General features: G+C 45.7%; 6 protein-coding genes across 16 annotated transcripts; 2 read left to right on the forward strand and 4 right to left on the reverse strand.

The window, feature by feature from the left end:
- The first annotated feature begins 34,398 nt into the window (after window positions 1-34,398).
- On the forward strand, window positions 34,399-42,820 carry brd7 (bromodomain containing 7). Of its 2 annotated transcripts, XM_066713459.1 has the most exons (17): window positions 34,399-34,556; window positions 35,047-35,261; window positions 35,449-35,578; window positions 35,895-35,952; window positions 36,166-36,310; window positions 36,551-36,661; window positions 37,107-37,297; window positions 38,078-38,210; window positions 38,446-38,521; window positions 38,764-38,871; window positions 39,149-39,284; window positions 39,583-39,694; window positions 40,821-40,877; window positions 41,539-41,632; window positions 41,911-42,054; window positions 42,213-42,356; window positions 42,621-42,820. In XM_066713459.1, exons 1-17 carry the CDS (start codon window positions 34,508-34,510, stop codon window positions 42,677-42,679), a joined length of 1,962 nt encoding a protein of 653 aa, XP_066569556.1. In that variant the 5' UTR covers window positions 34,399-34,507; the 3' UTR covers window positions 42,680-42,820. The 2 variants fall into 2 exon arrangements, with proteins under 2 accessions (XP_066569556.1, XP_066569557.1); XM_066713460.1 differs by lacking the exon at window positions 40,821-40,877.
- Window positions 42,821-43,125: 305 nt separating this feature from the next.
- Window positions 43,126-93,195, reverse strand: adcy7 (adenylate cyclase 7). 4 transcript variants are annotated; one of them, XM_066713454.1, is made up of 27 exons: window positions 92,922-93,195; window positions 66,519-67,256; window positions 63,778-63,978; window positions 62,251-62,412; window positions 59,242-59,391; window positions 57,902-58,056; window positions 56,792-56,903; window positions 56,259-56,386; window positions 54,842-55,000; window positions 54,509-54,641; window positions 53,765-53,965; window positions 53,379-53,422; window positions 52,255-52,314; window positions 51,477-51,557; window positions 51,014-51,083; window positions 50,765-50,862; window positions 50,172-50,256; window positions 49,713-49,850; window positions 49,308-49,400; window positions 48,864-49,042; window positions 48,442-48,544; window positions 48,106-48,264; window positions 46,758-46,904; window positions 46,460-46,567; window positions 46,231-46,354; window positions 45,503-45,627; window positions 43,126-44,845 (listed from the first exon to the last, which is right to left on the reverse strand). In XM_066713454.1, exons 2-27 carry the CDS (start codon window positions 66,675-66,677, stop codon window positions 44,699-44,701), a joined length of 3,321 nt encoding a protein of 1,106 aa, XP_066569551.1. In that variant the 5' UTR covers window positions 66,678-67,256; window positions 92,922-93,195; the 3' UTR covers window positions 43,126-44,698. The 4 variants fall into 4 exon arrangements, with proteins under 4 accessions (XP_066569551.1, XP_066569552.1, XP_066569554.1 ...); XM_066713455.1 differs by lacking the exon at window positions 92,922-93,195 and adding an exon at window positions 84,118-84,206; XM_066713457.1 differs by lacking the exon at window positions 92,922-93,195 and adding an exon at window positions 76,618-76,683.
- A 4,005-nt stretch (window positions 93,196-97,200) lies between these two features.
- On the reverse strand, window positions 97,201-116,497 carry tent4b (terminal nucleotidyltransferase 4B). The gene is made up of 12 exons (XM_066713461.1): window positions 115,708-116,497; window positions 104,024-104,147; window positions 101,803-101,849; window positions 101,413-101,533; window positions 101,071-101,178; window positions 100,224-100,352; window positions 99,814-100,027; window positions 99,501-99,627; window positions 99,234-99,337; window positions 98,880-99,067; window positions 98,384-98,527; window positions 97,201-97,985 (listed from the first exon to the last, which is right to left on the reverse strand). Exons 1-12 carry the CDS (start codon window positions 116,226-116,228, stop codon window positions 97,806-97,808), a joined length of 2,007 nt encoding a protein of 668 aa, XP_066569558.1. The 5' UTR covers window positions 116,229-116,497; the 3' UTR covers window positions 97,201-97,805.
- Window positions 116,498-118,875: 2,378 nt separating this feature from the next.
- Window positions 118,876-127,489, reverse strand: heatr3 (HEAT repeat containing 3). Its single transcript, XM_066713462.1, has 15 exons — window positions 127,238-127,489; window positions 125,809-125,981; window positions 125,546-125,633; window positions 125,134-125,246; window positions 124,615-124,724; window positions 124,152-124,292; window positions 123,608-123,879; window positions 122,622-122,712; window positions 122,200-122,354; window positions 121,815-121,897; window positions 121,022-121,158; window positions 120,588-120,676; window positions 120,165-120,308; window positions 119,639-119,815; window positions 118,876-119,375 (listed from the first exon to the last, which is right to left on the reverse strand). Exons 1-15 carry the CDS (start codon window positions 127,367-127,369, stop codon window positions 119,265-119,267), a joined length of 2,016 nt encoding a protein of 671 aa, XP_066569559.1. The 5' UTR covers window positions 127,370-127,489; the 3' UTR covers window positions 118,876-119,264.
- A 1,484-nt stretch (window positions 127,490-128,973) lies between these two features.
- cnep1r1 (CTD nuclear envelope phosphatase 1 regulatory subunit 1) lies at window positions 128,974-133,483 on the reverse strand. Of its 3 annotated transcripts, none has more exons than XM_066713471.1 (6): window positions 133,316-133,483; window positions 131,545-131,616; window positions 131,298-131,371; window positions 131,091-131,200; window positions 130,787-130,841; window positions 128,974-130,706 (listed from the first exon to the last, which is right to left on the reverse strand). In XM_066713471.1, exons 1-6 carry the CDS (start codon window positions 133,320-133,322, stop codon window positions 130,665-130,667), a joined length of 360 nt encoding a protein of 119 aa, XP_066569568.1. In that variant the 5' UTR covers window positions 133,323-133,483; the 3' UTR covers window positions 128,974-130,664. The 3 variants fall into 3 exon arrangements, with proteins under 3 accessions (XP_066569568.1, XP_066569565.1, XP_066569566.1); XM_066713468.1 differs by lacking the exon at window positions 133,316-133,483 and adding an exon at window positions 132,576-132,702; XM_066713469.1 differs by lacking the exon at window positions 133,316-133,483 and adding an exon at window positions 132,588-132,698.
- A 108-nt stretch (window positions 133,484-133,591) lies between these two features.
- LOC136758795 (nuclear receptor coactivator 5) lies at window positions 133,592-141,273 on the forward strand. Of its 5 annotated transcripts, none has more exons than XM_066713463.1 (11): window positions 133,592-133,732; window positions 134,362-134,429; window positions 134,608-134,646; window positions 134,996-135,091; window positions 135,216-135,298; window positions 135,625-135,757; window positions 137,204-137,403; window positions 138,545-138,817; window positions 139,165-139,380; window positions 139,454-139,603; window positions 139,722-141,273. In XM_066713463.1, the coding sequence occupies exons 2-11, from the start codon at window positions 134,371-134,373 to the stop codon at window positions 139,754-139,756; spliced, it is 1,284 nt and encodes a 427-aa protein (XP_066569560.1). In that variant the 5' UTR covers window positions 133,592-133,732; window positions 134,362-134,370; the 3' UTR covers window positions 139,757-141,273. The 5 variants fall into 5 exon arrangements, with proteins under 5 accessions (XP_066569560.1, XP_066569562.1, XP_066569561.1 ...); XM_066713465.1 differs by having other exon boundaries at window positions 139,475-139,603; XM_066713464.1 differs by having other exon boundaries at window positions 134,999-135,091.
- The last annotated feature ends 1,840 nt before the right edge of the window (window positions 141,274-143,113 follow it).

Here is a 143,113-nt window from a genome sequence, read left to right on the forward strand (position 1 = left end):
AAATGGCATGCAAATGACACGGCACCACACTCAGATTCCTTAGCAAGCAAAACGCTATGCTTATGTGTGCAGGTGTGCTCTCACCGCCTGGGACTGAGGCCAGGGACTCTGACAGAACAGAAGAGAAGGTTCTAGAACTGTGACTTCTGGCGGCTCTAGAATGTTCTGCACAGTTTCACCTCAGAGCCACCAAAACAAGTAAGAATACTCCTGTTTCGGACTAATGCTCTGCTGTGAAAACATACCCCAGCGAATGCGCAGTAAGGCGCAGTAACAGACCCCGCTCTTTGCTCTTGAGGGTTTATGTATGTGTAGTTATGAAAAACAGCTCGTTCCATGGCCCTTAGTAGATCTAATATTCAAGCCAGGCCAACAATAAATATTTCATTTTCATTGCATTAAATAAAAACAGCACAAACGAAGAGACATCTGCATTGCCTTCCGTGCTGTTCAGACTTCAGCTTGTTGTTAAGGTCCTGGGTTTTTCCCTTGTGCTCAGCTCACAGTAACCCCTGCCTTTCCATCTCACAGAGCTTGTGCTGATAATTGGGACCAGATGCCAAATCTTAATTTACCATAAAACCCCTCGACATGCTTACACACTGAGGTCAGCAGCCAACGTTTTAGCGACTCACGCCGGCCGCTACAGTGCAAAGACGGAGCCCCCTGCTCTTTGAGAGCATCGGGCAGAAGTTTCTGGCAGGGTGAATGTGCGCAGACATGAGGTGTGCAGACATGGAGTGGAAATTTGTCACTGGCCTGGGCTGAGCAAAGAAAAACAGCAGAGGGAGGGTGGAGAAGAAAATCGCATAGAATCACATAGGTGGTACAACTTTATCGTCCATTGCTAATCGGTGCAAATGGCTGCACATTTTCAACGCTTATAGCTTACAAATGTGATATATATATATATATATATATATATATATATATATATATATATATATATATACACACACACACACACACATATATATATATATATATATATATATACACATATATAGATAGATAGATAGATAGATAGATTTTTTTTTATCATATCCTTTGACATAGTGGAGAATGTAAGTTACACTGTTAGCGAAAGTAACAGGACAATAAGAAAATACATGAAGGCAGCTGTTTATTGTTTAACTAACATGCTCTGTCTGGTCACCTCAGGCATTAATGGGTCAGCTACCCACAGCACAGTCTCTACAGTGAAGTGGCACAATTTGGCAGTTCCAGTTTATCCCGGAGCTGCTGTATGAGACTGAGATTAGGACTTTGAGCAGGCTGTGGGATATTGTACACGCTGTGTTGCCGAGGGAGACTTGTCTGGTTACATTTGGCAATAGAGTGCATGAGCCAAACTAAAACACTACTAACGAGTGATGATATTTACCCTGATGCTGCATTTGGTGTCAGGTCGCATTATTTAAAATGCAAATTTCACTCATTAAGCACTTCACTGCAACCTGGCACAAAGCAGAGGGAGAGCATCGCGCCGTCCTGACCCATTTGCAGCGTGCAGGACATGTACATGAAAGAACTGAAACGCTGCGCCAAAGTAAACATCAATTATAGCTGTCATCCACTAGCACAAACAGCTGCAGCTTTAAACACCCAGAGCAGCATGCTTCAAACGCCTCACGTCTTTAAAGGGTTGCTGCACAGATACCCAGGAACGGCCTGAAATTAGGCCAGGCTGGGTTTAAAGAAGAAGAAGAAGAAGAAGAAATCAGCAAGGGTAGTACAGAGAAGTTGAAGAAAGTCTCCACTGTCAGCACAAGCACAGCATCTCAGTGAGGAGAACAACTCCAACAGACCAAGAGAGGACATTGATTGTGGACCTTTGGAGGGGACTAAGACTAAGACATTGTCTGTTTATTTATTTATATTTTCACTGATATAGAGTACTGTCAGTCAATCAGTCAAACAAACAAACAAGAAACTAAAAAAAAAAAACACCACAGAAGAACTGACTACAAGGGATGCCATGGTGTCTTTACGTAAACACTCATCCACTGTGGCATCCTTCCTCCTCTACTGTTTACCCTGAAAGGATGTCTGTGGATTATCCGTTGTCTTCTAGGAGCATGGGAATAGAAAAAATAAATAAGTTGTTGTGAGAGCTCTCCTCCTAAGCTCCGCTCGCCTCGCAGATCCCTCCAGGGGGCTGCAGTTATCTCCCAGAGAAGGGGACACCACACACCCACCACGGAGCAGCCAGGATCAAAGAGCTGTGGGGGCCATTGAAATGACAGCAGGATAATTAATCATGGACACGGGGTCAAAGGTTACACAGAAGTGCATGCTGGGAGCAGATGTGGGGATTGGGAGAAGGGCAAGCAGAGCCTCTCACGGAACAACACCGACAACAACCACCTCGTCCTGGACACGACTGAGCCCCCCCCCCCACAGACCTTCACTGACTTCGCTCACTGACACCGACACCCAGCAAGTGTAGAGACTGGAATCTGAAAGCTAATTATCGCCGAATTTTGGCCCGCTCCAGCAGGGATCGCATATCACTCTAAATGGGGCTCTGGTGATGCTCTCCTGAGTCATCAGAGGTATATAACGCTAAGGCCCTAACAGAGCGTCCCTCTGAGAGTTTCAGACGCTCCACAGCTCTACCCAGCCCAGTATTTCTGCTCTCTCTCTCTCTGTGTGTCACTCAATTCAATTCACTTCAACTGTGCATTATTGGCATGACCATCACAAGCAGTGTTGCCAAGCAGTTTACAGCATAATAAGTATTTGTAAACAGGGAAGGAAGGGTGTACATCTCTCTCTATATCTCGTGAGGGCTGACAAGGGCCCACCTGAGAGGTTTAAAAGGCTTCAGGCTGAGCTTGCTCTGCAAAACGCATATAAATACAATCGCATATCCAAACACAAAATCAATAGCAGCTACATCTCGTTCTGCAGCTTGGAGAATGCAGTAGGATCAGGAGATGCATTTAAAGTAATTTGACTGTTGTTTCACTCTCAGAAGACATTGCAGTGGCTCTGCTACCTCTCAGACACCTGATACCAGCTGACAGGGACCTGGGACCTACAGGGAGAAGGTTAGGCCAGGGATTCGTACCCTGCTACCAAGGACTACCGAGAGAACTGAAAGAGGACACTATCACCTAAAAGTCAGGAAGCATAAACATCAACATCAAAAACGCTTTAGGGTGTTCTCAGATGGTCAGTGTAATTTTGACCAACTTAGACTTCTTTGATCCAGGGAGCCTTTTGCTGATCCGCTCTGGGAGAGTTCAAACCGCCTCAGTCGCTGCAGACCAAAGCTCTGATTCTCTTTCCACTAAGAGTCAAAATCTGAGCTAAGCTGTTCCAAGCTGCCAAGGCTCATGACAGCCAGCGCAGTTGAAAGTGCTTTCTAATTCTGATGATCAGTGTGCCTGACGAGCTGCTAATGGGTTGTACTCCGTTCTCCTCTCGTCTGCTCCAGAACACACGAGTTCCTGCTTTCCCTTCAAAACAAAATGATGAAGTTTGGCAAATTATCTTGTTTGTTCCTGTATTTTCATTCTAGTTTTCCCCGAGACAGGCTGACAGCCTTTCTTAAAGTGATTTGCTTTTATAGTGATTATAGTGATTGTGATCCCCCACCCCGTGTGTTTGTTTATGTATTTATGTATTTATTCAGTTGTTTTTATTTTTAAGTTCGCCACGTTATTGTGAGAGGTAGTGATGTCACGTCAGCGAGGCTGTCACTGCGGAGGAGGCAACAGGGGCAGGCGTCTCACTAATGAGAGGAGCTGGGGGAAGCCGAGGAAACCAGCCAGCTCCTCTTAACCTGCTCAAGAAGTAATTAAGGTCCTCTTCTGTTTTGGTTTTTGTCAACTTTTTTTCTTTCTTTTAATGTTTTATTTTGTCATTTAAAAAAATAATTTAAAAAAATCCCAGGTTCAGCAAAACAAAAAAACAAAAAAACACTGGTTCAAGATGAAGAATAAAAGATGTCGACCCATTCAAATTCATAAACAAATCAAATCACATCTTCTTATCCTTAAAAGACTCAACTGTTACCTACAAGTAATGTTTTTCTGTTTGGTTGGTTGTGGCTTTTTGAGGTTATGTGATCGGCGTGTTAAGCTTTCATTGGCCAATCCAGGAACCACTTGTAGCCAATGAGAAGACTGGAAGAGACAGGCGCAACAGTAGGTCCTAGAATACAAAATGTGTTTACAACAAGAGTTGCACAGCAAACATGCATAAATATTTATAAGTATTTAAGGAAGCGTATTTAGAAATTGAGGTTTAGTGCTCTGGGAACTCTTGTATCTGACACCAACATGCAACCCAGGCTCCCCTAAGACACCCACAGTGGGGAAAACCACACACCTCACTTCCTGGAGTTATTACAATTTTTATTTATTTTTTTAATGTGTAATGATTTACGGGAAAAGGTTGTTAAATGTAGCAACGAGGATGTGCTTTGATCACGACAGTGCTCCTACACTTCACACCAGCTAATGAGAGGTAATCATCTCAAACAACCAGCAGAGACAAGTCAGCCTGGCACACTTAAACTCAAAAGAGATAATATATCACACAGATGCACTGTACGCCCGTCAGTCTGTCAGTCTCGCTGTCCTAGTTTCCTTCAGGTTACGGAAGTGTTACATCTCTCCTTTCTCTATTCTTACCTTTGATTTCTGTAATTACCTGGCGATTATTCAATTCATATTTCTTTCACATCTCTGAGTGGGGAGTATTTAAAAAAAAAGTTTACATAAATCGCCAGGATTTTTGTTCTGTTTTTCTTTAAAGACTTCTGAAGATCCCTGTCCTCTCTAATGAGCCCATTTGTCATCATTTAAGTGTGCTTTAGAGTGTAATTGTAATTAATTGATTCCTCAGACAACTGTCTAACACTACTTGGGAGAATGATTTGGCACCCAGACGGTGTGTGATTTGACAAACAAGCCTCTCGCGGAGAGCAGCGTCGCTTTCCCACACTGCCTGTCCTCTGTGCTGGAGTCTTTGCTGCTGCGTGTGAGGAATGCTCAGAGCTGGACTCCACAAGGAGACGTCCCTTTCAACTCGCACAGAAATATGCAAGAAATCTGCAAAGAATTTTCTTGTCTCCTAAGGGTCATATTCCAGGCTAATGACACCATTTGTCTTTTTTTTCTGTGCTTTGGAGTACAGGCCGAAACATAATTAATTAATTCCTAAGACAACTGTCTACCAATTACAGTGTTTTCTAAGGAGAAACAGAACAGAGCTGCCAACGCATGTTAATAATGCTACCTCCATTTTCTCAGAAAGCCTCATTCATGATGTCCCACAGCAGAGACCACTTGTTATCACAGAGGCTGTCGAGTGCTTGTTCGGGGAATTGTGTTGGCCCAAATTTCTCTGTTCTCCTCAACAGCTACAAAAACAAAAAAAAAGAAACTGGAAGAAAAAAAAGAAAAAAAAGAAAGCCAAAAAAGTAATGTTATTGTGCTGAAGGTGTCAATGGGAAAACTCGAAAGACATTTGTTTTGAAGCATAAATAAGCAGCCATTCCACATTGTTCTCTATTAGAAAATAGAAAGAAAAAGGAAAAAAGAAAAAAAAACTTTTAAAGCTGTTTTTATGCTAATGTATAGCTTAATTGGCATTAGAAAAATTGCTTTGGCATGCTGTGGGGCTCTAAGATTAGCTTAAAGAGAAAGAATAAGATAAAGCCTTCAAAAGGGCTATTTCAGAGGAATTATGGTTTCCTTTGAACATCTTCCAAGTTTTAAATACATTGAAGCCTGTTGGCATACATGTAAATGAAGCAGTACCAGAGCATTCCAGCGAATTCGTCATGAATCAGACCATGGCTGCTGGGACAGGGGAGACAACAGGGCAGCCAACAGATGGGGACCGGACCCACCCTAGAACCCATTCCTTTTTCTACCCTTTTTCCTTTCTCCCTCTCTCTTTCCTTCTTTATATTTCTCACTTGTTATCCTTCCACTGAGATTCAAAGTTGGATTCTTCTTTTCTCTCTTCTCCAGGAGCCCAGTGAACAGAGCAACGGGTCAGGTACCAGGAGCAGCACTGGTAAGCTGATGACACACTTTGCCGATTACATCCTGATCAGCAAAGGGCCACAGCACTCCCACCCATTGCTCCAGGGGCCAACCCTGGATGAGACTCCAGGCAGTTTACAGAGCTGCAGCACATAATGACACAAACACAGCTGTGTCTGACTGGCTTTAGCCCGTCCACCTCAACCAGGAAGCCACTCTTAGTACTCTTAGTTCAGCTGCCTGCTGTGATAAAGGTAAAATCTGCAACCTGAAGGGTCAACCAATTACCCTTTAGTGCTGCCTTACCTCCAGTAATGGCACGACAAATGCAGCCAAGGTCAACTTCCAAGTTAAAGCTCCCTGGAGCAAGTACCATCAGTCTGTATCTAATCATGTGTTACTGCAGCAACAGATACCAATCTTCACCAGCTTTCTGAAAGAGGAGCAAGATTATGGAGCCAACTTCACACACGCACACACGCACACATTCACCCCTCATCTCCTATCTGTCCGAGAGGGTGTGGCACTGAGAAAGTGTGGGGACGGCCGATCCGTCAGTATCCGAACTAATTCCAGAGCACAGAACACAGCAGGTCAAGCAGAAGGTCAGGGGGGCTGATGAGGTCACTGGGAACCTTGACCCCCACCACTCAAATCCCAAACCCCCTTCTCAGTGTGCATGAGAGTGCAGGACAGAGAGTATTCTCAGCACATCCATGCACTCAGGCCTCTAGATTAAAGGAACACCTTGCCAATGGGGAGGAGGTGGTCATCCTGAGTGGTCAGCTGCTTTTCTCCTCAGATGTGTGGCCCAGCAGTCGCAGTGTGCTGCAGTGCCTCCTCAGCCCAGCTGCTTTCATGCAGAACACGGACAGACGATGTCCTGCTGAGAGTCGTGTGCAGGATGCAGCTCATTAAGCTCTGCATTGCCAGGAGCAGCTCTGCCATCTTCACATTTAATGCAAAATGCCAAAAACACCCTCTAGACTCTCCAAGGCCTGAATAACGGAAAACCAGACACAACACACAACATAACAGGAGTGGAAACAAGTTGCAAAAGAATAATCAGTCTGAAAGCTTAGTCAGACTGATTATTCATGTTTGATTATTATTAAATGTCAGATGTGGCCATTGAGCACTTTCCCCTCTTCATGAAGTTATCCCAGGATGATATTTGTCAACTCTGTGCAAATTGACCATCCAGAGCACACCCTCCCCCCACCCCTGGCCATTCCAACCTGTTTACGGCATGTTGTGCTATTTGTTCAATATTCTGAGGCCTAACAGACTGGGTTTTAACACTGATGTTTCTAACCGTACGTCGCAGGATCAAAATATTTATTTTCCAGGAGGCTTTACAACTCAAGATGAAAAGTGACTTGAAAGCCTGAATCTTCAAACGGCTGAAGCTCTTCATTTAAAGTTAAGAAGATTTAGATCAAAAGGTTAGAAAAGAAACATTCAAAGGACACCCTTTCTAGAGGAAGGAAGGGGAAAAAAACACGGACCTCACTGATTTAAGCAGCGCAAGTTCACGGCCGTTTGTGGGCCACAGTCCATTCCTTCGGTCCTGTTTGCAGAGATGAAAGGGAGAGAGCGCCTACTTTGCGAAGACGCCGGTGCTTCTTTTGATTCCACTAAGAATCTGCGATGTCAAAAGAATGCTCGCCACAGTTTGTTTTCTGAAATCCCAGAGATGCTTTTTAAAGAGTCCCCATTAAAAGCAGAGAGGACCTAGAGAATGTGTACAATGTTAATTACTTCAGCTTGCTGTAAAGCAAAGCTCTGAGCCAAGTGTGGCATTCTTTGGGTGACCCATTTAAGACCAGGGGAAAGTAATGAATCCCTGCTTTGTTTGAACTTCGAACAACACACCCTTACAAACAGTAAACACCAGCCTCTTTGACAGACATCTACTTTAAATAAATAAATACAAAAAAACTCAAAATGTACTGTTAAAACCAAACTGTGGAATGCACTGTATTTAACATCCCTTCTTCTCTCATGAAACAACAGCAGTTAGCAGTGGGACCCTGAACTCTTTTTAACACTTGGATCTCAATTCTCTACCAGGTCACATAATTACAGCTGGGGATACAGCACAATGCGCTGCTCCAGACTAAGCGGGCAGTAATGTGTGTGAAAATTTTGCAGTTTTTAATTAACTTTCTCCAGGTCAGCCCACAACAGTCTTTAAGGTGGTGGAAGACCTGACCATTTTCACCCACAACTGGGTGCTGCAAGATCATTTGTTAGTCTGTAAATGTGAAAACCATTAACATAATTATCTGTTACAAGCGGATACATTATAAATTCGTTCAGATGCAAATTGTAAGATGCAGAGGTTGTTTTCAATCCCAGGCTGAATTAACTGGAATCTTTGGTGAAATACACAATGTAGTTCTTCATATGTGTAGCTTTTAATCCCCACAGTATTAAAATTATTTTACAAAACCGAGCATAATGATTACAAAAACACAAATAAACTACTATACTATGAAACAGAGAATGTTTTTAAAACAGGCAATTATCTTAAACCAAGTAGGCTGTTCTCTGATCTGAGCTCATATAGTATGCTGCAGTCTGAACTGAGAAAAGCAGGGGGTAAGAGATTAAAACAATGTCTCCTTTGAGCAGCATTGCATTGAATAGCGTTCTAATTTATTTTCTTAAGTTAATTAACAAGGCAATCTCTCCAAGAAATCTTTAATCGGGTTCCCTTTGTAGATCTGCCGAATGGTGACTGAGGTTCCAATGAACTGCATTAAAAAAATCACTCCGTGTTCCCTTCCTGACATTATCATCGCTTGAGATCATTCCGGGACGCCTTTTCCCCCCCAGATACGCGAAAAGAAAGCGGGGAAATTTTGTACAAGCCACATCTCTCCAGTGTCACGCAAGCAGAGCCGTTCCCGGCCCGCCCGCGCCCCAGTGATTGCAGTGCCCGAACGTTTTCACACCCCTCAAAGCCTCGGAAATGTCTGATGTGTCCTGCGATGCTTTAACTCCAGGAAACACCCCCCAGCTACCACACTCCTGTCCCAGTGCAGGGGTTTCAGTCAGGCCAGCCTGCGTATGTGTGCTTTCATCTCTTCCTGCTTCAAGCCAAGAGCAGCTATCAGAAACCTTTAAGGGAAGGAAAAGGGACCAAGCTCATAACCAAACAAACTAAATAAAACGGGTTTCATGTCCTTCCTTCATCAGGGTCCTGAACAGTTTGAACCACAGCAGTTTTCTCTGTAAGTGACAGGTTTCTGACCTTCGTTTTCTTGCAATTTTGGTTTTCAGGAGAGGATCCCGGGGTGCAAGATTAGAGGGGTGTCCCAAAACCCCACGGTTGTGAAGCTTCAACAGAGGGACCGTAGAAAAGATCCTCAGTGGAAAAGATTAGAACATTTAACACCCTTCAGTAATTAAGCGGGTGTCATGTTTAATTTTAGCACACGTCTTTTAGCAAAGCTAGAGGAGAAATCTGAAAAATCTCGGGTGGGCCGTGCACTCGCATAAACCCCTGAATAATGGTGCTAAGGTGTGGACCTGTGAACATGACCCCTGGGGAGAAACAGGGCCACAGTGCCGTACAGCGGCGAGGATATGGCCCAGTGCAGACGGCAGTGTAGCATGTCCTATCCATCATGCACTAACTTACTGGAGAGTTCAAACTAATTACTGCAGATCGAAAAATATTTCAGGCTTAATGAAGGTGAAAGCTGAGAAAAGGAACCCCAGGACATCTGGAAATATTTTGACAGGTTGGCTGGAGGACAGAACGCATGGGAGCCACTGTTAAGCAGAAATACGTAATTGTCTGAGGAGCAGTGAAGAAACGCCAGCGGCTTCCCACAATCCTATATCACACGAGACTTGGGGGCTGGGGGAGGGACCTGGTTGGACCCATTCGCGCTTTCTCTCACACTGTGTCCTAGACTGCAGACACAGGACGTTGTTTAAGAAGGGCGAGCCAAGGTTTCCAAAAAACTAATTAAACGGTTCTGTGCGCCACAGTTAAACATGTCCTACAATGTGCATGGGAAAAGCAACTACAGCAAATTAAAAAAAGTAAACTTGCTGCATGACTATCAACAATGCAGCACATTCCCTGAACTCCAGCTGTAACCAAATGTGTCTTAGCTGTCTGGAGAGTCCTCATTATCTTGTGGCGTGATGGAGGATATTCAGAAGCAGTGCTTGAGGTCACCCTAGCTGGGTGAGCTTTAGGGTGAGGGGAAGCAGGAGGAAGGGCAGTCCACTTGCCATGTGCTTCCAGTGACTCCCTCTTCTGTCTTTTTTAGCCACACACTGCTGCCTTGAGTGTCTTTCATAGTAGAGTGCAGTATTGCACCATCATCCACACAGCACAGGGCCAGGCTCCTACCTATGAATCCTCCTTGGCAGCAGGTTCTTGTTTTTACATGCAGTGGGTCTGGCATGTGATCTGGGGGCTTGTTTTTGTGAATTCTTTCCCACACACCCGGGCCATTATCCAATCTCCCTGCATCACTGCTGTCCACATGAAACGGCTGATTAGGTTCTCTCAATGACAGGGACTGGGCTGGTGGGGAGATGGGAGAGACACTGGGCGCCTCTCATCTCCCACCCCGATCACCCACACACACCCACACGCGTTGCTGTCACCCAACACAGGATTGAACAATGGCCCCCCGCCTGCTGATCCAAGTGCACAGAGCTGCCAGGGAGCGGTGCATCACACACACAGCGTGTCAACATGCATTATGCATCCCAGCTTCACGCCTGTATCTCCAAGTCCAATCAGTCGAATGTGTCCCTTGCAAGTTATCCCCCCTGCATTTGATTTCAGGTAATTTCCACATTCAAAGACAGAGGTTTTTGCGAAGCCTGTGAAAATAGCCCACCCCACTGCCTCAGTGAATGAGAAAATGGGGGTGGTGGGGGGAGTCACATCTTTACTAGCCAGACTATTTTGTCACTTGACCTTTTGGGAAAGGGAAGCTGTTTAAGCCTCTACAAATCACACAAGCCCTAATCCATAAGACCCACAAGGACCTGATAGGCCACTCTCCAGTTTAATCAATTTCCCCCCCAGCGAGAGGCTATTCATTTTAGTCTCTTGCTAACAACTGACCGTCAGGAAATGAAGTTCATGTTGTCCTTGGAATTAATTGTGATGGCATTTGAGAGGTTGCACCATGCCAGACCCACACTGTGAGTAATAATCTAGTTAGCAGAGACCAGGATCTTCAAAACATAACTCTATTTGGTAATTTATTCATTCATATTTTGGTCATCAAAATCCTTGCTTGATATGCATCAGCACGTCACAAACTGTGTCCAGATCTTGGCGCAATTGGAAAATGCTCCAGGGTTGGGATTTTAAGGAGTTCTTTTATTTATGTGTCATTATGTGGGGACTGGACTGGTGAGAATCAGTCCACTAATGGTAGAACAGCCTTTACAGTAGAAAACAAACTATGGGGAGGTAAAATAAATGGACAGATAGGAATTGCAGTAGCAACTTTACGTCAATGTACGTCAGCTTCACAAAGATCAAATATTGACATCATCCAGATGCCCACACACAAAGGAACGAACATGAATTAAAGTCTTTATGAGTTTTAAGAGGTTATTAAGCATTATATATATATATATATATCAAAGCACACATAGGAAATAAAATGAAAGGAATTAAACCAATGAGGTGAAACAAGATCCAACAAGGATAATATAAACACATTTAGTGTTTAAGTTTTATGCTACAATAAAGCTGTGAAGCTGTTGTACACTTTGCAAATAGTATCAGAGTAAATCTGGTTGTATTCTATTGGCCTTAACAGAGCTCTGGGCTTATCCAGCAGTCAATATAAAGTGTCTAGAATCCTGTTACTAAAGCAAATCAGTGTAAAAGTGAAAATGATATAAACTGGCAGTGACCTGGAGTATCTGCATCTGGAAGAAAGGATTGCAAGGAGACAGAGTGGAAACAGGAACAACCGTAAACATCTATACGGTGTGGCTTTCTTCTTGGTTATATAACAAACCACCTTCTACATATTGTATAATGAATCAAACCTCCACAAGCACTCCCCTGTGGGAGCTATTAACGCAGCATGGCCCCTCGTTCCTCTTATCCATACAGCGGTGGAGGCAACGCACATATTGAACGCATTTAGAGAGTGGAGTGCAGCCAGCGTCGAATGGTATGTGAAATAATTACTCCCTTGATTCTGCGTTGATGTCATTGTTTAAAGCCAGTGATCAAAAAAACAAGAGGGAGAGAAAGAGAGGCGAAAACGGGATTTCAAAAGTCTTACTAAATATTTATGCAGTGCTTTATTAAAGGAGATTATATCTAGGAATGTGGTTAAATAGCCAGTGATCCCTTAGTGTTTATTTGCCTGAAACGCAATCTACCCTCTTCATCTAACATTTTCTCCAGATCCTTTTCCAATCCACGTTGAAAGCGGCGCATTTAAAAAGTCTTCGGTGATTCCGATGAAATATTCGCCAGCTTATCATTCAGCTTTTCCCTCAACTGTTTACACCTAAATCAGGAGCGCTGACATCCACGGCCTTGTATTTACCCTACCAGAGGCACGGCCAGAAGATATCAACACCATCAAATATTCACCACAGGAAATACAGTAGAGTGCCCAACATGTCTCAAAATGTGCTCTATCTTCTAGGCTGGGGCGTTGTTTACCAAGGTGGGGCGATGTGTTCTCCCTGGTACCTTTCACCTTTCACCTTTGGCCTTCTCATCTGAGCCCAGATTGAGGAGCGGCCTCCCTGGGCTGCACCGCGGCACCGCTCTCCATGAGGCGGTTGCTCTTGATCCAGGCTGTCTGGGCAGGATGTCAGGAGGGATCAGCCATGCTGTTTGACACTCCATACCAGGCCATGTCCCGGGGCGGTGGAAGACAGCTCCTTTGGCTGCGCATACAGGAAACCTACAGACGTGGAGCCAGACCCATTAGCATGGACAGCTGCGACAAGAGAACATGTGTTGCTACTGTATCCAGCGTGGCTGAGCTGCCCAGGACTCACACACCATCATCCGGGGGCCTGATCTCGATCACTCTGTGGCAACCAATGGGCCTTCTGTGTATTTAATGTCCTGCACAGCTTTGTTTTCGTGCTGCAGATTTAGAATGACACTTTCTTGCAGTTTTTCCAATGGTAATTCGTTCTTTTTTGACTGGTTCTCTATGCGTCCGACATCACCATATGGCCCCCTTTGCTTGTGAATCTCAAGATGCTGAAAGAGACACACAGGCACCTCCAGCAGAAACGCAAACTTCCTCCCCCAGAAACATGATTCATATCCAGCAACAAACCACCCCACCCCCAGAACAGACATCCATTTCAATATGTGAAGACCGGCACCGGGGTGACATTTAACAAGGCCCAAGTCTCTGACTCTCCACGCAACCTACACCATGCCTGCAGGGCAGCACGGACAAGGGAAGCCTTCTCCTTTTACCCGCATCAAACAAGCCGATAAGAAGGCTAGATAATTGAAGGGCTGTTACCACTGCCTCAGAAGTGCAAAACACAAATATAATATATTCATCTTCTACTGCAGAGGCCAGTCCTAGAACAATTCCTTCACAGATGCTGGGAAAGACGTAGCGTTATACACAGGGCCTTGAGTTTATTATTTTAATTATTATTATAATAGGGGATGAAATGTAAGCATTCCAGTCAGAGTGCAAATTTGCAAATAACATATCGCATTCTTTATAAACGGGATCTGTATTGTTCTTGCACATATCAAGAACCAATTTATTCAACCCAGAAATCTATGCAAAGAGAACATCAGAGGAAGGCAGCTATAAACATTGCGGGGTCAGATCCACAGAGACACAAGACAGGAACCCAATTAAACACACATCCCCAGTGAAGAGAGAGGGATCAGAGCTTGTGGAGATGGGGCAATCAGGCTTTCTATACAACAGGAAGACTTTCCAAAAGAAAAAAGTAATTTTTTTCTTCCAAAGGAAATTTTCATTGAAGAAAGGAGAATCCATTAAACAAGGAATTTCAGTCCAATTTGTCTTCAAAAGAAGGTAAAATAGCTCATTATGTGAGCACTGCTCTTTCTTGACTATGAGATTGACCAAAAAAGAGAAGTTACTCATGCCTGCTTATCTCACAACCTTATAAGCACAGGATTAAAAGATCAAAGGAGGATTTGGTTTAATATTATAGAAAATGTAAGCCCTTTATAGACGCTTTTTAGACCATGCTCCCCCCCACACTTTCAGTGCTTAGATCAAAATACACAAAATTCATATTAATTTCATACATTATCCTATGTGAAATTAATAGCCATGTTCTTCACATTCAAAGAGGGGACGACAGTAGTTGGTAATGTGCTTCTGAGCGGAACTTTTAAGAGTCGATTCGCTCTTGGTTACACATGCTTTGGGAAAGAGAGAGAGAAAACAGAAATTAAAATGTAACTTTAAAGGCATCTGCTCTTCCGACAGCACTTGTAATATTAGTCCTCTATCCCTGCTAGATAGCACTTCAGCTTATTATGCTCCTCGTTGTTTTCCTCCTTGCTCCCTTTCCCGTAGCCCTCGTCTGTAACCCTACATCTTGACAGCACTTAGCTTTCACTGTCCAGGATGTAGGAAGTCTCTTACTGTACTTGTGTAAATTGTTGAATTTGTAATGATTGATGCCTTGTACTTGTCTGTATTTTTGCACTTTGTTTGCACTTATGATGTAAGTCGCCCTGGATAAGGGCGTCTGCCAAGAAATAAAATAAAAAAAAATAATAATAATAATAATAATAATAATAATAATAATAAATCTACAAGAAAGCCTGGAACATCTGTATCAGCACAATCAGACAGAGACACTCAGGGCTGGGTGTTTTTCTGACCTGAGCACTTCAAATACACTGCCGTGACACAACCACAGTGGAGTGTGTGGGGAGGAAGTGTACTAGTGCATGGGGAAAGCTCCCAGAATTCCCAGATTAAATATTAATTTTATTCACATTCTAGCAGAAGGCCCAGGGTCTGTGTATTTGCAATTAAACCAACAGAACAGACAATGCTAATTACACAAGTTATTATAGGTCAGCACAATCCAGTTCTCCCCCTTTCAGTTAACTCTGCACTTTCCAGTCACAGTCACAGGAGTGCTGGTGAAATCACCGTGTGATGAGTAACCAGCAAACACCAGCTCATCTCAGCACTACGGAGAGACAGACCAACACCAATCTTGACTGAACAAAACTCCACTGGAAGTCGTGGTTTGGGGTTCAGGCAGCCACAGGTGTGTAGATTTATTTTGAAGGTGAAAGGATATCCTGCAAGCCATCACAACCTGCAGACCTCATAAAGGGAGAGAACATGTTTACACAATAGCTAGATCTGCCTCTATTAAATATTGGCAGGATAACCAAAACCCCCCCCACCCCCCTTCCCCTTGCATTCTCTGTGATCAAAGTTCTCGTAATAAGTAACTTTAGCATCAAGCTGTTACTGGGGCAGTTCTAATGGGATAATCTCATTCTCATTGTTGAAATAATTGCTGTGATGAGGCATTAAAAGGTAGAGGGGACTTTGAAGGCGATCCAGGGAAGGCCTGGTTCATTGCATATTAAAGAGCGCTTTATAGTTAAGATCTGCCTGGCGATGTGAAAGGGGAGTGCAAGAGAGGACCACTTCAGCTGGATAGGAGCTGACAGTGGCAGCCCAGATGCATGCCAGCACAGAGGGATTCAAGGGCTATCTGGGCACAATGATAGTAATGATAATAATAACAACAACAACAACAACAACAACAACAAATTCATGTTAAAGCTGGTATCACAGAGCACTTTACAGAATAATTGAAACATTTAGTTGAATAATAACACTTATAAAAGAAGGTTCAAACACCCCAAGTCAAACACCCCTACCCCGACCGAGCCACCAGAGATAATTAATTCTCTGTTCTGTCTCATCCTCCTCCCCCTCTGTCTCTGGGTCCCCACTGTTAGGGGGCACAGGCCCCCAATATGTCCTTCCTGTCTGAATAAAGGGATTTGGTGATAAAGCCCATGCTATCTGTGCAGACGGACGGTGGACAGGAATAATCCGTTTAAGCCTCCTCTTCCTGAGCCCGCAGCGGCCAATTGGCCATCCCAACGAGCTCACCAACCCCCTGGACATTCGGGGCCCAGACTGCAGTTCTGCAGAGTGGACTGGAAACTCCCATTTCCTGCTCAACAGGCGCCTCTTAATGAACTCGAGGCCCCTTCAGAGAGGCTTCAATAGGGAGGGGGAGGGCCAGGAGTGCTGGACTAGAAACACTGGCCAGCCAAGCAGTGAAATCAATTAGGAACAATAACACAAGTTACCCCGTACCTGCTTCCACCGCCCAGCAGCCACTTCCGCAGCTCCTCAGCAGGGCTGGTGTTGGGTTGAGTGCAGAGGCTCCACACTGAGCCGTAGGTATAGGATGGAGTTAGTTGCTCTCCCGGTGCCAAATTGTTGCATTGGGTGGGATGTCAAGTTACAATAATAGTAAAATAATTAATTAAAAGTTTCTAAACAAATATGTGGAAAACAGCTCAGTAGAACAACAGAGAGGGGAAATGGCAGTTGGGGTCAGGCACAAGCCCATCCTCCTTTTGTTTGAATCCAGTATTTAATAAATCGGCAACTATATCCAAATAAACGGTCACTTATAAAACAACCAAAACAATTCAGTCCGCTTCACATTTTGACCTTCAACCTTCAGTTCAGTGTGTGTCACTGTGACTGTGATACTCAAACCCAACGACTGGAGTGACTGCTGTTATGTTCACTCCGTGCCTCATTGAACTAGGGTGTATGCTTATTGTATTTTGTATTGATTATTCTACTGTACTTTTGTAATGCTTAAATTGTATTTTGTATTGAGTGGATTACAAATTAAAGATTGCGAAACAGAGATTGTTTCTCATTGGAATAACATGTCCGTTTCTTTTAAGGAGCCCAACACCCTACAAACAAACCCTTTCCTTAGTGAAAACCTCATTCCTTTCCCCCTAATGAATTTAATCTGCTTGGAGCTGACAGAACTTGAAAAACTAAAGTGAGTTTGGCAGAGATGATGTCTTTTCTCCCTCCCTCACAGTAGTGGTTTCTCAAACGAGATTCCTGAGGCCTCCATGGAGAACTGCCATCGCCGTACCATCACCGCTCCTCTGAAAGCTCAATTAGACTGGTTTCATAAAAAGACGCTGACAGGATATTGTGTTCTGAGAAAAGAGTCTAAATGAATGTATCTCTGTTGTTCACGTCTCTGTAGGACGCCATCATCAGAAAATAACAAAGTACATAAAAACGTCATTCCGAGGCCGAGTTTCCCCGAGTGACAGTACTGCGCAACGTGCTCTCTCTCTCTCTCTCTGTCCGAGTGGCATTCATGGGGAGAAGGAGAGAGAGAGAGAGAAAGAAAGAGAGGGAAAGGGGGAGAGGGAGAGAGAGGGATAACGCACCACAGGACACCCAGCTCCCAGCTCTCCCTTCCTGTGCTGTGCGATCAGCATCGGATCAGCAGGCAGTCAGAGTGGCTCCCGGTAATGTCGGTGTCAGAGACGCACTGCCCCAGAAACACACTGCTCAGGCTGTCCCGCGGGGCTTCGAGACACTTAAAGCGGAGACTTTTCCCTAAAAGACTGAAGAAGCTGTGCCTGAAGGACGTGGAGCCGTGTGTTTCAGGCCATCAGGCTTTCGCGCTCCTGCTCAGAGACACAGCACAAACAGGCTAAATTTGAGAAGAGGAGCATATTCATGAGAGAATGGCAGGGGCCCTTCCAAACCGCAAGACCACATTTTCCTTTGACTTAAAGTATTAAAGTATTAGCTGACATGATCGGGGTGCCACCATGTATATTTAGATGCGCCTCAAGCCAAAACCAGGCTGGGCAGGACTGGGGCCATACCTGTGTCTTGAGCTGCCGTTAAGTGACCAGGATTAATATTACTGAGATGGAGCAGGGCTTTAAGTGCTGGTCTCTTTATTAAGACTGATATAACAGAAAGGGCCAAGAGGCTAAAGGCTTTAAAAATAAGTTAGAGAGCGGGGGGTTGTGATCTGGAGTTAAGTGAGACATGTAACTCACTATACATGGAAGAACATTTTCCACCTCGACAGAAAGCCTGGCCAATGTGAGGGATGTGTGCATTTCCCCCACCCCAGTCCCCAGCACCTCTCAAAGGGGGAGGGATGTAATTCTGCCTGACTGCAGCACGGTGCATTGCGAGTCATTAACGTTTTCAAAGCTGGGGCGATTTGCACTTCACAGAGGACTGTGCACGGGCTCTGCAGGCTGCACAGCTCCCAGGCCTGCTGTCTGGGGCTCCGCGAGAGGTCACGGCTCCCGCTGCCCCGGGGCCGAGCACTGTTAACATCAGCCCATCAAGATAAGAGAGCAGCAGCACATGCTATTAATTATTTGGGCTTTCAAGTTATCTCTGCCTCACATCTGGCTTTCCCTCTGTACAGCTGACACAGGCCAATAAAAGCACAGAGAGGGAGAAAGAGAGAGAGAGATAGAGAGGGGGTGAGAGGGAGAAAGAGGGAGGGACAGGGTGGCAGATGAGAGCGAGTGGGATATTTTCCCACTCCAGGGAAAGGACAGAGAAGCATAGTTATTCATTTGATTTATTTTTTCCCCCCTCTCACCTTCTGTTTCAAAGTTAACTTAATACAAGTAATTCCCAGTGTTTTGCCTTTGTATGAGGTTTCCCCTGCAGGCACGGAGACACCACTAAAACACAGCCACAACAACCTGTACATCTGGAACAAGCCAGAACCAGCCGGAACTAACCAGAACCAGCCAACCAGGGTGCTCCCCAGTGGGATGCACAGTAACACTTGGCACACGGGAATCCGAGACTGGAGCGCTGGCATCCTTCCCTTTTCTGTCTGATTTTGAGGTGTCAAGTGTCACTCACCCCCACCCCCTCCCCCTCACACACACACACACACTTCTGCACTGATCTTTCCTTGCACTGATAGGGCCTGGGGAAGTTACATCCTTGCTTGAACTCCCAAAACACCAATCTAAATCACAACAATAAATGAAAAGAGCAAACAAACAAATAAACTTACAAAGAAAATAACTAAACATTTAAATCGGACCATGACAGCCTCTGATCGACCCAAGCATTGACGGAACGAACACCAACCACAATCAGTTAAAAAAAAAAAATGTGCAAGGGGGTGTTAACGTTCCTTTCACCTCCAGGTCTCTGAAGGCTTGAAATGGGAAAGTTGTAGGAAAGGTATGAATTTGACAGCAGTGACAGCATATAAATATTTCAAATAAATAAATAAAAACGAAACGAAATGCTTCCAGCTCTGATGACTGCAGTGATATTTGTCTTTATAATAAGAGAACATGGGGCAGGAGACAGACAGGGCTGTATAATTGGATTTGGTTGGTGCTGCAGCTCTTCAGAAGCGCAGTAACTCTCTGGAGGGAGCTGTACACACTTGCTCTGAGTGACAGGTGCAGTGTCTCCTAGCTCAGCACTTACTGCACTTCTAGCAGGTCTTGTCTGACAAGATGGGGAAATAAATGGTGGCTTCCATTTGATCCATGTCTTCCACGTCATCATTATGCAGTTTAGCAAAGGAAATGGCTGTTAAAATATACATACTCGTGTCAGGTGTGCAATATATATATTTATATTCCCCCAAAATCAAGAGCACTAAGAGAGCATTTCATTTAATATTTAAAATGACACGGGCAATACGTTTTGAAGAATGTTTCTAATAAGCGCCGCTTTTCACTTTGATGTGCCGAACACATCAGACAGACTGATATGAGCTGAGGTGGGGGGTGAGGCAGGGTAGAAAAAATATCAACCTGGAATTACAAGTATCAGTAAGAACAACTAATGGAAGGATAAGAACAGACTTGCTCAATCAAGGTTGTGATTTCACAGCCTTTCTCTCGGCAGCGATACCCATCACGCACGCTACTCCGCAGGAAAAAGACCGTCTGTGGAACTTTCATGTTAATCCACAAGCTTCCTGCGCTGCAGGCATCTCTGTACAGCCCTGCGGTCACCATTGTTTATGAAGGGCACCGATCTGCTGTCTGCGTCAATGCTATGAAATACCCAAAACACATTGACAACAATGGTGCCTGGGGAATGAAAGAAATACATGTGCCAGGATATATCCTCTCTACATGGAAAGCCTCAGTTCTTTTCATATTTTGACAAATCACAGGATTAATGCTGAACCTGCCCGGGCAGATTTCAAAACTGTATAATTATGGTGCAAATGATACCAGTGAATAAGTCTGGAAATTAGTCTTCTGTTCAGTTCACACCTTCCTGACCTCAGGCACTTTCACTGCGATCGCAGCGGTGTGGGGTCAACTGGGCAGAGATTCTCAGACCTGCTGGGATGGTGAACCTAACAACATGCCGCCTCAATGCCTGTCCAGACAGCTTACGTTAAGACTGATCACATTGGAATCCATATCAGAAGGGAATGCAACCATCCACACTGTTGAGTGCCTAAATTACTGCTTTTCAAAATGGGTCCATGCATAAATATTTGAATATAAACCGCTTCCTACAAAAACACACAACAGGCCCCCTACGGCAACCAGGATTCAGGTCTGGTGGGAACGCAGGCTCCTCCCGCAGCGATTCCACAGGAGTCACTCAGGAAATTTGCCAGAATCATTTAGGATATTTGTTCCCTGGTTCCAGCAGAATTGTATTTACAGCAATCCTGTCTGGGTGAGTCACGTGTTCGAATGTGCTGCGATACACTTTTTCACACTTATTATGGCTGTCGTATAAAACTGCATCAGGGACACCAAGTAACAGTTATACTGCATTTTCCTCAAGGGGGTATTTTCAGGATTTTCTGCCACGCTAAGTTAACAGTACCTTGTTTTATATAAAAGAAATAAAAACAATCCCAATGTGATAATTGGCCGACGGCAACAGTCCAATCAGCACTCCAGTTGACTATGGTGAACAGCAACCTTCATGTGCCATTTCCTGCCTTTTAAGAAACAGGTGGAAAGTGATCTTTATGGTTGTTGATTTATGGATTTTTTTTTCCTCAAAGTTTTCAGATTGCCTTACCTGTATTTAACAGAATACAAAAGACTTTGTCACGACCAATTAGGGTGCATGCAAGTTTAATGATCGTATGTAGATCGACAGATAAGGACTGAAAGTCTCATACTGAGTATACAGTATATATTCAGACCTATGTGTGTGTTGCAGCTTATTAGTCCCCCAGTTCTACATACAGTGTATTCAGAGAGATCCTAAGTACAGCGTGACAGAACAGGGCAATGTGTGTGTGTGTTGTGTTCTCCCCCCCATCCCGCCCAACTCACATTGAACATGCTGTCCCCCGCTGCTGAACCGCCCTGCATTGCTTGACCACTGAAGCATTTCAAATCATCCAATAATGATCAGCCTCAACCCCCCACTTTCCTTTCAGGGCCCCAGGTCCCTTGCATCACCTGTCAAAACAGTTAGATCAGCTCAACCGTAAAACAAACACAGTGGCACACAGAATTAGCCACGATGTTCTAATTTCTGTGCAGAGAGCTGGCTTGGTGAACTCTGACCTTAAGCTCAGCACCGAGCTTAAAAGAAAACACACACACAAAACTCAAGGATGAATAATCACGCCCATTAAGTGCCCTGCACAGAGAGATTTCCCATCTCATTATACAAGCTCAATTAATGACCGTTAGTCATGACATCACAATAAGAGCTTGCATTTTATCCCTGCTTGATGGGAAACTCAAACTGGACCCCACACTCGAGCAATCCTGCTGTACCTCACGAAGTGCACTACTGAGAAGCCCGTGCACGAAACACGTGTAAAGTTTAGGCCCTGTTAGGCTGCTTTGCATTGCACGTGCAAGATCGTATAAAATGAGCAATTGAGCGTTTGCTTTTTTATGTGGCAAACACTGTAATTAAAACGGAGCTCGTCTTTAATTTGCATTAGGGACTGTGTGGGTGGGAAGGGGTTCTCACTATTCTGACCCTCTAAGCCCCCCCACTCATCCGCACCCCCACAAACCACACTAACAAGTCTTTCAAAACAGCTCACATAGAGAGCAGATGACAACAAGCTCCTGAGCTCAGGCTCTCTTCCCAGCGGGCTCTCTCCCTCCTGGTTGGCATCCCCCCGGCCCGCCCCCCCCAGGCAGGGGAAGATTAAAACAAATGGGAATTTAATCAAGAGATCCCAGGTTCCTGGGGAGGCCACGGCAGCACGCAGCCTGGCACAGAAGGACCCCTCCGCAGGACGACTGCTGCAAATCAAAGCTTCCTGTTCGCCACTCGCTGCTCTGTCGATCCATATCACAACAACAAAACCAGCAGAAACCATTATTTATTCCTTTTGATGTCGGGTTTGAAGTTACCCCCTCCACCCCTCCTCCCCTCCTCCTCCCACTTTCCCCCTCTCCTCTCCTATCTTTTTCCTTCTTCTCTCTCCCACTCCCTTTCTCTGTCGAGGAATCAAGGTCAAACTAGTTACTGCGGAAGAGCTTCTTTACAAGCATTGAAACAGAGAAGTTGTTTCCTTCTACTACCATTTTTTCGACTTTTATTTGTTTACTTTATTTGTTAGTTGTACTAATTTGTTCCATGACAAATTGCTTCATTTCCACATCCATTTTGACAATGCAGCTCCATCTCCTGCTTTAAAAACAGGCCTCCACAACACAGATACAGGCACCGCAGCCAGCAGGGAGTGGCGACCGGTTCTATGTCTATAGCTTCATGCCCAAGCATAGGATCCAAGGGTGCCAGGTGAAGCCAGACCCAGTTAAGATGAAAGAAGAGGGCAACTCTCAAACCCAAGACCTACACTGGCAAGGGCACCCATGTGAATCCCATCCCGACACCATCAATCATCATATGATTATTCAGCGGCTTGAGGCAGCACACAGGTTTTTGGGAAGCACATTGACATCGGATCAGATGTGCATCCACCCTTCTTAAATATTAGCAGGTATAGTACGTATTCACGGTCAGGTAATCCCATGGGGCAGGATATAATAGGCTTCAGTAGGTGCGACTGAAGACAGGGCGTTCCCAGGAGGAAGCCACGGGGCACTGGGCAGCCTTGCGTGACAGATGATACAGTAACATGGGGAAATGGAGACATGGGGCAAGGAGTGGCAGCCTGATTAGGAAGCTGGTTGTGTGAGTTAAAGAGAACTTGAGGTTGAGCTTGTTTCTCAGTTTACTTAATTCTGCATTTCAAAAGCAAGTTTTTCCCCAAGAAAGAGAAGAGAAATTCGTGAACAAAAGCAAGCATGATCCAATTTTTTTTTTTTTTAATGTTTTGTTGTGGATATTTTTCTGCGGTGTGTTTTTTGTTGTTTAGTTTGTCTGGCGGTTGCTGAACCCCCTCTCCAGATCCAGCAGTGGAGACACAGTGCCGACGACACAAGAGGCCGGGAAAAATACTTAAAAAACAAAACCAAAAACAAGCCACAATAATATCAATGAGATTTTCATAGAAAAGGAAAAACAAAATGAGGCCCAAAGCCCAGGATCTGCGCTCACAATCTAAATTAAACAGCGGGTGGTTTTTCCATTTTATTGGCTTTTTCCTCCCTTTTGATTTTGTTTTGCTCTTTTTGTTTTTGGTTCGAGAAATAAAGAATTAAAACATTTCAAAAGACAAAAACAAATCTTCCTGGCATAGTCCAACTGCTTGGCCACACTGAGAGGGCGTATTTCACTAACAGCACAGCCAGTACGCAGCAGCACCTGACGTGTACAAACACCGTGCTCCTGGCTTCATCAGCCCTCTCTATATTCTCCACAGCTTCTGTTTTAACAATTAAAACACACTGCAAGCCCTTTCACCCCTGCAACAGCTTGGCTACAGCCCCTTAGGGAGCACGGATTTAAGGCGTGTTTTTATTATCTACTGTAAGTTAGACACAATAAATTCCCTCGATGTAGTGCTACACAATTAAACTTTTTTTTGTAAGGGTTGGAACAGTGCAGTACACTCTGGGCTGGGTAAAAGCGGCCAAAGAAAACACAGGAACCAAACGTGGACCTGATTCAACATTTTTACCCTGGCAAAGCATCAATATGGCAGCACTGTTTGATGGCGGAGTTATAAGGAACTTTTTGAAAATGCCGTGGGCTGCTTTGCTTTCAGTGCTTGAGAGTTTGTGCTAGGGGCTGGTTGTTGTGCAGTTTGAGGGAAGGCCAGTCTGTGTTCACTGGGTCGGTGGGGCAGAGCCCAGTGGAGTGACAGAAGAGCCGTGCATTTGCATGTTGGTGTATTCGAGTGTCCATCTCTTTTACAACCTTGCTATTGCTCTGCTTTGATGCGATTTCCCCTGTAAACAGGAGCTGAGGAGAAATCTGCTACACAAATCTGCATCAGTGGGAGAGATAGTTTATAGCATTGGTACCAATTTAATTATCATGGTGGAACTCTAGAGCCTAAATTCTAAAGCCTAAATTAAAAGTTTTTACTTATAATCTTACATTTCTTGCCTGCTTATATCTATATTACATTTCAAACTTTAAATCAAAAATACACACTATCCGTCATAATTGTATGAGATGCCATTGAATACGATTCATCCTATGTGAATGTCAACCTCTGTTCTACCGCAGTAAATGTGAAATAATAACATGTCCCACATAAAACATAAAACATTTCTTCAGTCTGAACCATATCCTTACAGTCCAGCGTTCAGCTTGTTAAGCATTTCATTTCTGTTTTATGAGCTCCTTTAATTACTCTTTCAGTCAGATGATTTTTAAATTCGTCTTTAATTAAATTGCAAACCGATTACACAAGTCTCATTAGGGCCCTTTAAATCTTCGTTGTGTTTCAGGGAGAGTCTGTGTGTATAGGGAGAGGATAGTGGGCTGGTTGTGTGATGTGAGATGAGCGACTCCATCAGCTCTCCTATATGATGGGGCAGGGCTGGTGACCGAGGGGGATGGACAGCTTTTGTGAAGCCTGATCACAACGCCAAACATCTCGAGACGGGACTGATGGGAAACGAGGAGAAACAGTTACCTGGTCAGACAGACACAGTGTTGTCCAAACGAAGCCCATCTGACAGAGCAATTCAGTGGCAGGGAGCTCAGCCACACCTCCACACCATCCAAGAAATATGCCGGCGGACAATTAATTGAAGTGGAGAGGTTTAGAATGGCCGCAAACGTATCCAGACTCCTGGCGTCGGTAATCTACCCGACATTGGGTCATCACTATGTGAGGAGTGACAGTGACAAATAGAGATTAGTGTTAAGGACCTAGCAGTTTTTACATTTCTAATTAAAACTATATTCTGACTGTGTCGATTTTGGCCTCAGGTCGGTTGCAACACCATACAATGGAGTGTGTGGGCCTGGGCTCCCTTGTGGGAGTGTCCTGCCTGTGGGGCTGGGGCAGGATTAACACCACAGTGGACAGTTCCAAGATGAAGCCATTATGCCTTTTGATAAGCGTGTTCGGTTCAGAGTGTTGTCAAGCACTTTGGGGAAATCTGCAACACTTCAACGAGCTTTGAGTAGCTGGAGGAGCGAAGAGGCCCTGCTTGTGAAGTGTCAGTCCCCAGCCCATAGTTAACGGCTCCCCCGGTGGGGCACTTCATCACTGTGCCGCCTGGGGCTCGGGGCTGCAGCCACACAGCTACAGTGGCTCTCAAAAGTATTCAGCCCCCTTGGACTTTTCCACATTTCATTGTTACAACATGAAATCAGAATGGATTTAAATCAGAAGTTTTTGCCACTGATCAACACAGAACATGTCCTTAATGTCAAAGTGAAAAATATAATCTGCAAATTGTTCTAAATTAATTACAAATACAAAACAGAAAATACTTAAATGCATAAGTAATCACCCTCTTTGCTATGACACACCTGATTGAGCTGTGGTGTCACATGATTTCAGGTTAAATACACCGGTCTCTGGGAGGTCCCACAGTTGGTTAGTTCAATTCCTAATAAAAACTACATCATGAAGATGAAGGATTCTGAGACAAAGTGGAGGAAGATTCTATGGTCTGATGAGACCAAAATAGAGCTTTTTGGCCACAACACTAAGTGCTGCGTTTGACGCAAGCCTAACACTGCACATCATCCTGAGAACACTATCTCTACCGTGAAGCATGGTGGTGCAGCATCATTCTATGGAGATGCTTCTCTGTGTCAGAGCCTGGAAACCTTGTAAAGATAGAGGGCAAAATGGATGCAGCAAAGTACAGAGAAAACCTGGAATGAAACCTGCTGAAGTCTGCAAGAGACCTGGGACTTGGGAGAAGATTCATCTTCCAGCAGGACAATGACCCCAAACATACAGCCAAAGCCACATTGGAGTGGCTTAAAAACAAAAAAGGTCAAATGTCCCGGAGAGGCCCAGTCAAAGCCTGGACCTCAATCCAATTGAGAATATGTGGAAAGAGTTGAATATTGCTGTTCACCAAAGGTCCCCATCCAACTTGATGGAGCTTGAGTGATTTTGTAAAGAAGAATGGGCAAAGATTGCGGTGTCCAGATGTGCAACGCTGGTAGAGAATTATCCACATAGACGCATGGCTGTAATTGCTGCCATAGGTGCCTCTACAAAATATTGACTGAAGTGGGTGATTACTCAAGTATTTTATGTTTTGTATTTGTAATTAATTTAGAACAATTTGAATATTTTTCACATTATGGACATTTTCTGTGTTGATCAGCGTCAAAAACTACTGATTAAATCCATTCTGATTCCATACTGTAACACAATGAAATGTAGAAAAGTCCAAGGGGGGGTGAATACTTTTGAGAGCCACTGAATGTACATAAAGTGGAGGTCTCAGTCCATGTCGTGACTCATCAGTCCCACAAACATGCACTGAGACCTCCATTTTATTTCTGAACATCTGCAGCAGGAAGCTGACCTGAGAGTCAAACTGCTTTAAAATTAAGAGGGAAAAAACAAACATTACAGCTTCCAAAGCAATAATTGAACACAGCAGGGAGGTGAGATTTTGCACCGGCTTGCTGTCCTCTGCACAATGAACACCTGCATCTCGACCTCCAGTCACAAACGCACAACCGGGGCAATGATCATAATCGCAAACATTAAAGAAACTCGGGAGTCCTACCGTTAATATAACATCACTGAGCCAGAACAATGCTTCTGGCCTTCACATATAAATAGAGCTATTATTATATAGCACCTCTTTCAGTGTCCGAAGTACTGCACAACCTACAAGACCCTGTGAAACCCTGGGGGAGTGTATGCTGATGGGCCATGAAGCAGACTCCATCTAAAGGCCAACAGGGTCTGTGAATGGGAAGCAAAAACTGTGACTGACTGCACATTTCCCAGGTCTCATCCGACACATTAAACAATAGCTCACAGTTGCTTTTTCAAGGCCTTCCTCTCCTACCTTCCCGGCTAGTTTTGAAAGGTTCTCTACTCATAAAGCGGTATGTCACTCATGGTCGATAATCATTCCGATTTTTGTTTTGTTTTGTTGTTGGTGTTGTTATACAAACACAAAATAACCAGAGTTATCATTTCACAAGAAAGGATTATATATGAATTTAAAAACAACAACAAAAACATCAACCAGTACTCCGTTTCCCTGCGTTTCCTACTCCTGCAGTTCCTTTATCTGTCTTTCATTACAGACTTGCTCGGCCTCGTAGAGCGAAAGACTTCTGGGAGCCAGTCACTTTCTCAGCCCTTGTGATGTTCCTGCAGATTACAAAGCCTCTTTGAAGCTGTTACAGTTCTCTGTAAGCCCCCATTGGTACAGGACCTCAGAAAGACCCACACCATCTGGCAAACTGACATGAAGACAGAATAAAGTGATTGAAATAGTTTCTTCAAAGCAGCCATGGTTGCCTGGCAGATTTGTTGATTTGGGCTTTTGTCTTTCATGTGTCACATTCGGAAGCCACACAAGCTCTCCTCGGCCGACGCTGGCAGGGCGGGTTCACAGAGACAGCCCTGAGATAGGTAACGCTAATTACTCTAACCTATGGGCATCTGTCTAGCAATTAGACAATCAATACAATCCTCCAGATTTTTTGTTGATCATAGTTTGTTTTCCACCTCTACCCTAATAGGGAGTCCTGCCTGTTTAACATGTCTTCAGTTTTAGTTCACCCAAGATTAATTTTGATTGTAACTAAATGCTCAAAGGACAGCCAGCCAGCAGTGCAGAACCGGCATGCACCCAGTTCTACCTCACTCTGAGGGTGGGGGGACACTGGCTATGTGACAAGGCGAGGTGGTGCAACATCCTCCAGTCACAGTCTAATACCCTGAGAGGCTGACAAACAAGCACAGTTTAGATGCTTAAAAAGAAAACAAATCAAGCTAAATCTCTCTGCGAAGACTTCTGAACAAGTTTGGGGAGGCAGACGGTTCTCTACATTTTTATTTCCTCCATAACAGTTCTTTGTACATCCAAGTACATCCAGCTTGGCAACTCTAGTAGATTTGATCATATTACATAGGGATTTAAGGCTTCCACAAGCAGATGAACCCAGTGAACCATTAACCCACTGGTACCAGCAGATCACGCAGTTACGACCCAATACAAGAGCTGCGATCGTGCGCTGTGCCTACATACTTCTGCCCAGTGCCACCCAGGCCTGCGGAGAAGGGAGATGAAGGCATTAACCCCCCACCTCTCCCACGGCGGACTGCAGCGGGGGAGGCAAAACAGCGGTGCACAGCGGTGAGCGATTACCGCATTAACAGACTAAAACAGCCAGACCAACTGTCCCCTGGCCTCCAGATTACAGCTGCATTACCATGTTATATCACTTAGCTGCCAAGATTGGAACCCCAGACCTCTAGAAGTGAAAGATTAACCCCCCCTGATCTGACTAAGTACCCCTCTCGAACAGTGTCTGCAAACCACACATTCCCATTCTCCTCCCCAGGCCGAGAGTGGCTCTCCCCGGCACCAGATGTGTACAGATGGCGGGACAGAATAACACAGAACAGATAAACAGCCAGCCCCCCTGAAATGTGTGGATGCGTTTTTTTTGCTTTTCTTCTGCTTTCTCCTATTAATGAGTTTGAATACTGCAGAGAGCAAGCGAGCGCATGAGAGACGAGTTGTGGAGTAATCAGTTTAACCTGCAGTGCCAGCGCCAGATGTGTGTTTCATCTCTGTATATCGCATTTCAAAAGGATAAATAGTTGTGTCTGTTCATTATCAAGTGACGCAGCACATGGCAGCCCCTCCGTTATATCTTCACACACATTCCACGATCAGGGACATCTGTGTTGAACACTCCCTGTCACACAGCACAGGGAGAGCTGCGAGAGAGAGTCACACGCGCACACTTACAGTCACGCACTCACTCCCTCACATTGCCACGCTGAGAGAGCTAGGAGCTATAGGTTAAATGTAAGGCAAATTACCCCTTTTCCCAAAACCAACAGAGGGGAAAAATAATTTGAAACTTGGCTATTTTTCACACCCACCTAACAGATTACTTTAGTCACATCTTGTGAAACAGAAAAAATAAATAAAGTCAGTGCCCTGATTTGATTGATAGTGATGACACATTAACACCATGATACACAAGTATAAATACTCATATTTAATGAGTTATTAAATAATAACATAATATTGAAAGTTCTCAGGACTCCTGGGGGAAAAATTGGGGCAAAGTTTCAGGGTGTGATTGAGAAGCTGTTGTCTGTATGTCCCCCCACCCCTCCCCGGTGGGCCATTGGGCTCTACCTCTTAGATCTCTATTGTCATTGAATTCCTGGGCCGTTTCAAGGTCCCTCCTCTCTCTGAAAAGTTCAAACTGTCGGCTTTGTATTGTAGCCCTGAAGCATGTATTTAAAGTGTGTTACATTTTGTTTATGAATCCCTGAACACAGATAACAGAGAAACCTTTAATACCATCTCCAGTATGTCCTCTTTTACATCCTCTCTCTCTCTCTCTCTCTCTCTCTCTCTCTCTCTGATACAATTTAGACTCAGGGACTACAGCTTGATATTGCGCAGACCTCAGAGAGAGCGATTGGCGAAAAAGTTGACGTGAATTTTCCAGCCACTTTGAAAGTGAAATGGACAATTACTGGACTGGTCTTTGATTCCTGGCCATGAAGGCCCGTGCTTCTGTATGGCTGGTGCAGACACTGGGTCTTGAGTGACCGGGGAGATCCCCCACCCCCATGAGGCACATCACAGCCAGGTACACTTCCATTGTGATCTGGTAATGGAGCTTTTAAAACAGAATATTACATGAAAGCGCCCGCGAACACAAGAAACAGAATATTACATGAAAATACAGAACAATAAGTAGCTTGATAAAAAATGCATTACAGTGACTGGATCGGCACAGAACAGGCATGACATTAAGAATCGCCGATGCAAACGATGGAAGGCAAATTGATTTGTACAGCATTTAAAATGTTACTATTGGAGCAATTTTAGGAGCTTTCACTCTGGAATCTATATATCAGTTTATAGCCGATGGCGCTATTGTGCATGAATTAAGAAAGGGATTGAGAAGAAAGATCTCATTTCCACAGGTGTCCTCACATAGAGCCAACCACTATCCTCTTCCAAGCAGTGTCGCTGACCAGAACTTGGCTTGCCTGCCTAGCAAAGTCCGACACTTTTGCTGCTTGGAGACCATTCAGAATTTACACTCTTTGAAACTCAGCATGAGAGCACAGTCATGGGAATGGACGGAGGAGAGGGAAGGAAGATGTGAGAGGCCAGCACTTTCACCACCGGCATTATGGCTTTTCTACTGACAGAAAGACTCTAGTGATCATCTTGCAGATGTCTGAACCTGGTCTTCTGTTTTTGTTTCCACCCCGTCTTGTTTGGAGTTTTACACTCTTTTAACTCCAGTTCCTGCCACATGTGCTTGTCTGGGTGAATTCCTTACAGTTGTTCCCAGTGCAGCGTGCATCAGCTGGAGTTATGGCTTGTCTACCTCCACCTGCAATTGATTATGGATAATGCAGCTCCACAGGCAGCGGTCTGGTAACATTTTAAAGGAGTCCATAACTTTCGCCCGCACCTCCATTCACAGTCACTGCTACAACCCTTGAGTATACAGCTTGTTTTTTGTTTGTTTTGTTTTTCATCTCGAGGTTGGGGAAATTGGTGCAGGCAATGCTCAGCACAATATGTCAATAGCAAAACCAGATATTTTAGTATGAGGAGAAATTGAGAACAATCCGCTCAGTATGAAACTCATTTTGCATAGATTTTGCCAAAATGGAAGAAGTGCACTATGTTTAGTTAACAAACACAAAGCACTACAGTGAAAATAGGTTACAGTTCTATCCATTATCGGAGGCACTAAGGACATGATTTTTCGAGATTCATTATATTTCACGCACACACACAGCTCTATAACCCACCAGTGAACTTGTAATATAAAGTAGTTTCATAAAAATCAGAAAAGGAGATTGGGCATGTTTCCACTACCTTGTGGGTAATTAAATATATTTCACCCTATTTTTTTACTTTAAAATGAATCTGATTCTTAAAACATATAAACATTATATATATACACACACACACAAACATCAAAATAAATAAATGTTACAGCAGCATCGAATTCCTCACACACTCACAAAGAAAAAAGTGGTTTCCCATGGTTCCGCTGGGAAGTCACTTTCATGTGAAAAGCAAATTCTCCCATTCCCCTCAGCCCCTCTGTTGTGGCAGAAGATAATGAATTTCACAACATCTGCCATTTGTTAGCCCTGTTTGGTGTAACTGATCCCGCTTTAATCCTGCAATGTACATCTACTTCCAGAGCGTGTACCGCACCACAGCTGACAGAAACCAGATGGGTTGCATGGCATCCCCAGGCTAGGCATGGAGAGCGGGCCAGCAGCAGGGACCCTGGGGCCAGGCCGAGTGAGACTCTCTGCGAATCACATGGTGCAGCCTCCCTGGGGCCTAGATCACGTCCAGCCCTACCCCTGGTGCTAACCTGTCGCCCAACTGTAAATCTCACCCACACCTAACTCTTCGACCTAAAACACAGTATGTTTATACAGATGATAATAAGAATAAATTTCTGTCCCACAGCTGTACAATTTTATTGCACAAATATTCTCATTGGTATAGAAGAAACACTTGCAGGACAGAATTGACTGAAATTGTGCCAGTGCATCAAAAACACGTTGCAACCCAAGAGCAGGGCCCAGAAGGAATTCCTGGAATGGCCGCTTTCCCTTCTTTATGATGACTTCGGAATACGAGCCCCAGACCCCCACCGCCTGTCCCCACCCCTCAAACCCCCACCCCCCTTCTGCATCTTCATAAAACCTGGAATGTGCTTCAAAGTATGCACAATATCTTTCTTCCATGAATAAAACATCTGTCATTCATTGGGCTGTACAGTATGTGATGATTTAACAAAGCAGAACGGTTCTGAGGGGATAGACGCAGAAATGCCAAGTATGTCCTAATAGCCTGGAGTCTGGTGTTATCTATCCCAGCTGACATCTCCCTGGGAGCCATCTCTCACAGGAGGCTCTGTACCCCTGTTCTGAAGACCCCACCACTGGCCCCACTGCTTCACCTGTGCTGTGCAGCAACCCCTGTGCCCTGTGCCCTGTGCCCTGTGCCCTGTGCCCTGTGCCCTGCCTCCTCGTGTTCCCATGTCATCGTAGTGGGGGGTTCCATTACAAGTCGCAAACTGAGAAGATGCTTTGCACTGTGGCTGACCACCGCTAGGAGAAGGGAGAAGGAGTCAGCAACAGCAACAAATAGTGAACCGAATAGCACTCTCTTTTCCCTGGGCAGGGGCTGAAGCTGAATGTCGACAAATCTCATTGAGGAGACATGTCTCCATTGTGCCATTTCCTACTGGTTTTCTGGGCTACAGTAAAAACCACATGAGAAACAAACATGGGAACTCAGAGTGCAATGGCTGCAATGTGAGTCTCCTCTGGTCAGTATGGTGTTTATTATACAGACCATAGGAGGGTCCAATCCAAAGTCCTGGTTGACTTGTTGTCAGGCATAACCACTGGCTTTCAGGATCCTTCTGCAGGCATGGTCAGCCTTCGCGAGGCCACCGTAGAGCTGGGCGAGGACCGGGGCAGGCATTGCACACTGCACACAGAGCCAGTGAGACAGCTGTTACATCACAGCAGCATGAAAGAGCCGTTGTTGGGAGGGAAGATCAGAGAGGAGGAAAATGTTAATAACCTGTCATATTGAATCAAGGAGCTCCTATCCCTCATTGGCTATGACACAAGGGCCTGCACAGGCTGTGGGCCGAGTGTGGGCTACTGTGCTGACACAATATGACCCCTCCCTCCCCCGCAGCTGCCCCGGGAATCCAGCACTTCCTACTGGAGCAGCAGAGGAAGGGCACTGGGGATCACAGGGGCAGAGATGATCGTACAGTGGACACCAATTTGTAGCCTCTCCACGGTGTTCACAGTGTTCTTAATCTCCTATATGAAACTAATAGGGTGAAAGATCATCTTTGTTGTAGTGGTTTGTATTGTTGCTATAGTGTGCTCTTAACACAGCCCCCAGTTCCCCAGCCAGTACAGGTGTGGTGTGGCCATCTTGTAACCACACCACAGAGCAAAACACGCTACGGGAGAAAACATCCTGCAATACTGATAGGCAAAAGAAAATTACAACACATCCCACTCCGCACAGCACTGGACTGAGATCGAGATATAAATGCATGTTTCTCTGCCGCCTACTGACGTCCTGCGTAATTTCTCCGAAGACGGACTGAGCTGCATTGTGAGGTAATAGCGCCATCATGTGATCCAATAAAACACTTCCGCCAACACTGTCCCAAGTGAAGACATTATTACAGGAATTACTCAAAGTGAATGACTTATCCAAAGGATTAACTCCAGCAGGATACATCTCACGTTTCCTACTGTAATATGACGTGTACATTTAGAACGTACCTTGTTTAGAACGTGTCATGTTATTATGCTACTAAGCTACATGCTATTACATAGTATTAATGGTACGCATTACTCCTACTCTAAATACTATTGATTGGTTTACGATTATTGTATTATTATATATACATTTATAACTCAACAAATATACAAATACGAGCCCAATTTGCAGACAAATGAGACAAAGTCTGGTAAAGGACAGACAAAGTGTCAATCTGGAACAAAAAAAAAATCATACTGAACCAAAAAGTAACATGTTATTATTCCGGCATATTGACATTACATGAATACAATGTTTACTAAGATTAAACGTATTTAAGTCATGTCTAAAAAGTATTTTAAAGGCGTATGTCTGTTCATTAAAAGTGAAATGTCGATGTATGATTTTAATCTACCATATTTTTTATTCAACTCTGTCTGTGGTCGGCCCTGACCCCCGGCCGGCAGGGGCGCTGCAGTTACCCGCACCTCTCTGGACCTCCTCTCCGCCACTCGCCTCATGTGCTTCCGGGTGTCAAACGGGGCAAAACAAAAGAGCCGTGCCGCGGAGACGGGGCTGCTGAATACGCGTTTTCACCACCAAAACACTGCCGATTAAAACAAACATGGGCAAGAAACACAAGAAACACAAGTCGGAGAAACATACCTACGGAGGTAAATCCCCGAAACGATGGTCCCCAGGTCGCTTTCCTACCGATGGGCATGTTGTTGTATAAATGAACCGAGCGCTGTAATAACATATGAAAGTGTGGCGTTTTTAATATCTTGAAATACAATCTGTGAGGGAATTTAAATGAAAGTTGTGGATGCAGACTTGTTTTGCTGTAATCTAATTGAACCCGATTTTAGTTACAGATCTCTATGCAGTTGTTACTATATTCCGAACCGGTACCTTATTTTATTCACCACATGACATTATAAAGTATAACTTACTGTGCATAGGCGTAGAATTAGACAGCACTACCACATCCAGGGTGCCTGTGTTAGCGAGCTGGGACTAGTATATTTTGGACTATCCAGGTCCATTAGTGGTAATTGGTCATTAATTGGTTGTTAATTGTCAAGCAGCTGCAGCCTATCGGAGCAGGTTGTTGTGCATTAGCCTTGCATGGGACTGGACGCTCTCTGTTCGTGTCACACCCAGGGGAGTATGTGGAGAAGCCGCTGAAGCTGGTCCTCAAGGTAGCCGGGACCGAGGTGACCGAGCTGTCCACCGGGAGCTCCAGCCACGACCCCGCCGCCTTCGACGACAAGGCCGATCACGACAAACACAAGGACAAGAAGAAGAAGAAAAAAAAGAAGGGAGAGAAAGAGAAACACAGCCCCGACCCCGCTGTGGAGGAGAAGAAAAAGAAAAAGGTATAAAGAGCCCAGCCTCCAGTTATCTAAGCGGTGGCATCCCCAAGTATTGGCTTTCTCAACATTTATAGATAAATTAATAACTTGACCGCCCATTAGACTGTGGTTGGAGGGGTAGAGATTATGTACTCTCTCTCTCTCTCTCTCTCTCTCTCTCTCTCTCTCTCTCTCTCTCTCTCTCTCTCAGACAACCAAGAAGAAGAAAGGTCAGCAGTCGATGGAGACGGACGCAGACGAGCAGGAGAGAAGCCAGACCCCTGTCAGAGCAGAGCTGTCCCCAGACAAGCACATCAGCTCCCCCATGGCCAAGATGGAGGGTGAGTCCCCCGCAGTCTGTGTGCGCCCGTGTCGCAGCCTTCCTGCAGGCTCTCCCTCTCCCACCCTGACCCGTCTCACCCTCCCGCTGCTCAGGGAGTCGGCGAGAGGCACGGATTTCATACGGCACGGAGATTCGCTTTCCGTTTAGTCTTGCTTTTACGGGTATTGTGATGGAGGCAAATTGAGGGAAATGACCATTTCACATCCCAAAGTGAAGGCGCTCTGTTTGAAGGTGGTGCGTGCTGGTGATTCCGGTTACCAATCTCCCTAACTATGAAGCGTCTAACCCGTGACCCCCTCCTGGCTGTTTTTCAGAGAAAGAGCTGTCCCCCCTGCAGGAAGCTCTCACCCAGCTCATCAGGCAGCTCCAGAGGTGAGTGAGGCTGACTCTGTACCATCGCTGTCCTGTCTGCAGACAACTGAATAAAATGCCATGAGGTTATATTTTTTGTTAACTTGTCTTTTACTAAATAAAACTAATATGGGGACAGAACCCTTGAAGGCATGAAGAGACAGATTAGACACTAGACACGTTTACACTGCCGTTCCTGATCCTGGTAATTCACACTGACTGTCTGTTCTGTAGGAAGGACCCCAGTGCCTTCTTCTCGTTCCCGGTCACAGACTTCATCGCGCCTGGGTACTCCCTGATCATTAAGCGGCCCATGGACTTCAGCACCATGAAGGAGAAGGTGAAGAGAGAGGAGTACCAGTCCCTGGAGGAGCTCAAGGTAATGCTGAGCTGTGGAGCCACCAAACAAAATAGTGTCTAAATGTGCCCGGCTGCAGGAGTGATCATTACTGTCGCACAGCAGTGAAACCCTGTAGTGCTGCGTTCTGCGGTCCGCACACGTGTACCGTTAGAAGTGCCTGCTGCTGAAAGACCGATCGGGCAGTGTGCAGATCTGCACGGACAGTCTAGCTGTTTAATCTCCCGCGCCTCATCAAACTCTTAAACTTTGTCCATACAGGCGGATTTCAAAATCATGTGCGAGAACGCGATGATCTACAACAAGCCGGAGACCATCTACTTTAAGGCTGCCAAGAAGTTGCTTCACTCCGGGATGAAGATCCTGAGCCAGGTGAGGAGTGCTCTGCCCAGTAGTCCAGACGCCGGTCACAGCACTGATACCCATTCACAGAAACAGGCGGGTGACTTCCGGAATAACGGCTGAGTTGAATTGTAATGAAGGTCAAAACTTTTGTTTAAATAAATAATAATAATAATAATAATAATAATAATAAAGAGAATGCAGGGAATCATTGATGCTGCTCTGTGATTTCCAAGGTCTTTGTATTAGAAAGCCATACAATTTTGGGCTTCTAGAAACTCTGTCCCTCTCTGTCATACCTTATCCAGGGCAGCAGGGGGCGCAGGTGCTCTCTGCATTGAGTGTGAGGCAGCAGACAAGGGCCGGTCGTGTTACTTTCAACCAGAATCCCGATTTACAGAAATATAATCTCTCCAAGGCACATTTCCCCCTACGCCGGTCTCTGTTTTAGGTAACACTCGGTCCTACTTTGCAGGAGCGTCTGCTGAGTCTGAAACAGAGCATCGAGTTCATGGCCGACCTGGAGTGTACCAACAAGCAGGGTGAGCTGGGGGATGCGGCAAAGGAAGGAGGCCCCAGCACGGAAGAGCCCAAAGATGGAGAGGAGCCCATGGACACCTCTGAGCCCTTGAAAACACCCAGCAAGGCAAATAAGGACAGCAAGAGGTACTGCCCCCCTCCCCAGCCAAGACACACTGCTGGCTGTTCTCTTATAAAAAAAAAAAAAAAAAAAATTCACCATCCATCTTCAGGACTGTCTTGGCATTGATGATGTCATGGTTATTTTAATTGGTTTTCATGTAAATTCTGCCTGGGCTTGCTAAACCCCCTTGTCACATGCCTGTCTTGCTGAAGTCGATACTCCTCTTGTATGGAGGGGTGGGGGGGTGGCGATTGCTACATCACATTAGTCAATTCTGTATTTATGCGCTAGGGCCGCCCAAGTGAGCGGGCGCTTTGTGTGCTGCTTGCACTGCTGGAATGCTGCAACACAAAGAACGAGTGGAACGCCTTTCGCAGGTCCAGTCACGTCTGCCTCACGTCTGCCTCTCGCCTGGGTGTGGAAAGCCGTGTCCCACAAAGCTGCAGTGCCTGAGTGTCTGCTGCCCTCTGTGCTCTGCTCGGGGTTCAGGCACAAGCTCCTGGTTTTCACTGTTTATACAGGGATGTGGGTTGTCTGTTACAAGATACAAGAGTGACCCCCAGCCGCCATGCATGTGCTCTTTTGCTCCCAAGCTTTTGACTTGTAGTGTGTATATAAAACCAGGCAATAGGTAGGTGGTTGTATCACGGTGCGGTTTATTTACTCTTGTCGATCCGTCACCTGCTGTGCTGACCTTATTCCTGCTGTGTTGAAGGGAAGGTCTTCTGAGTTGTACATCTCAGCCACCTGATCGCTCCTCTCTGTCTCGCTCTCTCACCCCTGCCTGTCTGTGTTGCCTGCAGGCCCGACAGGGACTCCAAGGAGGATGTGGAGAGGAGCAGCAGCCTGGCGGAGAAGGAGCTGGAGCAGATCCAGAAGCTGATCGAGGAGTCGGGGGGCAAACTGACCAGCAGAGGGTTCCAGAGTGAGCTGGAGGTGAGGCTGGTAGCCACACCAGGTGGAGGGGAACATGGGTGGGGCAGGAAGGGCGATTCTCTAGAGGATAGTGTAGATGAATTGGAATGGTTTTGGCATCGCAATCAAAATATTTATCATCCCCGGCATTCAATCAAGATTATGGTCTGTTATCTTTCACTGCAGATAACACACAGGGCCTCAGGTCTGTAGTAGGGAGTGTTTGGTAACGGTGGGGACCTGTTTCTCCTTTCAGATGCAGTTTGAGAGACGGAAGTCTGATGGGACCACCACGCTGGGCATCCTAAACCCAGCTGACTTGGCAGTGGGAGGTAAGTCTGGGCAAGCTTGGTGAAGCCTTCTTTAGGTAATAGAGATGGAAGATGGCACAATGGCAGTTCATCCAAAGGACTGACTGCCTCCCAGCCCGTGCCCATGCCTGGCAACATCACCTGGGTTAGTGTGGACCACCAAGTTCACTCCAAACCATTCCCTTCGCTGGGACATTGTGCAGTGCTGAAGGTATATTCTGTTTGCCAGTACAGGGATGAAACTGTCCTTCTCTCTGCCACAGAACCAGGATACTGTCCTGTGAAGCTAGGCATGATGATGGGCCGGCTGCAGACTGGCATAAACACCCTGCAGGGGTTTAAAGAAGACAAAAGGAACAAGGTGACACCAGGTGAGTTTTGACCAATGCATTTGTTTTGTTTGTGTTTGTTACAATTATGAACGTATTTATGCTGTCTACACTTGAAGTAGGACTGAAGTAATAAGTGCAGGTTTAAAAAAAAAAAAAGAAAAAGAAATGCATTGATATTTAAAACTTTAAAATGCAGATCGCATATATTAGCAAGATATCATATGAGCCCTAAATGGACAGCACTGCAGCAACAATAGTATAGTGGTGGTAGTGCCGGCACTGCCGTGTCTGAGACCGGTCCGCTCTCTCTCCATAGTGTCCTACATGAATTACGGGCCGTTCAGCTCTTACGCTCCGATTTACGACTCCAGTTTTGCCAACATCAGTAAAGACGATTCGGACTTGATCTACTCCTTCTATGGGGACGAGCCCAGTGTCCAGGGCTCTCAGAGGTAAGTGCTCAGCGGGAAGCTGTCACTTCGCACAGGAAACCAACACTGAACAAGCTACCACTCAAAATAGTAACTACAGGTTGAGTGGGGCTGCTAAAGCAAACATCTTATTACCTAATTTCTTCTCACTGATGTTGAAATGGAACAGTTATAAACTGTCCGCTTGGTTAGAATTTCTTTTTTTCTTTCAGCATATTCAAATGCAGTGTTTAAAAAGCATTTTGTTCTGAAAATGTTGGTGTGGCCAACTTCAAAGCTAAAGCTTACCCACTTCCCTTCCCCCCCCCCCCCCCCACAGCATCCAGGAGTTCCTGTCGAAGGCAGACCAGTACATGAGCAAGATGGCAGACAACGTGTTGGATGCCCTGACCAACGGGGAGCACTCCAGGACCCTGAAGGAGCTCGAGACGGTAGGACTGACTCTGCAGGCTGAATAAAACCCCTTTCAGTATTGAGTCAGTTAAACACCAGCATTAAACACGGGGGGGGTTTCCCTTAACTGGTGGTGTGGCCTCACTATGTTGAGGAACTTCGTATAACATCCTTACATTCAAGGAACCCTTGAGGGGAAAAACCGAAGGGGAATTTGTGTTTTATTTGATTCCAACCACAGAATAAAAGTCTTCAGCTCTGTATACAACCTCCCGTGCAGTCAGATATAACCCCCTCTGGCTGCTCCGTGAGCCAGCATCCTTACCAGTCTTTAGGGGGCAGGATGAGGTTTTCAAATCTGCTGCCTGAGTGATGTTAGGACGGCTAGAGAGTGTGAGGCTGAGGCACGCTGCACTGTATCTGCCGAAGCGCTTCACGATCACAGGCTACATGCCATACTGGGGCAGAACCTGGCATGGAGGGGCATTCACAAGAAACATCTTTATCCCAAACGCATTCCTATACAGACATCTGGCACAAACCACTTAGTCTGGATACAGCAGAACCTTCTGATCCATTCTTAAATTAGTTTGTTTTCTGATAGTCTTAGATGAAACTAAGTAAATATTTCTGTGACCGGGGGGGTTATAATTTTTGGAAATTGCTTAATGTTTATTTTCTTATTGCCTACGATTCCCTGGGATTAACAACCGAGTACAGAGCATCTGTGGATTATCTCCACATATAACCCCCCACAGCTGTCATTAGACCAGTGGTTTTTTTCCCTCTCTGAGGGTTATTCTGAAGTTCAGAAAGGTGAGCACATGCTAATCCTGCCAGGCATAAGGTTGATGAAGGCTTTTGTTTTTGTATTGTTTTTTTTATCTGGTTTACTGAGCTTTGGGAATTAGGTTTGGTTTTGTGATTTGATGTATCGGTCATTATTATTGAATGTGCCATCTCTCACTTCAATAGGAAACGCAATATTCAGTACATCGACGTGATGAAATATCAGTTTATATATGAACACGGCTGCAGTGGCGACTGGCACAGACAGAGGGAGGCCTTCTCTCACTTGTGTCCATGTCTCTTCATGATGTTTTTCTGTTTATTAAACTGGGTAAATAATGGCTTCAAAAGACTCTATCCTTTCCCATGTCTCAGACAATCCCTGACAGTGAAGAGCAAGTGGGGGGAACAGAAACGGCGAGCGACGTGGAGGTAAATCCTGTCTCTGCGTCTGATCCTGCAGCACTACACCCCCCCCCCCACTGAGCACCACACAGCGCGGCCTAGGGCCTGAGACTCTGCTGCAGCTGTGTAAACAACTGCCTCGTGCGTCTGGGAGTCAGAGAAATTGAGAGGTAGCCCAGAGGAGGTTAATGGATGGGGTGATTGCAATTCTCCCCTATAAAGAGAACTCCCATGCTGTACTGCAGAGCTAATTAGCAGACAAACTGCAAAACCAGGTGGGCAGAAGAACTTGGAAATTAATCTGATGTTAAAGCTACTCTTAGATTTGTTTGCTGCCGTAGACCGCTGCCCGACAATCTTGAGCATCCCCCGTCCTGTGCCTGGTACCCAATGAGGCTCCTCGATCTGTATCCAGTCCCAGCTGGGGTGTTTACTGCTGCACTATGTCGTACTTTAATATCAGGGTTAGGGTTCATGGCAGGGAGGGAAGGGATCATACACTGAACTCATTAACATTAACAAGTCATCACAGGAAATTGGATCATCTTTATAAAACAAACCACATTTTTTTTTATCTTTAATGTAATCAGAACTGCTGCAGCTACAAATCAGCACGGTATTTCCTGTGCACCCCGCCTCAAACCATGACTCCCCTCTCTCAGCTCCACCCTTCCTCTCTCCTCTGCAGATAATCGAACCCGAGGCTGGCTGCAAGGACAGCCTGACTGCGCTAAGCTCTGTGGCTGGCTTGGACCTCGAACCCCAGCCCTTGGACTCTGAAGGTAAGGAGGGCAAAGACACAGGCCTCTGTCCCGCCAGCCCCAGCTTCAACGGTGGTCTCGAGCTGCATCAGGCAGTCGAATACGTCTGCTTCTCCACATAGTAGTGCGCAGTGAAGGAGTATTAATGTGTGCTTACCAAAATCACGATTACACAACATAAAAATTAGATTGAAAACCGTACCTTTGTTATTTACCCCCAAATATGAGAGCCGTGAGACTCCCTTCAGACAGGCAGGCAGGTCCCAGTGTGACGGCTCTCTCCCCTCTCTCCGCTCCAGAGGCTCAAAAGTTCCAGAAAAAGCTGGACGAGACGACGCTGCTACTGCGGGAGCTGCAGGAGGTCCAGAACGAGCGGCTCAGCGCCAAGCCTCCCCCCAACATCATCTGCCTGCTCGCCCCCAGCGCCAAAGAGCTGCTGCTGGGTACGCCTGTGTGTGGTTCCTGTCTGTGTTGTTTAGGTCCACGTGGCACAGCTGTCCTCCAGTCTCTTCCGGAGATCTGGCAGTGCTGGCCCAGAGCATGAGTTGTTCTGACCATGTCTCACCAAGGTGTCTCTCTCTCTCTCTCTCGGTCTGTGTAGCGGAGAAGGTGACCGGAAACCTGAAGGAGCTGGCGAGCCGCGTGTCCCCGGGCGACCTCGCCAGCCTGTACGGCATCAGGAAGGCTATGGGGATCTCCCTGCCAGCCGGGCTGCAGGAGGATGGCCTCATCGACCTCACCACAGGTCAGTGACGTTCCCTGCCATGCCATCCGCCAGCTGACTGGCATTGAGCTCCCCTGCCTGATCAGTGTCCCTCCGCTCCGTCACTGAGTTGCGACGCGGGGGCCTCAAAGTGGGAGACGTCTCCAGAGCTCCGCTTCCTGGGGGCCAGTCTTTTTGTTGCTGTCAGCTACACTAGTTGTGGCGTGGGGTTAAAATACCCTTGGCAGTTGCGATTGTGAATGGCCTGCATCAGAAACTGATTTAATTTAGTTCTTGTTCTTTCAGCTGCTGCGGAGTCTGTGGGGGTGTGTGCTGGCGGACAAGAAGAGGTCCCTGTGATATAAGCAGTATAAACCAGCACCATAGCTTAACATGGGGGGAGGAAAATAAACCATTTTCGGAGCCCTGGACATTTTGTTGTTGTACAGAAGATGCTGTTGCTTTGAGTTTGTACGTGTTTTACATAATAAACCCTTTTTCTAGGACACCTGTCTCACTGCTCCTGCCTCTCTGAAACCCTACCAGTTCAGTTGTGAAAGGTTAATGGGTTACGGCTTCGTGGTTCTTTATCCCTTCCTGTGATTCACGATCAGACACCAGGCACCGCGCAGTAGCCTCGCGAGCCGCAGAGGCAGCTGTAATGAAAAATGAGTCTCAAGGTGAGGCAGAGCATTTAATTCTAGCAGTAACGGAGAATAATAAGTCAGGATCCATTCATTAGTTTCCCAGAAGGTTTGTACAGCAGTTGCTCCCAGGGTCCTCCAGCACAAATAATGACCCTTTCAAAATATGTTTTGAAAATTGTTTATTGTGGACTGTACAAAAAAAAAAATGCAAAACACACACACACTTGCATTTGTTCCTCTTTGAATGATACCTGCATACAGAGTAAACGGGCAGCAACAGTTTTAAATAAACAATAAAAAAACAAGAGGGAGAGGAATGGAGGCTTATCACTCATTTGTATTTCAATAATAACAGCAGTTCTTCATTCATAATATGTTTGAGGCACATAAAGAATCAAGTTTACCAGAGGCAGTCTGATTACAAATGTCATCAGCACTTTGAGGCTCCTACTCAGTTTCCTTATAAACTTTGTAAAATAAAAAACATTCTATATTTCACCCTGCTGCTTCAGTAGGTATTGTATCAAAACATGCAGGAAATGAAAGCTAAATAATATCCTTTGTGTGGCGGAAATGGCAAAATAGGATGTAAATGGCACACACTCACATTGACCTATAGACGCAAGTACGTACAACAGCGAACGCACACACACTGACTGAATGAGGCTTTCCTTTAGTTGGCTCTGGACTGGTAGCTTTCCGTTCGGTTACAGAGATCAGGAATCATCATGACGTTTTTATCACAAAACCCTACCACCCACCCCCATATCTGTAAACTGTAAATACAAAAATCACAACTTTTAGCTGAATTTTTGTTTTTGTTTTGCTTTCTCTATTCATATTGATTGTACAGCTAAGGTGTGTGTTGGCATCCACACGGTGGCAGTGTTCATTCCTCCGTTTGGTTATGGATTTAGTTTTTGGGGAAAAAGCACGGCATTATCAGTGAGAATTTTGCAGGTGACTGAAAATAAGAGCCTTGGTTTCAGATAATGAAACCTTTTTTTTACGAAACACGACTAAACAACACATTACACAGTAATTACACAGAGTGCGCATCATAATCGAAGCGGGCCGTTCAGCATTCAGATTATTTGGCTTCCAGATCTGGGAATTAGGCGTTTGTATCACACTAAACAACAACTTGCTTTAAGAACAAAAAGAACAAAACAAAACAAAATACAGAGACAAGGAAATGTTTGACCTGTGAACATAAATAAAAACCTGTCTGAAACGCTCCTTTATTCTTCAAGTAAGTGCAAAACAGCAGCTCCAAAATATATACAAGACAAGAATTTACAATTAAAATAAAATGCAATCGAATAGCTAAATAAAACTAAGTTGTCACTCTAGGCAAATACTGAGTCTGCTGCAGTTTCTAATATTTCAGTCAATTCCCCACCTTCTTGTAAATGGTAGTGCTGGATTCTTCAATGCAGCGCAGAGGAGAATAAAATAAAATAAAAATAAAAAACAGTAGAAATCTTAACCTTTTTCTGTGGGGCGGTACTTCATCTCCATCATCATCTGCTCCTTCGACAGGTGACTTTTTTTTTTTATCCCCCCTCCCCCAGCCACCAAAAAAAAAAACATTTTAATGAGAGGAACCTTATTAATAATACTAGGTATATGGTAATTTAATTTAAGTAAAAAAAAAAAAATCTGAATAAAAGTGTAGGTTGTTTCTTCAAGTGTCTGGGGTGAGGCAGTGGCAGTGGGAGCGAGTGACCCACGCTCTCAGCTCAGAGCGATGCCCTGGGACTTACTCATGTCCGTGCACACAAAGAACGTCCTGAGCTCGCCCTTCCCCTTCACCTTGATCATCCCCCGGCACTCGCAGGAGTAGCCCAGCTTCTGCAGCACGTTGGACGTCTCCTCCGTCACCTGCAACACACACAGGGATCACTGGGCTTAGCAGTGCACAGCCGAGGAGGCAAGGAAAAAACTAACAACTCTTCCGGTTTACCCAAAAAAAGTAATTAGCAAATTTGAAATATAGCACTGAGTAAAGGATTCCTGCCCCTTGTCTCCTTATCAAAACTCACTGCATAACACCATTAGGTTTCCTGACCCATTTGTGGGCCAAGCAACTGCCTGAACCACAACACTGCTAGGCCTATACAAATCCACACGGGATTCAGTTATGTCAGTAGAGAAGCAAACCTAAACTTAACGAAAGACTATTTAATGGGGACTCTAACCCTAACCCCAGCACAGACCAAAATATAACCATTTAAATTCAAAATTTTACTAAATGCCTCAAAATGTTTTCGAATTGACTGCAATTCGTGTGAGCTGGCTTCTGTTGCTGATGTAGCGGTGAATGGGAAAACTCATTTGTTTACCATTCTCCATTTCCTTCAGAAGAAGCTAGGTTCATGAGTCTTAGTCTAGTACAGTCTATTACTGGCAAAAGCGTTTTCTGCAATTTGGACCGTTGGCCATCTGTAGAAGAATTCAAATCTGAATTCTCTCGGGCAGACAGCTGCCAAAAGTACGCCAGGGAACCCACGAGGAAAGGCACGGGATGAATTCGGGTACCTGGATTTTGCCCAGCTCTCCAGTGCTCTCCATTCGGCTGGACACATTGACCGTGTTCCCCCAGATGTCGTACTGTGGTTTCCTGGCTCCGATCACCCCTGCGATCACTGGGCCGTAGTTGATTCCTGACAGGACAGTGGGACACGGTGAGAGATGTTACAACACATTGGATGCTGGTGGAGAGACTGCGTGTCGAACACCTCCTCCCCCAAGGTGTGCAGACGTGTGCAGGAATGTCCGATCAATTAATCAGTTTTTATTTGGTATAGTGCACTTCGCAAGGTAGCCACAGAGCGTGCCACAGATTGAAACAAATCAATGTCATTCTTGGCATCTGTGCTCGTGATGGTGGCGTGTTATAATCACGCACAACACTGAAGCATTAAGACATATTACATTTGTATTGTGAATAAGCTGTATGTGTTTCTACTGGGAGAGGAATTAATTATACTCATAAACTGCTTCACAGACCCCAATCCCCAGGGGGAGGCAGAGCAGGCAGCTGTCTCTGGAGTGAACTCCCAGAGGAACACATCCACAGTGCCAGCTCTCGCTTTGCATCGGAGTATTGTGCAGGGAGGCTTAAGCATAAGCAAGACTTTTACATTAACAGAAAGCATAGAAGCCTTCCTTTAACAAGCCGAGGTTTTCTCCTGGACAAGGGAGCGCTGCCAGTCCCCCCCCACGATGATGGCGTCGCAGAGGCCGGGGGCCTGGGGGACACTCACCCACACGTAGCCGGAAGCTGTTGAAGGAATGGCGGTTGATGCCGTCCAGCTTCCCCACCAGGGCAATGGCAAACTCCACCATGTTCCCGATCTGCGTGTGCTGCCTCTCGCGGTCCTGCGCCGGCTAGGGAGACAACAGGAAGAGCCATCTCTCACTGCACTCTCTCTCTCTCACTGGGCAGATAAGCCCCTCTCCCTCACCCCCTGCCTGCTCTGCCCCCCAGCCCACCTGGTTGTTGTCCTGCCCGGCGGTAACGCTGAGCCCTGCTGCTGCCATGTACGTGCTGCCGATGGTTTTGATTTTCTCCACCCCGCTGAATTTAGGCTTCGACAGGAGCTGTGGGGATAAATCTCCAGCGGTCAGGCCTAACTGCAGGTCTACTACTTACCCAGTACAGCGTTGCCTCACTCACCCACCCACACATGCTGTAATACACTTTAGCCATGTATAGAGACACTTAAAACAAACACACCATGGATGAGTGCAAATTGAAAAAATTGTACATGTGGATTTTAAGGTAACCGACCTCGTCAAAGTCGGCGATGATCTCGTTCAGCAGCCTCAGGCACTCCAGGCCCTCCTTGTTGATGTCGCACTCCGTGTAGAACTCCTTGAAGTCAGGCACCGAGGCGAACATCACGCACACACAGTCGTACGACTTGTAGTACAGGTCCTGCAACGACACCGGGGACACAGTAGCCCGGGTCAGTGGGCCGCTGCAACAGACACGAGCAACAGCTACAACAGACAAACCACGAACAGGAGGACGCGACAGAAGCATTGCCGACGCCAGGCATTCCACGGCGCTCTTATGTTGGTGATGAGGAGCTTGCAGTGAGGAATGGATACACACCGCAATCACCACAACGGGCACCCTCATACAAAACACCTTCCATACCGCCTGCACTGGAACTATGAACGGTCTGTTTACCCAACTGCCACAAGAACAGCACTGTCTAGAAGCGTCTCCGTGACTGAGCTCTGTCCTAGCTTACTGCCCAGCTCTTCCACTTCTGATGTGGGCGGCCCTGGTATTCTCTCCCGCAGCTTGGATCCAGTTTGAGGAGCTTAACCGCAATTCACAGGACTAGCCTACCCTATGCCTCCATTCTCACAAAACACTGTTCCTTTGAAAGGGCCAAATATTTCTGTATTTCCAACAGACTTGGTCTGTTTTAACGAAAGCCTACAGTCTTTTTAGATGTTTTTTCCCCAGGTTTAAAAAAATAAACGTTTGTCCTTCTTTCAAAGCCTGTCTGTCTGAATAACATTGCTGCAGACCCTTGTGATTCGTGTCTGAAAAGTAGCCGAAGGTCAGTCTGTGTTTTATGAATGAGCTGGGGGAAGAAATTGATTGGAAAACACTATTCAACACATAAGAGAATGTCTACAAATCTCACCCAACACACTGGTAGACAAATAAGAACAGGATGTGCCAAATAATTCTTAGTTAGAAAAATAAGAGATTGCAGTCTGGGCTGTGGACTGTCAAGCAAGTTCCTCAAGTGCCTTTGATCATTTTAAACTATTGATGGACACCTCTGTGGCCCTGCTGTCAGTGCTGGTATGGTCTCTAGAAGGGGTGGGGCTGCTCTCTGGGCCTCTCTGCTGACTAGACAGCGCTGTATGGAAGGTAACCCTAGAGACATTGCATGACGTTGCTACTGCAGAGTGTGTGCACAGGCAGGTGATGTCACACATGGGTGTTCTGATGAAGGGATGGAGAGGGGGATTGTGAAAAATAAAGGAGGAAAACTAAAAATGGGTGGGCGGGGTGGTTGCCATCTGAATTTCCACAGCGAACAGTCAGTGTTCACGTGCAGGGCTCCTACCTTATACTTTTCAGTAAGTAAACTGTTTTTGAGGAATCCCACCTCGTTCTTTTTATTCTCTCCTACGAAGAGGGAGGCGACATGGGCGGGCAGCACATTCTCCAACAGCAGCCGGTTGAGGTTCTCCATGGTCTCGATCTTGTCCTGCTCCTGGCGGTTCTTGTTCTTCAGCAGGAAGTCCTGGCGACAGTAGTATTCAGTCTGGACGTGAGCGCAAGAGAGAAAGAGCGCGAGAGAGAGAGGGTGCCTTGTTCAATATCAAACATGTTCATAACATAAATGGGCAGAGATTGTCTGTGAGAGCACTGCCCTCATATATCACCAACAACCAGCTCCCCCCAAGACTGCTCTGGTGAGGTAATGGTATGTGGGGCTTACCTGTTGGGTTAGAAACACCATGGTGATGAGGAAGAGCGAGATATACACACAGCTCATCACCTTTGGGTGCTTCATGAGGCCGGACTGTTCCAGAATTGTGTCACTGAAAGACAAGGACAAGTCCGTCAGCATCACAAAAACATAGGGCCCAATACTTTGCATTTATCTTCCCCTCACAGCTTCACAGACTGATGTGTCAACTTGACAGCAAACATCCACTTTCAACACCTAGGATGTCAACACGCTCATCACAAAGGTACCATTCTGACTAAAGTGGTTAAACAATCCAACATTCAGCCTCCACAGGCTGTCCTCAGCATTTCTTGCTGATTTCATACAGTACCTGCCCAAGGCAAAAGACAAACAATGGGATGTGGATGAGGACCACCAAATGAAGGGTGGGGCGCGGTGGACTGGCGTACCTGGTTCCATTGGGGTACAGCACAGAGCCATAGCATTCGAAGAGATTACTGTGGGTTTGTAGGATGATGATGTAATAACCAATGGACGCCAGCACCAGGAAGATGAGTTTGAGCTCCACGCTGACTCGCAGAAACACCCCGCAGGCCACAATGCCCAGGAGACAGCAGTACACAACGTACTGAGGGAGAAACACACACACAACACACAGTGGTTACTCATGAGTATTGTGCACAAAACATACCAATGCAAGTCCACCATGGTTCTGCCAAAATGCACCAGGGATTTTTATTCCTTCATTTCACTTAATTTGAAAAACATCTTTGCTGACAAGACGGCAAGGGACAAATCCTCCACCCCATCTCTGAGTAGCCAGACTCTTGCATGTCTTCAGAGAGGCACTGTGGAGATGGGATGGCTGGGCTGGCAGGTGGGGTCATACTCACCGGCATGAAGAAGAGCCCATGGGATGCCTCAAACTCTGTGGCATTGGTTAAGGCAGCAGTGTTATTGCACAGCTCTGGGAAGGGGAAGAAGCACTGTGGGAGACAGAAGTGAGATCAGTTAAGCAAATTGCTGTACCAGAAGGGGCCAATGCCAGCAGCACCCACAAATAATGAAGAATAAAATAAGTGGTACAGACACTTTCTACGGTAGTATTCTGACACAGCGGCAATGAGGACGTGTGCTGCACACATTCATCCTCAACTCTGCTTGTGAATTGATCCAGTTACGGTGGGGAAATGCATTCAACGATAATGTGGACGGGGGAAGATCGGGGGCAAAAGCTTTACACGCACTCTGTACAGGAGAAGACAGAGCAATGCTGGAGGCAGCGATGGGGGGGTTACCAGATTGATGACGGCAATAATCAGGATCACGGCAGTGGAGGCCACGGCCAGAGGGAGGCGCACAAATGGCTTCTTGCCCACGGCCTCGGACACAGTGCTCAGCCACTGACAGGACGCCAGCCGCTCGGGGAAGAACCGCTGCCGGGAGGGAGGGGCGACAAAAAAAAATAACAAGTGAGTGTGAATGAATGAGTGAGTAGGGATAGGAAGTAAGCAAGATAAAAGGAAACACTTCGACAGAGGGTAAGTGAGAGTGGAACAGGAGAGAGAGAGAGAGAGACAGAGTGAGAGAGGACCAGGAGGAAGAGGTGTGCAAACAAATCCTTTCAAAAACATTCCTGGGGACATGAGACACAAAACAGTACCTGTGCTCTTAACACATATCTACACAAAACCGCACAGCAAGAGTGTAAAGCAACACGGCTCTTGATCCAGTACTTGGTGTGATCTTAAACTAACCGGCAGGTGTCCAGCGAAGCAGACACACAGGGTCAGCAGAAGGATGCAGGTGGACACCCCGAACGACACGCCCAGATCCTGGGGCCTGTGAGGACAGAGCAGAAAGCCTCTGTAACTGCTGTTTCTATGCGTCGTCTCCTTGAATGGGACAACAAACACTAGCACACATTGCAATGTATTTGGCAGCAGTGTATTATGATCAGTGTTGATGGGAGGTTTTTATGATTCCCTAGGCGACAAAATCGGGTGTGTAAGACAGTAACCTGAACAGGGCCATGAAGAGCAGTGGTTCATGGCCTGCTCAGACCCCACAGCTTTAATACACTGGAACAGGAAGATGTGCAGATGATGGAACATGAATCTGGACTGAGAAGCATCTGGGTATCAGATTTATTGCAATATTATCCCTATAGCCTTCCTCCCCTGCAGTGAGAGGTAAGGCATCACCTGACTGACCTCAAAATAGTAAATGGGAGTCATAGTCGGTCTATTACTTGTCCTCTTTCTCTCGTGTTTGTCACTCTATTATTTAGTCTAGGCAGGAGTCCATGCTGGTTTCTAATTTACTGAGTGAAAGGGAAGGGGATACTCACTGTTTTGCCACACACATCTGGACCACAAAGATACAAAGGAAAATGAAGCTGGCACAGCCGATGTAGTACTTGAAGCCAGGAAGATCGATGGCGCGATACTAAAAAAGAGAAGGGACGGGGCCAACGGTGACTGGACAGTCTTCAGTTTTTGCTGTAAGACCTTGAACATCAAACTGAACTAATTCCCCAGAGTTACTGTATATGGGCTCCAGACACAGTATCATATAGCTCAACAGTAAGGGTGCGTACCTGCTTCTCCAGCTCCTTCTTAGTGAACCACAAGGTGAAGCTGAACATTTCCTCTGATTTGATCCACTGCCTGAAACAGGAGAAGTGTGTGTGAGCAGAGTTGTCAGTGTGGAACAGGCAGGACTGTCCCCTGTCCACACAGCACAGCCAACAGGCACTGCACTGCTGACCACCGGACCCCTGCAGCTCTTACACACAAGACCACTCAGCCTAATAAAAAATTCTAACAATGAATACAAATATCTTCTGCCAGCTCCAAGAAAAACATAATTTTTGATGATAGAGAAGAGTAGATGATCATTGGTTTTGAATAGCAGCAAGCTGTTTCATTCCACTGGTGTCACTTAATGCAAGGAAGATCAAATCATTTCATACCCCATCTTTTTGGAGCTCCTTCCACACTTAACAATATCGGAGGAGCATCTCATCCTCTTTGGGAGGAGGACATTACAGACATACGTACTTGCTGGAGCTCAGTCCATCGATGGTCATGACCATCTTATTGTAAAGCTCCTCGTCGAACTTGCTCTTCTGAGACCTGTTCCTGTGGGGAGAAGGATGGAGTGAGAGAGAGTGGGCAGTCACACAGTGTTCTGTGGACCAGTCGTGGCTGTTAGTGATGCAGCATGCGGACAACCCCAATGCGCACACGCAAACCACACCGGGGTCTACTGTGAGCGCTTGTTCATTGGCCTACGGAAAATTAGTGAAAGATGTGAGCTGTGACTAACAGGACATGCCAACCACGACATTAGAAGACCGCACCAGTCACCTCAGTGTGCATCCTGCCTGATGGAGGACATGCTAAAACACTTAGAGGTGTCCCTGTGCTTTTCCCCTCAAACTACACGCTTTGCTGTCCAAATGTACGTGGTGACGTAACTCCAGTAGAGTGTATAAATCTCCTGTTTGGGAGACCTGGTCTTTTGGCATAGTGGTTTTTTCCTCTTTTGGGTGGTGCCATGAGGTGAGGAGCGCTTGGAGGAGCGCTTGTGAGGGTGGGGTTCGAATCCCGAGCGGGGGGTGCTGGGGTAGTATGGAAGTACGACTGAGTGTCCGGGTTGTTGTTAATGGCCATGCTTGTTTTGTGCCATGCAGCCTGCCTCCTGAGCCCCAAGATGTCCAGGCAGAGGTATGGACCGAGAGGCAAGATGCTCAGAGGGACAGAGGTGCAGAGAGAGAGCACCGGGGTGTTAGTGGAGTGACACCAGAGTGCAGGCAGGCCAGGGCACACCACTCACTTATAGCTGACGAATGGAGAGGTGGAGAGAGAGAAGGGCTCCTCCAGGGACTCATCCAGGCTGTCAGAGATGGACAGTGAGAGACACACATTGAGCACCGCTCAGGAAAGGGGGCATCCAGGGGACGGACAATTGGAGTTAAGCACACATCAAGCCCTCAGGCAACAGGAGCCAACAGCCACCTAACCCCAGAGCACTGCCCCAGCGCCAGCCACCATACCACCAGAGCACTGCCCCCAGCGCCAGGCACAGCCAGTCCCAGCATGACCCAGTGGAGCTCCAGGAAGACAGGTGGAAAGGCGTTCACTTCAGGCTCCAGCCTACACAATACAGCCATGCTTGGTGCCAGTCAGGTGACATGTCTGACCTGCTGCAGCCAGCAAGGCCACTTGAAACTGAACCCCAGGAGATATCAGAGCCACGGTGTCATTTACTTGTACCGTTCAGAGTACGTACGCTGCCTGACACTCTGCAGAAAAAGAACAGCAGCTACATCTAACATGAAAATGACTAAAACTAAAAAGCCTTCTCTCAGGTTAAACTACCACGATTTTTTTTTTTTTTTTTTTTGAGAAACCGTCAAAGCTTTAATTCATGTTCAGTTCACACATTAACAAATATTTGTCTTGCACATGGCCCAGATTTTGCAGACAGTAAAAGAACAAAATAACATTTAAACTTCCTGTAACCAACCCCCCACCACCACCACCACTAACCCCTCCTTCACACACACAACATCATAAAACTAAAATAGTATGAGGTGCCCTGTATTTCAAATTCAATACTGCATTTAATTTTCCAACCAAACAACAACCAAAGAAAACAGAACAAAATCACTCTGCTGGCTAGAGAAATGGGATACTGAAGCACAGTTTATATTCATACGCTGCACTTTTCCCATATCAATTAATGAATTACCTGTCATCTTTGGTTTAGTTTCCCACCCTCCCTAAAAAACAGTTTGGTCTGCTAGTCCTGACGGCCCCAGATGCACTCTCCCCATTTGTACACTGTGCCTTTGACTGAGGTAGGGAATTCCCTGGCGGAAACTACAGCAAACCCCCTCTGTCTGTGTAGTGAGGCGCAGTGACGGGTGAGTGTTTGAACTGGAAATGGGTGCCTACCTGTCTGTTGTCCTTGGACAGACGAGTGAACGCAAGGGTATGTCCTGAAAGGGAAAACACACGTGGTATTACTCAGAGGGCCTATTCAGCCTGGCTGCAGCTCGCATCAGGACACAATCATCGATAAAGACTGCATAGAGCAATCACACCCCCCAAAAAAAAAAAAAAAAAAAAATGGAAAAGCAATTACGTAAATGCACTGACCCATCATATTTGTGAGCTTACTTAGATTTTAAGGGAATTTGTACAGATAGTGCTACCCAGTGTATGTCACGGCCTGCAGCTTGCAAACCTGCACCCACTCAAGTGCTGTGCCAGCAGGGCCTGGGGGAGTTCAGTGAGTGCTGGGCCTCTGATCAGGGGGCCACAGGGCAAAGCGGGGTTACCTTGCGCAGTTTCCCATTGGCGTGCAGGTCGCAGTTTCCCGTTGGGGTGCAGAGCTCGCGGCTTTGCAGGTGAGCGAAGGGCTTGGCGGCGCCCCAGGACTCTAGGTACCGCGTCATCCTCACTGACGCTCGCATCTTCAGCCCGTCGTTATGCCGGCACTGCTTGGTCTTCCGCTGGCTGCTCACAGATGATTCCTTCGACTGAGGGGAGATGGGGGGCAGAGATGGGGGGGGTCAGCAGATATACCTTGCATCACTGCAACCGGTTTTAATTCCCCACCAGGTTACACTACCAGAACTGCCCAATTTCTTCTAAGTGCGTCATCTCCCCCTGTCTGTGGGATAATGCGTGGGTGGTCACAATAATTCCCACTCCATCACTACAGCTTATTTTAATATGGCCAGAGAACCATTAACTGGCTCAGTGCACTGTAGAACCCAGCCACGGCGGTGCTGTGGGAGCGCTATCACCACCAGGGGAAGAACAGTGGCAAAGCCACATGACATCATTGCGTCTCCTTGCCAAAGCCTCCTTGAAGTCTATTAAGCTTTGGGAAGGACACCAATCTAGCCGTTACCAGCAGGGGAACTTGCCCTTTCCACAGGGGACATTAAGCACATCTTCTCATTCTCTCACTGTGCTTAAAAAAAAAAAAATACACCATTGGAAAAAAAGCCAATTCTAAGCTACAGTGAGAAGCAGACAGGCGGGGTTTCTGGGTCCTGTGTGCAGGGCAGGCCTACCCGGGGGTCGATCACCAGGTACGTGTTGATGTTCTGCTCCTTCAGGTATGGATCCCGCAGATGTCCGTTGCCCTCCTCCACCTCATAGGCCTTGTTCAGGTGTTTCAGGGTGGCCTCTGTGATGTGGACACGCCTGCAGAGACGCACAGCACAGAAAAAGAAACTTAAATGCATCATACGAGTGTTCAGACAACGTGAAAAACTATAGTACGGTGTCTTAGATATGCCCAGGGTATGGTATGCTGGGATCTTCCAGAACAGTAAAGAAAAAGAAGGAAAAACAAATTCAAATATAATCCAGGTAACATGACACTACTCCAATCCAGGACTCACCCCGGCAGCCCTCCTGATTCCATGTGATTGGCTAAGGTCACGTCATGTGACCACACATCAAATTGCCACTTGCGCAGGCCGATGACACCGCACAGCACGTTGCCAGAATGCACGCCCACCCTCATGTTGATGTCCACGCCTGTGGCCTCCCGCACCTGTCTGGAGGGACAGAGCAGCACAGTGAGACCCCTGCACACAGAGAGAACATATAGAACACAGTCCCCCCGCTCCTCCAGCTGACCTGGTCACTGACACACTGGACACTATGGTCATGCAATACGAAGATGCCTGATAAGAAGACCAGTTGTGGTTTTGGCTTCATGACTCATGACTCATAACTCAGATAGCTGCTCTCACTGGTCTGTTTATACAAGCAAAGCTTGTTCATTTATATTTTATAAATGATAAAATAATTGGAGACCCTTCTAAAGTACACTGCCAGCTTCCTTCAAAACACTGCCAAGACACTCCCATTGCCTTCATCTTGATCTTAAACCTCTGCCTTCTTCAAGGAGCCAAGCTTACCAGAAGAATGCGCACAGGTCAGCTGAGAGCAAGAGACTGATCCAAAAGCCACTCAACTCAATTCATCCCAGGGACAGGAGAATGGAGAGAGAGCGCAGAGACATTATTCCCAGGCTGCAATTAAGAAACTCCTGACGCAAACAGTAACTGGCTGTGTTTCCAGAGAACAAACACAATTGCACATGAAAATACATTTTAAAAACACACCTCTTGATTCTAACACATCCATTTAAGCTGCATATATAACTATCAAGCTGCTGAAGAAGACACCCCTTGGCATTTATCCCACTGGCCCTACACTTAAGGAATTACCGGGATAAACCCCTGTCTTCTCCACTGTTTTGTCTCTGGTGTTGTCCACTAACCAACTGGTTAATGGTACCTCATAATATTACTATTGATCCAAAAGCTTTTAAAGTGTCGCCCCTTATGTTTCAAGCACAATCAAGCACCGTCTTCCTGTAAAGCCATTGGTTCCTCTTGCTGAATCTGCACTAAGCTGGCTGCTCAACATGATTTGTTAAGCAGCTTTTGATGACCGTGGACATTAGAGTGAAAAAGGTCTTGATATTTGGAGCATACTGCCATGTTTTTATCATGGATGGCTTTTTGTGCTTGAGAAAATGAAATGTGTAGTATGGCATGAACGGATAAAAACTGAAGCATTATTATTATGTGAAAGTTGCAATTTTACTTTCCATTACAAAGCAATAAAATAAAAGCTTGAATACGTGAATGTGCGGTTTTGTTTCAACCCCCGTGCTTCCTTCTGCCCTGGAGTCAACGAGCTTCTCCAGAATGCCCCGACTTCCCATAGTTACCCTGCAGGACCCTGGTCTGTAAACCCTTGGCTGCCCTTGGTTCTTCTGTCACCACGCTCTTGCACACTCACTTGATGGCCTCACACATGTCCAGCCCCATCTTCACACAGTTCCTGGCATGCCTGGGCAGGGACACCGGCAGGCCCGATACACAGTAGTAACAGTCCCCCAGAATCTTTATCCTCATGCACTCATTCTCCTGCGGAAGCAAACCAAACCAAGTCAGGTTCAGTTAACAGGCCGGGCTTCCTTCCAGACACAGGCGTGGCCGTCATGCCCAGACTCCTCCCGAGCACCCCTGCTCTTCCACGCAGTGTTAGTGGTTCCTGCAGACCGTCCCAATCCTCCACACTTCAGACCAGCTAGAAGGGAATACCTGCAGCCCTGGACTCCAGTCGGTCAAAATGTTACACAATAACCATAGATCATTTCCAAAAACAAAATATTTTAATTTATCTTTGGTAGTTTGCCAATGAAAAGATTAATCCATTACATCCTGCCCGACTCTGACCACCAGCACCTGGGATCTGCTGATAGCTGATTTAGGAGATTCAAAGTGAAACCCAGTAAAGGAGTTGTAGGGGTCTCTCCAGCAAGCACTTGCCTTGGCGATCTGGTCGAACTTCCCGAACAGCTCGTTGAGCATGATCACCAGCTCCTTGGGTGAGCAGTCGCTGGCCAGCCGTGTGAAGCCCACGATGTCGGCGTACAGGATGCTGCAATGGACAGGCACACACAGGGGTGGTCAGCATAGGACAGTGCACAGTGAAACTGGGCTCAGTCAGCGTCACAAAATGAGAGGAATCTACGGTGAAGTCAATGACTTCTACACTCCTAACACACACAGACCATGCTGCAATGTCTAGTGATCTGATGCTACTCACCCTCTCTACAAAGCTCCCTCAGCTGCTGGATGATCAGTAATCACGGCTCAGAACACCTTGTCACCTCATAGTACAAGTTACATACAACAGATAAATCAAACCGCTTTTGTCTCTCCCTCTCTCTTCTTTTGCCAAGTTCTTCTCTCATTAAAGTGAAATAATCAGTCGCTTGTGATGAGTGTTTCTCAGTATGAGACTCCGCAGATTAAAAAAATTGTGTCCCGTCATTGTCATTCTGGCGAATTATCCAGATCAAAGTGGGATTCTGCCCCATTTAATTACAATGGAAGCGATCGTTGCATGATTTCCAACAAACAAAAAATACCCTAGAGAGCACACAGGCCTCTTCCGGACAAACCTGTGTTCTAGTCTACATGGTCCTGGGTGGCATGACGTACACTTTCATCTCTCGTCAATTTATCCGCACTGCGTTTGAGATAAGGGCGAGGCCGTGGGAGGCTATTGAGTGCTTTCCGACATCTATTATCTGTGTCATAAAGATAGATCAGCCGTGTACCTTTCCTATTGCTGGCAAACAGTTAATATTTAGTCTGCTAACCCATCTGTTAAGGAATCGCAGTGAATAAAGCCTGCGTTTGTCAGCTCTTTAAACGTACACTTAACTCCAGGTGAAAGACCTGCCAAGCTTTTTACATACAGCGGTAAGAGCTGTGTTAATGAAAAGGCAGCACTCCCACTTTCCCAGACTCGCCACAAGCTTCCCTCACAATCCGCCGATATGGGATCCCTGTTTGTCTGCCATCATTGTCATTTTATTATTTTGTTTTAATTATGTAAAAGGGGAAGCAGCGAGGGCCACGGCCACATACCTGACGTTCTCGTGCCTCTTGACATACAGGCTGTGGAAGTTGTTGTCCTTGACCAGCCGCTGCTGCGCGTCTTTACTCTCCTTCAGCCGCTCAATGATGGCCAGCTTCATCTCCATGGAGATGTACACCGGCAGCACTGACTGGAGCAGGTTCTCCTGCACACAAGAGAAGGGACACAACGCCGGTGAGCAGGAACATAAGGCAGGTGGCTACGAGAAGGGGAGGATGGGGGCGGTGCACTGGGGACTCCAGTTCCCTCGGCCCACAGGCCACCCTGTCCCACTCTGGGTGGGCCAACCACTCCTGAGTAAATTTATTCCATGGCCTCCAGGGGAAAACTCAGTCCTCAGTCTGTCAAAAGCGCTCTTGATTTGCAATGCCTTAAAATGACCAATTTCTGTGGCAGCAATGGTTCCTATCATTGGTGCTATTCATTCAGACTGGGGCAAAACATAATGAAGCAGGTGATTTGTTTTTTTGTTTTTGAAAGCCATCAGGATTCCCATGACAGAGGCGGTCTGGGTCAGCTGTGTGTCAACAACTTCAGAAGGGGGAAGAGGGAGGCTTCGGACTGAGGCACAGTGAGAAATCGCCAGAGGTAACCCAAGGTCATCCTGACAGCTTCTCTACTACTAAAATAGAAACAAAGCACAGCCCCCTCTCAGGAAGTCTGCTGATGGACTTCATGTTTTTGCGTCTGGTTTGTGTTTGGCGTTTCAGTCGGCCCCGTCACCACTATCACGGAGGGCCAGCTGAAATACAGCCTACTGCACAGCCAGAAACTGCTTGATTTGTTAATACAATCTAACAGCAGCAACAAATCGAATCACTTTCACCACGCACTGCAGGGATGCGCTTCCGCCCGGTTCTCCGTTTTCAAATTAAAATCACATTCTATTTTCTAGTTAGGGCAATCAAGCATGAAACGTCATTTTTGCACTAAGTAATTTCAGTGTAATTTAATTGTGATTGATCTATATGGATCTTATCAGGCAATTGGAAAACAAAGAGCTTCTGGAAGGCAGAACAATGGCATTCTTCCCTTTGTTCATCCAGTGCTCTATCAGTGGAATGGATGATGTCTGCACATGGGAGGTGGGGGGTGATGACCTTTTGGAATTCGCCTCCCCGCAGTTGGATGTTCTGCTGGGCCTGAATTCCACTTCACTCAACTTCAGCTTTTATGTATTTGATGGTCTCAAAAGAGCTACCATCAGACAGGACCTCCAGGACAATGTTCAGTTGACTGAAAGTATGAACGTCATTGAAGACTGAAGACCATTCTGTCTTTGGCAGTCCCTCACATAGCAGTGTGCAGGTGTGTGGGGGACAGGGCTCACCTGCTGCCTCTTCTCGATCTCCAGCTTCATGCGGATCTCCAGGCAGCTCAGGGTGTCCAGGAAGGTCTGACGCAGGGCGCGTGCCATCAGCACCTTGTGGAAGGCGCCCACCACATTCCCACACAGGAAGATGACCCCATTAGACACCAGCTGGGGGGAGAGAGGGACACCTAGTACACAGAGCATCAGGCACTGGAGGCACAGACACAGACACTGACACACACAGACAGGAACGCTGCAGATCGAGAGACAGATGGACAGATGAGACAAGAGCAAGACAAAGAAAGGTATATGGTAGACAGACACAGGAGGAAGAGATGATGTGTTGTATGTAGGGTTCCAAAGCACAAACCACCTAATGTAGATGGAGCTCCTCTACAAGGCTTGTAGGGACTGTTGACAATGAACACGAAAGCAGTCATAGCTGCAGCTAAGTCTGTTGTGCCCCTCAAAGTCCTTTACCATCCTTAACCAACTGGCCCTCACAACCTGTTTTTTTATTTTTCTCCAGAATCCTTCAGTGACTCTGTGAGCTCCGTCGAGCCGAATGGCTTTACTGTAAAGAGCCTAGTGACCCAGTTTGCCAGTGGACACACAGACATGCACTCACAGGTTAAGGTTTCATCCTTAAGCTATACCAATGGTTTACAGCAAAAAAAAAACATAAATACAGTCCCAGCAGGACATAATGCCGGGATTATAAATGCAGAGACTCATCCTGAATATAAGAACATAAGAAAGTTTACAAATGAGAGGAGGCCATTCGATGCATCATGCTCGTTTGGTGTTCATTACTATCTAAGTGATCCAAGGATCCTATCCAGTCTATTTTTAAATGTTTCCAAATGTTCAGCTTCTACCACATCGCTGGGGAGTTTGTTCAGATTGTGACGACTCTCTGTGTAAAGAAGTGTCTCCTGTTTCCGTCTTGAATGCCTTGAAGCCCAATTTCCATTTGTGTCCCTGGGTGCGTGTGTCCCTGCTGATCTGGAAAAGCTCCTCTGGTTTGATGTGGTCGATGCCTTTCATGATTTTGAAGACTTGGATCAAGTCCCCTTGTAGGCTCCTCTGTTCCAGGGTGAAAAGGTTCAGTTCCTCAGTCTCTCAGTAGGACTTTCCCTTCAGACCTGGAATAAGTCTGGTTGGTCTCCTCTGAACTGCCTCTAGAGCAGCGATATCTTTCTTGAAGTGTGGAGCCCAGAACTGTATACAATATCCAGATGAGCTCTAACTAGTGCATTGTACAGTCTGAACATCACTGCCCTTGTTCTCAATTCTACACTTTTGACAATATACCCTAAATTTTGTTTGCCTTTTTTATTGCTTCCCCACATTGCTTGAATGGAGAAAGTGAGGAGTCCACACAGACTCATAGGTCCTTTTCATGCATTACTTAATTTAGTTCTATTCCTCCCATAGTGTAATTATAGTGGACATTTTTGTTACCTGCATGTAATACCTTACACTTGTCCACATTGAATTTCATCTGCCAGGTGTCCACCAACTGAATATTATCTAAGTCCCTTAGATAATATGAACACAACCTGACACCCAGTAACATCACATCAGGCTCCCTTCACAGGCTGGCGCAGACTCTAAGCTGAAAACAGTGGGGTGTGATCATGTGATGACAGAGGCACATGCACACTAACTGCCAAGAGTCTGTATTGCTGCCAGCGTGCCCGTGGGCAACACACCCATCCTTGTCTTTCTTTCCAACACTGGGCAGTATAAACTACACTGCAAGCCAAAAGACTGAAACAATATAATTTAAAAAAAAAAAATCTGAAAATTAATCTGAAGCTCCACCTTGCCTTCCTGCTGACCTCTGACCCTTTGTTCAGCAGGAAGAATGGGACCTGAGGGTTTGGCCGCCACATTCTCCTACTCGACCTGCCCTGCAGTGGGTGTGAGAGAGAGCATCTCAGCAGTATCAGGCACCCCTGTCGTCAGCCGTCAGCAGGTTCTTGCCCTTTTCAGTTGCTCACACCACTTATCTACACATTCCCCCGGCCCAAAGGTCACAGCTGCCTTTCCACAGCACTGGTGCGTGCCAGCCACTGTCTCTCTGCTCTCAAAAGAAGGGCCAGCCTCTCACGGTGCACTTTGTGTCACGGCTGGCGACTTGGCCACTACCTGTGTGTTCCGCTCTGCTGCTGGGCTGGGCTGGGCTGAACTCAGCCCCTCAAGAGTCACAGTGAGTGACACTCTCCAGCTACCAGCTGCGGCTCGTCGGACCCGTGGTGGGTCAGAATTGAGCCACAAACCCACATTCAGGGTGAAGGGCATGTGCACATGGCAGTGGGAGAGGCAGCTGGGCGCAGAGTTGAACAGAGAACACAGATACACTGAACTGCAGGGTCTGCATCCTTTGTGGACAGGAAACCTTGAGAATGCAACCAAGGTCACCGTTTGTACTTATTCTCATTTTGTGTTGTTCAGGTTTCATCTCTATACAGCCCAGTCCTGAAAGGGTTGCTTGCCTTCCATAAGCAAACGGGGGATAGTCTTCTGAGCATCATAAAAGCAAACCTCTACATTTCAAAGCTCTTCCATACATGCCTTTGAAAATAATTTTCTTATAAAACATTATCGCAGAACGCTAGTCTTCAAAACTCTCAGAGTACACGTTATGATGTGGATGCTGAACTTTTCAAATTGAAATTGCTTGACAAGCAAGTAAAAAACTATGGAAAAACAAACACAGAAATTCAGAAGAAATGCAGATTGTGTTTTACTGTACCAGCTATACATACTCGCCACAGTATGCAAACGATCTCTCCTCCCCCACAAAAACATTCTCTGAAACTGTATTTCGTCCCTTGGGTAAAAATAAAACCAGTACAGTCAATAATTGGCAACCAAGGTCAAGATGTTTCAGAAACAGATGTGCATAAGGTGGTTCAGAAGCACATTCATTTCCTTACGGGACACCCAGCGAGCTCCACTCTGCGCTCAGCGCTCTGCCCTCCGCGCCCCCCAGCCCAACTGGTGCTAGCTGCACTGTACCTGGTAGGTGAGGAAGGTGGGGGGTTTTGAGGAGGTGGTGAGGACGATGCTGAGCACAACGATGTGGGACACCGATGTCACCAGACTCAGAATCACCGCGTCTCGCATCTGGAACGGCATCATAGTGTACACTGTGAAGATGGTGAACAGGAAGAAGGGCACCTGAAACAACAGAGAGAGAGAGGGGAGGGAGGAAGACAGGGTCAGAGAGGAAATGTGATGAGAGACAGAGGGAGAGAAAAAGGTTTTGAGAACGTCATTCACCGAGCTGGCCCCAATTTCAATAGGGCCATCTTCTGCTCAGCACCAGCTCGGCGGTACACAGAGGGCTATGACAACGGGCGCCAGGGGGGGATGCTGAAAAAGTGAAAGCGCACAGGCAGCTCTGTACCAACTTCCTCTAGGACGCCACACAGAAAGCAGAGAGATCATTAAACTCCCCCCTGCCCCACCCCACCCACATTCCTTTATCTTTCCTTCTCCCAGTAAAGACAGGGATTACATTTTCAATCCAATCACTCTCTAATCTCCTTTCTCCACAATACTATTACATCGCTTTCAGTATCAACAGCTGCACACTGCAGCTCCTCTGGCCAGAGAGCTGCACACCGATGTGGGTCAGCTGGAGACCCGGGCCGGCATAGTTATCGATGCTGCAGGTGAAAAGCCAGCCTCCTAGAACAACCAGGGCCTTATCTATTGCTGCATCACCAGTTATCCTATATTTAGTGTTGGAAGGCTAAAAGTCAAACTCAACGGTGAGACAGGAAAGCGACAGTTTAATACACTGTTAAAACGCTCCCTCATTATCAAGTGGTCAGACGCCAAATCCTAGACAACACCAGCATGTCCACTTGACTCAGTGTGCTTTTGCAGAAACCAGTGGTTCAGTGACCCAGTACTAATGAAAGTCTGGCCAGGCCACGATCAGCTTCCTAAAACACACAATGTTACCTAGGCAACTGAACCGACATATTAAGTTGGGTTTTTCATTCTCTCTTTTTGTTTTTGGTTTGGTTTCATTTCATTGACCTGCAGTGTGACAGACGACTCTGGGAGGAAACAGCACGATACATTGGGCCTGAACGCACCAGGCATGTGCATAGAGGGGCAACGCTCAATTAGCATGTGATTAATTGGACTCCTGGAGACATGCCCGCCTCTCTTCCCTTCTTCCATCCTGATCCCACAGAGGTTTCCGTCCGTCAGCTGTTGTTCCTCACTGGCATCAGAGCGTCAGCGGAATGACACTAATTGCGGTAATTCAATTTGAGGGAAAGACGAGCGCCGACACCGCTCTGCCACGGAGCCCCATAAAGGCCAATCTCCGAGTCCTGCTGGCGAGTGCTTCCTGTGGGCTCCCTCTCTCTCCATCTTTCTGCCTCTCTGTCTCTCTCTGAGCACTGTGTGTACAGATTACTACATTATGATAATAAAGATCCCCTGCTAGCGCAACCAAGAGGCCAAGCCAGAGGTCGGGTGTGGAGAAGGTTGAGTGGTCAGAGGCCAGTGACCAGTGGTCAGTACCTGGTCCCAAGCCCGGGTGACACTTCCGCTCAGGGTGAAGACGAAGCCCATGATGAGGAGGCAGGCCCAGACAGCCACGGCCAGCAGCCTCATCCACCTCTGGAACAGCGTCTCGGTGCAGCAGACCATGGCGAACACGGCCCCCAGCAGGGCCAGACCGCAGCTCACCACGCCCACGAAGGCAGGGTGTTCCAGGGCATTCTGCAAATGACAAACACACAGTGCTCACTGGCCAGCACAGGGGAACACGCACACACATGCACAGAATTACAGATATGCCCTCACACACACTCACAGGTTTGCGTGCCAAATACAGCACTTCTGAGCAGAATCACATAAATTACACACAATTATAGAACTGCAGCACCATTATCCCAGAGAATCAGCACACTTATACATTTTGCATCAATTCTTCAAGACATCAACTGTCTAATCCCTGACATGAAGACATTAGATGGAGATGGATTAGGATTAGATTAACATAAACACTGTCCAGATCTGAAGGCTTTCAGAGAGACTCAGCTGAACACGACAGCCAGAGCGTGTGTGTCTCGCTGGTTTTCCAAGAGGTCACAGCAGTTTCGAAAAGGGAAAACATGCAAGTGCTGATACAAATAAACACACACACAGACCCCGACATGCACGGCGAGTGGAGACCCACAGAGCAGGGGAAACATCTCCGGCAGACCACTTCTGTGAGGAAGTGCACATCACATCACTATGCTGCATTAGTTGTGCAGTTTGTGTACTTATACGCTTTAAATAGGATCGCTGTTTCCTAAAAGCAACTTGATTATCTTCCATCACTCCCCATTATCACAGTCAGTCCCATATCTCCGTGACCATTCCACCAATCACAATTATTGAAAATTAACCACTCACAGACATGAAAATGAAATTAATGAAGGGCAGGGCAAGGCCTGGGAGTACTCCACTGCTTGAATAGGGCATAACTCAAGAAAGCTGCCCATCTTTACATCAATCTTACAAACCATTTATACAAACACTGGACCTACAACTCAGGTGGCTGTTCAGCACACCGGGTCTGTATTTCACAACCTCTTGGCTTCAATAAGACAGGCAACAGCAAAAGCCACAAAGCAATTGAATGTCTCTCCCTTTCTCCTTTCAAAACTTACATGTAAACAAGTACAGCATAAATAAAAACGACACCTGGGGGCATCGTGTAACCGTCTAGCTTCGCACATATGTGCCTTGGTAATACATTCATCTTTGTTGTGTTAGATTACGTATTTTTTTGCATCAGTAAGTACACACACACACCGTCACACATTAACACACAAAAAGAAAAAGACTCACTGGATCCACACTGAAGTGGAGCTGAGCCAAGACAGCAGAGACGCAGCCTTACACATTCACACTGGTACTTGGCTGTACCATCTCTCTCTCTCTCTCTCTTAACCACTGCATGTTTGAGGCTTTGAGTGAACCTTTCCAGGTCTTCAGATGTTTTCCTATGAGGAACGGTTATACAATTCCTACTTTCTTCTGTATCCATGCTTCAAATGTAGCTTGTCAGATTTTCCACTTTATTTTGTGTGAGATTTTTTTTCCACAATAGTCTTCACTGAATACAGACATGGTAACTCATAAGTCTAAATATACAGGATGTTTATTCTGAACTATGATGCAGTGCAGAAAGTAGAGACTTTATACTAGAATGCATTGTATGACATTAGTGGGTGACGTAGCCAATCCCTCGATCTGAACACCAACGAGGCCCACACAAATCTACACACGACTCGGTTACCTCACTAGAAAAGCAACCCCAACCAGAACGAAAGCCTGAGTATACTGGGGGCTTGAACCCTAACCGTAGCCCAGAACAAACTGTAACCCTAACATCAGTGCTTAACATTTGAATGCAACATTTTGTTAAATTAATTAAATCAAAATAATGTGCTCTAAAGAACCTAAATGTAACTAAGACCATTCCTTTCTACCACTGGATTCCTGATTAAAACCTACCATTGCAAAATGTTCCCATTTTCAATCTGATGTGATCTTAAGTTCATACATACGGGGATAACAAATAATAACCCAATCCAAATCTATATCTAAATACAGCTCAGGAGTTGTATAATTCTGGGAAAGAAATGTATCACAGTGCAGTCTCGTTGCTATACTTCTCCAAGACATTGCTGGAATCAAATCCTGGAAATCTCCAGAGCCAGAACCTCTCCTGGCCTGAGCAGTCCTGCTTCCCATAAAGTGTTATGCTTCCCGGCCTCATCCAGTCAGCACCGCTGCAGGACACTGTGCCCCCCAGCTTCTCACCAGCTTCTCACCAGCACTCCTCCATGGTTCCAGCACAGAGCTACCTGAAGCAATTATGTAACGATTCACAAGTGGATGTCTGGAAACCTTTTTTCACTTGTCAGCAGCTAAACATTCGTCACTTAACAAAAATATATTAAGAAGAAAAGAAAAAGGAGGAGAAGGAGAACAAGAAGACTGAAGAAAGACGTGCATAACTTCTGAAGACAGAAGACAGGTTTTAAACTCTCCCCAGCAGTCAGGCATCCAAAATTTAAATTTAAATTATCATAATAATACCAACAACAACAAAAAGAGTGGTTTTCAGCTCAGAAGTTTCTGCTGTGCACTGTGTGCATCCGAGTATAAACCTCACAGTTTTAAAATCAGACACTAAAGGCAGGAACTTTCCCAGCACTCAGTTGGCTAGGCAGCTGCTCAATGGCGGGCACAGCGAGACTCACCAGCTGTAAGGCGAAGAAGAGAACGAGCAGCACGACGCAGGACAGGATGGAGATGCCCAACAGCAGCACCAGCAGCTGGTACTGTCTGATGTAACAGTACTGCTTGTATAGCCCCACCTGCTCCTGGCCATTCAACATGTACTTCCCCTTGGCTGGCATGGTGCTGCTCGGCTCACACGGGGCGAAACATAGCAGGCAGGGTAGGACTTGTGAGAATCAGGTGCACACCAGTGTTTATGTATCAAGATACATGCATACATACACACACACACAGATATATATTAGTTATAATTCCAGTGCAGTGAATCCGGTTTTGTTTTTATGTGGCTGTTTTTTTGGTTTGGTTTCTCCCTTATCAGAAGGTATGGTGCGGTTCAGGTGCACTTGTTGTTTGGTTGTTTACTTCTCCGGCACTTTCACATCTTGAGCACTTCTTCAGCCTCAGCTGTCTCTCTCAGCTTTCCCCGTGTCTCTCGCTTTCTCTGCGTGTCTCAGGCAGATTTCAGAGGGCAGGTCTCAGGCAGGCACAGTTCATTCCTGCCAGTGACTATGTGCTCCTCAGCAACATCACTGAGCCCAGAAGCAGCAGGCAGGGGAGGGCAGGGCTGGGGAGGGAATGCTGGGAGACGGGTGGTCAAGGTTCCCGCCACGTTTCAGGATCCTGGACTCCTCACACAGTTCGGCCGCTCTGCTCCGTGCAGCACCACGCTCAGCTGAGCAGCTCTTTCAGCACCGGCCCTGAGGAGGAAATACAGGAGAAGCAGAGTGAGTGAGGGCAGGAAACCAGCAGACAATTATCAAACAAATAAAAAAAATATGCATAGAACTAACACTGCTGATTAACACAATGATTAAAAGAAACATGCACAGACAAAACTCCTGTCTCCTGAATTACACGCACAGATAACACATTCAGAGTATTTCAGAGGGCTGTCCTTTGTGGTCAGTGGCTTTTGTTGACTGGTCGTAAACCAAGCCGCTTTCTCCCCTTAAAATCGCATCGGCCCCCTTTTCACTACCGCCCGACAATTCCATTAGAAAACTAATACGAAGAGACCTCCAGAGCTCAGGGCAGGGATTATTCAGGCACAGCAATCTTTTCACAAGCCAACATGAAGCACATAAAAGCAAAGCAATAAAACACAGGCTTGTCTGTTGCTGTTCTGGAATCACTTAATTTCCTCCACAATTAATGGTTCAGCTTTCAGATCCATATTCAGTCTTTTCCTCTTTTGATTGAATGGCACTGTTTTGGAGCAACAATAAAAACATTGTTTACAAATAAGCATTATATCTTTAAAACAGTAACCAAAAAGACATTGACACTGTAGGCCTTTAAACTGGGATTTCATTTACGGTGAGAACTATATATATATATTTTTTTAATCTAAAGCAAAATCCAAGTTTGGCGGACACTGCACATGGAGAGCACAACAGTGACACTTTATAATGAATAAAATCTGTGCAAAACACTTTTCTGGACACCGAAGACACAGTCTGCCATCTGTGTGAGCAGAACTGCATTTCCTTTGCCACAGTACGGTGGAGGGGGGCATATGAATATATATATCTATATCTATGAGTATATATCGGTGTATATAAACTCACTGCTAATGCCATTTGGTGCACTCTGATAGTGCCTTAATCAGGGTGTGACAGAAAGGCTTAAGAATGGGTACAAGGTGTTACGGGTTCCTGGTTCACTCTGCAGGCTGATTCGGTGTCACACCTCTCTATGCCCAGAGAGCGGTTCATTCCAGAATCGCCCACAGTGCCGCTCTGCTCTCCCGCGCCAGGCGCAGCAGCTGTGTGCATGACCCACCAAACGCCAGCACTGAAGAGTAAAGAGCAGTGCTTTCAGACCAACTCTCATGCTCTATGCGTGTGCTCTGCAATCCTACAAATCAAATTCATGAAATTGATTAAACCGCGGATTCATTTTCCCCGAATGCCACACATGCTCAACATGTGGCCACGGCCCCGTGAGATAGAGCGTTCCATATTACAAAACTATCAGCCATCCAGAGCATCTAATCGGGTGGCTTTAAAATCTGGGCAATGATGTATGGGCCTGTGTAGACATGCTTTTTAAACACAGCTGCCAAGTTAGACAACGTTTTAATGGCAGACAGATTCCCTTGTCTGGCCTGCAGACACACTGCTGGAATCATACCCTCTGAATAATTCTGGTTCTATGCACAGGATACATTTCAGGACCTTAAATCAAAGGCTAAGGCAGCATCCAGGCACATCCAGAACAATACAAGATTCCCTGAAGGCTGGTGACGCACACAGGCAGTGCCACATGCAATTTTCCAAATCTGATCGTGTGCCCCTCCGTACCCCACTCTGTTCCAGGAAGTCACTGGCAGCAGTTCTATGGTGACGGGCTGCGGTGAGCAAACAATGTGTGAGACAGCAGGGTAGGGTGTGACCCCAGAGGAGAGATTCCTGCGCTGTCCTGCCGCAGTGTCAGGGAGACCGAGAGAGGGAGCGGGGGGGCTGCGTGGTCCGGCCAGAGAGAGAGAGACAGAGAGAGAGAAAGAGAAAAGGATGGGGGCATCAGTGTCTCAGAGCACTGTGTGCAGGAGAGGGCAAGGGGCTGTGCTTACTGGTCAGGAAAATCCTCATGACGTTTGATATGAAGGGAAACTTAAATAAGGTTACCTGTGCTGAAATTCAAACAGATCCCGTAGAAAGCTGGTAAAAGCACCACATCCTCCCAAAAAGAATTTAAGAATGGAGGATTGTATTTTGTGGAAGGAGGATGCTTCTGCCCAGCTTGGGTCTATTTGTCAAGGAATAGGAGCAGGACCTCCATGGTGGACTGAATGAGGCTGGAGCTGGAGGGCGGATTGAAGAGCCTACCCAGTTTACAAGGGAAGGCAATCTGAAGTACGGGGTTAGGTCCAGCCAGGGGAGCAGCAGATGCTCGTCCACAGCATACGTCTTTGCGCCGAATGTTTCCTTGCCTTTGGTTAGGTGCCTTCGTCCTCAAGCGCCACTCTGAGTCGGCTATGGCATCAGGGACACACAGCACACACGCGGCTTATCAGACTCAAACTGCTGCAGCGCGCAGAGCCTGTACTCTGCACCCCAGCACAGCTTCCTGTTGAGTGAACTCAGCAGGAGATAGAGAGAGACTGTAAGACAACCGCCGTCTCACAAGGCCGAACCCAGCTGAAAGCACTCAAACTGCCTGCAGCGTTCTTCCCATAGGCTGTTTTGAACGCTTGCTTCCAGCTTCTCTGAATCCACTATAAAAAACGTGGGAGTTTGGCTTCAGCTGTCCACGAGACCCATGTGTTTTCGGCATGCGTTGCATGGTGGACTCTGCGTGAACTGACACAGTGGGTTTTAAACAATAGCAGAACCTGCGATAACATAAAAACGTCTTTGGGTCTCAACTGAGATTTGGGTCTACTGCCCACACGGGAAGACGTATCCTGAGGCAAAGGAGAAAAGAAAATGAGACTACTTGTACAGAAGACTCTGCTTTTAGAAAAGTATAGAAAGTATAGAATAACTGTCTTTCATCGCCACCCCCCATTTCCCCACACAAGAGGAACACCATCAACCTGTGGGAAACTGCGGCCGGATGTTTTGTTTTACCGTGTTCCCAAGCTTATGCACAGAACGGCCTCCTTGCTGTGCCGCGCCGCGTCTTCATCACAATGTAGCTCGATATTACTACAGTCAGGAGCCTGGCAAAGCATTATCCTACATTTCTAAAGTTGCCATGGCAAAGGACAAGGCCAGTGAATTACGGTCTGCGCTGGAATGGCAGCGCAAGGCAGACGGATGAATGGGCCGGAGTTTCTGCAGAGAAGTGAAGCAGTACACCGATGTGCTGCCTGCCGAGACAATTGTGCAAGGTCTCCCTAAAGGGATAAAATGGCAGATTGTTTTCTTGTATTTTGTATTATTATTATGTGGGGCTTGGTCTCTATAATACATCGCACACAGTACATAGTCAAGATGGTACAACATGCCTTAAAGTTGCTGTATAATTCTTAATAACACTAATATAAACAACTGTCTCCCTATATATGGTTAATCGCGTATGAAAATCATCCTCTCTTTTTAACCCTGGCTTCACCAGACAGGGAAGTCAGGGCTTGTGGGAAGAGTTCAGCCTCTATCTCTCTGGTCCTATTCTGAAAAATCAGCACTCTGCTGAGGCAGTGAAACTTGCACTGCTGCACACCAAGCAATCCCTGCCGAGGACGTTTTCTGGGCGCAAAATGGGTAAACTAGACACTGGGGTACCAGCAAAAGGACAAATATTATCACGCGCCCCAAAATATGCATCTACAACATTACCACTCGAGTAAAATACGTGAACACAAATCGCTAACGAGCCGCGTGTTCTTGTGCACATTTTAGCACTTAGGCACCAGAGCAGCAACAGTTTTCACACTGCACAACCATCTTTGAAAATGCACAAATTACATTAGGTTGTAAGTGCAGTGTGGGGCAGTAGTTTGGAGTTGTGATAAGGGCTCTGGATTCCTGAGTGGAGGGTTGTGGGTTTAAACCTAGGTGTTGTACCCAGGTGTAGAGCAATGTACTTTTCCTAGAGAGCTCCAGTAAAAACCCAGCTGTAACTATGTAAATATAAAGGTGATTAATTGAAAAAATTGAAAGTTGCCAGGATAAGGGCATCTGCTTAGAGGTATAATAAAAAGGTTCAGATTGTTGAGAGACAAAAGTCTCAGTGTGAATCTGTAAAATTCAGATCAGAATCAAATTCATGTCCCAAAATAATATTTTTCCACTCTCCCCCCTTTGCTCATACTTTGAATGGAGCCATTTTCTTTTTCCATACAGCTCCTGAGCTCCTCTTACCCCTGACCCCAGAGAGTATCTACAGTCTTACTGGAGACCACTGTCTCCTCAGTGCCTCAATTCAGTAGAGTTGCCATGCAATGCAATCTTCCCCCCTGACCAGTCACCCACATGCCACTGAACTGGAACGCTATGGTTTACTGACTGTGCTGACCACGCCAAGTATTTTTATCCATGCTTGCTTATTTGTTTTGTTCCCTCTCAAAACAAGCGGTTGATGAGTCAACACAATACACACACCAACTACCAAGCCCCTTACAGACAATCCACTCCACTGCAGACATCTTTGTTCTGTTGTTTTCGATTGGTTTCGTTTCGTTTTGTTTAAGAGAAGTCAATTGTCCAGTGCATTGTCTGTCTGCTGCCCAGCCCTACCAAGCCTGTGGTTACAAGTTTGTTTTGTGGCTTAAATTAGCTTTATTGTTGTTTGATAAAAGAAGAAGAAAAAATAAAAATATTTTAAAAAATCACAGAGAGACAAAGCCCTTTGAACAAGAATAGTCACATTACTGGAGAGATCTTTGTTTCCTGAAAGAGGTCTGGTCAAGCGGTGTCACATGACCAGGTGACATCATAAACACCAACAGGCACACCTAATTGGCTCCTGCCAATGTTCAGTTTGTGGCTATCAGAGGGTCCTGACCAGGGATTGAATGTATTAAGTTTTTCTAGCTCAGTTAAACTATCACCCTTTTTGTTCTTATTATAGATACACTTATTATAAATTGTCAAACATCCAGCAGAGCACACTTCTGAATAAGATAGGAAAAAACTGCAAACAAATCGCCACTGCTGATGACAGGAGCACAACAGATGTCTCGCAGAACATGAGGAACAGTATAGTTGGGTTCAAGTGTTGATTGGTGGCCTACATAAGCCTGCACACATCAGGGCTCTCCACAGGCACTGCGGCGCTTTCCCGAGCCGGGACCCCAGGCTCACATGTGTGATGGGGATGGAAAGAATGATTGTTTAGCTGGAGTCCATACCACACTCTCCTGGCCTCTGCAGTGATTTACATTAGACCGCTGAGTGTTGCCCATGTAAGGACCTGTGGATGGGTGGCTATAGGGAGCCGCAAGGCACTGACAGGTTCAGACAGCCTGACCAAACGAGACCGGGACTCTTCCAAATGTGCCACAGCACGAAGGCCTCGCTGTGCAGCTCTGTATGCCTCTCTGAGAGCACTGTGCTTGGGGGGGAGGGTTAGCGTTGTCCCAGCCCTGACACCAGCCTGCTTCAGAGCGCTTCTTGAGGGAATTACTTTCTTCTCTTTTTCATGTAAAAAAAAAAAGTATATATATATATATATATATATATATTGCAGTTTGAAGGAAAGACTTGTTGACGTGTCTAGATTGCTTTGCTTTCTGGCCGCAGCTGGAAATGAAAGTAGGTTCTGGCTGAGCACGAGGTCATACAGCAGACAAAAACACGGTCAGACTGCGGGGGCTCCAATGTTTTTTTAAATTAAAAGCTGAGGAAATGTGCCTAAAAAGTCCAGGACAAGTGAAGGCTGTGTCTGCGAGCGGGGAAGAGGGGCCGGGTTCCTGGGCAGCGCGAGAACAAGACAAAGGAGCCCTGTGTCTGTGCGGCCTCCCAGCACACGGGAAACGCACAATGACTCGGGAGTGGGGAGAGCGCCTCCCTTGGCACGGCTCAGGTTGTGCAGCGGTTGCATTTTGTAGCCAAGCAGCTCCAGGGGGGGTGGGGGGGGTTTGTAAGGAGATGCAAATAACCAGCCAAGCAGCTGGAGATCTGAGAGACACTCAAGCTGCAGACACGCTCAGCATGCAAACCCACAACCCAAACAGGAATTTTCTCGGCAAAGGGGAAACAGGTTTTGTGATCCAGCACTGATTTTTCTCATGCTTTTTTTCCCTTTTCTTTTTCTTTTTTGGAAGACAACACATATTTGCAGTGCAATCGAAGGGCACAAAACGAAACAACAGCCCCGAATGATCATCCAATGCTCCCCCTCTCTCCTCTGTCAGACACACGGTTCCAATGTTTGCTCTTTTGCTCTCAGAGAGCCGGTTGCTAAGTTTCACCCACAATACAAGGAATAAATTCTGGAGCTGCACGATGAAGGCTGATACGCTGCGGGGTTGATCAAAACTATGTACCAGAATGGCTTTGCGTACAGGACACAGAGAATCCCGATAGGACGATGGGCCTTTTCTCAGCATCAGAATTTTATGTCCTTGTGTTAAATGGATAAGTATGCACTGCGTTTCAAATCCAACTGATAAAAACATCTTTGAAGGCATTATCCCTTGTAATCTGATCACCTCCTTAATGACGCAGAGGCTGTCACAAACCTAAATTACACCCCTGTGCAGAGCCCTGAGGAAACCAGCTGCAACAATTCACAGCATGCAGTATCTGGATCTGCCACTACAAAGCATGACTGAAATATAGCAGACAGAAATATGCAATAAGCAAGGAATTTCCTAATTTAATTTAAGTCAGCAAATGGCTCCACGGAAGCCTGCTGGTGCAGTACCCTACACTGGCATTGATTTAACCATGTTTGAGCTGCTGAAATCAAATCACACCATAATGATCCCATCTCAGCCTGCCATCAGTCCTTGAGATGTTGTTTGTAATGAACACATTAACAGTGTTGAGAGCTGAATGCACCGAGCATTAACGCTAGCAACCTCCCCGCCTCATTTTAGCAACAAGTGCTCCGTCCTGCATTACAATATAGTCCAGAAGCAGGGCAATTCAACATGCAGACAGACGCTCAGAAATATCTATAGTGCTAATCGAACAAACAAAGTGTACAAAAGCTTTTCACCAGTGTGTTTCACCTCCTGTCTTCCTCTGGGTCCGATGCTGGGATGGATTACCTCACCCGGGAGAGAGATGGGCTCTTCCCATTGTTGAACCCATCTTATGTCGCAAAAGGGAAAAGCCAGTGCACTGACAGGAGCTCCTTCACAAGAGCGTTGGTTCTCCTGCGCCACGACACCCTTTGAGAAGGAGCAGGGTCCTGGAGTTTCAGCCCAAGAGCTGAGGATAATGAAAATCTGGATCCTCTGAAAAACTATTCCATGTGTGGGCTGTTCCCACTAAGGGGTGGAGTAATATCTGGTCATCCCTCCTGGGTTTTCCCCCCTCATCGGCGTTCACGGCAAAGCTGGGCTGTTTGATCCTTTATGGCATTGCATTACAGAGAGTGGCAGTGACAGTGATGACATCACAGTGGGATTAGAATCAGAATGGATCATAATTAAAACAATAGTAAGGATGGTTTTAGTCATGTCTCTTTTGAACACATAATAGGAGTTGGCGGTTTCATTCCTTTAGTAATAGTTAGTCTTCATTAAAAAAAGGTTCATTCATTCCTTCTTTTAGAAGTAAGGATAATGCGCAAACATTTGCTAGGCTAGCTACCTCACAGCTCTGCAGAGTTCTCTTTTACCGGACAGGTTCAACAAAAATAAAAACAGAAACTCTCCCAGGTATACTTAGCCTACTGCCCAGTGGAGTTGTCGTCACACAATGCATTACACCAAAATAACAGTGAATTTCAAACTACCACTAACTACGCATCAGCACACCCATTTGACCGATGTGACAGAACCGTCTGCTCTGCCTGCATTTCCAAGCTGCCTTGGTTTAGGAGGCCATGTGATCATCGCAGTGAGCTCCTGTTGTTGTTCCCAATGATTCATCCCCTTTCCATTCGGTCGCTATGATTCAGGAAACCTCGTCTCCAATCAGGCAGTGACATAGTCAGCTTGTGGGCCATGACGGACTACCAGCCAACTTAAAAAAACAAGATTTCCCTGTGACCGCTGAACCAGATAACATGTTTGTTTGTCCAGAATTTTGTTAGATTAAGCAAGAGTTTGGTTTCCTCCAAATAGAGAATGTACTTGTTTTTATTTTTTTAAATATTCACAAAATAAAAAAATTAAAGGTTTCCTGTGATGTAATAAAGAGGTCATTCACTGCTGATAAGAGAAACTACGAGAGTAATAGTGGTGCCCCACCATCCAATGGCCTCATACTGTGTGTCCAACGTTATTCAGGAGGCCAATTAACACACACTCTTCATAAACCGCAGGCACTGTTATTTATAGGAAATACAGACAATGGAGGCCCAACAATCGGAGAGTGGGGGTGGACGGGTGATTTCGGAAGGCCGGGCCCTGAAGCTGTCTGTTAGTTTCCCCTCTCTCTTGCTCTCGGGATGTCCCATGGGACACGCTGCCTCCACTCCCCTCCCTGCTCAACAATGCCAAGATTCCTCGACAGAAAACAAAAAGACAAAACGCCCAGAAGGTACTGGATTCAGTTGTAATGAACCAGAGCAAAGGGAAAAATTAAATTAAAATTAAAATGGCCGCATCTGTTGCTGTGCTTGGCGGGGCTCCAGCAGTCCACCTTCGCAACCTGCAGCCGCACCATAAGGGACCAAAGCCAGTGTGCTTCTGTGAGTAAATGTGACTATAAAAACTACAAAGCATGAAAACCAAAACCAATACAAATTCCTTAATGATGTCTATAGGCCAATTCTAGCACGAAATAAGGGCAGGTCCTCACAGTCCTCCTCTGCCTGGAGCCCTGCCCTGCTGTTTTTAATTCCAGCTGAGCTCCAAATTACTTAATTAGGAATTATGCTTAATTAGCTTAATTAATTATGCTTGCCTCTTTCTCCGTCCGGTTATTAGAACAGATGCAGATTCCCAACTACCTGTGCAATTTTATGGCAAACTTGTAGGGAGACCTAATAAGCTCTGATGAATGAAATGTTTTTTTGTTCAGTTAAGTATTCAATGAATCAACCGAGGCCTCCAGCTGGAAGCAAAGCCTGCAGACAGAGGGCTGCTGCAGGGCCAGAGCGCACAGCCCCCTGCCGATCAAAGCATGTTTTAGTCAGTTCTGGAAGGAATGGAATGAATACGCAGCTCCAACACCTCTCTGTAAGACTTTCCACACGCCTGCTGTCCTCTGTGCAGATCGAGAGTTAGCTAGAGTGTCTCTGTTTCCACTCAGCCATGGCCCAAACCCTCTGGTCCCGCTGTCTGAGGATGTTAAGTCACAGACAGTCATGTCGTTTCCCCCACCCTCTCGGTAATCGATTTAAAAAACCTGTGTACGTTTGATCCATGATAAAGAGAAACCCACTGTCCCTCAGTAAGATCACAAAAGCTTTTCTAAAGGACTGGTTGTATTTCTAGGGCTTTTTTTTTTTTTACATAATAACAAAACAAAAGGGGAAAAAAAAAACACTCACCAGCTGCAAGCGCATAGTTCTCTCCCAGAGAGTTCACACCAGCGAGAACAGTCAGGGGTTCCAACTGCACTTCCTCACAATACAGTTACTAAGCAACAGGAGTTCTGATGGAGTTAAGTCCTATCCAGCTCAGTGCTGCCACAAGCACACACCACATGAGCCACGCAGGACGCCCCACCACCGATGTGCAGGAGAGCGCTCATGATCAGTCTTCACCATGGAAGTGCTCACACCGACATCACCACACTGACTCAACACACCTCTCCCTGTTCAGGCTGAAGGTGTTGCGGTTGCTACTAGTACAGAGCACTACTCAGCTGAAGTAAGCAAGACCCAAGACCAGGGAGCACTGATTACGCGGTAGTCTGCCTGCTTAGACACGACCTCCGGGGGTCAAGACCTTCAGTTTTGCTTCTCTGCGGGTTAATGTTTAACTAAATAGCTTGCAAAATCATTTAATTCCCCCCTCCACACTGAGCAGCTGATGCATCGAGGTCAAACACAGAGGCCTTCACAGCTGTGGTCACCGTGCCACTTTGGCGCACACCTCGGAGAAAAAGTGGGACAGTTTATCAGGAAAACAAAATTCTCCTGAACTACCATCTAAAGATCAGGTTTTATACTAAACCCTTTCAAATGTATGTGTAAATGCCCGTCGGATCAGCATTTTCTAGCAGAAAAACAATATATGTATTTGAAGCCGACAACACGGTGCTTGAGTTTCTCATTTTCAGCAGCGGTTATGGCTCTCCTACAGAAGTCAGCCCATCGATACACAACAAAGCCACAGCCGAACTGACAGCAGGGGATTGAGCACACTCCACAGCGACCACGAGCAGCTGCTACAGCAGAGGGTCATTCCACGCCAGGCTCTGAGCGATTCCCACCATCCCTGCGGACGGGGGGGTGTGCTGGCCGCTGTCAGAATCTCCTCTTCACAAGTGTCCCCAGTAGCCTGGCACACCTAATATGCACACATGCTTATTGGAAGCTGTGCTAAACTAATAAAAACGAATTTCCCATGTAAATAAATAAATGGCATAGGTTTTGGAAGTTTCACTAGGTTAAGGGAGCTGCATTTGTTGTTTCTCGCCCCTCCTCTCACCATTCTCACCCTCGCTCTCCTCCGTCACTCTCTTATGCAACCTGCAGGGGGTTTGAGGACGCCTCCCGTCTCCAGCCGGGTAACAATAAGTGGAAACTGTGAAGGCACGGTGGCACGCTTCTCTCACTAACCCCATGTGTAAAGCTGCATTCCAGGCCTGAAGGTTTTTCCTGGAGAGTTCTGTGAAGCTGTGAGCAACGATGACTAATCCTGACAAACGCTACTATAGTTAAACAGAAGGGGAGTGTTGAGCACTTTGTTAAGGTTTTCTACAGTTCCCATGAACACGTGAGGCAGCCTTCACATCGAACGAAGACCACAGGAAACAGGCCTGAACACTAACATCCCTGACCGAACAAACATATATAAACTAAACTGGAGATGGAGAAGAAGTCTTACTCATTTATTTGGCCTTTGTGGCATTGAATGAGTGGAGGGAGACGGCTGAAGGGCTGCACTGTTTGAAGCCTGAAGTATCTCCCCCCTTGCACAGTCCACAGTCCACTCACAATTAAACTGCTCTTCCCTGCCTCCCTTTATCACCATGCTGCTCATCTGACTGCATTTCTGACTGACTTCATCAGCCTGTAAAACCATTCAAACAACATACGAAAGGATCACTGGCGGGGAGAGTGACATATAAAGAGCCCTTCCTGTTTACATCTGTGCTTTGCTGCGGTGGTTGGCTGGGTGGCATAATACAATTATTAATATTATTATACTTGTAATAATACTAAAATGGTACCATTCCATTACCATCTGATTAAGACCTGATTAAGACTCTTATCCGAACAACTTCAGTTCAGGTGATTTAAGAACTGGGCTGCAATGAACACCACAGGGGACTGGAATTGCTCAGGCCTGCCGTGTTACAGTTTGTGCTTCAGTACGGCAAGCCCTGGGCCGAGAAACACGCACCTGGCTGCTCAGACGCCTGCACTGTTGGGGGCAGGTGGAACATACAGCAGCGACCGGAGCAACCAGGAGCAGACCTCCAAGAACACAGCAGAGGGGCTGGGGGTCGGGCGGCACATGACAGCAGATGGGAAAGTACGTCACTATCCCAACTTAGATGCTTACAGATAACCTTTGACCTGTGGTCGCTCAGTGAATCACAAGGGAACACACATCTGGGGGAAGGGGGTCTGCCAGGTGTTGGACCAGCAGCAGTGTGATAAAGGCCGGCTATCTTTAGGAGTGGGAGATTCCTCAAGAACGAACATGACACTCCAAACCCGGGCAGGAAAATCACAGTGCATGATGCAGGGAGTGCATTAATGTATTCACGTATTTATGCTCCTGGAGAGTGAAGTTTGCCAGTGACATCTACCGAACCAAGATGAGCAGCAAATCATAAACAGAGTCTCAAAAATTCAAACAACACGACACCACATCACTGAAGAAACGCATCATAAAACGCATCAACTGACGCAGCGGGCTGAGTAATACCAAAACACCCACTCTCCCCAAACTCTGAACACAGGGCTCTGGGACGCCAGGCAGCACACTTACTGCTGTTTATTTATCCCTTGCAGGAATGTAGTACGCAGGACCCAAGCTGCTACAGACAGAAGATGCTTTAACCAAGTCTGGATAAACACAGCCTCCCACCACCCCCCGTTACAAAACTGCTCCCTGCCCGTGTGTGAACAGTCAAAGGGATGGCTTGTGTTCCCAGAATCGGTTCTTTCAGGACTTCCTCTGAGGGGTTGCGGCTACAGCATCAACTCTCACCCCAGCATAAGGCGTTAACAGTGCCTTCTCAGTTGCCTTATTTTATCCCCCTAGTTTTTATATATTTTATTCATAGCGATATTATTTGCACACAAAGAAAAACACAAACATGTGCTGGACCCAACATGAATGATATATGTGAGGGTCAAACTGGCTTCCTCCATGGCAACGCACAAGACTTTATAGCTCATCAAGCAAAACAGAAAGCTGGATCAAAACTGTCCTGCAATGGGAGTCTTTGGCAGTTTTGAATTCTACGATAAAAGGTGGGAGGAGATGACAGAATTGACCCCACTGCCTTCTCTGGACATCTGGAGACCCACACGAGCTGGCTCCATGGCAGGGGACAGGAAATATCTGAATCCCAAGATGTCTGAACACCTCACTGTGACAGGTAACCATCCTTTTATAACACCCACACACAATCTCTCCAGAGTACCGGACTGACTGATACACACACATTGTTTTAAAAAGGTCCGCTGTCTTCCATTGTATGTTGTGCAATATTAAAAATGAATAAACAAAATCAAAAGAAGCAATTTCTCCAAATGTTTTTAAAAATATATGTTCTCTCTCTTTCTGTCTTTCTCCCGACTCTGTGGTTTCAGGGCGTGCCGGAGACATTCAAGGGAGCCTTTCTTCACTGGGAACCCCACTAATCCCCACCCCAGATAAAGAGAGAGATACCACAACCTCCACATTCTCTCTTTCACACATCTGTCACTGTCTCTGGCCCACACACCTCACTCCCTCCATTTCACTCAGTAACACCCACACACATCACCCTGCAGACCTTTCTCAGAAAACTCACTCCTGTGACGCCATGCTGCAACAGAGATCTAAACAGTCCTGCCTCTCGAGGCCTCAAGCCAGCTTCTCTTGGCCACACACAGTAAAGGGTTAAACACGAGCCCTTGCCAAAAATGATGGCGCAACATGCTGAAAACTGCACAATGAGGAAGTACAGTGTCATGTGGTTTAGCATGGAGATAACTGTCTCCTACTACCTCTGGGTGATTTGCCAACTGGTGTGTGTGTATTGTGTTTGCAATTTTGGGTATTCTGAAATGTGTGTTTTGTAAGCAAACACTGGACTCTGACAGTAGAGAGAGCATCAACAGACAGCTCAGTTGATGCACAGAGCGCAGAGGAGTCTCAGTCACTGCCGCTCATCCCTGGCACAGACACTCTGAGGAAGACAGTTTTATGGAACCTCACGCAGAAAGTCACGGAGGGCAATTGGTCACATCTGGTGACCAACAGCCAGGCCACTGTAGAAAAGTGTTTTTTTCCGAATGAATGATGGAAATTGATCTTCTGTAGGTCATCGAGAACAATGCAAAAAGCATTGCTAACCTTTTTGGTGTGTTTGAAAAGAAGGGGACACGCATACAGGAAGCTGGCAAAGTTATCGCGCTGGCACCAAAACACACCAATCGCTACAAAATGTGGCACACCGATATCTGACATTTTATTACATGTAAAATGTACCAAATAATGGCGGATGTCAAATTCAGCATGTATGCTCTCACAGTTAATTCGGATTTATCATGTCATTACTTCCTTGTAAGCGGAAAAAACTAATTAAAGGCAACCAATTACAATCAAGTTGTAAAACCATGATGCTATAGCATGGCTGACTTGATAATTGTTGCCGTGTGGAAGACAAATCTGTTGAGTAACTGGTGAGTCTGTAGTTTTTCCTAGTGAGATCTTCACTTGAATCCCTCTGGCCTTTTTTATTTATTTTTTTATGATACTAAAAAATAACAAAAAAATTGACTTGCTGTAAGTGTGACATACTGCAGTGGTGCAGCTCCCAAAGAAAAGACTGCACAGAGAGGATGACCAGCTGCAATCCCTGAGGCCTAATCCTGGAAAAGAACACTAATGCAAAAGCCTAGTTTTTAAATTAGACAGATATAATATTTCAAACATAAAACGGGTTACATATGTAATCTTTTTATTCAAATAACGACACTGCACTGGTCACGGTTCCCTCATCCTTGAATCAAGGGGTCTGTGGACTGAGACACAGTCCCATCTTTGACCAGTCCTAATGGGCAGTCATGGGAGCGCTGTGACAGATCTGTTGGTTCTGCTTCGCAGCTTGGAAATCGGTCTGCTGAGTAAAGCGACCGCTGAAGTTATCTCTGTGCGCCGGCACATTAAAAAGCAGAAGCTTCATAGAAGTCACTCCACCTCAGTCCTGACCAAGCTGGGGCAAGGCCTGGGGAGACTGGAGTCTCCAGAGTCTCACACTGGGAGGAGGGTGGTGGGGAGCGCTCACACAGCAACACTGCACCCAAGACCGCACAGCTAAAACCCTCCCTGATGCTCTTATTTGCCAGGAACCATTTGGAGTAACGCAAAGGCAGATAACCATGGTCAGTCACAGATGACAGGGACGCCATGCAAGCTTTTCCAGAAGATAAATATCTTGGAATTTGTTGCAGAGAGTTAGAACTGTATCTACTAAGAGGTATTAAATATATTAAAATCTAATGCCTTGATCTTACATAGAAAGGAAAGGGGAAAAAAGAAAGAAAAATGAAATGAAAATTAAACAGAGAAAGAAAAAGAAAGAGACAGCCGCCCAGTTCAAGGTGTGGTTGTACGAGAGCTCCCCTGCATCTAATCAGGTGCTGGGAATCAGGAAAAGAGAAGCACAGACACCCCAGGCCGAAGCGCTATTCTACTCACACAGGGTGATTGCAGGCGCCGTGCGCAGAAAACCGCACGCGGACTCATTTCCCTAGCAACACGTGGGGCTTTCTGTGCAAGAGCAGCTCCTCAAAGCGCAGGGCGGCTCGGTCTCTCCACTGCAGCCCCTGTTGTACTTCCCCACTGCAAGCCACCTTCCTGTTCAATAACACAGAGCGTGCACGAGACAGAGAGACTCAGGCCACATGAGTAGCTCAACATGGGACAGATGAGGACTCTTAGCAGTCATGCCAAGTCTTTGAGCCGCTTGACACCAGAGAGCTGAGGGAACAGACTCTCCTGGCCCCAGCACGTCACACAGCATTATCTGGTACACAGTGCGGCCAAACTGTACAGTCCCCATCATCCCCCCGGCATAAAAACAGACACCACAACCCGAATCATTTCCTCAGCATTTTGTGCATCAGTTACATAAGTGAATTAACTTGATCTAAAACTTAATCTTGCTACATAATTTACAGGATTTACAGCAGCCATACCTCTAAACCCAGTGATACACCATCCCACTGCAGTCTTCCAGGGGCTCCGCAGTGCGTGTGGATGCATAAAAGAGAGTCCTGTGAGCCATAAGGTGTCAGTGAGTCTGTTTCTCTGTGATCTAGGCCTGACACTTTCAACACATCCTCTGCTGTCTACCCACCAGTAAAACTTTTAGTGTCAGATAGATTAGCATTTTGTTTTTGCTATTCCAGTGGTTACAAAATATGAAATAAAGAAATGAATAAATAAATACACAGAAGGATACATAAATAAAGAGTTTGTGTGTGTAACTGCTCATGTGTTGCTGACGCATTAGTACCCTGATTCATGCTTCGCCCTCAAACACTTCCAACACCAACAGTCCCGGCGGAGAGCTGTCCTGTGTCATAAGAGACCACAGCCGGTGCTTGGCGCAGGAGATGGGATTACGGTCTCCCAGCCTGAAGTCACATAAAGAAGCCAAAATGAGGGACAAAGATGTCTGAGAGACCCCACCCCCCATCCACTTCCAGTTCCTTTTAAATTCACCAGACAACTTGCCAAGTATAAGTGCACAGCTATGTACAAGTGCCCTTTTGGTGTGGGGGTTGGGGGGGAGCTTTATAACTTTCAGCTGCTGCTCCTCAGACTGGGTATCTCTGCGCACAGGCATGCAGAGACAAGGCTGGGTGTCTCCCTGATCTCCAGAGAGCGGCACAGGAACCCCTCATACCGGCCTACAGATCCAGTCACAGGGTCGGCTGGGACTCCAAAACCAAAGCCAACGCCAACACCTCTGCACTGTCCCTGGTCAAGGAAGTCATTTCACACGAGGAAAGCCCATCCAGGAACACTCCAAAACAAAAACAAACAACCAGCAGTGAAGCGGAGCTGTACACAAACTGCGGTTAAGACAAATTAAGTGGCCACTCGGATAACATCAAACCTGCAACTGCACTGGGACAGTCAGCCCCCTCCCCAGCCACCCCCCCACCCTCACAGCCACTTCAGATGCCAATTAAGCAGCAAGAGGAGGTCAACAACTCCCTCGCATGACCCGGACTCTTTCAGCACCCCCCCTCTGGGTGAACAATGCAGACACACATTGTGTTCACACTCTGCAACGACTTCGTTCCAGCCCCTCACCACCCTGCCAGAGCACCGCTACCGTGGGCCAGGAGCTACGGCAAGTGGGAGCCACTTTGCACCACCACACAAAGGCAGAGAGGTGGCACATTACTTTGCACTCTGCCTCCAAGAATCAAACAAACAGCAGCCCTGCCCAACACCTTCTCTACCACAAACACTCGTACAAGGGTCACCCACCCGCCCGGCTGACTGGCTGGCTGGCTTCCTGCCTGCTTTCGGCCACCAGAACAGTGAGAGGCACAGCCCTGGGAGAATAAACAAATACATACAAACACACAAAAACAAATAACCGGACCCCCAACCCCTGCCCAGACAAGCAAAGCACTCACAGATCGTTGCCCTTGTTTGCACATTCTCACAGATAGCCCTGCCTTCCAGCGCTGTAGGTGAGCCTGTCCTCGCCATACTGCTCCTCTCGGGCGCTGTCATCAGCATTACGCAATGCCCTTGAGCTCAGAGCACAAAGAACACTCCAAACAAAAAAACAAAAACGGTAAAAACACCCACACACACACAGGCGCGTACACACAGACACACACACGCATGCACGCACATGAGCGAGCACAACCCCACTCTCAACATGTATGCCCCAGTTCGAGTGTCCCAGGCCAGCCGATTACCCGGCGCAGGACCCTGCCAGACGCCCATGTGAAAAGCAGCCGACTCCAGAACGCCGAGCCGAAGAGCAGTTCACAGAGGGACGGCATCCTGGCCATTCAGCAATTAAGCAAAACTATGAAGTAAAAAGGCCCCTCTCAACGACGCTGACAAGTGCTTGCAGCGCCGCAGCCCCTTCAGCACAGCCACGCACTCACTGGCACACTGGCGTCACGTGGCTCTGTCTCCTGCGATCACAGCGCTCTCGCAAATACACCAGCCTCTCAACAGGGGGCTCATGACAGCTCCCCAGCCCGTAGGAGCAGACCAGTACCCCTACGTCAGGAGCCATGGGCACAATCGCCACTCAGAACACAGCAGCCCCCTGCACTTCAAGGCTAAACGCAGTACACAATCACAAAGCGCCTATATACATGTCGCTGTAGTCCCCTGGGGGACTTGGACCGTTAACCGAAGGTGGTGGGAACCCAACGTGTGTTCACAGTTCACAGACGCAGCCATGTCAGGACAGGCTCAATCCAAGCAGCTTGAGGCTTCTGCAGCAGAGACTCTACCCATGAGGGGCCTGATATTCTGCTGGATGCTCAGCACCACTTAATGGAGTCTGGCAAACAGACCTCCAAGGTTCGATTGCTGGTCTTACAGGAGGAATCTGTCTTTCAGCCCCCCCGGAGAAACACTACAGCACCGCAGACGAAGCATCGGCTCACAGTGCGTTCACTCTCCCATTCTGGCCCACCTGGACAATTCAGTGCATCGGCGCAGAGCAATCAGCAGCTCTTCATAAACTCAGAGCAATAAAAGCAGGTCGGTCTCCACTAGGCACTGTACTTTATTAAAGTTTTAATCAGGGTTTTGATTGTGATTACAAAGAATAGGCTCTTTGATTCCAGCCTGGACACTCGGCTCTGAAGCCTCGAGGCCTGAGTTTGATTTACACTCACACTGGCAGCCCTTTTTTTTTTTCTTTAGCGTTTATTGATTGATTGATTGATTGATTGATTGATTTGACACACAAAGAGTTATGGCATATCTGGAAGAAAGCACACACCCACGTTGCAGAGGAAGACTCCCTGGGACCACTGCAGGGAGTGGTGGGACAAGCAGCTGAGGATGGGAAGAGGGAATGAATAAACTCCACTGTTTTTTAACCGTTTCATGCTGCATGCTGTGTGGGGATTAGGCTCTTTTGCATCCTCTGTTCCATTAAAAGGACAGTGAAAAACAAACAAAAACATCTGGATGGATCATCACTGTGTTTTGTTGCTGTTTTTTAAGTGAAGTTTCCGTTTGCTGACACAGCACAATAAACTCGTAAGGGAAGTTCAGGGCGGGGAGTTGCTGCTGTGCTCTTTCCTACAGATTAACCTCACCCCACCCTCAAGATCTCATTTCAGATTTTTTCAAATTAAATCCTCGAGATAGCAGCAGCTGTCCAAAAGATTGAGTAAAGCAGCACAGACAACTTTTGAACAGGCAACTAAAATGTGGTGTGCAAAACATCCAAAATAATAATGATGATAATGAAAGGCAAAATAAAATATTCTGAACACAACAGTTTGGTTGGGGTCAGTGAATGGCTTTGGTTGTGTTTTGCCAGGGCTGTGGTTAGAACATTCTACATCATACAGGAGAAACCAGCCAATCACAGAGCAGCAATTCAATTAATGTTATCATTATTGTGTTTACCTTTACCTTGGCGTGTTTGATGTTTAATCTTTTAACAACAGGGCTGATGCACCTCAGGTTTTGTGACTATGGCCGGTAATGGAAAGAAAATCACATCGGCGAAGACTCATTTGTGAAAGGGAGATGTTTTCTGCTTTGCAAAAAAAATGCAATGAGGCTCCGCTATCTACATTATATTGATACATACATCATAAATCAGCTCCATGCCTTCTCTGCCCTGGGTTTGTACCTACCCCCTGATCTCTCGTGGAAGCTAAAGAGCTCCATCACACTGTGCTCAGTGCCAGGGGGTCTGCAGAATCAAAGGGATTACCGAGCCAAGAGCCACACGGGCAGCAATCACAGTTAATGGCTCAGGTCAACACAGCCTCCGATCCCACAGATTAGAGCTTGCTCCACTATGCTGTCAGAGTCCAATCCAGCCCGGCCCGACCGCCGTGTGATCAGGTTGGGGAAGAGGCTCGAGATGTGGGCAGCAGCGGCTGCCAAACTGCATTATGAAGACATGCATTGAGAATTGGCAGGAACTCTAATAGGGAAACTGTGCTGTCAAGTGGCAGGGGAAGACTGCAGTGTGAGAATGCAGCTGTGAAGCCCCCCAGGGAGGGAGAAGGGTGCTGATGCTCACACCCTCAGCAGCCCAGACAATGGAATGCTGGCAGGCACTTCACACACAAAGTGCGAAGTGCCGTTTTCGAAGCACAGCGATGTATACAAATACCAGTCGCACTCTTAGGTCGGGTCGGGTCGGGGCGCACTCTCTCCCCCGGGCTCACAGCCCAGGACACTCCCTGCCAAGCAGAGATAAGGAGCAGCTCATGGAGGGGGACCCGTTCTCAGGGGGCGAGAAGAGCGGGGGGCGGCGCCTTCCTGAACTCCAGGAAAACAGGAGCGGAAAAACCTGAACAGCCCGCCCAGTTTGACACAATGCAGCGGGAGGAATCTGCCCATTGTTCTCAGGCTGACTGTGCCATCCCTCGAGCAGGGCAGGAAAACTCTGCCAAGAGTCCTTTCCTGAAACACTAGAAGCCAAATTGTTCTTTTTAATCCTTCCCTTCCCTTCCCCCTCATGCCTTGGAAAAACACAGATAATGGAAATTCCTAATTCAGGTGTTAGCACGCACACACAAGAAATTTTGTACAGGGCAAACACTGAAAAATATTTTTTTATGATGCAATTCATAATTGCTGTCTCAACTGAGGGGTTTCTATTTGTAGGGAATTTAAAGTTAGAAAATACTAAATCAGCTTTTTCCAGTCTTTCGTGTTTACAGCAGAGAATGAAGGTGTTTTGAAAGGTGTGTGTTGTACAGGACATCCACTTACACAGATATTTATTTAGCATCTTTAATTTCTATGACACTACCTGTCATCTCCCTTACAGGCTGTGTTTTGCACTCCGAACACGCAAATGCCTCCAAGTCTTCCAAAGTCGAGGTTTACAACCTTTCCTGGAAACAATGGCCCTCACAAAAAAAACTTGAACACTTTCTGACCATCAAAAGAATTTCCAGTGGCAATGAAGTCCCGTCAAACCATGACATTCCTCAAAATCCTGCGTGAAGATCATGACAGATCCTGTAAGCATGGTAGCCGAAACAATTACGCATTTGGTCATTTCTGCATGGATCTCCCACCTTTTCATGGAATCACCCTATTCTAAACTGTGCCCTCCCCCTGTCCACTCCTACACTGAACGCAGACTACATGCAGGGCAATATGGTTCTACTCTACACTAATGCACAGACCAATATCTGCTATTATAGTCCTACACAGAGGAGATTCACAGTGGTACTCCAGTTATCAACTGATTGATACGAAAACTATTTGGTGGGAATGTTATTCCCCCTATTCTCTTTTTCCAGGCAATTCAGAGCTGCCCCCTGAAAAACACTTGACATGCAATACTTCCAACAGAGAACAAATGCATTCCACACATCTCACTCGGCTGTACGACACTCTCAGCCCCAGCACGCCCCCACAAAGCAGCACAGAGCAAGCCGAGCAAAAGAGTGGGTTCGGCAGCAAAACCTGTACGTCTATGATTTGCTGTTGCTCGTAGAACGGCCACACGAAGACAAGAGGCCACGTGCACTGCCCCGGCACCGACATGCTGCTTGTGGATCCATCAGGGATTCCCTCTGAATATTGAGGGGCAATAAAGCAGCATGGAGCCCCAACCGCATTTCTGCCCAGACATGAAAACCATGCAAACAAACCAAAAAAGGGCTGTGAGTTACGGAGTGACTTCAAAATATTTCGGAAACACCAGCCGTGGTACGTGCACTCTGTAGTGGGACGAATGATATCAAACTTCTCCAATCTTACTAGAAAAAGGTGTGGGGGGAAGAGGCTATAAAAGACCTAGGGAATTAGGTCCCCCAGCTTTAAGACTCACTGTCACCCTCCCTTCCTGTATGAGGTCAGCTGCTTCCTGCTCCTCCACTTTCCTTTCTCTAGACACTGCATTAGTTCCCCTAAAAAAGCTGTGCACTCCCACCACCTGACCCATCCCTTCCTGTTCCAACTCCAGACCTCGGTCTGGGCTCGGACAGAGCAGTGCAGTACAATAGAGAGCACAACAATACAACTCAACACAATATCATAAAATGTATTGACCATGAGTAAACATTTGACCTGCTCTAGAACTGTGGCACTCTGACAATGACACAAAGTTTCAGGCAGGTGTGAAAATGCTGTAAAGTAAGAATGCTTTCAAAAATAGACATGTTAATAGATTATATTTATCAATTAACTAAATGCAAAGTGAGTGAACAGAAGAAAAATCTACATCAAATACATATTTAGTGTGACCACCCTTTGCCTTCAAAACAGCATCAATTCTTCTAGGTACACTTGCACACAGTTTTTGAAGGAACTCGACAGGTAGGTCGGCCCAAACATCTTGGAGAACTAACCACAGTTCTTCTGTGGATTTAGACAGCCTCAGTTGCTTCTCTCTCTTCATGTAATCCCAGACAGACTCGATGATGTTGAGATCAGGGCTGTGGGGGCCATACCATCACTTCCGAGACTGCTTGTCCTTCTTTACGCTGAAGATAGTTCTTAATGACTGTCTCTGTATATTTGGGGTCATTGTCATGCTGCACAATACATTTGGGGCCAATCAGATGCCTCCCTGATGGTATTGCATGATGGATAAGTATCTGCCTGTACTTCTCAGCATTGAGGAGACCATTAATTCTGACTGATTTGCAGAAATGCAGCCCCAGACTTGTAAGGAACCTCCACCATGCTTCACTGTTGCCTGCAGACACTCATTCGTGTGCCGCTCTCCAGCCCTTCGAACAAACTGCCTTCTGCTACAGCCAAATATTTCACATTTTGACTCATCAGTCAAGAGCACCTGCTGCCATTTTTCTGCACCCCAGTTCCTGCATTTTCATGCATAGTTCAGTCGCTTGGCCTTGTTGCTACGTCTGACCAGACTTCTCCGGACAGTAGATGGGTGTACCAGGGTCCCACTGTTTTCTGCCAATTCTGAGCTGATGGCACTGCTGGACATCTTCCAATTGGGAAGGGAAGTAAGCTTGATGTGTCTTTCATCTGCTGCAGTAAGTTTCCTTGGCCGACCACTGCGTCTACGGTCCTCAGCGTTGCCCATTTCTTTGTGCTTCTTCAGAAGAGCTTGGACAGCACATCTGGAAACCCCTGTCTGCCTTGAAATGTCTACCTGGGAGAGACCTTGCTGATGCAGTAGAACTACCTTGTGTCTTGTTGCTGTGCTCAGTCTTGCCATGGTGTGTGACTTTTGACAGTAAACTGTCTTCAGCAACCGCACCTTGTTAGCTGAGTTTGGCTGTTCCTCACCCAGTTTTATTCCTCCTACACAGCTGTTTCTGTTTCAGTTAATGATAGTGTTTCAACCTACATATTGAATTGATGATCATTAGCACCTGTCTGTTATAATTTAATCATACACCTGACTATATGCCTACAAAATCCCTGACTTTGTTCAAGTGCACCTAGAAGAATTGATGCTGTTTTGAAGGCAAAGGGTGGTCACACCAAATATGGGTTTGATGTAGATTTGTCTTCTGTTCACTCACTTTGCATTTAGTTAATTGATAAATATAATGTATTAACATGTGTATTTTTGAAAGCATTCTTACTTTACAGCATTTTTCCACACCTGCCTGAAACTTTTGCTCAATGCTGTACCTGTAACTTGTGCATCAAACAGACTATTACCTCACCTCACCACACAGGCAATTTAGACAAATTACAGTTATTTCAGGCTTTTAGCACCTACAGTTTCATGATATCTGAGTCACTCTAGAGACCAGGCTCAACACAAACTAGGGAGGAAGAAATACAAACACAACGCATCGATTTTCCAGTCCGCTCTGCTCAGCGTCAGGGCTCTGACTGGTATCTTATCCACTTGGAGGAGGGTTTTCCTGTGGATCTGACCTAGAGGTTCCAATGCCGATTCAAGTTTTCCGATTCATTGCAGAACTTCACTCGATCACAAAACTGGAATAATTTGGCTCTGAAGTAAAGCCAAGCATTTTGTTTAAGCTTTAATAAATGTCCTCTTGGCTAAATAAATAAACAAACAAAATCAATAAAACAAGGCAAAAGTCTGCAGAAATGTGTTTTATTGTCTCTCTTTTAAATCCAAGAGGGAAAAAATTATAATAACTAAACATACCAAGAACAAATACTCATGTAAAACTGGGAAGTGGCTCAACAGCCATTTTGACAGGTGATTCCCTGTGTAGTACCTTGGGGCCACACTGCTGTTTATTTCTGAAACCACAGAGTAGTTCTCCTCCAGTCAGATTTCACACCCATACACTGGCCAGGACTGTCTGCAGCGCTGGGGTCAATTCCAGGTTTTCCCATTGCAATTCTTAATGCCAATCCTTTGTCTTTTCCATTCCAATTCCAGTAGAGACTATTATGTCAGTGGCAAAAAGAATTTAGAACAGGGGTTTGGAACGGGTCTGAAAAAGGGAATTGGAATTGAAAAAGTGGAACTGACCCAAACCCTGACTGTCTGAAATTACACCACTCTGATGAATTACCCAGAAGAGGAATGAATTTAAACTATCCACCCACAAGCGCCTGAGCCCAGACTTGCACACAACGTACCGTTTCCAACACGTTGTGAAGCAGCTGCGTAAAACGTCCTGAGTCGCCTTTGGTTTTTTTGACAGCCAACGGGACCTGGGCCTGGTAATGCAAATAATCACAACATCGCTCTATGGTAAAGCAACATGGTGCACCCTGGAACCGTGGCTGCTGTGCTCAAATCATCACCCGCCAGATAAGTATGTGTACGAGCACAAACCAGGGCACTTCCTGCCTGAACTGTGCTTGAATATGTCTCTGTCTGCAAACAGGAAGAGCAGCATGGTTGAAAACCCACTTCAGTAACTAAAGAAAGAACACAAAACTGTCAAGACAGAAAACAGTGTCACAGCTGAGTAAGACTGCAGAAGCAGCTGAGCAGCACAGAGGTGCTAGCTAATTACAACCTCAATATTCTCTATAGGGTTGCTAACCGTACAAGTATCTGGCCTGGGAGCTCATTTTATTTGATATAATGGCTCCAAGGACTGACTACAAGCAATCTGAAAGTCTTTTGCAGGAGTCTGGGAAGTCTATTGTAATAATAATAATAATAATAGTAACACCCATATATACATACGTGTGTCACCCAAGGCCTAGAAAACACCAATATCTACCAATCTGGTTTAGACTAGCAGCAGCGTGGTCCCAATAATAATTGAGGTATTTAATTAATCTTAATCTAGTCTGACCCCTAAACTTAATTCTAGTGCAACATACATCTTAACGAAGTTTAAATGATACTCAGAGACAACCTAGTGAATCCTTCTAAATGTATCAAAGTAAATTTACCTTGGTCAAACCCTGGTAAAAACCAATGGTATGATCAGAGCGGACAGGTTCAAGTTATTACCATTTTTGTTTGCCACACACATTCACACACAAGAATCCACTGATGAATTAGCAAGCCTCTACAAACCAAGGAAAGCTACCAGCATTGTAAAATCAGTTTGTCATAATTATTTTAAATATTCAGATTAGTGAAAGGATAGGATAGCATTTCCAGCAAACACAAACACATACACACAATAACACTCACCAATTCTCTCTCTCATCTATATACATACACACACACACACACACATACATAAACTCGACTGATTGATACCTCTGGTTGTGGTCTAACTCCAAATGCAGACATTTTAATACTACTTACGATTACAGCTGCTATCATCTCCATTAGTTTCGTGAGTTAGAAAGAAACCGCTTCTGCATCTGTGTTCACTTGGCACACAGGAGGCTCCGATCGCAACATTTCACGGGATTATCATTGTAACGTGTTTTTGCTCGTTTGTTTCCTGATCAGAGACACTACATACATGTGTTAGACACCAGTGAGTTGCGACAGCTGGCGCTCAAACACAGAAACGGTAACACAGTGGAGGATCACCAACCTCCCATCCGCCAGCTGCACAGTTCACCCAAATGCGCTTTGAACTACCTTTACAGGTTCATAATTAGATGTGTGTGTGTGATGAATATCATTCCCGACGGTACTTTTCTGTCACCGGAATAACGCTCATAAGATTACACCCGAAAACACATCCATTTTGAAAAGCATTATTGCGCGTTTGGTTTTTTAAAACGCACTTCCCTATATGTGAACATGCAGAACCCGTGTCCCCTTACAAAACGCTGCGGCTCCCCCTCCCGTGTTGCATGGACACACAGATCAACCCACAGGTTGTCCTTCCTTCCCGTCCGAGATCGAGATCTCCAAAGTGCTCACCTGCGCTACACGCCTGGCTCTCGGACAGAAATCCACATCCCAGCGCCGCCGGGGGATGAAAAGCGCAACCAAATGCGGGGCTGCAAAAATCAAAAATAACACCTGAGAACCGGGTACCACACTGTGGCTGCTCTCTGTGCCCGCCGCCTTGCTCTTGTAAAGGGTATCCCGGGTATCCGTCCTGAAACCCCAGCCAGCGTCGGTGCCAGCCTCGCCACTTTCTGTGCGTCCACGGCGAAGGTGCGCAGCCCTGCTTGTGCGCTGTGGATGCGCCCCCTCCCTCCCTCTCTCTTACTCTCTCAAACGCGGAAACAAGTCAAGAGAAGAGCAACCCACAGCCAGCCGTGTGTGTGTAAGTGTAAGTGTAAGTGTAAGAGCAAGAGCATCTGGAGCTACAAGTGCTCCCTGAAGTGCGAAAACGCAAAGTGGGGCTGAAATCAGTGCCGGCGCTGCGGGTCCAGGCGGCAGTGGGTCCACCATGCGTGCTGGTCACCCGCAGCCTCAAACTTTCTCCATTTGATCAGCATTACAGGAAAATAGGACCAACGCGTGTCCTCTCACACGGTGCGGTCCTGGTCGAGTCTTTCCGTGCAGCTCAGCTCCTGTTGCAGGGCAGTGGCAGAGACAGGTCGCAGCTGTAAGCAAGCCAGAGGGATGTGCCTCCACAGGGATCCAAATGCTTTGCGATATTTGAGCCAAATGTACTGCATGCTAAATAAACACACAGGCGCTCTTCCCATTCTCTGTTCTACAATCTACATTATGTAATTATGTGAAACACTTCAAAATTAATAGATTTGCCTTTTCACAGTATTTCAACAGCTTGATCTGCGATTCACGATTGATGGCTTTGTTTTTCCAATTGAACTCAATGCAATGTGATCTGTTCTGCACGCTGTGAGGACTGTTTCCATGCTGAGCCGGTTGTGTGGCCCGTTGTCTTCCCATTAATTTGCTGTTAAACATAGCAACCTGGAGACAAGTGCCCGCAGTGGTTGCTAGATTTTAAATAGTGCTTGGCTATCGTCAATATTGGGGAAGCTTTCACAACACCTGTCCTCTTCCAACACTGCGGAACTGAAATTACAATAGCCCTGTAGTGTGCGATAAAGATGCAGTTGATTACAGGGCATTGTCAATCTCATGTGCGCGGCATGTGGATAACTAGATGATTCAAGGCTTTCAATATTGTTTTAATGGTCCTTGAGTAATACACCTGAAACATTACCAAGCTGTAACAAAGACCCATACTGGATAGGAACCCCCGACACACACACACACACACACACATTACTAAAAAGTGTAATGTATTCACTGCTACATAATACAGTGTATAATGTACAGTATATTAATATATGAAACTATATATACCATTAATCTCCTGTGTTGCTACAACCTCTCGCCATCCATCCATCCATCCATCCACTCTGGCCCATGAGCAATGTAATAACAGATGTTCCACACCAAAACAGGTTTATTATTAAAGTGCATTTTAATATTGAAAGATACAATTTAAAGTTCAGTTTGATTTATGTCAGCCCAATAAACCCATGGGCTTCCACATTTAAATTAAAGATTTATTAATTGATATACTCACAAAAAAATATAGTCTGAAAAAGTTTTTATACTCTCCAAAAAATACAACTAGACCACAGGTAGATGAAAACAGACAGTGATTTGAACAGAAAAAGATCAGGAAAAAGTTGAAGATTTAAAAAAAGAAAGAAAAAGAACAGCTCAACTGTTCTTAACTTAATAAATAGAGATGTATTGTTCTAGACATTATGAAGTCGGGGTTTATATGTGAAGAAATCCCCACAAAGGGTTTCTTTCCATATAGCTTTCAATTTAAGTCTCAGCGGTTGGAAAAACTACACATCGGACCCCGTTCCTTATTGTACGTGCAGGCTCTCGCTTCAAATGCTGGTATGCGTTCTCATGAAACAGTCGACGACCCATTCAGACTAAACACATGGGAGCTATGAATCGGGGGTAATACTGCAGAGCGAAATCTTTGGGTGCATAAAGTTTGAAACAAACGATATTCATCATTTCAACTTGTGTCAAAACAATATTGTCTAACCTTTGCGGAGAAGAATAAAAACAAAAAAAGATGGAGCTAATCTCTTGGAGTTCTAGAACTGCATTGACAAGGTAGGAGCAGCAAACCTATAGCAGCAAACTGTACTGGAGAAATGAATGCACCTAACCCAGTCAGAGACAGATACATTCACAGCCAAGGACGAGAGGGGAAAACCCAGTGACCTGACAGAGACAAAGCTACTTTATACCAGCAATACCCCCTTGTTTCGGTTTTAGACATCGTTAGAAGTAAATACAACAGTTGGAGAAAAAACAAATAATTAAATCATGGCTGCAAAACATGAATATTAAGCATAGGTAGCAACAGTGGTACATAGAAACCCAGCTTCGCAACCCATTCCTGTCAGGCACTTCCTAATTAATGTCCGCTCATTCATTTAAGCAGTAATACATGGAGACTTATGTCAAATACCAAAACAAGCAAAAAAAATCAGCTCATGAGAACTTCACTCACACAAAGATGGACCCATTTTATTTTCCAGTGGGAGAAACTGAACAGGCGATCTTGAACACAGCAACATTGTGAGGGGCTAGTAGACACAACCACCAACTGGCATGCAACAATGTAACCATGCTCCCACCGTCAGCTCCAACAGCGGAATTACAATCTATAGCAGCTGCACCAGAAATGACACGGGAGATTTTAGGATTTTCCCAGCAAACCTCATTCTCTTGGCCCAGCGCTAGATGTGCATTATTTAAGAAACACCTTTCAGATACAGAATAAAGAGGGATCAACTCACTGTACTAAAAAAAAGGCAGTAGGAAAGCAGGTGATTTAATAAACCAATTTGTTGGTATATAGTAAGTAGTGGATGTCTTTTAGATTGTTCTCCATGAATAACCTTCGAGTTTAGAGTCTAGAATATATCAAGGTTCTCCTGCGGTGTGCAAGAATGCAGTTTTATAGTAAACTACCATACAAAACCTTTCGGATGCAATATTCCTTTAGATATTTTAGTTGCTGAAATATGACCACAAATGCACTTTAAAAAAATAAATACATTTCCCAGTTATGTAATAATTGTACTTGTTTTGATTTTATTGCATGTATCTTAACATATGTAGTAACTACATTTCAGGCAGATCAGTTTCAGTCCGGTTAATTAAATACTCTGTCTTTAGCAGTAAGAACTCCACATGGCACTGGTTAAAAAGCACTTAAAAACAGTTTTCCATTGTGTTGTAGTGCCACCTGTGGCCAGGAGAAGAAGTGCAGCAAGAAGCTCATACTAACTTTCATACCATTTTAGATGCAATAGTAACAACCTGACACTCTGCTCCCAGCAGTTTCCTTTCTAAGTAAGGGAGTAGACCTGCCACACATGAAAGACGGAGGGTGGGGGGAAAAAAAATAACATTCTTCCAAAGACTAAAGTGGTCACTCTTTCTGAAGTCACTTGGTCACTCACTTATAGTTAACACCTTTGTACATTTAGGGGGAAATTAAGATAATTACCAGGTATTAAAGGACAGTAAACACTGAGCACAACAGTTTCTGTCTTTCTTGTAACTCGTAGAGTACACTCTCCACATCAGGATTCCCTGTTAAACACTGAGTAAGAAACCTGCTTTCATATTATATATGAAATATACAAGACAGTTTCCCACTTGCTTCTTTTGTTCAATTAACTCAATGTCACAGTCTGAAGTACTCGTTCAGTATGTGAAAAAAGTAATAAAATACCTAGCGATCTTGCCATGTTAAAGCAGAGGTCTGGGTGCAACCTGGCACACGGGGTCTGTCTGTCCTGAGCCACAGTGCCCAGACGCACAGCTGCAGCCGCCAGATACATTGGATGCTGATGATTGGAGTTGGCAATAGAAGTGGCGCTTGGCTTTTCAACTAGCAGTCAAAACTTACATCTTTAAAATCTCAAATTAGTTATCATGTAAAAGTAATACTCAACATTTTTTTGTTGTTGGTTTTGTTCTTTTTTTGGTGTTTTTGTATTTTTTTGTGTGTTTTGTATGTTTTTTTGTATAAATGTATTTTTTATGACCGTTATATATACATAATAAAACCATAAATCCTATTGCAGACCCTCAACATAAAACTAAATCATGCTTATATTCCCATTCTTAAGGACAATTTCCTGTTTTGGATGTTAACCTTTTTTTTTTTTTATTATTGGGTTTATATATATATATATATATATATATATATATATATATATATATATATATATATATATATATATATATATATATATATATATAAAATGTATATATACTTTTTAGTACATTTTTTCAGTTTTTAAATTTTTTCTTCATTTTTAATGTTTTTTATTTTTTTTAGTTAAGTTTTTTTTGTCTGTAGTTGATGTCCTGCTTGATCGTTGGCTTCAGTCTTGAGGGATCGCTGTTTCAAGTCTCTGGTCTCGTAAGCCTGAGGGCTACAGGGTTGTGAGCTCCACAGAAGGGCAGTGTGTTCGTTTATATATATATATATATATATATATATATATATATATATATATAAAGAAAAGAAAAAAAAACTAGTTCCTTAATTCTGTGCAAACCCAGGAAGGATAAAAACCACTGGACAGATCAGACTTCTCTCCTTGTCCGCACACCTCGTCCCCTCTATATATTTTTTTTGTTTTCTTTGTTCGTTTGTTGTTTTTTTTTGTTTTTTGTTATTTTACTTATAAAAAGTCATTTTTCTTATATCCCATAACGAAGAAAAAAAAAATATTCTGAATAATAACAATCCTTTAGGAAAAGGTCCTGCAGCAGTTCTGGGACAGATTGGTCAAGTCTGAAAGGCAGCAGCGCCCCCTATCTGCAGAGGTCCTCGTGTGCCGCCTCCCGCTGGGGTTTCCTCTTCTTGCCACCGTACTGGTGATGCGTCTTGCCACCTTGCTGTGTTTTACTGCTCCCCGATACGCTCAACTGTCCAGAGCTCTGCTGCCCGTGAGTGCTTTTGCTCGAAGACAAGCGAAACTGTCTCGTTCCATGCTGCAACAACAACAAACAGGAATAATTACTAAATCAAATCCCTAACATTTTGTTTTACATTTTTCTTCAGACTAAAGGCAGGTTATGGTTCCTGGTGTGAGGAACAAAAATGTAAGTGCAATCTTCTCCCCCCTCCACATTAAACATCTGGTCTGGAAAATACATTATACTAGGGGTTCACTTGGGAGACCTTCATTACTCAAAATAGTGACATACATACTGTATAGTGACTACAACTGTTAATTACTGGGCATTTCAGACCACTTCAGCGTAGCATCTTGCTTATGTCATTGAAGCACCCATCAGTTAATAAAACTGATTCTTCCAACAACAGCGATGTAACCGACCAGCAATGTCTGCCTGCTGCTGTTCACCCCCGCCTGGCAGTGAAGACTCACCTTCCCCTTGTTGATGTTGCTGGCAGGGCTGCAGGAGGAATGGCTCTGTGCTCTGTAAGGGGTGGCTCCCCCTGCCGGATCTCTGTGGGAGCTGGACCCTCTGCTGAGGGGTTTCACAGTTTTACATGGGGTGCCGTCCGAGTCCTAATCAAACACAGAGGAAGGAAACTGAGGTCATCAACGTGTTGAAGGCAGGCAGGCAGCCAAGGCATCATTCGGATTGGGAACCAGTTCTGAGCATCAAATAGCTAAAATGCATGTTTAGTGTATTTATATATCTAAAGGTCTCTTATGAAATCACATTAAAATTAACATTGAGAGTGATTCTCACTTGCAGGTACAAATATAAAATGATTGCTTAGCTCCCGAGTAATCTCTTCACTTGTGGAATAACACCTGCAATGACAAACGTGCGTTAAGCGGAAGAAGGCGTGCTGGGGCCACCTAGTGGCCAGCGAGGTAGACGCAGCTAAGGGGCACAGATGGGAGCACTCACTGCGTCACTGGAGCTGGAGGCTGTGGAGGAGGGGGAGGAAGGCGAGGATGAGGAGGAGGGGGAGGAGGGCGGCCCGGAGGAAGAGGAGTGATTGCTTCGTGATGGCGGCAGCATGACCACTTCATCTGAGATGTTGTTGTTGCATTTGTCCAGCTGCTGGGGCTCCACCAGGAGCATCACGTCATTCCCTGTACAAGAGAAAGGCGGGCGGTCAGAGAGGATCTATGAACTGATTCACTCATTTGCTCTGAAGGGCTGAAGAGCGACCCGTGGGCCATTAACTGATAAAACTCCAGTGTCATTTCCACCACGAATTGTTTTAATTTGCTTATCGTGCAGTTGCAAACGTCCTACCATTAAAGGAGGAGTCGTTCTGAGACTGAGGACCCCAGTTCTTGGTGATCCAGTCCCTGTACTCCGCCACTTCCTGCGTCACGCGGATGATTCGGCCCAGGATGCTGTAGGGTAAGGTAGATAAACCAAATGCTTCATGAAATTTAGAACAGCACTCAACCAAAATCATTCCAATTTACCAACAGAAGTTCTCCAGACACACAGGGGCAAACAAATGAACGACAGGGGGTACAGGTTACAGGCAGAGGCACTTCAAAGAGGTCCCACCTTTCGGACTCATTGTTGGGGTAGTGCCTGGCGAGGGGGCAGACTGCGTGGCTGAGGATCACGTAGGCGTAGTCGAAGGCCTGTTTCACCTGCATAGCACCGTAAGAGCTGCGTCCCACGTCATTGCCTGCCGGGGGGAATGAAACGAGAAGGCGTTACAGCACATCCTCAGCGACACTGCCCTGCCACCCCAGTCTCTCACTGCACGGCACGGACGACTATACCAAACCACCCAATCAAGACTGCTGTACTTTTGTCTTGTTTAACAACCACCTGGTAATTACCATCATCTCCATCACCACACGGCTCTCACCTGGCTGGAGGGGGTCCTCGATGTACAGCATGGACGGCCGATATCCATCCACCATGCTCTTCTGAACATCGTCCTTGGCCACATAGGATCCCCCGTCCTTTATCCGGATGCCCGTCTTCAGGTAGTTGAAGTGTCGTCCGTAGAGCTCGAAGAATTCTATTAAAAGGACGCCGATGTTGGCATTGGGACTGCTGGCATCTTCCCTGTAATGCATCTGGACACACAAGACACACTCAGATGGATGGATGTCTTTTTATACATAAACACATAAATAAATGATGATTCTTCACCACTCAGACTATTCACTAATAGTGTATTGATAATATGCGACTTGCACGCAGTACCAATTATTGAATTTGTTGTATATAAAATGGCCATACAAGCTCAGTGCCGACTGCGATGGGACTCACCTGTAGGAAGCTAACCGCCATGAGGAACAGGCTATAAGAGCCAATCCCCCCTGTAAACACTTCATTCAGATCCCTTTGTAACAGGAACTGCTTCAGCACCAGCACCAAGTAAGGAAGCACTGGATATTTCTGTCAAAACAAACAAAAATAAGAATCAAACGCTGATTGACAGCAACCATCGGGACAGACCGTTTAAAAAATGTTAACCTTACAAATTAAGTATGTAGTGCTAGAACTCTTTAGACGCAGTTTTTATTTTTGTTTTGTTTTTTTCTCTAGATGTAAATATGCTTGTACGTTTCTTTTTATATGATGATGGTTTTAAATCAGTCTGGGACATGATCTGATGCAGAAAGCAGCTGTCGAATGAGCTCGACGCAGCAGAGCAATCCTGCCGTGCGGCAATCCAATCTGCAGGACTACAGCAGGCTTCCATTTCCTGGGCAGATGTGAAAATCATATTACGGCGCAGTGGGGCAGCCGGAGCCCTGCCTGGAGTCCTCAGTCTCCAGCACACAGCAGGTTCACGGTGAGCCGAGCTGCATCGCTGGCTGCAGGATCCTGTCACTTGGTTGCTCGGGGTGTACGCAGCAACACACAAGACAAATAATCCCAGCACCCCTGGAACACAACAGCTGCCCCGTCAACACTTGAGCAACTTTCTTAAAGATCTGACAAATCCCATCTGTGTGGGGGGTGGAGGACTAAGCACCTGCAATTTTATCATAGGACTTTATTTATTTATTTATTTATTTAAATGAGAATGGAAATCTATTCCTTCAGCCCTTATACAGACAAATGGGTCGACGACAACAGAGTACAAGAGAAAGGCTTCAATCAATGGCACCTTTATGAAGTCTTTGATGAGCATCGCAGCTTTCACCCCATTCTGCACATTGAAGCTGATATCCACTTTCACCTCAGTGTACGAGTCCGTCAGCTTGATAATAGGAACCTGCAACGAGGCGGCAACACGAGCACAATTTAGGAATAATCAGAATGGTGGTACATTTGTTTTAATAATAAACAAAAGGGAACCATTCAGCACAGACGCACACTCATAGAAACAGCTATGTATTCTTCACCCGGAGGGCATATTGGACTACTTTTGTCTTTTTTGGGGCAGCGGGGGGAGAAGTCAGATCTAACAGCACCAGGAATATAAACCGCAGTCCACAGCTCAGCTTACCGTAGCCTTGTCCAGCACCTTGACCGAATTCTCATCGGCCACATTCTGTTTCCGAAGGGCTTCTTCCAGAGTCCACAGTGGCAGGGTGTCCCACTTCCCGAACACAACCAGATCAATGTCACTGAAAAAATATGGAAGATCAGCAAAACCAGTCAGAACAGCAAGACCGATGACAGGGGACACTCTGAGCCTCACAAGACACTCTGACGTGGAACAGGCACATCGGGTCTGTCTAACAGCATAGGACAGGGAAAATAAGCTACATCACCGAACCCTTAGGCAAATCCCTTATAAGACACCATTCCACAACATTTAGTACAATCACTATGTGTGTTCTTAAAATAACATTTGGATCACCACAGTTTAATGCAACCTGGTTTAAAGACTCACCTCGTTGGTAAATACAGGTCTGTGCTAAAGCTTCCAAATATCTGAACCTGAAAAACAAAAGAGAATACATTTACACCAATGCATTGAATCAATGAATGACCTGACCCCAACCTTAGTCAAAACCACAAACTGAAGCAAGGTCCACAGAAATCTGCACCCCACTGAGTTTACTCAGGAGAAAAGCAACCCTGATCTAAAGGAAAGGCTAGGTTTACTAGGGGCTAGGGCTGTGCGATATGATGATATATATCGTATGACGATAGAAAAACGTCTATCGTTTCATATTATGCTATATCGTTTATATCGTGGTGTCGCAAATTGCAATCTTTACAGCAGTATTTTACATCATTTGGACGCTTTGCGTTCTTCCCGGTTCTTCCACACGTGCTGGATGCAGGTAGAAATGAGCATCAGAAACAAAGACAGACATGAGGAGAGAGAAGTGACGCACAATAACCAACACAACTTTAATACACAAGTGCACACGTTGCACCCCGCTCTCGTCGTAGGGCTAAACTCAATCTGCAAGCACCCCCACCCCCCTAATTTAGATTGATAACATTTGTATAAAAATAATAACTTTATTAATAATAAATTGGAAAGCAATGCAAACACATGCAGAAAGTATCATTTTCTTTTTAGTAATATGGTGAAGTGGTTCAACAGTTGTATTATTAATAATAATATTTTTTATACAAATTATATCAATCTAAATTAGGGGGGTGGGGGTTCTTGCAGATTGAGTTTAGCCCAACGACGAGAGCGGGGTGCAACGTGTGCAACGTGTTATAATAATATAACTATTTACTATGTACCGGTAAGCAGAATCTAAACACGACAGTCAGTGAAGAAATGTCTCCGTCTAGCAGATGTTAATGCGCCACTATAAACCCGGCTGTGGTAAATCTTCCTGAATCTGTACCTTTTACAGCACATGTGTTGCGTGATTACTATTACTTGTGTTATTGTTGATATGTGACAGTAAATCATAATGTGTATATTTATATATGTGCTCTGAGGAAGTTGAAACGTGTAAGCATTATAATGTTAACTTTTTCCTCTAATACATATTTTTAGATGGGAGCTGCTGTCCATCCTTCCTTGACCGGATAATTGTTCTATATAAAATCCCTGGGATAAGGCACCCCACATTCTGCATATTATTTACCATGACAGCCTGCATGTAGTATTTGTTAGTTTTGCTTATTGAAGGATTAACAAAATATTTGTTGTTTGAATGTCTTTGGTCTTATTTTGTGGCTTAATTGGATAAAAACAAGAAATATCAAGATATATATCATATATCGCCCAAACTTCTAAAATTAGAGAGATTATTTTTATTCATATCGCCCAGCCCTACTAGGGGCTCTGGACCTAACCCCATCCAGACCAAAAAGTAACCCTAATTTCATGACAAGACTTAATTCCTGTGCATAATTGTATGCATGTACATAGCACAACTAAATATAATATTATATAAATATAATGCAATAAAATCTAATTTGGCAACCTTATATTCCAAATCAGCATGTTAAGCTAGTGTTTCAGGCTGTACTGTAGTTATTTGTAAACAGTGTCCTCTAGTGACGTCTTAGTATAAACGCCTTCAGGATCTCTGGCGAATTGAAAGTAGCAATTTGGTTAAAGTTTTTAGACCTGATTTCACAACACCAGTCCGACAGGCTCATTCCAATTCTGTAAAAACAAGGACACACTCTCTACTCCCACACACTCCAGATATTTCAACAGCACACACAAACAGCAGTGTACATAAAGCATACATGCACAAACTGTTAGGATACCAAGGTCAACTGAAGTCCCCAGACTGGATTCACTAAACTGTTCATTAAAATTTTATGAAAATGCATTGTTCGGGTATTACTTGTTATACATTTGCCAACAGGTATGTAAACACCAGCACGTTGCACATGGTATTGGCAGCCATATCAGCATGCGATTTCACAGTCAGCTGGAAAGAGCCCACCTGGGAAACTCCACACAGGACCACCTGATTACATTACCAAATATAACCCTCAGGGGAGAGGGAGATAAGACAGGTTGTTAAATCTGTACCTTTACAGAATAATAATTCTGTTCTTAGTTTGTATGCAGCAGCAGGGTGACTGCAAACCAGCACCACTGGTGGAAACCTGAAACAGTCCCCCAGCACCCAACACCCAGTCCCCTCACTGGGAGGGCAGTCCCCAACAAACAGCCTTACGTCAGCACTGGGCCACAGGTCCTTGATCACGCCCTCTATCCTCTTCACCACCTCCATCCTCATCCTATCCTCCTCTGGTCGTGGCGACATGTACTCGTAGAAGTCTTTGATCTCCTCGTGGAGCCTGGAAAGGAATGGGAGAGAGAGAGAGAGAGAGGGAAGGGTTAGCAGAGCAGTCAGGGCCAGAGGCACAAACCACAGATGAGCACTGGTGAGGTCGATCTTGGTGTGCCATGGGAGTACTTCTGAATCTGAGAATCAGAGGGGCAACACTGTGGACCAAAATTAAAAATGGGGGAGACCACAAGCTGGATTGTTGTGAGTGCAGAGGCATGAAGACTAATCTTCAATCTTTGTTATTATTATTTTTTTTAAATTAACAGACAGTCATATTAAAATATAACAGTAAAATGGTCACGTTCATTGGGAGGAGAAGACAGGACAATATAGCACATGTGCTACATCCAGAGGAGAGTCACAGAAACCCATTTATACCACAGGCTCAGACACGCCAGCTCAGGACCCAGCAGCAGCAGAAATCTATTAGCCCTGCTGTATTGTAACTAAAAATCATTAAAGCAGCCATAGGTCTATTAATTGTCATGGTTTCTCCACTGAGTGTCAACTGGGAAACCCTGTGGACATCCAACCAGCTATCAGAATTACAATGATCCAGTCCGATGTTAGTCAGGCTTACACGGCTGTCATCTCCTACTTGCCACATAACTAAACAGCCCAGCTTGGCAGGCAGGAGGCAAACCGCAGTGATTGTGCCAACCCCATGCCTTTTCTTGACAAATAGACACAGCTGATAGGATTGTGGAAGTGAACAGAATATAGACATGTAAACATTGAAAACACAATGAGGGCGTTTAATACATCTTTATGTTTTAATCCATCTATAATGGATTTGTTTTTCTCAGGTTTTATCTGCAGTTTACAAATAAATACACATCTGTTTTTGTCATCTTTTGGTATACTCGTGTAAACAAATTCACACACACACACACAGTTCAGAGTCAACATTACAGCTCCCACCACTGCCCAGACCTCAGCAGTGGCTTCACTCCACATTCTACTGGCAAGGTCCTGTATGTTCTGTGCCACATTTTGCTGGAGGCTTTGCAATCAGTACAGAACGAGGTAGAAAAAGCAAACCCTGGAATGCCTTCCAGAGCGATATTTACTCTGTGAAGGCTAGCAGGTTGTTTATTTCACACTCACGCACAATTCTGTAAGACATTTACTAAAGCTTTTAATTGTGTTTATTTACGTACAAATGACTATTTATTTGTATATTTATTTGAAGGCTGCCAGGCATAGTAAGTAAATAAGACAACAAATGACATTAAAATCACAGTCAGAAGTGGCTACTGTAGCAACTGGAGCAAGCAGGTGTTCTCACAGTGAACTCTGCCGATTCTTCTAATTTGTATTTCAAAGCTGTTTATGTAAACTAAACCAGAACAGTTACTAATATCATTTCATATTTTTAGTTATCCCCCAGTAAAAAAAAAAGGCAATTTTCTTCATTTCTTGAGGCATGAGTTCATTAATATCACAAGGAAAGCGTGAGAAAATTCAACTCTTCGGATGTTCTGCCGAATCTCGGACAGTGAGTAAAAATTTGGGCACAGCTGACGTTTGATGGTTTTGATCGGGGTGCATTTACGAGCTTCCTGTCACTAACACCATGGAGAAGAAAGTTTTCAGGATGATTTCTGCCTGGAGCACAGCAAGCTTGGGATGATATAGGCTGGCTGCTCATAACAGATGCATTCACACTAACCACATGTGGCCATCGACGGCTGACAGCAGTTTTGCACAGAACTCCATAAACAAAACTGGGATCCAAAACCAGCAAAACTGCATGCATGAAACACCAGTTCTCAGAAGAACAAAGCACAACTTCCACAGCAGGGAGGGGGAGAAAAATACAATCCCATAAAAAGAGGATGATCTCGGTACACAGACACACATGCTCAGAGAGCGGAGTTATGAGCTCCTTCTGAATGCAGCCCCACCATGATGATCTCAAAGCTCATTATAACTATTAGCACAGCTGTCACTTTCTCCATGCGTAACTGAAGGAAGCACTGCAAACCTCCAAGAGACTGCAGAAGGGTCAAGATGTTAGTCAGGCTTGTTCTCATGGCTCTGAGCATCAAGATGCTGCAATTTTTCCAAAAGCGCTGTGGGGCGGAGGGCCTCCTGTGAGCGGCAACTTCTCGGGCCTGATGCTGGTGGAATAATTAAACCACTGCTGCTCCAGAGGCAGGAGAGTCACGGTGCACGCCTGCGCATCTTCAAACGGTATTGCTCAACACGCATTAATCACTGTAGTACCGGAGTCCAAGGTGCACTGAGCACTAACACCGAGATCATTAGCCTGCAGCCCTGACAGAAACACCAACGCTTGACAGTGCGCACACGGTCTGAACATGTCCCTGCTGCACCAAGCTTGCCTCAGGTGTGTATCAGTGTACCTACTGGTCCCAATTCACACAAAGCTTTCTACACAAATAGGCTTTTACATATATATTTTAAGTTGGCAAAGCATTACAATATCACAAAACTGGATCAGTTACTTTTGAGCTTTTATACAATGCCCTGTTCATTTTTTTCCACCTCAGTAATCTCTACTACACTTTGACGCACAGAACTTAAAACACACAGGTGTCTTTGGCCAACAGCAGAGGAAGATGGCCATCTAAAAGCTCAGACACCTTGTCCATCCGTAAGAGTGCTGCTGAGCGAACACAGGAGATCGGCCAGGTGTGAAGGGAACAGGGGAACGGTTAAGGTCTAACAAATTAATACCTGGGCTGGGCCCTGCATTTGAAACCCACATAAACAGTTAAAGACCATTTTCTTTCCACATTACCAGAAGCAGCTGTAAACAGTTTTGTTGCCTGCGAGGACACAATGTGCGGTCGTGTCGCATCCAAAGATTTGAGGGGAGGGGTTGTAAACGCATGTAAACACAATGGAATAGATTTAGGGTTAGCAGAGGGGCTGCAGTTTAAGTCAATACGCCTGGCGTGCGCAGTGTGCTACTCTAACTGTCCAACAAGCAACGTATTTACTTTAACTGACTATTTCACACAATAATGAATACACTGTATAAAATCCATCAAAACTGTCAAATTAATTTCTATGCAATTCTCAACTCACAGCTGTCGGCAGAATGTCACCAGCTCAGAAGATCTGGAGTTATGTTGCATTTCTGTAACTATTGTGGAAGTGTGCCACGGCTCAGCTACTGCCACAGACACACATCCATTCTCATTACATGAATACAGGGCCCCTCTGGACAGCGGAACCCCACCACAGCCAAGGCTGCACTACTCCGATGCTCTGCGTCCGAGGTGGGGACGGGGACGGGGGCGGAGGCAACTGTCCGGCAGCGTATCTCATGGCCACACGACTCCAGGAAGCACCTTGAGGAGGTTGGCGATTCATAGAGCCAGCCGGCTCTCAGTTGCTTCGACATAAAATTGGGCACAGGGCCATCGGCATGACAGCACACGCAGGCTCTGCGGAGGGAACCTGACAGTGTTGATCTGGGCCTGAGTAACAATCACTGCAGAGGGGGCTGAGAACGGGAGGACAGGGATCTGTGAGAGCAATCAGCACGTTCCCAGTCCCAGGAGAGGCTGATAGGGCTCAGAAGGGCTGGGGACATAGCTGCGGATCGCATTCAACATGCTGCACATGTGCATCAGAGGGGAAGGAGCCATCTCAGCTTAATCTGTGCTGGATAGCCAGGACAGACCATCTAAATGGCAGGCGACAGCAGGGACAACCACACACTGCTGAGGAAACTTGAAAGAATACAGAGAAACCATTTCAAAATACACCAATAAGAAACAAAAAAAAAACACACAGCAAGGTCTCTCCCCTCCCCCACCTGAGGAAACGCTGTTGGTATCAGTTTCGTTTCAGGATCGAGTAGAGGCAGGCAAATGAGTGGGAGAACAAGAGCAGCCTTTTAATCGGGGAAGGCATTCATGCTGAAAGGCTCAGACTGCTTCGTCTGAAACCCGTGCTGCCTGGGCTCTCCAAAGGGGAGAGCAGACAGAAAACAAGCTCAATGCAGAAATTGAATCTTGAATAAAACCACAGATACACACTTTTAAAGCTTAACAATAGCAGCCTTTGACAAAACTAATCAGAATTTAGTCCACACCCTTGATAAGATATTCAGCTGTAATAACACCTTCAAAGCATAAGCATTTGACCCAAGAATTGTATAACCAACATCCATTTGCATTCGGGGGGGGGGAAACTAAAACAAAGAGGCAATTCATTGAATACCTGCTTCAGGCACAGAAGGAATGCATACAGAACGTATTTGTGATTGTTTTTGTGTCTTTCCATGTGCCAGGCCTGAAGAATCAACTGTTAAGAATAGCCTCCATTGCACAGCAATAGCAGCCTGCTATAAATATTGCAGGAGAATCGGGGACAAAAATAAACTGCTCTTCCAAGTCTCAGAGCAATGCCCAAAACAGCAGCACCATCAGACACCGCACAAGAGATGCAGGATCCAGGGGTACGCTGTCAGGTTCCCCTGGGCTGAAATTTTTCTCAGCCATGTCATTAGCAACTCTTTTGACCTGGGCCCCAGTGTGTTCATAACTTGCCCTCCAGTAGCACACTGGTGCTCATTGGTGTGTACCTTCATGCTGTGCAGCTTATATCAGTGTTTTCCTTAGAGGACTTGGGGTAGAAATGTATTGGAAACGTTGTTCTGAATTTAAATATTGTGTTCAGGGTAAGAGCTCGACCAATTTAACGGGCTACAATCCCACCAAATGCGCCTGTTCCTGAACGTCTACACCGGTGAAGGTGATGGTTCTGACATGGTTGGGAAGATCACAAACTGTTGAATTTGAACTTGTAATGAGGAATAACGCTCAACAATCCTCGAACAAGGACCGTATTTTACAGGTTCTCATTCTCAGCTTCATGGCGAGGTAAGTAGCAATCGTTCCAAGCCGTAAACAGTATCTGGCGCCCGCGGCAGCTGTGGTCTAAACCTTATGTTTAGTCAAGCAATAAAAAGCTCCCAGCATTCCACCAGCCGAAAAACATCTGGGGCCAATGTGAGCTCGCTTGGCCTGTAAACAGTACCACACTTCACATTCAGGTCCGTCTTGAAACAGCATCCTGTCCGAACGTATAAACAGTCAGCAAAACGCACAGAGGTGATCCGATACCGAGTTCTACAGGTCTGGGTGAGCGACTCAATTACACACCTGACACTGACTGACATCAGTCAAGGCTGCGAAAGGTGGAGGCTGCTTTCATACATCACAGAAAAGTGCTTGTTCCCAGTCTATGCAGCTCAAGCTCAAGATTATATTATTTACTGGTCTGTAAGGAAGGCTGGTCTGCTACACTAGGAACTGCGAAGTCTGTTGCACTCAAGATTCAGGATGTAGAAATCAGTCTTATCACTGAAAACGGAACTTTTCAAACAATCACACAGCGACTGCTGGGGAACCAGGCTTTTCTCCTTTCCGATTGGCGACGCTCTCGCATGGTTTTGTTTGAACAGCACTGAAGCCACAGTCTAGCAAAAACAATGCAATGCAACAAGATTTCCACTGCCTGTAAATCTCAAAAGATGAGAACTTCAGGGCTGGCCAAATCACTTGTGTGGTAGTCCAGTGAGCTACACAAAGGTAGACTATGATAGCACACATTTCTCATTTATGAATGAGGGATGTTCGTAGTTTAGGCCTACAGTTTAAGCATTAAGCATTTTTTTTAACCAGCTAAGACATTTCATAAATTAGACGGCACTGTCAGCAAAACCCAACACAATAACCAATCAGACCTCACGGTTCTGTTTAGAGCAGAGCGCTAGCAAGCTGCCAATGGGTATTAAGTGTAGATGTCACCAACACATTACAATGATTTATACAATCAGAGATTTTATAGTATCTCTGAAACAATCCATCTGTAACAAAGATATATACAAACACATATATATTTATTGCCTGTACTGGAAACTGATAAAAAAAAAATAAAAAAATACATCATAGTTGGAAGATTATGGTTCTGTAGTCTGGATCACATTTGTGGCCATCCAGACTACCGAGTTGCCCAGTAGCAGCTGCCATGCACAGATCACATGATGTCCGATCAGAAAATCCAGTATACGCTCCTGTTTATTTTAAGTATAGCCTTGAACTGGGTTTGAACCAAGACCTGTTCCCTTCCCCTGCCAAACGCATCTGCAAAACAATTACACAATGACTCAAGAGAACATTTGTTCTCAATTTTACACCAATATATGCGTTTCCTGAATTATGGCTGCCAAAACTCCTACAAGTCTCACGTGTAGTACTGCACATGAGCGGCACTTTGGCAGAAATGTTATTATTTTTTAACGCATGTAATGTTGGTTAAATACATTCAAAATGGCATATAGTCATCCTCTGTGGGTAATAAGAGGATCGTATTTAGGGAGTATAAGTTGATTCACTGAAGAGTTTCCAAACACATCTGCCAGCAGGAGCCCTACCCAAGGGCAGGCTCATTGAGGTGACCGTGCGGAGAGAGAAAGAGGTGTATGTGGATTAGTAAACAAAATCGGCAAAGTAGAAGTAGTATATATTTTTTTTATTGTCATGATAAATACATTAGGAGCAGACCGGGACTGTGTGTCCCTCACAATGTGGGGGTGTTCTCAAATACAAGGCCCTCAGTGGGCCACAACTGCCTCAAGAGTGGGCTGATAGCTGTCCACCCTCTATCACTTCACGACACATTTTACCCTCTAAAACCACCAAACGAGAACCCCAGAAGGCTAACTCCATCGCTCTGCAGGGTGTGCAGTCTCACTGTGATACCGAGGCCTTGTGTAAGCAGAGGCCGCAGAATGATCCCCGTCGCCATCCTCACGTTTATATCACATAAGCTCTCGCAGAGCTTATACTTGAAAGGATTTTCCAGGAAACCCAGAATGCAGAAAAAGATTAAAAACACATTCCATTCTGTGGACACACAGCAGCTGAGCTGCGAGGCTTCCCCGCACGTGCTGGGGGTTATTTTTTGCCACAGCTCTCACGAACATAGCATGCCTAGGACCCGCTCTCATATGCAGTATCTGACACTGGGCAATTCAGCTACCAGCCTGGCAGTCACCCAGGCTAGGAGAATTAACACCTGGACCTGAAACCGATATTTCTGCGATTAGCATTTATCACCTCTCCTCACTACACTCCTGTTAAACCCATCAGACAGACTAGAACGGCTCAGATACCAATTACTTGGTGTGGAATGGGGCTTCATAACAGGATTACAGGAAGCGCCACAGGGCAGGAGAAATGCTTTCCTGCATAACTCTAAAACTATGTGTTTATTTTGTATTGCAATGAATGCAACGAACAGAAACAACAGGAGAAGTAACAAGTGTGACTCAAAAGCCTGTATTCATTTATGAAAGTTCACTTCCAGAATTAACTTCTGCAGCACCAGTAAGCAAGCAATGAAAACATTTCAGAAGTGCAGTAGTATTATAATAGGTCTCGCACTCCCATACGTGGAGCTGGAATGCACATCAGCCATGTGTCAAAGAGGTGTGCATTGTGAAGTGGAGAAAGGTCCTTGAATTCTCCGAATACAGTTCAATACAACAGCCCCTTAATAGTTTCTAAATGTTACATTTGGCAATATATCCCTCAAGGTTAAACCTATAGAGTAGCTGCTTTGTTTGTAGGATGCTGCACTTGTGTGTGGAAGGATGAGATCAATATATAATTACTTAGGTTGCAAACTGTGCATCAGGACCCACATGTCTGCACATTGTCCCAGTGCAGGGATCATCTGAAGCTTTCCTTGCAAGTCAGTCTAGGTCTGCAGTATGTCTTTGCAGAGGAAGGGGAAGGTGTCAGAGACTGCACAGTTGCACTTTGTCACAGCAGAATGAGGAATGGCAGTGCTATGCCCTTCTGCAAGGCCCATTTCTGTTAGCAGAAGTGCACGTGTCAGAGAGACCACTACTCCTCTCCCCTGATGAAACTGGATGGGAAGTAAAAAGGCAATTGAGGTCAAAGGCCTGTGAAGGACACGGCAGGGAGAAAGGGAATGCAATGACATGCACAGGTTTCTTTCCCTTAAACTTTACCACACTAAAAACCCAGTGTATCTATACTCAAAAGCTTAATACAACAGGAGCCTTACAATACACTATTTATAGATCAACACTTTCAATCTAGCAACTTTGTAAATATTTAATTGCTCTCTGTATTCCCATTGTTAGTCAGCTTCTATTGTCAGGTTATGAGGGCAGAGCAGCTTCATGGCAGAAATACTTTGCATTGCAGTTCTACTAAAATACACCCTTATTACTTCATTACTTTTGTTAAACAAAAATATATAGGCAGTGGCTGGGAGCAGTCTGCACACTGGGTAGGACACTGTGAAGCCCTGGTGTGGCCCAGAATGCAATGCAAAAGCTCTCGCAAACCAGCGCCATCAGCTGGGATTCTCAGAGGGGAAACCAAGCGAGAACGACACAAAAACAAAACATTTTATTGCCTCATAGGGAAGCATTTATCTTTCACAACTCTTCCTCTTTAAACTTCCACAAAGAAAAATAAATAAATAAAATCTCCAGTGCAGAAGGGCTGGCAGGCTGTGCAGCTCTACAAAGCGTGTGATCAGGTTACACGAGAGGAGGGGCAGCGGAGGGCGGTCCCCTGTTTGTTTTGGAGAGCAGGGCTGGGACGTGTTCAGCGTGTACTGCATGTAAACAATTTCCCCATTCGAAATCTGCGGGCCTTCTATCAACAGCCATGTGTTCTTCTAGCCCTTCTTCCCACAATCTGCATCGCCCCTGACAATAACACTCTTGCTCGAAAACAAACTCAACCTCAGAGAAAGCCCTGCCATACGAATGCTGTTTTCTCATTTTCTTTCCTGTCCTGGATAACTATCACACATTCAGCGAACAGTCAAATGCTGTTTTTCTTCAAGCACCTTTTCTTGCAACGAGACAACTTATTTTGTGACCAATGCACATTTGAAGTGGTCCAGGGGCTGGCTTAGCTCACCAAGAGACACTGAGTAAAGTTTCTCTCGGTGCACAGCTGTTTGTAGGGGATTGGCTGCGGCTGGCTACGTGTGAATACAGAAAACACCTTGAAGCTAAAAATTGTGAGTGTAATATTTCACAGCAGTGTCTTGTTTCCAACCTGGAGGGAATTTAAAATAATGTAATTAATAAGCTGCGTTTCATTCTACCATAGAGCAGGGAGCTCAGAGTCACTCAGGGATGGCAAAAGCTCCTCTCGCTGTCCCTTCCAATGAAGCTGTCCTTTTCCCAAAAAGCAGTGGTTAACATCAGCTAAGCAAGAAGGGCAATGAAAGAAAACAGTGAAACTGTTTAAACACATCATAGCCTGTTGTAATGATTCCAGACCCTTTCTGAGACCCGTCCAAACCGTACATCACAAGTTTACACTTCAGTAGTGGGAGAATCACACTGGAATGCACCTACATAAACAGTGTGCTTCAGTATTACTATAAATGTGGATCTGCCCCCGTCCTTCCACAAGCCTAAGGCTCTGCATGTTGCAGCTTATATTAGTTCTGTACACCTTTTCTGTTCTAAAAATATCAAGGCGCTCACTCTCATGGCTTCAAATTCCCACAGGCAAAATGAGTGTGGCTGAATTTTAATTATGTTATAATCATTGCTGTACGGATTAAACATACTACTCCCTTTCAAAACAAACTTTAGTTTTTTTTATTTAAAATTAATTTCACATACAAAAATAAATCAATTAACACATACTGATGTAACCTGGTGTGATTGAAAGACTGTGAAGATGCAGCTGGCTAGACATTGGCAGTCCTCCTATGTAGGACAGGCAAACCCTGAGAACTTCTAAGTCCATTACAGATGAACTGGGACACTTCACGCCACACCTGACTGTAAACACAATAAGGATCTAACCCAGCTAGGGTGTGTCAGAATTAGTGATGGGTCACTTTTTCAAATGTTCAGGAATGGTCTGTCTGATTCATTGGACTCTGAGCAAATAAATCAGCTTCTGATAGGACAATTCCCAACAATTCAGTGGCCGTTGATTGATTGTTAGCCATATATAATTTACATAAAGTAGTTGTGCTAGTTTTTAGTTTTTTTAATATTTTGCTGCTCTGTTAATGTTGCCATTACTGACATTTAGACATACAAAAAAACGTAACTTTTAAAATGGTGTTCTACTTTGTAAATAAAATATTGGGAATTTCCATGTCTGTCCAGACCAATGAAACAATTGTAGGACACACAAACCAAGGCCTGCTGTTACACAGAAGAGGGCTCCTATATGATCTATTCATTAATTATTGCTCTATTATTGTCTTATCCATTCAGCTTTCTGCTGTTAAAAAAATAATTTAAAATATCACCTTTCACACCTGACAATGAAAATGGATGAACTATACCGTTTTATATGCATCTCCGTTTTATTGTTGTTTAGATAAACTACATTTAACGTGCTTGTGAATTAATTGAAATGCCACACTTGCTACAGAGACAGATAGTTAAAATAGCTGGTAAATACTCGATTACATGTCAAAATAAAACAACCCCCAACATTTCATTAAGATGCTGGAATACTACAGCATGCAGACAATACTGCAATAGTACACAATATTTCCAGCATTTAAAATAAATTACAGTGCAGCAGGAAATTAAATATAACAAACAATATTTAAGATAATATAATTAATAAGCGTAACAGTGGCAGCAGTAATATTTAGGTAATATGTGATTGCCACATGTGTTCAAGAGAGCTCGGGGTTTCATTTGGTAAGCGTGCTTCCAGATCCCAATGACGTCACCAGAGTATTTTTAACAAAATTAAAGCAAACGCGTGATCGAGCTCTCCCCAAAAACACAAGCACCCCTGTGCACCCCCTAGCCCTGGCTCGACCCTCACTCCTCCCCAGCCCCGACTCCGCTCCCTCTGCATCCTCCCGATATCACAGCTCCGGGAGAGCAATGGGAAAAGTTATTTGAAAGAAAGTGCTGGAAGGTGTACTAGAGTATCACGATCCTCCCCCGACTGCTGCTAACCAGTAATCCATTCAGTAGGAACCGCTCTAATCCGCCCGACATTGAGCAGTGCCAAAGAAAAAGCACAAATCAGACGGTCGATAACACGCCAGTTAGAAAGAGATGGCCCCTATCACTTGCCATACACCCGATTAATCGAATAAGAACCTGCGTGAGAAGAACATTCCGAGGCGATTATGACAGCGACTTCGTTTCCGCTCTAATTAAACAAGATGTTGAAGAGGACGTCCAACACCATGTGGACACGACAAAACGGACACTACACACCTCCAATATACTGCATGCGTCTGTAGCAAAACAATAAACTCACTTTCGGTGTAGACAAGAAACTCGAGACAGGTAGTGGCCACTCCACCAAGGTCACAAACCCAGCCGAGACGCAGCTCGGGTCGCAATGTCAGTCCTGGTCTGGTGAATGCACACCATCAGTGCTGCTTAGATTAAACGTAAGCAACCATCTGCCGGTCGTAAGTTAAAAGCACTTGCCATGAAAGACATGCAGCTACAGAGTAAGTCTGGTTAATGGGTGCCGGAGCCTAGGCCACTGCCGGGGAGCGTGTGTCCGGCTGACTGCTGTACTCACCCCAGCAGCCCATCCGAGTAGTTGCGACTCTTCCAGGGCGTCCCGGTGAAGCCGCCGCCGGCCCCGCCGTCCAACAGGCTGCTGTTGAACCCGAACGTGCTCGCCTTGTTGTCCCTTTTCCTCTTGTTTCTCAGCGCCAGATCCGACACCTCTCTCCAGGCACCCCCTCCGATACCACCGCCGCCCCTCCCGGTGGGCCGGTTGTTGTGGTTGTTGTTCGTCTCCAGGGGTAGAAAGTCCCGCTGCTCCATCGGATCGCCGTCGGCCCGAGGGCTGGACATGCCCGGATCCCGGGTCTCGCTGCTGCCCGCCGGGGGAGCCCCGTTCCTGGTGGCGTTCGCGTTGCCCGCCGCGCCGTTGCTGCTCGCTTTGGGACCCGGGCTGGCCGCGCCGCTGCCGCCGCTGTAGTTGTTGTTGAAGTACAGATTGCCGAAACCCTGCGTCGTCTCCCAGATCTGCATCCACAGGCTGTTGGCAGGACCGAGCTGTTCTGGTTGAAACCAGGCGATTCTCGGATCCATCAAACGGCAATACGCACCGCCTCCCCAGCCAGGCTGAACCCGTCGATACAGAACAGCGTTTTACCTTCCAGATGGATAGAGATATAAATATATACTGACGAGAACAACCGTGATCTCCCTCTAACCGAAACACTACATAGAAGGAAATAACCGAGAAGCAGGAAGAAAGTAGTCAATATTAAAATTTAAAACTATAAGAAAAGTTCGGTTTCCCAAATAATCCCAGAGCTCAAACGTGCAGCTGCTGCTCTGACCTGCTCGCCTCGGGAGCTTCAATGGCGGAGCACGGCGCCGCACTGCGCAGACTCGCACGGTGAGGGGAGGGGACGTGGGTGTGGCCAGAGGAACTGTTACGCAACAAACACAACATTTTTTTCTTGTTACGTAACGAGGGATTGATAAATCTGTTTTGGCAACGAGATAGGGGGGATCAGCAGTTACCATGATATCATTAATTAAACTTGCCACTGTCTTTTCCCCAACTCTCTATATTATATAGACCAGAGTTTGTTTTGTGTCAATGTATATATATATATATTTTTTTTTTTGCTGGTATTTTACTAGTGTGTTCCCAAAACAGTAATATGTGTAGTACATACAGGTCTCTGTCTCTCTGTGCTTAGACTATTCTTCAAACTATCAAAACATAGTAATACATATTGAATAATATATTTAGCAAAAAGTACTGTCACTTACAAAGACTTTAAATTATGTTTCTAATGATGAACCTAATGCATATATATTTTTGTTTTTTCAAATATAAATCATATTAGGTGCCACTGAGATTTCAGGAGTTCAAGGGGCGAAACATTTTTTAAGTATGTATAAGTATGCAGTTCCCTCACAACAGTAGTTATAATATTTTATTATTTCTTACTAAAACATTGATCATATGTATGTGTCAAAAAACAAACAGGAAGTTATCTGGCCTGAGGAATACCGACCCACTGCAATAATCAAGTCAAACTAAATGAATAGAATTATTTTGTTCCTCAGCAAGATGGTTGGACTGTAGGAGCAGCTGAACAAATTAATGTAAATTATTTTGATGCTAAAACAAACAAATTTCACATTCAGAGTGCCTTCCCATCGCAAGTCACTGTGTATAATTAAAGCAGCCTTGCTTTACTACATATATGTTAAATTACTCTTCAAAACTCCACTGCCCCTCCCCAACACCTCTGTCATTCTTGCCCTGAGTGTCCTGTACTTTCACAACCCCTCCATAACATGCGATGCCACAATAGAGCATGGTTTTAGGTGGATTTATATGATAGTTCTGGAAACCGAACAAACACCCTTTCTGGATGATGGGGTGGGAAAGAGATTATAGGAATTACTGAGTCACTGTCAGTGCAGTATTTGTCTCCACTTGAGGCCATTCCCTCCCCTTTGTCTCCTGTAGTGCTTTCTGTTTTATCCCATGTGTAGAAAATTAGCTACCCCTCACCCCCTCCCACCCACAGACACAATCCCCCGCACACACAAATGATAACATCACACAAGTCACACACAAGCTGGAAGGCCCAATAATTAAACATTAAACTACCATTCCTGTGGTAATGATAATCTCCAGAAGTTGAAACTTGCAACTACTAAAGTCACAAAGATCACTTTCTTTTGGACTTCACAGAACAATCATATATATATATATATATATATATATATATATATTTTACAACAGCTCTCTGCCATGAAATAGCTGTTAAAGATTATACAGGATCATGATACAGCAGTAAAAGCTTATCTTCAGCAGCAGTAGTCTTGAAGGCCTCCCCAAGTTTCCACTTGTTTTTATCTACAGTCTCTTTTCCAGGTAATGTTAGCAAACCTACATATATATTAGGTGCATTTACACTGCCATTTCTAAGCAGGATCAAATGCATGCATACAAATGTAGGGGGATTGGTTAACCTAGTGCAAAATATGTCACAAGTCTCTCCACTCTCACAGCTGACTTTACTACATACAGAAGAGCCTCTGATAGTGCCAGTGGCAATGCTACCTGGATCATATAGCCTCTTGAAAACAGCAGGTCAGTCTGAAAGGTCACCAGACTATTAACCACAGGGATTTCTCCATGTAAAAATGCAGCATGTAGGCTTCGTCCCTTATCCTCTCTCAACATGTGCCTGTTAGGAAAATGATCACCAGACAGTTTTGAACGTGTTCAGCATAATTACAGATTGCACACCATGACAGTAGAATCCACCCACCCGAATCTCCCTGTAGCACTCCGGGGGAACGTGCGTATCGGTTTTGTCACAATGTAAATAATACAGTGTAGCTACCACAGGCTTCCCGATGCACAACTGCACAGAGCTGGCATGGCGATATGAGAGAGACCTCCTGACTCTCACAACACATCCACCCTGCGAATGTCATGGAGGATGCCTTGGCCTACAGAACACACATAGAAACACACATGCTAATAGCAGCTATACCTGTGCATTTATATGTTGTGTTTGTATACAAGGCCAAGCATGACATAACACTCAACCTACTCTTACTTTTCAAACTGCAACCTGTGTTTTCCAATACTGATTCAGCCCTAAGGGTTAAACAAGTTCCCTTAATATCAAGTCAGGTTTATGAAGCCATTGATTAATTTATACTTCCATGAATAGATAAAGAATGACACTACAGATTATATTAAAGACTTTATTTTGCTCAGTTTTTGCAATAGATGTCTTTCTTCAATGTAGCAATATTGCAACCATCCCACTTTTCTCACTTTTTTTAATCATAAAGCAATGCCTTATTTTCTAAAAATCAAAATTAGTTTTTTTTTTTTTTTTTTTAAGAAATAAAAACAAAACAAACCGAAAACCAAAAATAAAAAACAGTCCAGTACACTTTGCACAGTCTGAATGGATGGGGGAGTAAACCAGAGACCCTCACAGCAACCATCAGTCATTTTGGCTGCAGGATCTTTCTCTTCTGTTCAGTCGTACAGATTGCAGTCCCCTTTCCTCACACTCTCTCTCTCCCTCCATTTATATGTCTGTCCATGTGCAGTCAGTCCAGCAGCCAGAGTTAAGAGCAGTTTTTCTCCAGATACCCTATGAACCTCCGCAGGTTGACCTTGATGTTGTCCAGCACACACAGCTGGTCTGGGCTATACTTCCCCTTGCCTTCCTTACGCAGCTGCAGAGAGAAAAAGACACGGTCACTGGGCTGAGGATAACCAACGAAACACAGCCAGGCAGGTGGATGACGGAGGGCTTTACTCAAAGAGATCATGATAGTTTACTGAGCCTTTGCAAAAGGAGGAAGAGGACATGAGCACAATAAAAAACATCTCGTCATACAACCCTCCAGTTAGCTTTGTAACTAACAAAAAAAAAAGTGAGTGCGAGAGAGTGTGGGGGAGAGTGGTGCAGTGTGGTAGTTTGCGGCGGCCGTCCTACCTTGGCTTTGAAGACCGGCTGCAGGGCTTTGAGTGCAGATAGCAGCTGGATGGTCTTGGCGGCGCGCTCTGCCTCGGCTCCGTCAGCGAACACATCGAACAGAGCGTCCAGAGCCTCCCCGCACACCACCAGGCTGGAGTCCTTGGACGCCACCTGCAGCAGGAAGGTCCCGATCATCTGCAGAGTCAAGCACAGCGTAAGTTATGAAGCAACACTGCCACGTCTGTGAGTGAGAGGGTCTTTCTATAGAAGTCTGACACTCACATGGATCTGAACACTGAAGAAGACTTGCTTTACCTTGATGTGCCTGATGCTTTTGTAGAAGCTTTTTCTGACTCTGGTGTACTTCTACGCTTTCAAGTTTCTATCTGAAAATGGCTGCAAATAAACTCACAGCCCACAGTGCAATTGTGGGTTTAGTGATAAAATGGTCTTATATAGAATATATTTACACTACAGAGTACAATGGTAATGTGGGGACAGTAGAGTGGGAACGGGAGTGCGGTTGGCTGTGTGGGGACAGTACCTGAAGGCTGTTGGCCGTGTCCTGCTCTTTGGCCAGAGTGCTGCCTGTGATGCCCAGGATGGCCAGAGCATTGACCCTCACACTGACCGTCTGACACTGTGCCGCCACCTCACTCAGGCTCATCAGCTGCTGGGGGCTCATGCACTGCAGGAAACACGCACACGCACACATAAGAAAAATGGAGCCTTTGTCATGCAGAAGAGGATTTCACAAAATAAAATGAAATGATTGACCTACTACTAGACTTCATAAACACAACATAAACAAGACAGAAACAAAACACACATACATACATACATACATACATACACACACATACATATATATATGTTTGTGTGTTGTGTGTGTGTGTGTGTTTTGTCACTAGAGGGAAATAGGGTTTACTTCTGGAGGGGGTAATGGAGAGGGGAGGGGGTGTCTCACCTGTGGGATATTTTTGGAGGCCATGATCTGTAACAGAGACCTCAGGGCGCTGGTGATCGCCTCCAGGAACTCGTCTTGTTTGGGGATCTCTGAGCAGAGCAAGGAGACAGAGGTTAATACTCGCGTGGGACAACACCTAGCACAAAACAGAGTGAGCACAAACCTAGCAGTGTCTAGTAGCTGTTGTTGATACAACGGGCGAGGAGGTGCTGTGAGGAGAAATGCACTAAGCTTGGGAGCTCAACAAACGATCCTCACCGCTCCACATAGCAACAGTCGCTGGCTGTCTTTGCCTGCTTTGGAAACCTCCAGCCTTTAAACATGTCTGAATGGATCAGAGCCCTTCACGCTGTTGATCATTTACACCAGCAATGTACCTTTCCATTTCCATTTTACCATTTCCCTACACCTGCCAGCACCACCTGGCCTCTCACCTGCTGTGCTGAAGACCAGTTTAGAGAGGTGTTCCGCCAGCGCCTGCAGGGCAGTGACCCCCCCCAGAGACTCTACCTCCATGACGGACAGCATGTTGTGCAGGCAGGTGAGCGCCCGGCACTGCACCCGCTGCATCCTGGGAAACAGGAAGACACGGTCAACACAGGCACTTTCACACCACACCACACCCAGACCCCACCTCACCCTGTCTCTGGAACACATCACTGCTGCAGCTTTTTTACTACGCTCTGCAATACTTACACTTTAAACCTTGTGCAGTGTCACTAGCCTACTGCAGTAAAACTGCTGCCTTGAAGGCAAGGATCTTCACGCTGGACCCAGCTGGCTCAGGGAGACGGCTCCACTATAAAGCTCTGAACACTAGCTCATTTCCTTTATTTTTGCACTGGGCTTTTTCGTGACCTCCAACCAGCAGTGATCAAACAAACACCTGTAATATGAAATGTAAGGCAGGGCTAGAAATAAAATATTCTACGTTAAATATTACATATACTACTACGATTCATTTGTTTATGTGAGGGTTTATTTAATTCGAAAGGTAGGAGGGTGTGTTAAGCTAATAATAATTAAAAAAAATAATACATTATATATTTAGATCCACTCGAGCAATACAATTTTATTGATTTCACATTCCTTAAGGTTGTTTATGCTCTAGAGCAACGGCAGGTCAGGTGGGATTCCCCGAACAAAACAAACAATAACATCTACAACCCTGCCCTCTGTGACAGCACGAACCACAGAGGGAGGCGGACAGTAAAATTCATCCCTTACTTCTTCACCAGGCCCTTCCAGGCCGGGTTCTTGTTACAGGCCTCCACTGCAGCACTGCTGGGGAATTCGGTCTTCTTCAGAACCTACAACACAGATATTCACTTTAGAACCTGAGGTCCGGCCCAGCTTGCCCCACTTTAGGAGGGACACCCTCTGTGCCTCAGGAGAGTGAAGTAAAGGAGACTTAGAAAGAGGTAGAGATAGAGACATGGAGGCTGTGGTGACAGAGAGAGAGGGAGGGACACGGGGAGATAGAGTGAAGCCAGTGAGGGTGAGAGGAGGAAGATGTGGGTGAGTGATGCCAGGTGTAAGAATGAAGGAGGCAGGAAGAGGTGGAGGACGACGGGGGGGAAGAGAGAGAGAGAGAGTACCATGGACACAGTACCTTCTCAGGGACACTGTGGTTGAGCAGGGCGTTGTGCACCTCCGCAGACATACACAGTGGGGACAGCAGCTGATTGGATGACTCGGAAACGCCATCGGTACAGAGGTCACTTTCATCACTGCTGGACTGCTCCTCCCACTCGTCATCAGACGGGTCTAAACAAACACACACACACACACACACGTGCACAAATGCAGTCACACACAGATACACACAACAGAAAGTACATTAATATAAATATTAACATTAAACCATCAGTGTTGACTCGAGACAATGAATCAGGCAAGCGATTTTTCTGCAATAGCATCACTATCAGCCTTCTCCTGTCCCAGTGTCTCTCAGTGTCCCATCTCTCTCACTGTCAGTGTCTCTCACTGTCGGTCTCTCTCAGTGTCCCCAGTTCAACACGTCCCCTATCGTACCGTCAGAGCAACACATGTTGACGATGATCTCCAGTGAGGTCTGCTGGGCCGACAGCAGTGCAGAGGCCTCCCTCAGCTCCTCGTTCTCCACCTGCACATGTCAAAAACACACAACCATAAGTGTGGCGTCAAATGTACCGTACCTGCAGCCTGCTAGAATCAAAACTGGAGCTACATCACAGGTACAGTCAAACAAAACACACAGCACTTGAACTGAGCACAGTTTGGGAGAAAAATAAATAACTAAACAGTAACACAAAAACTGTCTTTACAGCAGGCTTGGACTTTGGATCGGCGACACTGGATATAAATAGGCAACGCAGAGAGCTCTCCGAAATGTCACCAGGAATTAAAGATGATCACATTCAGAGCAGCTTAAAGGCACTGCGCCACCCGGCCGGGGTCGTGGCTACCCTGGAGAGACACACAGCGGCCGAGGGCTGCTCTGGGGCTGCAGTGTGTGAACGTGAGTGTGTCAGGCCTCCCGCCCTCTGCTGAACACAGCGCATTTGTGGCCAGGCTCTGCCTCCCAACCCTCAGGGGTCGGTGTGAGGCTAGAGGGCATCCTCCACCACCCCAGTCCTGCTTCAACACAGCCTTCTGTGATACTGCGAGACACCAGTGGACCCAGGTTCGAGGTGAGTAGGAGGAATTGGGGAGAAATTGTCTCCCTGGAAGACTACTGGGAATAATTGTGTTCCCATTGCCCTTGAAAGCATGGCAGAGTGGTGGCACTGTTTTTACCCAATTAAATCGTATTCAGTACAGCGGCCTTCATAGCAACTTGCCCCAGAACGACACAACGACAAAGAACAACAAAAAGCCAATAGGCAAGGATAAGAGAAAAGCTCCTGTAGGATGTCAAAGACTATTAATGGAGGCACTGGCTTAAGGCCTATGCCTAGTGGCTGCCTCCCTTCCAGGCCAAAACAAACAAACAAACAACTCCTGTCCCAGACTGCACCGCACAGCCTGGCAGAACTTACTGGCAGCAGGTCGGAGAGGTCATCACTCCTCATGGGCACGTTCCCATTTCTCAAACCCTTCTCCTCCTCCTCCATCTCCTCCACCACCACCTGCTCCCCTGCCACAGTGCCGTCCACCGCCTCAGTCCTCTGCCTGGCCTCAGCCTCCTGCAGCTCAATGATGACTTGGCCCGAGTCAAGCTCCAGACTGGCGGTCAGGGTGGCGATCAGGGCATTCAGGGTCTGTGCCTGCTGCCCAGAGGGGAGGGCCCCCTTCAGGTTCCACACTGAACCTGCAGGGGGGAGAAGGGGGAATTAAAAAACGAGACCAAGACGGAGAGAGAGCTTCAGATTGACAGTCAGGCAGATGGAAAATCACGAGAGAGAGATTAAGAGAGACAGAAACAGTGAAATGAGAGAGTGATACAGAGAGAGCATGAGACAGAGGGAGTAAGGAGAGACAGAGATTGTGATGGACAGTGTGAGACACAGAGAGTAAAAAAAGAGAGAAAGAAGGGACAGGACTGACAGATAAGACACAGAGAGAGAGGTGCCATGGGCTGACCTGCGATCAGTATCCTCAGCAGCGTGTGCGAGAGGGAGGGCTGTGAGGACAGCAGCACAGACTCCAGCCCCTGCAACATGGCCGGCGTCACGGCCCCCAGCAGCTCCGCGTTGTCCTCGGTCACCGTTTGCAGGCAGTGTGCTGGACACACAGGGGAGCAAACACAATCTTACACACAGCAGGCAGCTAGTCACTCCTCTCCAGCTTCCCGCTGTGCAAAACTCAGATGGGAATACGGCCACTAACGCGGAGCGGTCCGATCCGTTTTAGGCCCAGTCTAGATGTAGGCCTGTGTGTATGATCCAGCATCAGGCGGCTGGACATCCTTTGGCACCAGCAACACCCGTAAACAGCCCCCTCTTCCCCACATCCTGCCCCTTCTACGTCCCCCTTTTCTCTCCGTATGAATGTAGTGCCCGTGTCTGGCGCAGCAGGGGAAGCCGAGCAGGAAGTGAAGACTCACCCGCAGACACGGCCAGCTCTGTGTGTTGGGGGTGTCTCTGCAGACACAGCATCAGCAACTCCAGCAGCCCCTGCTTATTGAATACAGACAGTGCCAGGCTGCTGCTCTCACTGCGAGGGACAGAGGAACACATACATAAGCATGTAAACAAGTCACAGACACAATGACAAACAAAGACACGCACAGACAGGTTAGAGAAGGAGGAAAAACAAAAATCAGAGCACAGTAATAACAACGGCCTTTCGCACCTGCAGTTACACCTACGAATCGAGATTTTGGCTCTTTGATTTGCATGATATAGTTTCCTCACGTTTCAGAATGGCCTAGTTAGTTTATTGTTTATGCTGTGAGTACAGAACTGGTTCTTCTTCTATTCTTCAGAAAAATAAACTGAAACCTTGCTGTCAGTGACACACGGCTATGGATCAGAGAGTTCCACTCAGCCGCAGTGCATTCCGAGGAGAGGGTTCTACTTCTATTGAGGGCAGGGCGCCGAGGGCCGAAGTCTTCCTCACTCACCACAGGTTCCACAGCAGGTTCACTGCCTCATTGGCAATGTCCTCCACACACTTCCTCTGGGTTTTATTAGACGTGGGTGAGGGAGTGGTGCTGGAGTCAAACGCGGTGCAGCACTGCAGGGGAAGGTCAGTCAGTGTGAATAAATATTCAGAGCGGAACCCCAAAAAAGAAAAATTACATCATCTATATCTCCCCTGGTCACACCATCTCTGTGCTTCCTTGCCCCTCTCTCTCTCTCTCTCTCTCTCTCTCTCTCTCTCTCCTGAAACCCCTAGAGCTCCACATTTTCCCCCATCCTTTCTTCCAGTCTTCCCTCTACTCCTCTGTCCCAGCCCTCTATTCTCACTGCCTACTCCCCAGCTGCCCTGCTCCTTTCTGTCCCCCTCTCCCTGCGCAGTGACAGCTCCCTCACCTCTCGCAGCAGGGCGGTCAGGGGCGTCAGGATGTCTTGCTTCACCATGTCTTCACACACGTCGTACCCGCCACACGCACTCAGGTTTCTACAGCAACGAAACATGGCCGTCACAGCAAGAACAGGGGCATGGGGCACTCACATATATATGATTGATTGACTAAATTGTTAAAGTATCATTCAACGAGCTTTGTGATTATGTGTGAGTGAGTGAGTGTTTGTGAGCGTGTGTGCGTGTTGTGTGTGTGTGTGAGGTGCCTGACCTGAGCGCCCCGGTGGCAGTTTCCCTCACAGCCAGGCTGCGGTCCAGCAGCAGGGGGCCGAGGCAGCGCACAGCGTCGCGCTGCAGGAACGCCGGGATGGTCTGACTCTGCTGCACCATCCGAGAGATACTGGCACAAGCGCACTCTCGCACATCAGGGCTGGGGCTCTGCAGCTGCAACAGCACGGCAACAAACAGTCACACACGGAGCACAACCATCACGCATTACACTAACACAACACATCACAGCTCTGACACCCGTGACACACCGCACCAATGCAACACAGCCCTCCACTGGCTCCCGATACTGGCACTCATTCAGTTTAAGACACTGACCCTAATCTACCGCTGTCTCGACCACACTGCAAAAAGTTACCTGCAGACCCTCATCTCCCCATACATCCCCTCCAGACCACTGCACTCTTCCGGTGCCAGAAGACTAACCCTACCTCCTCTCCACTCCCCTTCCTCCAGAGCCGCTCCTTCTCATCCCCTAAGTGGTGGAACGACCTGCCCACCGAAGTCAAAACAGCACAGTCCCTGACCTCCTTCTGGTGCTTACTCAAGACGCATCTTTTCAGACCCTACTTGTAATTTAGTCATTCATTCTCCTGTAAGATTGCACTTATACAATGTTTTGACATACTCTTGCCTTTTCATTAATAGCACTTGTATTGTTTATTTTAATATCCCCTACGCTCCCTTTCCCTTAGCTCTTAACTTTGACTTAACATCTTGTCTGCACTTATCAGCTTTTTCATTCTAGGATGCAAGACCTCATATATTGTTTACTGTATATCTCGTATACACCTGTGTAAACTGAATTTGTAAAATGTATTATGCCTGTATTATTGCACTTTGTACTGCGCTTACATTTTGTAAGTCGCCCTGGACAAGGGCACCTGCTAATAAATAAATAATACAACACTGGCACAGCACTGACACCTGTCACACCCTTAGCACCAACACAACAAAGAGACACACTCACAGTGCTGACAACTGTCACTGTGCTGCACACCACACAGTGAGGTTAGTGTTTACAGTGGAGGTAAGCGTGTGTTATGAGCTGGGCTGGGAAAAAACTAAATAGCTGCACTACACTGATTGGACTTCTGGATGCTGGCAGTTGCCAAGAGAAGTGTTCAATAACAACAGAAATAAGGCTTTCATTGGGTGGCATCCTACATAACATCTTGCCAAGTTCCTGAAGTAAGGCGCAACACCTAATGATGTCAGTGCCAGGGCGATGCAGAGTGACAATGTCCACGACAGTCCGCCTCGGACCCGGTGTAACCCTGCACCTCTGCTGCACTGAGGCAGAGCCTTATACGGAAAGTGAAACACACAGGACCCGACTCGGTCCCTGTAATGTCCTCTACCCGGACAACACGCTTCACTCGGCCGGTAGTGTACAGGCCACCATCTCTTACCTTCTCCAGCAGCTCGCCGGCCGGAGAGTCCACTTCTCCGTCCTCGTCGGCCTCTCTCGGGGAGACAGGGACGGGGAGCCCGGTCGTACCGAAAGCCGGCCGCTTGAACTTCTTATTCTTGCTTTTTCCCATTGCCTGCTGGCCCCAAGATGGGATACGTGAATCTTAACTTTGTTAATACACACAGAGTCTCCGTCTCACGCCGTGTCTCTGAGCCTGCGCCCGGCCATGTGCGCACACAGCGGCCGCCAGTCTGACGAGGCACGTACACGCTGACGCCGTCTGACGCTGACGCATTCTCGTAGCGCAGATTGCCGCAGTTCTACGCAGATCTGCAGGATTCCACCGATCCCATTGGCGGGGGAACGCAGATCTGCGCAAATCTGAGTTACAAGAACCCGACCAGGACACAGAAGAGTGTGGGCTGTGTAGAGGCACCCAGAGGCAAAGCGTCCGGAGTATGATGTTCGTCGTGTATGAGAAGGAAGAGAAAAGAGGGCTCGTTTGCGTTTAAACCTCTTCATGCGATGCAGGGCAGCAGACAACGGCGAAACTTCATTCTCGTGATATTAAATCATTAACTATGTTTTATGTTGTATGTAATATTATTGAAAACAGATGCGCAGAGTATCGTCCTGTTCATCAGCAGGAGGGTTCTGTGTGCATGCTAATATTCAGCTTCTGAAAACATTTTATTTTCTGCAGCAATTTGGTGCTCTGTCATATATTTTTTGGTTCTTAGAATATTGTATTTCATTCTTGTCCTTATGGTATTTTACTCTTATTTATGGATTGATCTATTGTAGTTCATTTCTTGTATCCTTTGTGTATTGCTAAATAAAAGTGATTAAGTATGCAATACGTACAAGTGAACTAAAGTGTTCTTCTATTGCACTCACCTGGACGTCTTTTTCCCACGGGGTGCAAAGATGCACATGCATTTATACGTATACATTTATAGCTCTGTAAATGCATAATTGAAACATCATTTTTACAATTGTAGAAAACATAGTTGCGACATCATAGTGTAGCACACCTCAGCACACTATTTTACAATAGTATATTACAGTGCAATACAGTGTATTGCAGTGCAGTGTATCACAGTGCAAGTTTATCATAATACAATAAATTAGGGCAACAGACTGGGCAGTAACCAATTCTATATGGATAGAATAATGTAATGAAATATAACAATTGGCCAAAACTTACAACTGACTATGCAACAGCATGGGTGCATTTGGCTCCCCTATAACAGGATCGACAGGGCTGAGAAAACCACACCAACTTCATATACAGCAAACTGAACTGTACTCTGCCAGGTATCTAATGCGATTTAATGCTTAACAAAAAATATTTGCATACACTCACAAGTGATTACTGTTGACTGATTACATTCACAAAAGCAATTATTTAATCTGTCACTTCCATCAAAGTATGTCTGTGGTGGTACTGCTAATATTTGTAGGCCTAATTCCCCTACCTGTAGCACAAGTATCTCACCCTCCAGTTGTGTCTCATCTATATCTATATGCATGGGGGAAAGTTTCCTGCAAACTCTAGAGATTTTGTAATGCAGTGCTTCCAGTCTCATATATCCCAAAATATACAATAAATTAAATATTAGAAAGGAAGTCTTAGGAAGGCTTGTTTTGTTGGTGAAAATATAGTTTAAATGTGAATGTAGCAGTATAGGGGGTTAAGCAGCAGTCACAACACACATTATACAAAACAACACCTTTTAAAATTAATACCGCATTTATTGCAAGAGATTTGGGAAACAAAATAAATGAATTGAGATTAAAAAAAAAAACATCTGCTAAGATTGCACTGTCCAAAATCAAAATGTTTAGTTATTTGCCAGAGTACATACCACTGTAGAAGTACCAAAACAATGAAAAACAAACATATGACAGAGTTCTTCTAATCTTAAGAATGATGAAATTCTGATATGCAACTAAGATATGAGAATCTGAAATATGACATTCAAGAAGATAAACAAAAATGAACTCATTTCCAGATCACTTTACAAGGTCTGTTTAAATTTCACCTTCAACAAACAGCTTTGACTGATCATCGGGCAGCAATGCTTGGGTATGCGTCACCCTGACAGAGAGTACATATCATCAGCACTGTTTGAATTAATTTAATCAAAATTTAAAATATTAACCCACATATAATTTCTTACAGTGCAGAAATACCATGAAGTCAGTTTTTTTTTTTTTTTTAAAGGATCTCATACTGATTTTATTCCTTTACTTAAATATTAATAAACAAATACAATAATAATAAAATGGCATACAGGCTTCACAGAAATGCCATAGTTCAAATTACCAATAGTGTCCTCAGTGTCAAAACAGTGCTCGATTATTTAACTAATCAACAACAAGCCCCTTTTAAACACTGACTTTTAAGCCTGTCGGGCTGCTATGAGAACACGCAGAAAGGTCACTGTGACCGTAAGACTCAGCTGGCACACGGCAACATGTGTCATGTGGTCACAGACACAAACAGAATCTAGATCTCATCACTGGGTTCAAAGACATTTCCGTACCACACACACACACACACACACACACACACGCGCACACGCACATACACACACACACACACACACACACACAAAAGCAAAATTAAAATATACAGGTGAAAAAGGATGACATTCACAACCAAATGAGACAGTGGCTGTGGCAGGAAAATAGCAAGCATTTGCAAAGTCTGCACATCATATATATATATATATATATATATATATACACATTTATAGAAGAAAAAATACAAAAAAATATTCTATAGTTTTAAAGAGGAGTTCTCTGCAGACCGGCTCTTGTGAATGATGTCCAGGGAAACACCTTCAGTTTAGGGCTGTAATGGGCCCGACTGGTGGTGAATCTGACAGCACAGGAGAGGAAGCCAACCGTAGCAATGAGATATAAAACACACATCATGATATTTCCCTTTGAACTGGTTTAAAAGCTAAAAATCGTACACACGCCCCCCCGCACCGCGACGCAGCGGTGCCCCGGGTGATTTACAGTCACCGGAGAGACAAGGTCAACCCAGTATGAGAGACCGGGACCAGGGCTGCTTGGTCATACGGGTGCGTGAGTGTGACGCGTTTCACACACAGACGACAGCTTTTAAAGTGACACAGCCACACCGAAGCACGATGCGCACAGACATCGCTCCACGTGATCTTGTGATCCTCATGCTTAAAGAAACTGTACAAATCATTATTTACTAGCAACAGTTTTTGTTGTTGTAGTTGTTTTGTTTTTATGCATCCCTTCTTCCCCCCTCTTCCGTTACTCCCTTTGGAAATGACTTTCGAGGGTTTTCCGTCTGTGCACAGTTCATTAGGTAGAGACGGATCGTTCCTATGCAAAGCCATTTCACAGTGTGGGTCGGCATCCGCAGGAAAGGAAATGCGCTACTGGACGTGTGGCCGTGGCTTCAGAATGAGTTTCCCCGTCTGAAAAGACATTCAAGATTATGTTAGAGAGTCAAGTCCTTCCACTCACTTTCTCAAAGTCCTAGGAAATGCCCACTTACATCATCGCAGGACATGTTGTACTCAGCTAGAACAGTCCGGCACCGCGCTGCAATTCTGGAACACTGGGTTAAAGAATCATCAACGGCAAAACGACGTCTAGAAACACCACAATTCCGTATAAAAGCCGCTAACGAAGGTGAAGATCTCAGATTGCTTCCAATGTTCATAGCAACATGCACAGCTCCATGTACTTCATCTACTAGCTCCATTAAAGAGCGCTGAAGCGCGTCACGTGCCGGGAACAGCTCATGATGAATGCACTTCATGGCTGCAGAGTGACTGCCTTCCAGACACAAAGGATACATCGATGGGGCCACCACTCTCTTGTGTATTCCAGCGAAGAACAGACCTATCAGCGTTATACAACTGATGGTGAAAAAAGGGTGATTCCAAAGAGATGTGAAGAAGGACACCTGCAGAACAACGTGGAGAGAGAGTCAGGGATTTCAAAGGCCTCCGGTCTGTCCTCTCACCTCTATCGGACATTAAGGTAATTCATCGCACACTTGCCTTCTGTGTTTCCGGGTCTATGAGCCAGTTCCAAGCCCCAGTCGCCGTACAGACAGACACCACAATGAGAATCACTGTCAGGAGGAAACAGAGGGAGGGAAGCCACGATCAGTAACAAAATATCTGCTGAATGACTTAATATTAATATGAACGTAATTGCCGATATTTACACCTGAGACTCATGGCTATAGAGATGGTTTAGCGATTTCCAGACCCTGCTTAGTTACTGTGAACCATAAATACTCACTGCGCCACCTCCCTGTAGCAGGTTGCAAACAGGACACGTACTCCGTCAGTCTTCTTTCAAAGGCCTTGAGATCTGCACGGAAACACGTCAAAGCTGTCAGAAACATTCACCCACCCCTAACACTGTCCAGGGTGTGCTGTACGACTACACCCCTAACACCGTGACTGCATTCCACCCTCCCCTCTGGGTGTCAGTCTTCGGAGGTCAGCTCGAATATTGCACCCCAGACCCGGGTGCAACCCTGGCATGTGCAGACTGTGAAGAACAAGTATGGGGGGGCTAAAAATAGGTGCCTTTGCCTCCCCTGCTGCTGCTGCCGAGGGCACAAAGAGCCCCAGAGGGAGTGTGAGTGGGGGGTCTGCTGGAAGCTGCCGGTCACGCTCTGCTCCCCCCCACGACCACAGCACAGCAGCAACCTGACAAACTTGGTGGGGGTGGGAATCACACAGTCTACAGCCTGACAGGAGCAGTGAGACAGTGTTGCACAGGGGGGAAATGCCATCTACACTCACATCCTCCCGCACACGTTCATTTCCTATTGTAAGCCCTGCCAGCACTGGCAAGGAAAGGGTTATTATTGGAGCGTCCACAACACAAAACACGTGCAAATTTCACAAGTCAAGAAGTCTGAGTAAAGCCCGCTTTTCACACCTGTGAAATATGTCTACAGTTTAATTTTGCACACATAAAATGTAGGCTACACCGACATTGACTTAAATCCACGTAAGCTCAAGTTATTGCACAATACAGATCGTATGTAAATCTGCACGAACCAATGTGAGCAGTACTTTCACTGTAATTTGGCAACACCAATACACGTAAAAACAATCTAGAAACAGTGAGGGTACAACATACATCGATTTTAGTTGAACTCCTATACAGTAAGTTACTGAATAACACCGGGATGATGCAGCCAGCTGTGCACAGCACCTCGCCGCTGCCCGAGCCCAGCACACACACTGATGCTTCATTACCACAGACACCGAGAGGGAAACGACTCAAATGTGAAATTAGAAAGTAAATTCGCTTGCCGTGGTGACTACCTTCGGCCTGCTCCAGAGAATTCATCGCTCACACTCGCCAAATTGTGTCTCCGGCTCACCTCGGGCCCAGGCACTCACACGAAACCTCCACGCTGATTGGCCAACAGCACAACCGTCGCCCCTGCACTCCGTATAAGCCTCGATGTGATTGGCCGAATAGTTAAATGTCAGCCTGTGTTTTCATTTGAGGAAGAGCGGCAGAAGGACAGATCCCCGACCAATGGGAATTGAGAGAGACAACGCGCGGCCATCTTGAGTGATAATAAGCACGAAGAGTAGTGTATACAACGAATTAAATATACATTAAACATAAAAACTACAACATACGTGTTTTATAATATACTTAAATATGTATAATAGAAGTATACACACAGTAGTCGCCATACATTTATTCTTGTGGATTCAATAGATAACATAATAGCTGGAGATCCTACGTCTGAATGTGACAGTACATTCTGCATGATCTATTCCTGGATAGGAGTTAAAATATTTGCGATTGTACAATTTGCAGCATGCCTCTGTAGTTTACAGAAAACGCTATTGTTATTTAATAATTAGAATACGCCCTTATTCTGGGTAATTTAGTTTCACAAGAAAAAAACAATAAAAAGTGTAGTTATCAGTACTAAATCGATTAAGCATACATACTAGTATAAACGCACTGATCTAACAAACAAAACAAAGCGCTGAGTGTTACTGCTCTCCTGTTTGTCACAGTTTATTCTCACCCAGCATGGCGGACTGCAATCTCGCCCGGCAGCACCGTAAACATGAGCAGGCCCTCAATCCATCTGTCTGTCTGCGGGTAAAGAGAGCCCCCTATCGGCCACGGCTGGTCTATTATATAATGTTTATACTGCCCCTCTATGCACAACGCATGAAGAGCAGATCGATACCAACATAAGCTATTGTTTTAACAGCATGGTTGCAGTATTTTACAGAGGCCCTTTTCTGAAATATCATCACTTCACACTGGAGGTGCTGGTTTATGGCGACGCCGCTGCCTGCGCGGCGCAGGGCCTCTGGCTCCTCCAGGGGGCGCTCTGATAAACGACGGCCTGAACAAAAGCCTTCCTCCGCAATTGTGTCTGGCGGTTCAGGAGCTGCTCTCGGTTTGTGTTATGCTATTACCGTAATCGGCTCTGGTAAGTGGTGTTGTTTATACATTTTCTTTTTAGTAAGTAACCCTTTTTCATTTCGTTAAAGCAATAACAAAACCACACGCATGTATGTAAACTCGGTATGAGAGTCATTAAATAAAATAGCGCCCGGCGGTAAACAGGAGGTGCAGGGAGGCCTCTACGGGAGCTGGTGTTGCTGGCTTGTTTTAGAAACTAAATACAGCTAACCAAAGTGTTTGAGGACCTTTTAAACTTATATATTGAAAGCCTGAACAAATGTTTGGTTTTCTGGAGGCAAGTCCGGTGCGGTATTATTGTGTAGTGCTGATCCAGGTGGGCAGGCTTCCCTTAATGTTGCAGCAAAGTTACTTATGCACAATTATAAATCTGTGCGTCCACGGTTGTGCACGGACGGACATTACATGCTACACATATCCACACTATATATGCACATTATATCTGCAACGCAATGTTTAAGTCTGACGCTCAGATGAACGCATTGTATGTTAGGATGCTCCGCTGTGAAGTTCAGTTGTGTAGCCGAGGTTTATGTGTGCTTTGTAATACAGTGTCCTACACAGCCAGGATAAGCTCAACCCGTCCTGCATCGGCTGCTCTTAGCGGGTTTGTTTCTCTCTGGTTTTGAATGGCAGGTCTCCACCATGTCTTCGTGGGTGAAGGTTACCCGAGGACGCATGCCCAAAACATTAGCGAACGGGGGGTAAGGACTGGTATTGTTAATATTGCATCTCAGTGTGAGCATTACACAGTGCGTTCAATTGTATGAATACGTCATTCGTTTGTAAAAACTAATAAACTAACGATTGACACGCGTGAATGTTAGATGTGTGTGTTGCTCTCCTCTTTCTATAACGGATCTGCATTTCTTCCTCCCTCAGAAACCGGAGTGGACCAGGAAAGATCCCCTTCCTGCTGAAGTAAGAGCAGAGCTCTCGCCTTTTGTCTGAGTTTCCATGCCTGTGTTTACACCTCCACCAAATCTGTCTCACACCGTGCCTCACGGAGGAAGTGTATTACTGTAGTTGCTACACTTTTTTTACTGTAATATTGTAAATATTATTGTAATATCTAAATCATTATGGGGGCCGAATGCAAGTGATTTCTGTGTTTCTCGATCAGAGAGACGGAAACGAATTCTGACCTGGGGCAGGTTTTTCCCAAACTGTCCTGAATGAGCTCGAAAGCTGCCAAGTCATCTAGTTACAAATCAGCCATGCAGCCTAACTTTTACTGCGTGGTTATCAGACATTGTCGGTGTGTTTACAGCAGCATCAAGCCCTACAGACCATTCAGACGCAACCCCTACCCAATGCGGGAGGACAGGAAGGACGGCTACAACGAGGAGTACGAAGACGCGCAGAGGTGAGGCCGGGCTGAGAGGCTCCCTGTTTTGATTACATAAGAACAAGTTTATCCATAGGTTTAAACTGTAGGAAGTTACTTGTGTGTATGTTTTCATTTACTTTTCTTGATTTAAAATCTGCAGCTTTGAAGAATTGCTGGACCAGCAGCATGACTACTCCCCTGGCAATGAGGACCACTATGAAAGATATCAGTATTCACAGAAGGGTAAGAGAAGCAACCCATCACACTACTCTGTTTGTAGTAACCAGGCAGCACTGTAGTAGTGGTTAGGTCTCTGGACTCATAACTAGAAGGTTGTGGGTTCAAATGGGGCAGTGCTGTTGTACCCTTGAGCAAAGTGCTTCACTTAGATTGCTCCAGTAAAATGCCCAGCTGTATAAATGGGTACAAATGTAAGTCGCCCTGGATAACTAGTCCTGTCCTGTTACCAAAAACAAGATGGATCTCTCCACAGCATGTTCACACCTGTGCTTATTCCGTGGCTAAGGGGACGCTTCAGTGTTTCCTTCTTTTCTCTCAATGAACTCCAGCGGGATCCAAGAGCTACTCCCAGGCGGACAGGCGGAGCTCCTTGTACCAGCGGTTCTTCAAGCAGATCCAGGAGGAGTACGACGAGCAGCGCCCCGCGGACTGCGTGGTCCTGTCCGTGACGGAGCGGCAGACGTGAGTGTCTCGCCCCGGCCTTCTGGAGGCCCAGCTAGCAGAGCCTTGCCCACACCGAGCTCATGGCGTGGGCAGTGGTCGCCCTGCTCTGAGCAGCACACCGCCTTTAACAGGCCTCACACATGGTGCTCCTGTTCACTAAGGCCCCACTGAGCTCTGCCTCCGGTCACCCGATTGATTCTCGGGGTCTGACGGTACGCGGCATCCCAGGCCAATGTCTGGCTGCTGTGCAGGGCTGGGCGATGTGGCGGTGTCGCGTTGAAGGTAGTCTGGTGAAAAGTGCGAGTTGTAGCTGTATATATAAATTAATTCTCTACAGTTCAAAAGCAGTGTTTACTCCAGCACAGGGAGTCTTTCCAAACAAACCAACCGAACAATTGCGACCAGCGTGCGTCTTATTAGAGGAAATGTATAAATTGAAGACGTGGATGTGATGAGGGTATCTAACGACACCAATTATGAACAACCTCCGCTGATTTCAAAATTATTTTTTATTAAGTTGTTAAATATTTAAAAATGTCTGGGAAATCTCAGTGGTTTTCAAACACAGTTGTTACTAGGCCTAACACAGCATTCTGACTCTAGACAGCGGAAAGCAGTTTAATCTAAAAAAACAAACCAAAAAAACATCCATCAGATTAAAAGATTCCAAAGATGCGCTCCATGCCCGCCTGTAGTTTAAACAAGGCTGATATAAATTAACTTTGAAACATTACATATAATAAGGTAAAATATAAATTCTAAAAACATAACATGTACATCTCCCCTGATGGTAACAATCAAGCACACAATTTATTTCAGATTACCCATTCCTTGATTTAAATTAATTCCACGATTAATTAAATAAGTGTGTTTCTAAAAGTATTGGTCTCGCCTGTGCTAATAATTAAAATGTCACAATAATTAAAAGCCCTGATTCTTAAAACATTCTTCCTCACACTATATATAATTGTAAAAGCTGCTACACTTCAATACCAAATATCCGTCTGTTTTCTAAACCCCTATTGTGTTCAGTGTGTATTCTGAAGATGTCAATGCAATTGTGATTGAATAACTGTGCAGTAGACTTTCATTGGTCAATTCCTCAGCTTCACCCCTCCAAAATGTGTGTGTGTGTGTATATATATTTAACAGTTTTAGACGAAAAAACAAAGTGAAATATTAAATGATTGTTTACTTGATTTATAATACTGTGAAGAGGTTTAAAAACATTTTAGAATACAAAAATACAATCATAATCTAATGTTAGAGATGCAACTGTTATAGACCCAGAACTACAGATTTAGCCTCACTGTGGAGGGCAGATGTTTTTTTTTTTTTCCTCCTGAAACTGCAGAGGACGCTGCCCCGGCACATAGCAGCCGGGGGGGAAGCCGGTGAGCTCGTACTGACCGCTGTTTGTGATCCTGTGCCAAAGCAATAACCAGCTCTCTCTTCTTTTTTAAGGGATTATGCAAAATCGATAGGCCACTGTTTGCAAGACCGCGGCCTTGTGGTGGAAATGATTTACCTGCACTCGGAATCGGGGCTCACCCGCGCCCTGCAGGACGTCCGCTCTGACGGGTCCCCCTTATGTATTCTCGTGGAGCAGTCAAACGTAGCGCTCTCCTCTTGCACCGTAATCATATTTTACGAGTCTCTCAAAAGTAAGTTAACAGCTCACTGTCCCTAACAACATCAACAACAATAAACCAATCTAAAATGGAGTCGCATTCAACGTGCCACTCTGCACAGATGTTTAGGTTTTCCAGGGCCTTACTCGTAAACAAACAAAACAAGAAACACTCATGAATAACCAAAACCTTGTCAAAAATATTCTAACACACCAAAAAGTTTATTAATTTAGCATAAATTGCATAATGTTCACTTGAAGTATAGATTTAGCTGCATGTAAGTTTTTAATTGAACTCGTGCAAAATAGTTGTAAACCCCAAAACATCAAACATTGTAGTTATATGGTTTAATATTTTAAATAAAAACTGGTAGTTTCATATTTAATTGCATGTTTGTCACAGCCAAAATTTAATTCAAACAATGTTGCAGGAACTGTGATTGATTTAGTGTAGAGCAGCTTACGCTTTCAAGGCCTTGCAGTTGGTTAATACGTAGAGACGGGCTGCACTTGAGCTGAACTGTCCTCTCGGACGAGGGACCACCTGGACAAAATATGACAAACACGGCACGTTCTGTCATTCAAAAGGAGAGACGGTTCACTGTACCCTCCCAGCGACAAGAAGCACACTTCACATTTTTCAGCCCGATCATCTAACAAACCACAACATCAATCCGCCTCCATTGCATCACTTCAGAACCCTACCTAAATGAATACTATAGTAGAAATACAGAAGCATTGTACAGTTTACCACATGACTGACCTGGAGTGTTTCTGTTTTAAGGAGACATGCCCCTATGATGAAACTGTTTAAAACCATAAGAAATGTGTTGAATTTACATTCAGTGCAGCAGTGTATCTTGCACAAAACGGATAAAAAATGGAAACAGTTTCTAGGAACATTTGTCTGTCTTGGCAGCTTTGAACACTGTTCCACACTTCTTACAACATTGAAAGCACACCTGCCCAGCGTTGAAGGCACGCTACATTGGGGAAAATTAATTACACAAAACAATGAAAACCCTTCAATACAGGGGCAGATCGGCAAGCTTCTGTAGGGGCGTTGGATTTATTTACTTAGTTATTTCATTTATTTATTCAAGTGGGTGTTGTGCTCTTAAGGTGTGGCTGCAAAGTAGCCTTGTCAAGACTGCGGTAACACTACTCTCCTGCAGTTCACCGTAACATGCCGTCGGAGCGCGCCATGGAGTTTGTGACGGGGGAGTACGGGCGTGTGCGCTCGGAGCGCCAGGAGAAGGAGCGGGAGGAGATCGCGCTGAAGGCGGCCGACCTTGCCGACGACTACCTGGAGAGGGAGAAGAGCGAGAAGCACAGTGTCCCCCTCGGCACTCGCCACCTGCTCCTGCTGCTGGGGGAGGGCAAGCACCTGTCCCCCGAGGAGCTGGGCACCGTGGCCGACTACGTCCGCACCAGGCAGGAGGAGCAAGGTAGCGCCCGCCCACCCACATGCTGCTCTATGTCTCGTGTGCTCTTGTAGGTGTTCTGTTCTCCAGTCCAATGGCGAATGTTTTTTGACAAGCCTTTTTTTATTAATTGTTCACCTGACCACTAGGGGCAGTGGTGAGCATTTGAGTAGTTCATCCTTCTGGTTAAATCAGAAACTTTTTATTTTGTATTTTGTTCATCCAAGTAAGGATTTGGAGTGAAAAGATCCACAGACGGTTCAGATGGTTATTATAATGGTTTAAATAATGCTTGCCGTGCGATGGTTTTATTAAATCCAATATAGCCCACACTGACGTTCCATTTCTCAAAATCCTTTGTTCCCCTGCAGCGAAGTCGAGACTGTCCTGTAACGGTGCTGCTGGTGTCTGCCGCTCTGTGGGGTCTTCTAACGAGACTGACAATGGCTCCTACCCCGGGATGAGGAACCTGCTGCCCAGCGGCCTGAGCAAGCCACCCCCTCTGCTGCCCACCCCCAGCTGCCCGCCACTGCTGGACCCCCCTGGAAACCCCCAGGGCAAGCAGGCACCTCTCCTCCCCACGCCAGGTCAGCATCATTATTAATATGTTGGTTTTGCCAGACCAGCTCTGGGACCCGCAGCCTTTCTGAAGTGACCCAGGCTTTGATTTTGCCCCTGCAGGTCCGCACCCCAAAACCAAGCCCCCGCCGCTGCTGTCCATGCACGGGCACCAGGGCCCCCCCCACGGCCTCCCACCCCCCCCAAAGCGCCTGCTAATGGGAGAGAAGCCAGGTCTGCTCCCGACGCCAGGTCAGACTCTCTGTGTTTCTCTTGTCTTATCTGGACTGGTTCATGAGCTCCTAAACTTCACATGAAGGCCCACCGTGCTGATTTGCTTGAAACTAATAATATTCAAACTTCCAAACAGGCGGTCTGTCCAGGCCGAACATGCAGAGGCGCTAAGGGAAGCTGGGAGCCGTCTGGAGGAGGGGAGCAGACGGCAGAAACCGGCGCTACGTTGGAAACCCAAGAAGGAACAAACTAAGGAAAACTAACAATATTACACGCCCCACCCAGGCCTCGGCACTCCCCTCGGATGCTCTCCCTGCCGCCTTAAAACCACTGCGGTCGGAAATGACGCGTCTGAATGCTACTCTGCTCGGAGCTCCCACTCTGTGCTGCAAATCCCGTCTTAACATGCAGCGATGTATAGAATAGCTTTGTGAAAAAAAAAAAAATCTGTGTGCTGTCACTGCCATCCCACCTCTGGGGAGGGACACTCCGTGATGTCCGTCACTCCAGGCGCTGTGTTATCATCCGATTCTCCGGTCTCTTCTGTAGACTAGGGGCCTGCACTTTCAGCAGAGCAGTTCTAAGGGGGTAGGGTGGAGTTCAGGCACACGGGACCCACCCCCTGACCTGGGCCTGTTCTAGAACACTCTGGAAAGTTCCTTTAGAAGTCTCGGCCAAGGATAGGTCTCCACTTAATCAATACAATTTAAAAATGGAGCGCTCTGCTTTAAGTTAACATATGGGTTTCTGGAGCAGAGGTGTGTGGGTGCGATCATCTACCGGAGTGCTGATCTTTTTTTATTTTATTTTTTATTTTAGTGGGAGGCTGGTAGGGATGTAATCTGTGGTGTTATACATTGACCACACTAACAAGGAAGGTGCTGGGCAAAAAATTATACGAAACTGCACCCTTGTTTTTTTTTTTTTTTTCTGTATTCTTTTTAAACCCATATCAAGTGTGCCAACCATTTTATGTTTATTACGACTGGGGGTTTAATCAGTATATCTGTCTGCCTGGATGGGCTGGCAGTCTGTGCTTGTGGCTCGGGTTTTGGGAGACTCCAGAATTTTGGAGGCATCAGCACCAGGACTGTAAGCATGTAAAACATTGTGCAAGAGCTGTGTTAGGAAAGCCGACTGTGGTCTTTCTGCTCGAGTGCGGTGGAAGTGTTGTTTTGTGTGCTCTGGTCCCAGCCCAGCCCAGCCCAGCCCAGGACAGCAAGCACAACTTCATATGCTGCCCTGGGACAGTCTCTTTCGTTCTAGATAACTATTACAGCACACATGACATGCTGGCTCTATTCTCATTCCTCCTCACTTTGACCATTCTCAATCCAGGTGTGCATGCCCCTTTGTAGTTCAGTTTCCCGTGATCGTTTTTTTTAACAGGTTTTTTTAAATATAGCTAGGTTAATTTCTTCTTTTAACATTCATTCTTTTTTATAATTAATTTTCTTTACCTTTTGTTGTCACTGTACTGTGTTCTGGCTCGGTATATCGGTTTTGCTTTCTTATCGTGTACATGTCTTGTGGGGTCACAGTGCCGTTTCTGCAGCCTAACTAAGACCAGAGTGGGGCTTGAGAAACGGCACTGCCTATTATACAGGTACAGCCTGCTGTCAGCTGGTGGTCTAAATTAGATACTTTTTATGTTGTTGTCTGAGCTAATAAAATTGAGATTACAAATGGGTGCTCTTCATTTGTGTGGTTTTTACCATGATGCTCAAAGTGGAACTTTTTCACTGATTCTATTGGGCCACTAGGTGGAGCAGTAGACTTGTTGTGGAATAACTACAGTCCTTGAATTTCTCTAAAAAGACAGACCGGCAATGTGACCTCGCTTTTGTTAAAATGTAAATACCTCAATACCTTGCATATGCAGTATGGTTGTCTTTTCTAAATCTTTATAACCCAAATACATAAATGCATCCAATGAAGGGTATGATCTACATATCATTCTAATACAAACAATATAGTTTCTGATAGAAATATGCAAGGATGTAAAATAGTTAATAGAAATTATGATTTTCAAAATCAATGTTATCGCAACAATGGTCTATTGATGAACTGCAATTTCTGAAGTATTTTTTGTGAAATGGTACCAAGAAAGCAGCGAGATAGCGATGCACCTGTATTTGCTGCAGATTAATTCAGTTACATCGCATTGCAAGTCTGGTCTCTTTCTCCTGAAGATTGTGTTTGACAAATAAAAAATAAAAAAATAGAAATAAAAACACAAGAATATTGCTTTTTTCCAACCAAAAACATATTATATAGCAATCTTTGTCATTTACAGATATTAAAATCCTTACTGCTTGCAAAGGGACTTGTGTGAAATGCCAGGGGGTATCTTTACTAGATTTACCATTCATTAGAATTGCTTTTTGCTGACAAGACATGCAAATAAAAACGAGCATAATCCCTTTTGCAATGTGCAATATGAACCCACAGGTGCATTGGCATGCGTGAGATTGCTTTTGCATCGTACTTTTATTAACTAAAATGAAACGGTAAAAATAAAAATAAAATAGTTTGAACGCATAATTTAATCATACTTCTTTTAAATGAAATGCTAGAAATGAAAAAAACAACAATCAAAACCAAAACAAACATCAACTTAAATCCCCCAGATGTGAGTTGCATCAGTTTTCTAATTGAATTGGAGGTCAGTTCAGAGCATTTTTGTCTTGACAAGTCATTCCTGTTTCCTGTCGGGTTGCACTCCTGCACCGTGTCTTTTTGTCCTGCAAGAATCGAGCCTTCCCACTTAATTGTTTTGCGTGTTTTACTCTTCCACATTTGTAATGGACATGTTTTTATAAAGACTGAAAAAATATGTGCGTCTCACTCAGGTTGTGTAGAATGAGGTTTATAGCTCCAGAATGTTTGGGAATTGATTGCAATAATTTGTGTGTGTGTGCTGTCTGTGCCAGCCTGCGTATATGTTTCTAAGCATAAAAGTAACCTGTCATGCATTTATGCAAATCAGACCTATTGGAGGAAAGTGTGTGTGCTTCCTCCCTGAAGTTTCACCTAGATATGCCTCCTGCGAGCCCCCTGCCCCCGCCAGCCCAGCCCTGATGCTCGGTGCAGTAGGTGGTAAGTGCTTTTTTTTTTTTACAGCTGTTTACCTTGCTGGTGTTTGATCTCATGGCTTTGTCTGCAGCTGTGAAGAATTCATCAAGTTGGAGAGTAATGAAGGACTGTTTCCGCTTCATTTACAGAGCTGTGAAAGACTGATTGGAGCTTCGTAGGAGAAGGGAAAAAGATATAAAAAGAAACTAAAAGATATATACAGAGAGAGAGTATAGCATCTCCGACTGCAGAAGAAGCCACACGTCCGATCGCCTGATCAGGTCAGGGTGGGTGGTCTGTATCGCCAGGTCGCTGTTATTATGAAACAGCTGTAAAAGTCAGTTGGTTTAGACACTGGTGATCCCTAAGCTCTCATACATTTAAACACATACATGTTAAACCCTGCTGAAGCTCTGGACTTGACTCTTCACATGTCACCATACAATCCCAGAC

This window comes from Amia ocellicauda, chromosome 9, assembly GCF_036373705.1.
Source record: "Amia ocellicauda isolate fAmiCal2 chromosome 9, fAmiCal2.hap1, whole genome shotgun sequence".
NCBI classification, from domain to species: Eukaryota; Metazoa; Chordata; class Actinopteri; order Amiiformes; family Amiidae; genus Amia; species Amia ocellicauda.

Bases quoted from the DNA above. Each gene is read 5' to 3' on its own strand.
- LOC136758795 (XM_066713463.1), top strand. From the start codon at position 134,371: ATGTCTTCGTGGGTGAAGGTTACCCGAGGACGCATGCCCAAAACATTA. The intron at 134,430-134,607 runs GTAAGGACTGGT...TTCCTCCCTCAG, and splicing joins AAAACATTAGCGAACGGGGG to AAACCGGAGTGGACCAGGAA. The intron at 139,381-139,453 runs GTCAGCATCATT...GAAGTGACCCAG, and splicing joins ACCTCTCCTCCCCACGCCAG to GCTTTGATTTTGCCCCTGCA.
- heatr3 (XM_066713462.1), bottom strand. From the start codon at position 127,369: ATGGGAAAAAGCAAGAATAAGAAGTTCAAGCGGCCGGCTTTCGGTACG. The intron at 125,982-127,237 runs GTAAGAGATGGT...GTGCTGTTGCAG, and splicing joins CCGGCGAGCTGCTGGAGAAG to CTGCAGAGCCCCAGCCCTGA. The intron at 121,159-121,814 runs GTAAGGGATGAA...CCTGTTTCCCAG, and splicing joins TGGAAGGGCCTGGTGAAGAA to GATGCAGCGGGTGCAGTGCC.
- tent4b (XM_066713461.1), bottom strand. From the start codon at position 116,228: ATGGATCCGAGAATCGCCTGGTTTCAACCAGAACAGCTCGGTCCTGCC. The intron at 101,534-101,802 runs GTGAGTCTTTAA...ATATTTTTTCAG, and splicing joins GACCTGTATTTACCAACGAG to TGACATTGATCTGGTTGTGT. The intron at 100,353-101,070 runs GTGCCATTGATT...TTGTTTTGACAG, and splicing joins TCATCAAAGACTTCATAAAG to AAATATCCAGTGCTTCCTTA.
- adcy7 (XM_066713454.1), bottom strand. From the start codon at position 66,677: ATGCCAGCCAAGGGGAAGTACATGTTGAATGGCCAGGAGCAGGTGGGG. The intron at 53,423-53,764 runs GTAACCCCGCTT...TTTCCCTTTCAG, and splicing joins CCAATGGGAAACTGCGCAAG to GACATACCCTTGCGTTCACT. The intron at 50,257-50,764 runs GTGAGTATCCCC...CTGTCCTCACAG, and splicing joins CAGATGTGTGTGGCAAAACA to GCCCCAGGATCTGGGCGTGT.
- cnep1r1 (XM_066713468.1), bottom strand. From the start codon at position 132,612: ATGAATTCTCTGGAGCAGGCCGAAGGTAGTCACCACG. The intron at 131,617-132,575 runs GCAAGCGAATTT...GTTTCCGTGCAG, and splicing joins GGCCGAAGGTAGTCACCACG to ATCTCAAGGCCTTTGAAAGA. The intron at 130,707-130,786 runs GTAAGTGGGCAT...ATGTCTTTTCAG, and splicing joins ACAACATGTCCTGCGATGAT to ACGGGGAAACTCATTCTGAA.
- brd7 (XM_066713459.1), top strand. From the start codon at position 34,508: ATGGGCAAGAAACACAAGAAACACAAGTCGGAGAAACATACCTACGGA. The intron at 36,311-36,550 runs GTAATGCTGAGC...TTGTCCATACAG, and splicing joins AGTCCCTGGAGGAGCTCAAG to GCGGATTTCAAAATCATGTG. The intron at 39,695-40,820 runs GTAGGACTGACT...CCCATGTCTCAG, and splicing joins CCCTGAAGGAGCTCGAGACG to ACAATCCCTGACAGTGAAGA.